The sequence below is a fragment of the Bos grunniens genome, chromosome 5, assembly GCF_055505025.1.
Source record: "Bos grunniens cultivar Pamir isolate PY7600 chromosome 5, Bosgru_T2T1.0, whole genome shotgun sequence".
Classification (NCBI taxonomy): domain Eukaryota; kingdom Metazoa; phylum Chordata; class Mammalia; order Artiodactyla; family Bovidae; genus Bos; species Bos grunniens.
The window spans coordinates 75,495,494-75,637,452 of NC_141169.1; the positions used below are offsets into that span (position 1 = coordinate 75,495,494).

General features: G+C 47.1%; 4 protein-coding genes, 1 long non-coding RNA gene and 1 pseudogene across 25 annotated transcripts in view; 2 read left to right on the top strand and 4 right to left on the bottom strand.

Moving 5' to 3' along the window:
• Positions 1–3,860: 3,860 nt before the first annotated feature.
• Positions 3,861–18,564, bottom strand: LOC147372429 (uncharacterized). Of its 8 annotated transcripts, XR_015164088.1 has the most exons (6): positions 18,443–18,564; positions 18,078–18,181; positions 12,737–12,835; positions 9,101–9,141; positions 8,810–8,918; positions 3,861–4,284 (listed from the first exon to the last, which is right to left on the bottom strand). It is a non-coding gene; the product is annotated as an uncharacterized LOC147372429 (long non-coding RNA). The 8 variants fall into 8 exon arrangements; XR_015164086.1 differs by lacking the exons at positions 18,078–18,181; positions 18,443–18,564 and adding an exon at positions 16,449–16,564; XR_015164085.1 differs by lacking the exons at positions 18,078–18,181; positions 18,443–18,564 and adding an exon at positions 14,267–14,460.
• A 2,917-nt stretch (positions 18,565–21,481) lies between these two features.
• Positions 21,482–39,312, bottom strand: LOC147372430 (apolipoprotein L3-like). Of its 2 annotated transcripts, none has more exons than XM_086401319.1 (5): positions 39,080–39,312; positions 35,361–35,459; positions 31,976–32,083; positions 29,899–30,019; positions 21,482–27,229 (listed from the first exon to the last, which is right to left on the bottom strand). In XM_086401319.1, the coding sequence occupies exons 3-5, from the start codon at positions 32,004–32,006 to the stop codon at positions 26,365–26,367; spliced, it is 1,017 nt and encodes a 338-aa protein (XP_086257445.1). In that variant the 5' UTR covers positions 32,007–32,083; positions 35,361–35,459; positions 39,080–39,312; the 3' UTR covers positions 21,482–26,364. The 2 variants fall into 2 exon arrangements, with proteins under 2 accessions (XP_086257445.1, XP_086257446.1); XM_086401320.1 differs by having other exon boundaries at positions 39,180–39,303.
• A 7,711-nt stretch (positions 39,313–47,023) lies between these two features.
• On the bottom strand, positions 47,024–61,781 carry LOC147372431 (apolipoprotein L3-like). Of its 5 annotated transcripts, XM_086401324.1 has the most exons (6): positions 61,646–61,775; positions 57,834–57,932; positions 54,750–54,790; positions 54,463–54,569; positions 52,541–52,661; positions 47,024–49,878 (listed from the first exon to the last, which is right to left on the bottom strand). In XM_086401324.1, exons 4-6 carry the CDS (start codon positions 54,491–54,493, stop codon positions 49,014–49,016), a joined length of 1,017 nt encoding a protein of 338 aa, XP_086257450.1. In that variant the 5' UTR covers positions 54,494–54,569; positions 54,750–54,790; positions 57,834–57,932; positions 61,646–61,775; the 3' UTR covers positions 47,024–49,013. The 5 variants fall into 5 exon arrangements, with proteins under 5 accessions (XP_086257450.1, XP_086257448.1, XP_086257449.1 ...); XM_086401322.1 differs by lacking the exon at positions 54,750–54,790 and having other exon boundaries at positions 61,646–61,781; XM_086401323.1 differs by lacking the exons at positions 54,750–54,790; positions 61,646–61,775 and adding an exon at positions 59,483–59,639.
• A 5,616-nt stretch (positions 61,782–67,397) lies between these two features.
• Positions 67,398–86,787, bottom strand: LOC147372432 (apolipoprotein L3-like). Of its 8 annotated transcripts, none has more exons than XM_086401330.1 (5): positions 86,137–86,787; positions 81,029–81,127; positions 76,356–76,462; positions 74,467–76,112; positions 67,398–73,182 (listed from the first exon to the last, which is right to left on the bottom strand). In XM_086401330.1, exons 4-5 carry the CDS (start codon positions 74,475–74,477, stop codon positions 72,312–72,314), a joined length of 882 nt encoding a protein of 293 aa, XP_086257456.1. In that variant the 5' UTR covers positions 74,478–76,112; positions 76,356–76,462; positions 81,029–81,127; positions 86,137–86,787; the 3' UTR covers positions 67,398–72,311. The 8 variants fall into 8 exon arrangements, 7 of the variants coding, with proteins under 7 accessions (XP_086257456.1, XP_086257457.1, XP_086257462.1 ...); XM_086401331.1 differs by having other exon boundaries at positions 74,435–76,112; XM_086401336.1 differs by lacking the exon at positions 86,137–86,787 and adding an exon at positions 82,495–82,751 and having other exon boundaries at positions 74,435–74,546; positions 75,888–76,462.
• Positions 86,788–104,378: 17,591 nt separating this feature from the next.
• Positions 104,379–120,037, top strand: LOC147372433 (apolipoprotein L2-like; annotated as a pseudogene).
• A 12,857-nt stretch (positions 120,038–132,894) lies between these two features.
• The window catches only part of LOC147372434 (apolipoprotein L3-like), a 23,524-nt gene continuing 14,459 nt past the window's right edge, over positions 132,895–141,959 (top strand). Inside the window, exon 1 of one of the 2 annotated variants that reach the window (XM_086401327.1) lies at positions 132,895–133,089. The gene's annotated coding sequence lies outside the window, so the exon portion shown is untranslated. The remainder of the gene's footprint in view (positions 133,090–141,959) is intronic. The other variant, XM_086401328.1, reaches the window with a different exon arrangement.

The window sequence follows — 141,959 nt, forward strand, 5'->3', positions numbered from 1 at the left end:
CCAGCATCCGAGTGAAACCAGTTGTTAGCTACTCTGTGCAAGCAACACAATTTGCTGAGAAGAACCAGCTTTCGTCTAAGCCAGGACCTCCACAGACTGAAGACACCCCTGTTCAATTAGGTCCACGCCCTGGGATCCAGCCTTGGGGGCTGTGCGCCAGGTGGTGTGAACATCCGCTCATAGGTGGCCTTGGCCATACCTCGATGGGAATGTCAGCCTGCAGGGACACCCAGGGCGGGGGGTGACAGGGTGGAGGATGGGTCAGACACATGGAGCCTTTAAGCGCTCATTCCCTTTGCCCCAACAATGTCATCTGCAGGGCCCACCCCCAGAAAAACAGCCTCAAAGATGAGGGGGAAACTTCATACACAAATATGTTCAGTGCAGTGTTATTTAAAAGGAAGGAAGTTGCAAGAGCCTAAATTCCAACAATATGGGCAGAGCGAACTTAGACATTTGCGATGTGTTAGTCATTCAGTTGTGTTCAAGTCTTTGAACTGTAGCTCAAGCCATGGACTGTAGCTCACCAGACTCCTCTGTCCATGAAATTCTCCAGGCAAGAATCCTGGAGTGGGTTGCCATTCCCTTCTCCAGGAAGTCTTCCTGACCCAGGGATATGAACTCGGGTCTCCCACATTGAGGGCAGATTCTTTAGGGTCTGGCTACCACACAAGTGAAGTAAAGTCGCTCAGTCGTGTCTGACTCTTTGCGACCCCGTGGACTGTAGCCTACCAGGCTCCTCCATCCATGAGATTCTCCAGGCAATAATACTGGAGTGGGTTGCCATCTCCTTCTCCAGGGGATCTTCCCAACCCAGGGACCGAACCTGGGTCTCCCTCATTGGAGGCAGACGCTTTAACCTCTGAGCCACCAGGGAAGTTACCAGGCAAAGACCTTTTTAAAATATAGGGATGAACTGAAGTATGTACAGAAGAAATGACAAGATTTTTGAGGTTTGCTTCTAAAAACATAGCTGCACTGTAGGGAGATGGCCAATAATCTTACTGGGGGGATTATTTTACTTCTCTAGGTTTTACCCCATTTCCTGAATCTGAACCGTTAGTTGTAGTGTTTTCATAATGAAATATACACCTTCTTTAATTATCAGGTTAAAGAATGGTTGGGCATAACACGTCTGCTGTCTTTCAAAAACAATGTCCCTATCTTTGGAGGGAGGGCTCTGCCCAGACTCAGCGGTCATCACCAGTATGAAGTCCAGGACAGCACCCTTTGAAAAAGAACAACTTAATGTGAACTTCCAGGCATTTTTGAGAGATGGGAGCGGGATCTTAAAGATATCCAGCAACTAGGCATGAGAGAAACATGAAATTGTCAACAGAGGCTCTGCCCGGAGGCACTCAGGTCCTGGGTGGCGGGCACATGTGTGCAGCACACATCCCTGCTCACCTCTCCCCACGGGGGACAGGACAGCAGGTGAGGACAGACAGCTGCATGGTCTGGGCTCCCAGGGGGGTGGGTACTCTGCACTGGACCCAGGATGAGCTGTGTTACAGAAACACCACATGCTTGCTTCACTTCCTCCTGGAACAGAACACCCTGCGTTCTCCTGACCAATCAGCTCAACATGATGGATCAGGGAGGAGGCTCAAGGCACCCAGTAGGCCCACCCAGGATGGCCCTCCCCAGCAGGGGCCTCAGCCACTCTCCTGGTCCCTGGGCCCAGCTTCCTCCTGGGGTGACAACCACCTGCTCTCAGAGGTACAGTGAGGTCCTGATTAGGACCCAGGTGACAGTGCTGACACAGCAATGGCCCAGCCCAGGCTCTACAGGGGTGAAATTCCCCGCAGGAAAGAGGAACAGGGAGTGGGATTCCAGTGAAGACTGGTATCACGAGAGCCATGTTCCTGGGGGTCGGGGTCTCACTGCACCTCCGTGTTGCCTGCACATATATAATACACATGCAGAAGACTGAGAAAGGAGCCTGATGGACCAGGAGATGCACTGGCATCACGCTGGGGCCCTTCACCCTTGACATCACTGCAAGATGCAGCAGGTGGATGGGATTTGTGTTTGTCTGCAGCTGGGGAAGTGGGCAGTGCACTTACTGTCATGTGTGGGGTACTTGGACCCAGAAGGGTGAGGAGAGTCATGTCTGTTGGTCTGGGCAGAGGGTACCTGTGCATCCAGGAAGCACTCAATCTGGAGCCTCTCTACCTGAGACTTTCCCCCAGGGTTCAGGTCCCTGTTACTCATTCATCTTCTTCATCCTTCAGCCTGAAATATTAGTCCAAGAATACTGTCCCCAGGCCCAAGTTATTCTGTCTCTTGGGAACTTGACATTGAGATTCCAGGTGTTTGGACCAGAGCCCCATGCTGATGGGACCTCAGGGGACAGACTGTGGGATCCTGGAGGGGGACATGTCCTGCTTCCTGTCCTTCCTGAACTGTGCACGTTTGGGACTTCTTTCTATCCTCTGATCTGGACTTCTTCCCTCTCAGTGCACCCTCTTCTGTGCTCACTTAGCCAGATGCAGTTTCTGTTGCTCAGAACTACAAGGATCTCACGTGACATGGGTCACCGTGGAATTGCATCAGCCTCACATTGAGCTCAATGGAGTCCAGCTCTAAGGGTTCGGAGGGACATGGGGGTGGACACAGAATGGTTCTGTACCCAGTGCCTGAAACCCTGCCCAGAGAAGTCTGTGCAGGATGGGAATTCTCCAGGAACTGATGAAGAAGCGCTGAAGGAATGAACTCACATTTCTGAAGGTCAGGCAGGTGATGGCCATGACTGCTGACATCTTCAAGAAGGAATGAGAGGACTGGGTTGAAGCCTCAGGAAAACACGGGTGGAGAGGGAGTCCGAGGCACTGAGGAAAGTCTTCCGAGGGAGGTTTGGACAAAAGTGTGGAGAAGGCTCTGCAGCATGTGGGGAGGGACTTAGGAGATGTCCTGGGATCATTTCCAGGTCCCAGGTCTCTGGCTTCCTGCCCTGGGCTCCAGGCATGGGAAACTGTTAGGTGCTCACATGCTCCACACGTGGAAACACAGAGAGTTGTGCCCTGTGGAGCAGGCCCATGGTGGCGAGAGCCACACCCAGATGCTCCCCTCTCCACCCTGGAGAGGAGGAGCCTGAGGCATCCCATGAAGGCTCCTTAGAAGGTCCAGGCAGCTGCAATCCCAGATGGGTGGCCAGGTCAGAACATAGCCTTGGATGGACTTTCCCTCCTTCCTGCCCACTTCCCCCAGCCACTCAGTCCTGCTCCTGGGGATGGAGTGAGCCTGGCATCCAGCTCTGCCCTAGGGGGGACCGCAGGCTCCAGCAGGCTAGGCTGCAGTGAGGCTTTGAGCGTCTGCGCTCAGAGTCATAGGCAGCTGTGGAGGAGGGGAAACAGGTAGAGCTAAGATCAATATTCTTAAGAGTTTTTCTAGCCCCATGTGGGGAATAGATAGGTGAGGCAGGGCGGTGCCCCAAGGTAAACACAGGAAGACCGTTCTGGAAGTTCCTACAGGAGTCCTGGTGAAACGTGAAGGCAGCCTGGGTGAGGCGTGTGCTCTCTCTCTCTGCCCCTCTGTTTACGGCTGACTCCCCTCCTCACACCTGCACACAAGCCCTCTGCTCTCAATCACCCTCAGGTGCCCCGTGTCCATCCTTGTCCCCAGGGCTGGAGGAGGAATATCCCCGTGCTCAGCCCAAGTGAGACAACATGGGCTCCCCCTGGTGTCCCATGGGGCCTGCGGGGCTCCAGGGTCTGAGGGAAACAACTTTATGGGAGCCCAGCAGGCAGGCAGGAGAAGCCATGGAGGATGTGCTTCCTGAGACCCTGGGAGACAGGCTCATGGGGAAGGAGGTCAGGCATCTGGAGCCCAGCTGAGCTCATCAATCAATGCAAGGAAGCCTCAGTCAATCAGTTCATATTTATTGAACTAAAGTCTGTAGAACACAATGTGGAGAGAGGCAGATGGTCCTAGAATATCTTGTTCTGCTTCATCCTCAACTGAGGAGGAAATTGAGGGTCAGAGAGGCCTTGTCTGTTGACCCCAGGCTGGTTGATCTCCTTGACACACCGCATAGTTCCTTGACCTGTTGATGCCTTCTGCTTCATCTTTCTTTCTCTTTTTCCCAAATCAATCTCTGTTCCTACACAACACTGGGAATTTCATGGGAACTTCACTGGTCTCTCGGTGCACCCTGAACTCAAAGGGCACCTGGATACTTGTCAGATGCTCCATCCACTGAGTTGTCATCACCACTGCTGCCGCCACCATCATCACCACCACTGTCACCAAGAAGCCACTGCCTGAAGTTCTACATAGACCACTCTTCAAAGAAGATATACAGATGGCTAGCCAGCATATGCAAAGAGGCTGAACACTGCTAATTATTCATTCAGTTCAGTTCAGGCGCTCAGTCGTGTCCGACTCTTCGCGACCCCATGGACCATAGCATGCCAGGCCACGCTGTCCATCACCAACTCCCGGAGTCCACTCAAACTCATCTCCATTGAGTCAGTGATGCCATCCAACCATCTCATCCTCTGTGGATGCTAATCAAAACTACAATAAGAGATCACCCCCTACCAATCAGAAGGGCCATCAAGTCAAAGTCTACAGACAATCAGTATTGGAGATGATGTGGAGAAAAGGCAAGCCTCCTACACTGTTGCTGGGAATGTAAATTGGTGTGGCCATTATGGAAAACAGTAAAGAAGTTCCTTAAAAACTAAAAATCAAGCTATCAGGTGATCCAGCAATCCCACTTCAGGGCATATATTTGGAAAAAAAAAAGTTCCAGTTCGAAAAGATACATGCATAGCAGCACTATTTACAATAGCCAAGACATGGAAGCAACCTAAATGTCCGTCAACAGATGAAGGGATAAAGACAATGTGGTACATACAAACAATGGAATATGACTCAGCCATAAAAAGAATGAAACAATGCCTTTTGTAGTAACATGTATGGATCTAGAGGTGATCATACTAAGTGAAGTAAGTCTGGCAGAAGAGACAGATACATAATATCACTTACATGGAGAATCTAAGAAATAGTCTAGGTGGTTCCCTGGTGCTCTAGTGGTTCGAATTTGGTGGTTTTGCTGCTATGGCCAAGTTTATCCCACGTCGGGGATCTGAGATCCCACAAACTGCTTGGCACGGCCAAAAGAAGAGTCCAAATGAACTTATGAACAAACCAAAACAGACTCATAGTCATAGAAAACATAACTTGTTGTTACTAAAGAGAGAGAGGGGTAAACTAGGAGTATGGGATTAACAGATGCACACTACCATACATAAAATGGATTAAAAAAAACAAGGACTTTATGTATACCACAGGGAATAATAGTCAGTATCTTATCATAACCTGTAATAAAAAAAATTAAAAAGAATATAGGTATATACATAGATTATGTATAATTGAATCACTTCGATGTTCACCTGAACTAACAGAATATTGTGAATCAACTCTACTTCAATTAAAGAAATAAGCAGACAAAAGAAGTCACAGCCTAATTAAGATAAAATGCTGGGATCAAAGGCGAGTTGTTGGAGAAGTCGGGCTAGAGGCCACCACCAGGAGGAGACTCTTTTTGCTGGGGCATCAGACCCCAGGAAGGGCGATAGAGCAGCCCCTGCTACTTCCCCTGGATCCCAACAATCCTGCCTCTCTGACTATCCCCCATTTTCAGCCCTTTTGTCTTTCTGTGTCTCATTGCTAGTTCCACTGCCTCTCCGTGTATTCTGCACCCAGTGTCGTCTTTAGTTCAAAGTAAGTGGTTTCTGAGAAGGTTTTCTTATCTCTCCTTGCTATTCTTTGAAACTCTGCATTCAGATGCTTATATCTTTCCTTATCTTCTTTGCTTTTCACTTCTCTATTTTTACAGCTATTTGTAAGGCTTCCCCAGACAGCCAAGGAGAGATAAGAAAGCCTTCCTCAGCGACTAATGCAAAGAAATAGAGGAAAACAACAGAATGGGAAAGACTAGAGATCTCTTCAAGAAAATTAGAGATACCAAGGGAACATTTCAGGCAAAGATGGCTCGATAAAGGACAGAAATGGTATGACCTAACAGAAGCAGAAGGTATTAAGAAGAGATGGCAAGAATACACAGAAGTGTACAAGAAAGATCTTCACAACCCAGATAATCATGATGGTGTGATCGCTCACCTAGAGCTAGACATCCTGGAATGTGAAGTCAAGTGGGCCTTAGAAAGCATCACTACAAACACAGCTAGTGGAGGTGATGGAATTCCACTGAGCTCTTTCAAATCCTGAAAGATGATGCTGTGAAAGTGCTGCACTCAATATGCCAGCACATTTGGAAAACTCATCAGTGGCCACAGGACTGGAAAAGGTTGATTTTCGTTCCAATCCCAAAGAAAGGCAATGCCAAAGAATGCTCAAACTACCCACACAATTGCACTCACCTCACATGCTAGTAAAGTAATGCTCAAAATTCTCCAAGCCAGGCTTCAGCAATATGTGAACCGTGAACTTCCAGATGTTCAAGCTGGTTTTAAAAAAGGCAGAGGAACCAGAGATCAAATTGCCAACATCCGCTGGCTCATGGAAAAAGCAAGCAAGTTCCAGAAAAACATCTATTTCTGCTTTATTGACTATGCCAAAGCCTTTGACTGTGTGGATCACAAGAAACTGTGGAAAATTCTGAAAGAGGTGGGACTACCAGACCACCTGATCTGCCTCTTGAGAAATCTGTATGCAGATCAGGAAACAACAGTTAGAACTGGACATGGAACAACAGACTGGTTCGAAATAGGAAAAGGAGTATGTCAAGGCTGTATATTGTCACCCTGCTTATTTTCTTATATGCAGAGTAGATCATGAGAAACGCTGGACTGGAAGAAACACAAGCTGGAATCAAGATTATCAGGAGAAATATCAATAACCTCAGATATGCAGATGACACCACCCTTATGGCAGAAAGTGAAGAGGAACTAAAAAGCCTCTTGATACAAGTGAAAGTGGAGAGTGAAAAAGTTGGCTTAAAGCTCAACATTCAGAAAACGAAGATCATGGCATCCAGTCCCATCACTTCATGGGAAATAGACGGGAAACAGTGGAAACAGTGTCAGACTTTATTTTTCTGGGCTCCAAAATCACTGCAGATGGTGACTGCAGCCATGAAATTAAAAGACGCTTACTCCTTGGAAGGAAAGTTATGATCAAACTAGATAGCATATTCAAAAGCAGAGACATTACTTTGCCAACAAAGGTTCGTCTAGTCAAGGCTATGGTTTTTCCTGTGGTCATGTATGGATGTGAGAGTTGGACTGTGAAGAAAGCTGAGCGCCAAAGAATTGATGCTTTTGTGGTGGTGGTGTTGTTGGAGAAGACTCTTGAGAGTCCCTTGGACTGCAAGGAGATCCAACCAGTCCATTCTGAAGGAGATCAGCCCTGGGATTTCTTTGGAAGGAATGATGCTAAAGCTGAAACTCCAGTACTTTGGCCACCTCATGCGAAGAGTTGACTCATTGGAAAAGACTCTGATGCTGGGAGGGATTGGGGGCAAGAGCAGAAGGGGACGACAGAGGATGAGATGGCTGGATCACATCACTGACTCGATGGACGTGAGTCTCAGTGAACTCCAGGAGTTGGTGATGGACAGGGAGGCCTGGCGTGCTGCGATTCATGGGGTCGCAAAGAGTGGGACCCGACTGAGTGACTGATCTGATCCGATCTGATTTGAGACAGCATATTAAAAAGCAGAGATATTACTTTGCCAACAAAGGTCTGTCTAGTCAAAGCCATGGTTTTCCAGTAGTCATGTATGGATGTGAGAGTTGGACTATAAAGAAAGCTGAGTGCCAAAGAATTGATGCTTTTGAACTATAGTATTGGAGAAGACTCTTGAAAGTCCCTTGGACAGCAAGGAGATCCAACCAGTCCATCCTAAAGGAAATCAGTCCTGAATATTCACTGGAGGTTCTGATTCTGAGGCTGAAACTCTAATACTTTGGCCACCTGATGCGAAGAACTGACTCATTTGAAAAGACCTTAATGGTGGGAAAGATTGAAGGCGGGAAGAGAAGGGGAAAACAGAGGATGAGATGGTTGGATGGTATCACTAACTCAATGGACATGAGTTTGAGTAAACTCTGTGAGTTGGTGATGGACAGTGAGGCCTGGCGTGCTGCAGTCCATGGGTTGCAAAGAGTTGGACATGACTGTGCGCCTGAACTGAACTGAACTGAAAATGTTTAAGGTCCATCTTCCTGACCAAAGGTCCCTGGTATTATGGGTGGAACATATGTGTCCTCTCTGCCCCAGTTCATATGTTAAAGCTCTGACCACCCCTCCCTGAGGACTGAGGAGGCACAGTCCTGACCTGAGTTCAATTCAGGGTCCCCTAACCCTTGTGGAGTGGCTGAGGTGGAGGGGTTGCACGTTGAGAACTGGAGGAAACAGCCTCTGTGGTGACACCCCAGGTTCGGGGAGCAGAAGGAGGCTTGGAGCAAGGGAGAGGGAAGGAGAAGCTCCAGGGATGTTGGGGGACCTCCTCTCCCTCTCCCGTCTGACCTTGGGGATCCCTACCAGCTGTCCCCCTCACCGCGGGCTGTCTTGGCCTCACTTCTGAGTCCCTTGCTGGATGGCAGTGGAGGAGGAAGTAGACAGCGTGCTCTGGTGCCCTGAGGAGAGGGCTGGGATTGAGGCTGTACGGATAGAACCCTGAATGCAGGGGGCTCCCCTGGCCTCTCTGGAGGACTCCGGAATGCTTAGCCACCCACTTCTTGGTTTTTGATTCCTTTGTGGGTTTTCTCAGCCTGGAGGCACCACCCTCAATTCTGGATCACAAGTGAAACCAGCCAGACAAGAGACAGCTGACTACCTGAGCAGTAAAAGAGGTCTATCGAGCTCATGATGGCAGCAGCAGGGTCTTGGAGATGTCCCTTCGGCTCACTCGTCCAAGTCAGGCTGGAAGGAGGTGTGGCTTCACCCTTGGGGAAGAGAAAACAGACTGTGGGCTAGATCAGCAGTGAGCAGCAGCTGCAGGGAACAACGAGGGGGACGCCTCTGGTGGATTCCCCTGAGACGGCCACCAGTGCCACCAGGGACTTAACCCTCTGCGTTTCCCTGTCCCCTGGGCTCTGCTGGCTGTTAGTTAAGAAAAGTCACTCACCTCCTACAGCTCCTTCCAAGCTGAGTCAGAGTCCTGCTCTCCTGTTGGGGCACAGGGAGAAGGTAATCAAACAGGAGACAGCCATCTGTGAAGTTATAGGAGCAGTAAAACCAGAGATGAAGAGCACATAGAAAGGAGCATAGAAAGGAATACTCTGGGAATTATGTGAGGTCGGGACACCTGTGTCACTAATTGGTAATAACTACTATTGATTCAGTGTCTATGATGTGCAGGCTCCTGAAACTCACCTAAACATGGGTCAGCCCAAGACTTCATGCTGGTGCCAGAGTCTGGACTTGAACCCAAGTCTTTCTGATTCAAATAGCAGGTTAATGATAACTATGCTGTACTCTCAACAATATACAAAAATACTTACCTGGGGATATATGTTAATTGGTAAATGACTCTTTTTATTTCAAAATGATGTCTTGCTCCCTGTGACTGAATCTCTGCCTTGATAAAGTTTCTGGTGCTGCAGCTCCCACAGCCCACATCCTCCTTCCTTCTGCAGGAGCCTTTCTCCCACAAGCCCCCTCCCTGCAGCCCTGCCCTGGGCAGCTGAGGACCTGGATGGTGCCCAGTCCTCTCTGTGGTCCTCCCCTGACTGTGGCACTTTGGGGTGTTTCTAATTGTTTGTGTAAATAATAGTGTAAAGAACACGCTTCTTGTATGAAACTTTGCGTGTACTTCAGACCATGTCCTTAAGCTGTTTCTGGAAGTAGAATGATTTGGTCAGAGCTCTAAACATTTTAAATATTTTCATACCTAGAGTCGCTCTGTTGTGCCAAAAAATTGCACCAATTGATTACAGTTATATTCATATATGAGGGTGTCAATTCTTTTAATCTTGCCAATTCTCAGAAGTCTCTACTTCAAAACAGATCTTTATTGAGAGAGAATTTTTTAATTCTGTTTGAGATTACATTGCCTTGGTAGATAATGAATGGAAGCAAACGTTGATTACATTCAGCAGTATTGTAAGAAGACAAGTGCATTTATCATCTCCTCCTCCTGAGATGATAGGAAACCTTACTGAAATGATAGGAAACATGCTTACAGTTGTAATAATGGCTACTGATAGGAGGAGTCTCTGTGCTTGTGGTCTTTGTTCTCTACTGATAGTTGATCTAAGACTTTACCGAATATAATTTGGATCATTCCAGTAACCCTTGAGATATATACCCCAACTCCTCTCCTTTTTTCATAGATGTTACGTGACTTGCCCAAGGTCAGAAATCTTGTCCATGACAGACTAGGTTTCAACCCACTTTCTGGGCTCAAGAGCCCATACCTTGCCTCTCGGTGCTCTGCTGCTAATATAAAGCCAGGAATGTGGGCAGCAGGAGCCCAGAGTCTTCAGCAATAGTTTGAAGACTGAGTGGATTAAGAAGTGACTGCTGAATAAAGAGGAGTGGAGGAAAGAAACTGAGAGAAGGTGTACAGGCGACAGGAATGCTTGCTTAGAGCAAAATGAGAGTGACACAGAAGGAGAAAGCAGGGGATAGTCCCAGCAACCCACATCCCATCACATATTCACCCAAATCCACACCAGACGGAGGAAAATCTTAATTCAGAGGCTCCAGAAAAAAAATTTCTGTATTCTGGAATTTAGGGGTCCTCAGGCAAGCACTCTTGGAGAGGGCAATGGCAACCCACTCCAGTACTCTTGCCTGGAAAATCCCATGGATGGAGGAGCCTGGTGGGCTGCAGTCCATGTGGTCACTGAGAGTGGTACACGACTGAGCGACTTCACTTTCACTTTTCACTTTCATGCATTGGAGAAGGAAATGGCAACCCACTCCAGTGTTCTTGCCTGGATTCTGGCAGAATCCCAGGGATGGGGGAGCCCGGTGGGCTGCTATCTATGGGGTCACACAGAGTCGGACATGACTGAAGCGACTTAGCAGCAGCAGCAGCAGGCAAGCACTCTACAGGGCAGCTTACCAGTCAACTTTACTCCCTCTTAAATATGAATGGGTCATCCACGATTAGCTACATGGAAACAATGACAATGTGAAAAAGGGTGACTTAGACAAACAGATGAGAAATGACACCAGAAGAGATGGATGGACAATTTTGAGGGAAGAACATAATTTTTAACACTTGAACCCAGGTCGTTATGTCAATTAGAAAGGATTTTTATTCATAAAATGAGATGCACTGAGAAGTGAGAAGAAATTAAACAGACAAAAAAAATCTTGGGAATTAATGTGTTTACCAAGTAAGTCTAAAGAAAGATTGGAAAAGAAGGTCAAAAAAAGCTTCCAGAAATTTTTTTAAATGACAGAAGAAATGGAGCTAAATGGAGAATAGAAACGTTGCTATTCACAGTCGTTCCTGAGCAAGTTACTTGAGAGTGAGGTGCAGAGGGAAAGAAAAGATGTGTGTGTGTGATGATGCAAAGGATAACCAAGAGAAAGAAAGATTCCTGAATGTGATCCAGGAATCAGGAACATCAACCCAGAGAGAAGGGAATCCAAGGATCACAGCTGGGCACACGGCAGATCTAGAGAGAAACCAGTTCAGAATGGGGTAAAAAGTCCAGAGTCTGTGGGGACAGGAGACTCGGTACCACATGAGGCACCGTTGGAAAGAAATGGAGGAAATGCTGAAGATAAACAGTGCAAGGGGTGAAAAGGAATCCAGTTAGAAACATCAGGAAAAACTAAAGCTCAGGAGGAGAAGGGGACAACAGAGGATGAGATGGTTGGATGGCATCACTGACTCAAAGGACATGAGTTTGGGTAGGCTCTGGGAGTTGGTGATGGACAGGGAGTCCTGGCGTGCTGCAGTTCATGGGGTTGCAAAGAGTCGGACACGACTGAGCGACTGAACTGAACTGCAGTGAACTGCTGAGAAGCATGTACAGCTATTTGGTACAAGTTAGCTCTTAAAAATGTATTAAAATATCACCAAAAATTGTAAACTCTTTTGTTTGATGAAAAAAAAAATCCGTAAATATATCTATGTCCAAGTCCTTTGGAGAGAGTTTTAAAATGAAGTACTATTAATATATATATAATATGATATAACTCACAGGTTTATTAGTGAGTCAAAAATCCTTGTTTTACTTCATTTATACTCATTATAAAATAACCTTTATCTTAATAAAATAACCTCTATCTTTTATTTATTTTTTTTACTTTTCTTTTTTTTAAATTTTATTTTATTTTTGAACTTTACATAATTGTATTAGTTTTGCCAAATATCAAAATGAATCCGCCACAGGTATACATGTGTTCCCCATCCTGAACCCTCCTCCCTCCTCCCTCCCCATACCATCCCTCTGGGTCGTCCCAGTGCACTAGCCCCAAGCATCCAGTATCGTGCATCGATACTTCTAGAACTTGGGAGCTAAAATACTGAAGGGAGGAGGATTAATATCTCAGTTTACAAAGCTGGGAATCAAGAAATAGTAGGTCCAGTAGAGAGCATAAGAAACAAAGATGTAAATAAAGTGCTTACAAGTACAAAGCTTCATAACAGAGGATATACAATTAGTAGAATAATGATAAAAGGCGAAGAAGGGGAAAGGTATAATAGAAAGTATACAAATAAATGAAATCCTTATTTTTCCTAATAAGTAAATAAATACTACCAAATTTAAGTCAAGAAAAAGCAAAATGCAATACTTACCACTTATTAGCTATTGTGATTGATGACTTCCCACTTTGCACCAGGAACCTTCCCAACTGCTTGGTATGAATTCACTTCCTTTTAGTTCTCACAATGATCCTATAAGAAGGGAAACTGAAGCTCAGAGAGGTGAAGCAATTAACTCAAAGCACACAGCTAGTGCTAGAGCCAGACTCCAAGTCCAGGTTCCTGTCTCCTGGGCACACATTCTCACACTATTGCAGCTCCCAATGTAGTAATAGCATTGAAAGACACTGATTAACTATCGAAAGACGCTTTTCCTTGGGAAGGAATGAGCAGAACCCTCATATGGTACATATGAGGTTTTAACCATATGTACTTAGGACTGGATTGTTTTACTCTAAGACAGCAACAGTCACTTTATAGCAGTCAGTAACCCAAAGAATGGGGTGGTTTCTAGTGCTACCACCTTAAAGATGATGGAAGAAGCTGAATTAAATGACAAGAAGAAATGTGTGCCTCGGACAGATATTGTCCGGCAGCATCTTGCCCACCCACACGTGCAGCCATGGGCTTCCGTCCACTCAAAGGAAGGAAGACCACTTGCAGGGGAGGTGAATTCCAGAGACTGCATCTCTGCTCCTGCAAAGACAAGGATGCTCTTGAAGATGATCAGAAAAGTGGTCATAAGGGGGCACCCACATATACTAATAACAGTAAAAGAGAATGATTGCTATGAATGTTTCAATGAGACAGGCTGAGTCTGTGAAAGGCCATGAGTTCATAATAATATTCAAAGGAGAGGACTTTAGAAAAGTGTGGCTAAAAAGAGAGACATAAAGGTTAAAAAGAATGCTAGTGGTTATGCAGGAGACGCAAGACGAAAGAGAAATGGGATCAATGCCTGGGCAGAGAGAATCCACTGGAGAAAGAAATGCTTGTCCACTCCAGTATTCTTGCCTGGGAAATCTCATGCACAGAGGAGCTGGGAGGGCTACAGTCCATGAGGCTGCAAAGAGTTGGACACAACTGAGCTGGTATCTTTCTTTTGTTTCTATGGTGCAAAGAAGAGTAAATGAAATGGGAAGTATTTTGTTAACTGAATTTAATAATAAGAGGAGTCTTGAAGTCTATAGGTATTTTCCTTTCTGTTTATTTACACGAATGTTTATAAAGGATTGAGAAAGAAAGAACCCCTGACACCCGGAGGCTGGCCTGGGATCACAACAGGGTGCTGCTCTTCTCCCATTGGATGTAAGACTCTCACAGAACTGCAGCCTCACACAGGGTCACCCTGAGAGCAGGAGCGAAGGAGACAGCAAACACCTGTCACTGCGCCCCCCAACACCACGCCCCCTCCCCTGGCTGAAAAGCAGGACTGCTCCTTCTTACCAATCACACCTTCAGCCTCGCTCTGCTCTCCCCTCTCCATAGATGAGGTACTGAGAACCCGTTGGTAGTGCTGCCTCCCATTCTCTGCAGCTCCCAATCTAGAGCAGTCCCATTTCCTTAGAGCTTCCCCTAAATCCCCTCACCTAAGCTCCAAGCCTAGAATCTTTCTCTCTGTACCTTCCTCTGAGATGTTCACAGCTCTCCCTCAGGAAGAGTAACCATCAGCTTGTTTTTAGGGAGTGTGCCTTGTGTCAAAGGCTGGAGGCACCGTCATGTGGATGGAAGAGAATTCACAAAGGCAGGCCCTCCTTCAAGTAGATGGAAGAGGAGAGCTGGCGGGCTCCCTGCCTCCTCCTCTGCCCCAAAGCTGTAGGACTTCAGGAGGCAGGTCAGCCTATTGAAATCATGAAACATGAGAACAGAGTCAAGTAGAAAGAAGAGGAGGGCTCAGGCAGAAGGGCCGGCTCCTGGATAACGACAAACCACTGTAAATGCCTTGAACACTTGACTCATCCTTCCGTCCTTCCCTCCCATTCTTGGCCTCTTCCTGACCCTTGTCTGGGGCCTCAGCTGGATGTGGATGCTGATAGTGCTTCCTCTGCTGGATTCCTATCCAGGGCTTCCTCCTCTGTTAGCCTCTGATTGGTCCCTTTCGGAAGGCTGTTGGTGGGAGAGGGGAGGACCCTGGAGAAGCCTGACCCTGCCCAGCTGCATGGCCAGTCACGCATCCCTTCCCTTCTCGTGGGCAGACAGATTCTCACCATCCATCTCCCTCCTGTGCCTGCAGTCACCCTCCCTGGGAAGGGAAAGGGGCGTTAAGAAAGTCCCTGGCCGAGCACCAGGATCCTCCCGACTGCCCCGGCTCCTGTCTTCCTCACACTCTCTGTCTCCACAGGGCCTGCTACACGAGACTGACACCTCACCTGGCACAGGCTGCCCCTCCCCACGACATGTGTTTCCCCACTGGCCTCACCATGTGACGGGTTACTTGTCCCTGGAGGCCCAGCTCCAAGCCTCTCTCTGCCACCTTCCCCTAGTTGCTCTCCAGCTCCTCTTGAAGGTGGCACTTTCCTGGTCGTGATCCCTTTTTTCTCAGTTTCTCCAGGTCTGAGAACCCTTCCCGCATCATCAGGGGCCCTGTCTCTTCTCTGCTTCTCCTCCTGTCCAGGGCCTCTGGGCACCCTCTGCCCTCCTGGGCACAGCCTGTTCAAAATATAAGGGGTGGGACCCCTTATGGGGACATGAAACAAGCAGCTTCTCGATGACACAGCACAACCCCAGTCCTCCTGTTAAAATTAGAAAGGGAGGGAGGGGAGAAGGGTAGGGGGGACAGAGAGGAGAATGGGGAAAGAGAAGGAGAATGGAGAAGAAACTAAAGATCCTAATCAATCAATCATTCAAAAGGATCCAACGTAAATCAGAGAGAAAAACTGAAGGGACTGAAAGAAACTCAGCAGCGGCCACTGGACTGGAAAAGGTCAGTTTTCATTCCAGTCAGAAAGAAAGGCAATGCCAAAGAATGCTCAAACTACCGCACAATTGCACTCATCTCACATGCTAGCCAAACGATATTCAAAATTCTCCAAGACAGGCTTCAACAGTATGTGAGCCATGAACTCCCAGATGTTCAAGCTGGATTTAGAAAAGGCTATTATACTGATGTCTGTAGAGTTCTGCTTTTTATCTTAATATTGCAACACCGGGATGTATGTGAACCTTGTGCAGTGAGCCCTTCTCACTTCTTCCAGCAGGGCCACCTTCCCCACACAGGACCTCCCATCACCCACAGAGCAGAGGGCTTGGCAAACACAGGAAGCCAACACCCTTCGACTCCACGCTTGGTGTCCTGCCCGTCTCCAGGCTGCAGTGTCCCCCAGGGCCTGGCACTGAGCCTAGCACTCAGAGGCAGGGTTTTTCAACAAACCTTGATCCCTTGTATCTAAAAAAAAACCCCGTTCCCCCATCAACCCTAGCCTAGCACCCTTGGGACAGCTTCAAGGTGGCCAGGTTATAGGAGGACAGGCTCTGACTCCTTGTCCTCCTCCACCCCGTCTGCTTCCTTAATGGCTGAGTACCCGGAACATACACCTTCCTTCTGGCGTTGCTGCTCATGTCTCAGGAGTCCACATCCTGAGCTGAGCCCACCTGAGTAGGTGTGGCCCTCCCTCTACTCTGTTTAGGGTCCCTTGGCTGGGAGGAAGCCCTCAGCCACACCCGCCTCCACATCCAGGCTCTGCCCCTGCTTAACCTGCTGACCTCACCCTCTGAGCTTCCATTCTTCTTCTGTCAGTTAGGGACAGTCATCCTTTTCTCAGACAGTCGTCCTGAGGATGGGAAGATGGGATGGGCGGGGTCTTACCCTCCTGCTTACTCAGGAAACTTCCTCTGTCTGAGTGTGAACAAGATCCAGTTGTTCACATCTGTGCAAATGCAGCCACAAGCTGTGCGTCTCTGCAATGACCACATACACCCTCTGGGCCCAGACATACTCTGGGAAGCAGAAGTGAAAGTCAAAACTCTTATTTCTGAGTTCTCAATTCAAACAAACATCCTGCCCACCAGGCCCCACCCTGGGTTATTCCCACCCTCCTGCTGACACCCTAGAGAAACAACTCCAGTCCTGACATTCCACGTCCTTCTTGACTCTGTCCACCCTGCCTCAGACGCCTTGAAGGAAGACTTGCCACCAACACAGCATGAGTCCCTTGGCAAATTACTCCTCCATATTTCCACTTTTTCACCCACCAACCCCACACTCACCAGCTGGCCTGCCTCATTCACCTTTGTGCCACCAGCACGTGGTACTGTCCCAGAACACACCAGTTGCTCAGTGCATACTGGTCATACTCTGCTGTGGAGGGCCACGCTCATGTGGCTTCCAGGATTCGCTCACACAGGTTCTTCTGCCAAGGACACCTGCTGCACCCAACCAGGAGAAATCTTTCTGCAAAGCATGAATCTGAGAAGCCTCCTCTGAGAAGCCCTCTGTGACCTCGCCTGCAGAGCCCACTGTTTCCTTCTCTACGCCCATGGTACCTGGAAGAGGGGCCTAAGGTCATGCCTCAGCAACTCAAAGCCCTGCCTCCACCCCTTATGATCAGATCCCTCTGGACTTAGCCCTGCTGGCAGGGACAGAACTCACGCCTTTTGTCCCGGGGGCCCACAGGAGGAGGCCCAGCCTTGGTGGTCACTGCCATGAGGTGGATGCAGAAGTTTGTGGCAAGGGCTGAGAGCACGCTGCCCTTTGTGACCTTGGCTTATCTCCACCTGACAACAGATTTTTTTCTCTCCAAATGGAAGACGTTTATCAGAAAACCAGTGTCCTGGCGACTCAGAGACGGCTGCAACAGAGAGCTGGCCCTGCCTCTGTTGGGTTCCTGAGCAAAGAGCCTCTGTGGACGGGGGCTCAGTGAGTGGCATGGGCTGTGCTGGCACCGTCCACGCCTTTCCTGTTGAATCTCACATCAGCTCTAGGAGTGCTGGCTCCGTTTCACAGATGAAGAAATGCAGGTCAAGTTCCCACAGTCTGAGAGTCCTACAGCTGGACTGCTGGTGAACTTCTCGGTTTGCCTCAAGCAGAAGTGACTGCAGTGGACCTGGATGCCCCCATGAAGGCCCGCCTGCCCTTCCCTCAGGGCTGCTTCACCCCTGGAAATGTCCCTGGTCCATTATGGTCCCCTCCCTCCAGGTTTGAGGGAAGGACAGGAGATTATTCCATGAGGATAGCCAACCATAGTTTGTTCTTAAAGCCAACTGTATGTACCTGTTGCATTTTGCAGGTAAGGGAGCTGAAGGAGAGGAGAGGCGGGGGTGCTATTCCAGGAACTCAGGGACTTGTGTTTTGTGGGAGAATGTTAGCAGCTCACATCCTGCAAACATCCATTTGACATTCTGTCCCCAGTGCTCAGAGCTCAGGCCACAACAGACGCCCCAGAGCCCAGACACAGAGGAGTCAAGGGGCAAACGGGCCGCTGCCCTGCCCACTGACCTGCACAAGTCTGCTTCTGAGCTTGCTGGAGCTGCTGGGACTCAAGGATGCCTCCTTTCCAGAGCTTGGGGTTCTCAGTGGACAGCCAGCTCTGGGTGGCACACCTACAGAAGGGATACAGGACGGAACAGTGGGAGGCAGTAGCTTTCCTGGAGGGAAAATCCAAGCACAGTCATCCCTGCTGCCTGCTTACTTTAAACCTCAGGCAGAAATTCACGGGCAGGGAAAGCCATGTGGGCCTCCCCAGGGGAAAACTGCCAGCATGAGGGTGCCCAGGCCCCACTTCCTAAGTGCCCTCCACCACAGGATAGTTAGGGACCCCGAGCGAGGATCAGGCTGGGTGAGGTGGGTGTCCCGGAACTCACCTCCTGGCCAGGTAGCCCCAGTAGCAAGCCTGGAAGCCGATGATGACGTCCGTGATCTTCAGGTCTTGCTCCTGCTCCAGGTGGGCCAGCACGCCGGCCTGAAAGAAGACCTTGCTCTGGCCATGCGGTACAGGTTGCTCTCAAGCTCCAGGGCTTTGATCCAGAGGAGGAGAGCTGGCTGCTGACCATGGGGCACCCCGGCCACCACAGAGCCCTGGAGCAAGGCCAAGGCCAGGGAAGGGGCCTGGAGCTGGGTTGGCCCTGCTGCTCTGTGGGCAACCTCCTCCTGGTTCAGGGAGAGTGGGGCTGAGGGGATGCAGGAGGGGGCAGGTGGGGGTTAGCACGGGACAGGACAGAACCTCGGCCCTGTAGGGACCTTACCTGCTGGAGTCTGTGCCCACGTGCATTTCTAACCAAGGTGGCAGTAGATAGTGGGGCTCAGGAGGCTTTACCTTAGGTAACTAGGGAAACAGTGTCCTTGTTTGTTTATTTGACTGCCCTGGGTCTTCACTGCTGTGGGGACAGGGGCTGCTTTCTCTAGTTGCAGCGAGTGTGCTACTCATGGTTGAGTACATGGGCTTCTCATTGCAGTGGCTTCTCTTTTTGCAGAGCACGGGCTCTAGGGAGCGGGCTCAGTGGTTGCGGTGCACGGGCTTAGTTGCTCCCAGCATGTCGGATCTTCCCGGACCAGGGATCAAACCCATGTCCCCTGCATTGGCAGGCGGCTTCTTTACCACTGGACCACCAGGGAAGTCCCAAAAGGTTTCTTTTGAAAAAGGTACTTTAAAGTCAAGACTGGCTTCAACATCCTTCAGAAGCACAGGGGCTAAGCAGGGGTGGCTGAGCAGTGTGGGACCATGTGCAGGGTGACGGGCAACACCACAGGTGGCTTGAGAGCCTCACTGGGACAGTACAAGGTGCTCCTCAACAACTGTCCTTGTCGCAGAGGCTGGGTCCAAACCAGCTCCACAGGCATCTGAGTGTAACCAGTTGTTAGATATTCTGTGTCAGCAGCACAACTTCCTGAGAAAACCGGTATGTTTTAAGTATGGACCTCTGCAGACTCAAGACAACACTGTTCTCTTCGGTCAAGCCCTGGGAACAAGGCAGCTGGAGGTTGTGTGCCGCTTCGTATGAAGGCAGCTCTGTGAACTTCAAGGCATTTGTGAGAACTAGGAGCTGCAGCTTAAAACCAGCAAACTCAGGGCCAAGCAAGGAGCTAGAAGCCTCCAAAACAGCCCCTGCCAGAAGGGACTCAGGTCCTGGGTGGCGGGACAGACCTGTGCCCATCTCTTCCCACATTGGGAAGCATAGCAAGTGGCGACAGATAGCCCCGTGGTCTGGGCTCCAAGGAAGTAGGTCCACCACCCCGGGCCCAGGATGAGCTGTGTTATAGAAATACCACATGCTTGCTTCACTTCCTCCTGAAACAGGACACCCTGCATCCTCCTGACCAATCAGCTCAACATGGATCCAGGGAAGAGGTTCCAGGCACCCGGAGGCCCCACCCAGGATGGCCCTTCCAGGTGGGGGCTGTGGCCACATTCCTGGACCTTGGGCCCAGCTTCCTCCTGTTCTCCGCTGGGGTGACAAACACGTGCTCTCTGAGGGTTTGGGGGCTTCTTTCCATTCTCTGACCTGGCCTGCATCTGTCCACTGCATGGTCTTCTGTGCTCACTTAGCCAAACTCAGTTTCTGTTGCTCAGAACCACTGGGATCTCACCTGACACAGGGGTCATTGTGGAATTGTATCATCTGCACATTGAGCTGAATGGGGTCCAGTATTAAGGGTTCAGGGGGATGTGGGGGTGGACACTGAATGGTTCTGTATCCAGTGCCTGGAACCCTGCCCAGGAGAAGTCTGTGCAGCATTTGCATTCCCGAGGAACTTACAAAGAATTAAAGAAGGAATGAAACTCATGATTGGGGGATCAGACAGATGCTGGCAATGACTGCTGACATCTTCAGGAAGGAATGGAAGGGCTGACTGAAGCCTCGGGGAAACACTGGATGAGAGGGAGCCTGAGGCACTGAGGAAAGTCTTCCGAGAGAGGTTTGGACAAAAGTGTGCAGAGAGCCTTGCAGCACGTGGGGAGGGACTTAGGAGACGTCCTGGGATCATTTCCAGGTCCCGGGTCTCTGGCTTCCTGCCTTGGGCTCCAGGCGTGGGAGCCAGTTAGGTGCTCACATGCTCCGCACATGGAAACACAGAGAGTCGGTGCCCTGTGGAGCAGGCCCGTGGGGGCGAGAGCCAACCCAGATGCTCCCCTCTCCTTCTGGGACAGGAGGAGCCTGAGGCACCCCAAGGCTCCTCAGAAGGTCCAGGCAGGTGCAATCCCAGATGGGTGACCAAGTCAGAACATGGCCTTGGATGGACTTTCCCTCCATGCCTGCTCCCATCCTCCAGCCCCTCAGTCCTGCTCCTGGAGATCGAGTGAGCCTGGCCTCCAGCTCTACCCTCAGGGTAACCCAGCTACTGCACACTGCTTTGGTCTGCAATTAGGCTTCAGCATCTGTGCTCAGAGTCACGGGTAGCTGTGGAGGAGGTGAAAGCAGTTGTGTTAAGGTCAATACTCTTATGGGTCATTCTAGCCTGTGCGGGGAATAGATGAGTGAGGCAGGGCAGTGCCCCAAGGTAAACACACGAAGGCAGTTCTGGAAGCTCCTGCAGGAGTCCTGGTGAAACGTGAAGGCAGCCTGGGCGAGGTGTCTGCTGTCTTTCTCTCCCCTCTGTTTACGGCTGACCCTCTCTCACACCTGCACACAAGCCCTCCGCTCTCAATCACCCTTGGGTGTCCATTCTGGTCCCTGGGGCTGGAGGAGGAGCATCCCAGTGCTCAGCCCATGTCCCCCATACAACCCACGAAGCCTGCAGGGTTCTAGGATCTTAGGGAAATGATTGGATGGGAGCCCAGCAGGCAGGCAGGAGGAGCCATGGAGGACTTGCTCCCTTGAGACCCTGTGAGACAGGCTCATGGGGAAGGAGGTCAGGCATCTGGAGCCCAGCTGAGCTCCTCAGTCAATGCAAGGAAGCCTCAGTGAATCAGCTCATATTTATTGAACCAGAGTCTAGAGAACATGAGGTGGAGAGAACCAGAACCACCTGAAATATCTCATCCAGCCTCACCCCCAGCTGAAGAAGAAACCGAGCGTCAGAGAGTCGTGTCTATTGGTCCCAGGCTGTTTCATCTCCTGACACACCGAAAAGTTCCTTGACCTGTTTCTGCCTCCTTGTTTCATCCTTCTTTCTTTCTTTCTTTTAATCAACCTCTGTTCCTCCTCCACATTTGGATTTTCATGGAAATGTCACTGGTCTCTCAGTGCACTCTGGACCCAAAGAGCTCCTGGCAACGTGTCAGATGTTCCATCCACTGTGTTGTCACACCACTGCTGCCACCAACATCATCACCACCATCGTCATCAAGAAGCCACTGCCTGAAGATCTACACAGACAATTCTTCATGAAGACGTACAGATGGCCAGCAGGTACGTGAAAACATACTCAACATCACTAATTATTAGAGAAATGCAATCAAACTACAATAAGTTATCTCCCCTACAGTGATCACAGGGGCCATCACCTACATCTACAATGCTCTGAGGCTGTGGAGAAAAGGGAACCCTCTACACTGTTGCTGGGAATGTAAATTGGTGCAGCCACTATGGAAGACCATGTGGAGTTTTCTTAAACAACTAAAAATAGAGCTACCTTATGATTTACCAATCCCACTTCTGGGCATATATCTACAAAAAAATTAAAGCTGTAATTTGAAAAGATACACATACCCTGATGTTCATAGCAGTACTATTCACAACAGCCAAGACACAATATTAACCTAAATGTCTGTTGACAGATTAATGAATAAAGCAAATGCGGTACATGTATACATACCATGGAATCCTACTCAGCCATAAAGAAGAATGAAATAATAGTATTTTTAGCGATATGTATGGATGTAGAGATTACTATACTGAGTGAAGTAAGTCAGACAAAGACAAATATGTTATTAACTTATATGTAGAATGCAGAACATAATAGAAATGAACTTACCTACAGAATAGAAACAGACTCATAGACATAGATAATGAACTTTTAAACCAAGTTTTGTGGGGATAGGTGAATTAGGAGATGGGATTAACAGATACACACCAGATAAACAAGGGCCTGCCTACTGTAGTAGCATAGGAACAGTATTCAATATTTTGTAATAAACTATAATGGAAATGAACAAAAAAGAATATAGACATATAAATACTCAGATGCTCTGTCATGTCTGACTCTGCAACACCTTGGACTGTAACACGCCAGGCTCCACTGTCTATGGGATTTCCCAGACAAGAATATTGGAGTGGGGTATCATTTCCTCCTCCAGGAAATCTTCCCTACCCAGGAATCAAACCTGTGTCTCTTGCTTAGCAGACACCTTCTTTACCACCTGGGAAGCCCAGATAAATAAATCGATACCTGTATAAATGAATCACTTTGCTGTATATCTGAAATTAACAGAATATTGTAAATCAATTATCCTTCAATAAAACAAACAAACAAAAGAAGTCACTGCCCTAGTAAGACACAGATGACCATTATATCTACAGCTGTAGGCAGCAGTCCCTTAGAAGAAATGGAGTAGCCATCATGGTCAACAAAAGAGTCCGAAATGCAGTACTTGGATGCAATCTCAAAAATGACAGAATGATCTCTGTTCGTTTCCAAGGCAAACCATTCAATATCAGAGTAATCCTAGTCTATGCCCCAACCAGTAACGCTGAAGAAGCTGAAGTTGAACGGTTCTATGAAGACCTACAAGATCTTTTAGAACTAACACCCAAAAAAGATGTCCTTCTCATCATAGTGGACTGGAATGCAAAAGTAGGAAGTCAAGAAACACCTGGAGTAACAGGCAAATTTCGCCTTGGAATACGGAAGGAAGCAGGACAAAGAGTAATAGAGTTCTGCCAAGAAAATCCACTGGTCATAACAAACACCCTCTTCCAACAACACAAGAGAAGATTCTACACATGGACATCACCAGATTGTCAACACCGAAATCAGATTGATTATATTCTTTGCAGCCAAAAATGGAGAAGCTCTATACAGTCAACAAAAACAAGACCAGGGGCTGACTGTGGCTCAGATCATGAACTTCTTATTGCCAAATTCAGACTGAAATTGAAGAAAGTAGGGAAAACCACCAAACCATTCAAATATGACCTAAGTCAAATCCCTTATAATTATACAGTGGAAGTGAGAAATGGATTTAAGGGACTAGATCTGATAGAGTGCCTGATGAACTATGGTCAGAGGTTCATGACATCGTACAGGAGACAGGGATAAAGACCATCCCCATGGAAAAGAAATGCAAAAAAACAAAATGTCTGTCTGAGGAGGCCTTACAAAGAGCTGTGAAAAGAACAGAAGTGAAAAGCAAAGGAGAAAAGGAAAGATATAAGCATCTGAATGCAGAGTTCCAAAGAATAGCAAGAAGAGATAAGAAAGCCTTCCTCAGCAATCAATGCAAAGAAATAGAGGAAAACAACAGAATGGGAAAGACTAGAGATCTCTTCAAGAAAATTAGAGATACCAAGGGAACATTTCATGTGAAGATGGGTTCAATAAAGGACAGAAATGGTATGGACCTAACAGAAGCAATAGATATTAAAAAGAGGTGGCAGGAACACACAGAAGATCTATACAAAAAAGATCTTCATGACCAAGATAATCACAATGGTGTGATCACTCACCTAGAGCCAGACATCCTGGAATGTGAAGTCAAGTGGGCCTCAGAAAGCATCACTATGAACAAAGCTAGTGGAGGTGATGGAATTCCAGTTGAGCTCTTTGAAATCCTGAAAGATGATGCAGTGAAAGTGCTGCACTCAATATGCCAGCACATTTGGAAAACTCAGCAGTGGCCGCAGGACTGGAAAAGGTCAGTTTTCATTCCAATATCAAAGAAAGGCAATGCCAAAGAATGCTCAAACTACCTGCACAGTTGCACTCATCTCACATGCTAGTAAAGTAATGCTCAAAATTCTGCAATCCAGGCTTCAACAATACGTGAACCATGAACTTCCAGAGTTCAAGCTGGTTTTAGAAACGGCAAAGGAACCAGAGATCAAATTGCCACCATCCGCTGGATCGTGGAAAAAGCAAGAGAGTTCCAGAAAAATATCTATTTCTGCCTTATTGACTATGCCAAAGCCTTTAAGTGTGTGGACCACAAGAAACTGTGGAAAATTCTGAAAGAGATGGGAATACCAGACCACCTGACCTGCCTCTTGAGAAACCTATATGCAGGTCAGGAAGCAACAGTTAGAACTGGACATGGAACAAAACACTGGTTCCAAACAGGAAAAGGAGTATGTCAAGGCTATATATTGTCACCCTGCTTATTTAACTTCTATGCAGAGTACATCACGAGGAACGCTGGGGTGGAAGAGGCACGAGCTGGAATCAAGATTGCGGGGAGACATATCACTAACCTCAGATATGCAGATGACACCACCTTTATGGCAGAAAGTGAAGAGGAACTGAAAGGCCTCTTGATGAAAGTGAAAGTGGAGAGTGAAAAAGTTGGCTTAAAGCTCAACATTCAGAAAACGAAGATCATGGCATCTGGTCCCACTACTTCATGGGAAATAGATGGGGAAACAGTGGAAATGGTGTTAGACTTTATATTTTTGGGCTCCAAAATCACTGCAGATGGTGACTGCAGCCATGAAATTAAAAGACGTTTAGTCCTTGGAAGAAAAGTTATGACCAAGCTAGATAGCATTTTGAAAAGCAGAGCCATTACTTTGCAAACAAAGGTCCGTCTAGTCAAGGCTATGGTTTTTCCAGTGGTCATATATGAATGTGAGAGTTGGACTGTGAATAAAGCTGAGCGCCGAAGAATTGAGGCTTTTGAACTGTAGTGTTGGAGAAGACTCTTGAGAGTCCCTTGGACTGCAAGGAGATCCAACCACTCCACTCTGAAGGAGATCAGCCCTAGGATTTCTTCGAAGGAATGATGCTAAAGCTGAAACTCCAGTACTTTGGCCACCTCATGCGGAGAGTTGACTCATTGGAAAAGACTCTGATGCTGGGAGGGATTGGGGGCAGGAGGAGAAGGGGATGACAGAGGATGAGATGGCTGGATGGCATCACTGACTCAATGGACATGAGTCTGAGTGAACTCCGGGAGTTGGTGCTGGACAGGGAGGCCTGGCGTGCTACAATCCATGGGATTGCAGAGTCGGACACGACAGAGGGACCGAACTGAATGAACTGAAGTAAGACACATCAGCTAGGGCCAAAGGTGAGTTGATGCTGGAGAAGAGGTCTAGAGACCACCACCAGGGGAAGACTCTTCCTGCTGGGACATCACAGCCTGTGGAGGGCGATAGAGGAGCCCCTGCTACTTCTGGATCCCAACAATCCCAACTGATGTTCTCCCATTTTCAACCCGTTCGTACACCTGGCCTCTCATTGCTAGTTCGCCTGCCTCTCCCTTTATTCGGCCTCCAGTGTCACCTTTCGTCCAAAGTAAGTGGTTTCTGATGGGAGGGGAGTTTGGGGGAGAATGGGTACGTGAATATGAATGGCTGAGTCCCTTTGCTGTTCACCTGAAACTATTACAGCATTGTTAATCGGCTATACTCCAATACAAAATAAAACGTTCTTAGTATGAAAAAAAGTGGTTTCTCCCCGCCTCTCATTCTCTGGTCCCCCCTCCTCCCTTAATCCAGGCTCCAGGCCCTTTCCTTCTCTCTCCTCATCTATCACCTACATCCATCCCTTCCCTGATGTGCTCAACCACAGAAATGCCAAATTCCTAGCACCCAGCTTCATTAATGTGGTCTCCCTCTCTTTCCCTCAAACAAGGTACCTCTGCATTTTAGCCCCTCACATGTCCCTGGACCCCGCACTGCTCTGGGGGTGGTTAACTCAGATCCTCCTGCAGACTCTCATAGATCTGGGTGAGCTCCTCCAACTTCCTCTCCAACTCCCATGCCCGTCGCCTCAGGCTTTCAGCTGCTTCTGTTTTTGCACCATCATGCAGGTGAATTGACTCCTTCACCAGGAAGCCCACATCCACCAGAAGGAAGACCCCTGCAGCCGCCAAACCCGCGATCCGGGCTCCTTTGGTAACTATAAAAGCTGTGGCTTTGAAACCTGTCTCTATATGCTGGATGGCTGGGACTGAGATTCTCCCAGGGCTCATGTAGATGCTTGCATTGGCTGCAGAGCCAGGGTTGGCATTGCCTGTCTCCATGGCATGGGTGTGCATTTCAATGCATTGTATAGCTTCTTTCTTTTTTGTGGCATCAATGTGGGGGTTGTTATTGAGTACCTCTAGGAGAACCTCCCATTTTTTGACAACAGTAGACATCATGCGACTGGCTTCGGTTTCTGCTGATGACCTCTTCACACGTTCGATGATACTGGTGGACACACTGGTCACACCAGCTGCTGATCCCAGCCCTATCCCAGTGGCCAAGAGCGCCAAACTGGCCCCCATTGTCACGGGTGTCAGAGCCAGGCCAACGATGGTCAGAATACTGGACACAGCACCAGTGCTGTGGGCCATCACGTTGGAAATGGTACATCCCTTATGGACCTTCTCAACCTTGTCTGCGAGCTCATGGAACTTGCCTATGAACTCCTCCAGCTGCCGTTTCACCCGAGGGAACTTATTCAGAAACCTCCTCCTGTCCAGCTGCTCTTTGGAGAGTCTTTCTTGGTCCTCCTCAACTAAGACTCTTTTCAATTCGTTCAGATAATTGTGTAGTTCATCCGTGTCTTCCCTGTAATGATGAAGGTAAGGAATTAGAAAGGCAGTTTGCTTGTCTGTAAAATTGGCTCCATAATATCTGTTCTGCATAAATATAGATATGTTACTATAAATCATTAGAAAAGAATTTTATAAATGTAAAATTTTCTCTTTCAACCTTAAACATGTTTCATGCTTTATAGATGCTCCATCTTGAAATACCTAAACTTGGAATAGGTAAACGAGATCATCTTCGGATACTGGCAACTTAAGAGAGGTATTTGAGAGAATTCCCAGGTGGTCCAGAGGTTTCAACTCTGCACTCCCGCTGCCGGCCTTGACTCAATCCCTGGTTGGGGAATGAGGATCCCACAGGCCATATGGCTCAGCCAAAGAAAAGGTATGTGGTAAAGACGTCTCACAGGTGGGTCAACACCACCACTGAAAGAATTTTGGAGTGGGAACTCCACATGTAAACAAAGACGTGTAGGACTGGAGGAGAAAACCTTCATTCAAGGGCCTCAGTGTGTAGTGAGAAGTCTCCCTGCCCTTTGCCCTTGGCTACTGGGAAGTGGTCCCTAAGCCCCTAGAATTCTGGCTGATAGGAGTGTCCTTGCCTGCCTGGGCCTTTGGTCACTGGTCAGTCTGAGAAGGGGACAAGTGACCCAAGGTCTCTGGGTCTCATGGTATCAGTTCTGCCATCTGGTAGAGCTGGACACTAGGGCACGAGTCTGACTTCCAGGAGGGGCTGGAGATGACAGGTCAGGGTAATTTGGCTTTTAAGCAAGGGGAGTGTCCCTGATTGGCAGCACTCTGTGCATCTTATCACAGGCCAAATACAGATCAGTATCATGTTCTGAGGACAATGGAAGCTTTGTATGTGAAACCTGCCCAGTCTCTATCCTGTGGCTGGTGGGACCTTTTATCTTTTCTTGTAGTAAACTGCAGCTGGGATCATGAAGCTTTCAGTGAGTCCTGTCTATTCTAAACGGAATTCTTGAAGCTAAGAGTTGTTTTGGGGATCCCCTAAATTTGCCATTGAAGTCAAAGTAAGGGCAGTCCTGGGCACTGTGCCCTTACACTTTACAGATTGGCTGTCTCTATGACCTAGAATAATTTAAACCCAAAAAGTCAGAGCTAGAAGGCACCTTATAATCATTTGGTCTGCCATCTGCTGTCTTCTAAGCATTGTGCCCTTGACCTTCCCAGCAGAAGGTCACTGGGTCCACCCACTGCCCCAGTTGACAGGGAAGAGGGAGATGTACTATGAGCCCTGGTTTCCCTTGGACTCTCCAGCTCACCTCACTGACTCCTGACCCATCACCCAGCACTCTCAACTGCTCAGGGGTCACCAACCTAACTCACAGTTTACCTGGCGACAGCTTCATTGCCAGCACCCCAAGTCCATATGCAACTTTGTGGACCCTCTAAAGATTCAAGGGACTTGAGGAAACATTCATCTGAACAGCTAAGCCTGAGGAGACCGGCACTTACACAGCTGGTGGAGGAAGCATTTTCCTCTTGGGTGGGGATGCGTGAGGCTCCTCAGAATCCCTCAAATGTCACACAATCACAGCCACTCACTGTGACCCTGGAGGGCCACCTGAGCCACACGGCCATCCCACTGTCAGGGGAACTCCATGTAGATTAGAAGAGGGTCCCCAATGGAGTGAGAAGCCAGGTCCCAGGCAGGGTGTGCAGACACGGTCTCCCAGGGCCCTCTAGTCCAGCATGAGGGGAGCCCACCAGGGAGGGAAGAAATGTCCCCCTCTCCCACTCAGGGGACCTCTGCAAGGGTCACAGTCCCTTCAGTTCTGTGTCCTTAGGGCCCAGTCTCTTCACTCTAGTCCTAGTCCTGCTACCCAGGCCTGCCTACTAGTCCTCCAACCTGGACCCACTGCTCCACCCTGACCCCTGGGTCTGACCCTGGTGCAGGCCTCCCTGGTCCTTTGGACGAGATGATTATACTTGGTTCCCCACCTCTGACCCTGCAGTTCACTCTGAGGACATCACCATAATCCATCAGAATTGCTATTCCCATTGGACACAGGACAGATCTGAGATTCAAAGTCTTAAGCCCACAGGCCCAAGAGTTGGGCACGGCTAGATCCAGGATCCCATCAGCTCCTCCAGTTCCTCTCTAGCCTCTCTCCCTTATGGGCCAGCAGGATCCTGCAGGGTTCGTACAGTTCCTAACATCAGGAATAGAAAGACTGTAGGCAGAAACCCAGGACACAAATGGTGGTGTCAGGATTTTCCCACTTGTCCCAAAGGAAATTCTGCTTGGTTCTCCTCACCAGAAAGAAGACCCTTGACTCTGTCTCTTCCCAAAAAGTTTTTTAAATGTTACTATTGATTGAGTATGTACTCTGTGTCATTCATTATGGGAAGCACTTTACATGCATGATCTCAGTGTCCTCACAGTAAAAATGAAAAGATGAAGAAACTAAAGCAGAGAGTAGTTCAGTAACTTGTCCAAGGTCACATAACCTGCGCCTTCCTTTGCAGGTTTCATCTCTTCTCAACCCACGATCATTCACTGTCAGCAAATGACATGGAGGAAACATTCCTGATGGGATCTTGAGAAGGAACACCCCTGGCCCCAACAGTAGGGTCCTGCCTGGAGGAGGCGTTACTCCAGGAGGAAGCTAGCCTGGTGCTGGGGGACGTGGGTGACCTTCCTGGTGCACCTGTGCCGGTTACCTGGACAAACTGGCCTCAGCCTTAATTCTCTCCAGGAATTCATTCAGCAGGAGTAGCAGTTCCTCTCTGCTCAGTGTGTCCCAGAGACATTCAATGACATCCTCAAAAAAGATCTCAATATCTAGATGAAAGAAAAGGGAATAAGATAAGAAAAATTAGTGGTGGGACATAAATGTTATTGAGTGCTACTGCTACTGCTAAGTCACTTCAGTCGTGTCCGACTCAGTGTGACCCCATAGACGGCAGCCCGCCAGGCTCCCCCATCCCTGGGATTCTCCAGGCAAGAACACTGGAGTGGGTTGCCATTTCCTTCTCCAATGCGAGAAAGTAGGGTTATTGAGTATAAAATAGTTAAAATTCATCTTGCTGAGCAGCAATCACCTGGGGTGCTCTTGGTGAGGTCACCTAGGGTTATGGATGGACTGTCCCCCTCCCCCCCCCAATTTGTGTTGAAGAGTTAACCCCTTGTGACCTTTCTGAAGATAGGGATTGTAAGGAGGTTAGGTGAAATTAGGTCCTATGGGGGATTCCCAGGTAAATTGCGGCCATAGGTGGGATTGCCAGGGAGTTCTTCTAGTGGTAAAGAATTGCCCGCCAATGCAGGAGATGTAAGAGAGGCGGTTTTGATCCCTGAGTCAGGAAGATCCCTTGAAGGAGGGCATGGCAAGCCACTCCAATATTCTTGTTTGGAGAATCCCATGGATAGAGGAGGCTGGCAGGCTGCAGTCCATGGGGTTGCAAAGAGTTGGACATGACTGAGCAACTGAACACACACACATAAAGAGAAGAAGCAGCAAGTGTGATTTGTTAGTTACCCCTTCCAAAATAGATGGGCAGCATCCTATAAATGAATGCTTTCATGTTTTGGCTGTGAAACAATTGAATACTCACGTTAAATGGGATAAAGAATGTAATGACTACAAATAGCCTCAGATCACTACAGGGTAAGACTACTCCTCAATGAGTTATCAAAATCCCTGAGTGATTTCAGAGATCTGGAGGTTATGGAATTGTAGGTAAGATATTGGTGGCCAGGCTATATATGTGTGTGTGGGCTGGGATTTGATATCAAGTGTATTTCTTGGTAAATCCACACAAAGAGGCATTATCCTTATCTCACAGAAGAGGCAAGTGCAACTCAGACAGGACAATGGACAGCCCAAGGCCAAAGAGCTGAAAGCTCTGAGGTTGAATCCAAAGTCAAGTGTCAGACACTTTTGGACATGACTTTGAATCCTCCTTACATTTAAAACTCCTGTTATTTGTTCATTCTACTCTGTAGCACACAATGGGGATTCTTTGCAACTCATTATTGGTGGTGAGCATGCAGTAGCATATATAGAAGTAGAAATATAATGTTGTACACACGAAACTTAGAAAACAATACAAACTCACGTTACCTAATTTTAAAAAAGACTTTAGGACCACATGCCATTGAATAAAACTACCATGTGAGAGGATTCCTGCTTCTGACCACAGACTCTAGGATGGGCAGTGGAGGGGATCCACCAGGTGGAGGAGGGGTGGAGCCAGATGTGATCCTCATCACCCCTCCCTTCAGGTGGGAGGCGGCAAAAGCCAGACAGGGGTTCAGTGCAGGGCCCACTGACCCTTGCAGAGAGGCTGGGCTGGTGGCTGGGAAGAGCTGGAGGAAACAGCTTCTGTAGCTATGCCCTAAGGTCTGGGAGCGGGAGGAGGTTTGGGCCAAGGGAGAGAGCAGGAGAAGTCCAATGATGCTGGAGGACCTCCTCTCCCAGGCCTGCCTGGCCTTGGGGACTGCCATCTGCTGTCCATGCTCCGCGTGTGGTCTCCTGGCCTCCGTCCTGAGTCACTTGCTTGGTGGGGGGAGAGGCAGGAAGTCAACACCTTGGTCATGGCTCCCTGAGGAGAGGGCTGGGAAGGAGGTTGTGGGCAGACCCCAGGGTGAGGGGAATCTCCTGGTCTCTTGGAAGCTCAAGGATGCCTATCCATCCTCTTCATGGTTCTTGATTCCTCTGTAGTTTAACTCAGCCTGGAAATACCACCTTCAATTCTGGATCACAAGTAGGAACCTTCCAGAGAAGAGAGAGCTGACTACCTGAGCAGTGTCCGAAGTTTTCTGAGCTCATGGTGGCAGCAGGGGCTCTCAAGAGATCTCCCTTCAGCTCCTTGTCTGCATCAGGCTGGAAGGAGGTGTGACCTCACCCTTGGGGACAGAAAAAGACTGTGAGCTCCACTGTGAGGGGCAGAGGCTGCAGGGAGCAGCGAGGGACAAGTTCTCTGGTGGGTTCCCCTGGGACGGCCACCAGTGCCTCCAGGAACTTAGCCCAGTGCGGTTCTCTGTCTCCTGGGCTCTGCTGGTTGTTAGTTAAGAAAAGTCATTCACCTCCTACAGCTCCTTCCAGGCCAAGTCAGAGTCCTGCTCTCCTGTTGGGGCACAAGGAGAAGGTAATCAGACAGGAGACAGCTATCTGCGAAGTTATAGGAACAATAAAGCCAGAGACTAGAAGAACAGATAGGAGGTGATACTCTGGAAATGAGGTGAGTTTGGGACACCTGTGTTTTTGAATTGATAATAAGTAATATTAATAACATTGATCCAGTGTCCTTAACATGCAGGCTCCTGAAACTCACTCAAACTTAGCTGAGACCAAATTGTCACGCTGGTGCCAGAGTCTGCACTAGACCCTGACTCTTTCTGATCCAAATCACATGTGTGTGATGACTATGCTCTACTCCTTATATATACAAAAAGATTTATTTGTGGATATATGTTAATTGGTAAATGATTCTTGCTTCCAAAATGATATGTTGCTCCCTATCAAGTCTCTCCTTGATAAAGTTCCTGGTGATACGGCTCCCATAGCCCAGGTCTTCCTTGCTTCTGCAAGAGCCTTTTTCCCCACAAGGGCCTGAAGTCCCACAAGCCCTGCCCAAATTCCTGTATCCCTGCTCTGAGTGGCTGAGACCCCTGCAGCTGTTCTGTCCTCCTTGCTTTCCCCTCCTGAATATTGGACTTGATGTAGTTTCTAATCCTTTATGTAAATAATAGTGCAAAGAACATTCTCCTTGTGTAAGGCTTCACCTACATCTGAGACTGTACCCTTAAGCTATATCTAGAAGTAGAATTAAGATCAGATGGCATCAACACCTAAAAAATTTCCATACCTAGAGCCACCATGCTATGCAAAGAAACTGTAGCAATTTATGTTCACACTTATAATATATGAGGGTGTCCATCCTTTCAGATATACCCATTCTCAGTGGTCTTTCTTTTAAAAAATCAGATCTTTATAATTAAATCATTTATTTTGGTTCTGCATGTGATTATCTTGCCATGGGAGATGAGGAAGGAAAGCAAGTGTTGATGATGTTTAGCTACTCTTTTTAAGAAAGCAAAAGAGCTTCTGTCAACTACTCCTCCTGAGACTTGACTGAAATGATGGTAAAGGTATATATAGGTATAATACCATCTACTGATAAGAGTGCCTGGTTTCTGTAGTGTAGTGGTTATCACGTTCACCTAACACGCAAAAGGTCCCCGGTTCAGAATCGAGTGGAAACAGCTTCACTTGGGCTTCCCTTGTGGCTCAGTTGGTAAAGAATCCACCTGCCATTCAGGAGACGTGGGTTCGATCCCTGGGTTGGGAAGATCCCCTGGAGAAGGGAACGGCTACCCACTCCAGTATTCTGGCCTGGAGAATTCCATGGACTGTGTAATCCAAGGGATGACGAAGAGTCGGACATGACTGAGCAACTTTCACTTTCACTGATAAGAGCAAGTGGTGTTTGTTATCATTGCTCTGCATTGGTATTGGCTCTGAAACTTTACCAATGGTACCTCATATGTTGTTCCATTAGCTTTTGACATGTGTACCACTGTATCCTCATTTAAGGATAAGGAAGCTGACACATAGATGTTAGCTGACTTACCTAAGGTCAGAAGGCTTGCCCTTGGTACACTGGTTCCACCCCACTCATGAGCTAAAGAACCCATAGCCTGCCTCTCCTCCCTCTGCTGCTAATAAAAACAAGCATGGGAGCAACAGGAGACCAGAGTCTTGAACAAATGTCTGAAGACTCACTGGATGGAGAAGTGATAACTGAGTAAAGAGGAATGCAGTAGAGGGAAAGAAGCAGGGAGCGTGTTGACAGGAGAGAAGAACGGTCTGCTGGGCAGAGCCCCAGAGGGAGCAAGATGAGAGGGAGGCCGAGGGGAGAGCAGGGGACAAGCCCACCTCCTCCATGTCCCATCCCATATTCACAGCAGCCTTCACCCTTCACCATACTTTTAGAAAGTAACTTGAAAATGAGATGCAGGAAAAAAAATAGATGACGTGTTTGTTTAATTATGGAGGAAGGTAAAGGATACCCACAAGAGAGATAGATGTGGGATCCAGGAGTCAGGAACATCAACCCCGTGGGAAGGGAATCCAAGGATTCCAGCTGGGTGCGCAGCAGACCTAGAGAGAAACCTGTCCAGAATGGGATAAGAAGTCCAGAGTCTGTGGGGACAGGGGACACGGTATCACATGAGGCACAGTTGGAAAGAAATGGAGGAAATGCTGAAGATAAACAGTGAAAGGGGTGAAAATGAAGCCAATTAGAAACATCAGGAAAAACTAAAGCTCAGGAGGAGAAGGGGATGACAGAGGATGATAGGTTGGATGGCATCACTGACTCAAAGGACATGAGTTTGGGTAGGCTCTGGGAGCTGGTGATGCACAGGGAGTCCTGGCGTGCTGCAATTCATGGGGTCGTAAAGAGTCGGACACGACTGAGTGACTGAATTGAACTGAACTGCTGAGAAGCATGTACAGCTATATGGTACAAGTTAGCTCTTAAAAAATGTATTAAAATATCACCAAAAATGTAAACTCTTTTGTTTGATTTAAAAAAAATCGTAAGTAAATATATCTATATCCAAGTCCTTTGGAGACAGTTGTAAAACTGAAGTAATATTAATATATATAATATGATATAACTCACAGGTGTATTATAACTCACAGGTGTATTAACTCACAGGTTTATTAGTGATTCAAAAATCTTAGTTTTATTTCATTTATAGTCATTATAAAATAACCTTTATCTTACTAAAATAACCTTTATCTTTTAAAATGAAACAGAGTATTTAATATGTGAAGTAAATGTACTTGTTAATATAAAAATCAAAATACAATTCTAGAACTTGGGAGCCAAAGTACTGAAGGGAGGAGGAAGATTAATATCTCAGTTTATAAAGCTGGGAATCAAGAAATAGTAGGTCTAGTCGAGAGCATAAGAAACAAAGATGTAAATAAAGTGATTACAAGTACAAAGCTTTGTAACAGAGGATATACAATTAGTGGAATAATAATAAAATGCGAAGAAGGGGAAAGGTATAATAGAAAGTATAAAAATAAGTGAAACCCTTATTTTTCCTAATAAGAAGTAAATAAATACTATCAAATTTAAGTCAAGAAAAAGCAAAATGCAATACTTACCACTTATTAGCTATTGTGGTTGGTGACTTCCCACTTTGCACCAGGCACCTTCCCAACTGCTTGGTATGAATTCACTTCCTTTTAGTTCTCACAATGATCCTGTAAGAAAGGAAACTGAAGCTCAGAGAGGTGAAGCAATGTACTCAAAGCACACAGCTAGTGCTAGAGCCAGACTCCAAGCCCAGGTTCCTGTCTCCTGGGCACACATTCTCACACTATTGCAGCTCCCAATGTAGTAATAGCATTGAAAGACACTGATTAACTATCTAAAGAAGAAGGTTTTCCTTGGGAGGGAATGAGCAGAACCCTTTGTATAAATTGATCTGTTCTAACCATATGACTTAGGACTGGATTATTTTAACTCTAAGACAGCAGCAGTCACTTTATAGCAGTCAGTAACCCAAAGAATGCGGTGGTTTCTAGTGCCACCACCTTAAAGATGATGGAAGAAGCTGAATTAAATGCCAACAAGAAATGTGTGACTCCTGCTGTGAGAACTGTCAGTGTAGGAGACATGTCATGTTGATGAAACGTAGTTCTCTAGAAAAGTAGGCATGAAAACAGGGTTAAACCAGAATAATGAGAGTGAACTGTGACCTTAAAGAGATATTGTCTGGCAGCATCTTGCCCACCCACATGTACACCCATGGACTTCCGTCCACTCAAAGGAAGGAAGACCACTTGCAGGGGAGGTGAATTCCAGAGAATGGCGTCTCTGCTCCTTTAAAGACAAGGATGCTCTTGAAGATGATCAGAGAAGTGGTCATTAGGGGGCACCCACATATACTAATAACAATAAAAGATAATGATTCCTATGAATGTTTCAATGAGACAGGCTCAGTCTGTGAAAGGCCATGAGTTCATAATAATTTTCAAAGGAGAGGACTTTAGAAAAATGTAGCCAAAAAGAGAGACATAAAGGTTAAAAAGAATGCTAGTGGTTATGCAGAGACGGAAGACGGAAGAGACATGGGATCGATGCCTGGGCAGGGAGGATCCCCTGGAGAAAGAAATGCTTGCCCACTCCGGTATTCTTGCCTGGGAAATCCTATGGACAGAGGAGCTGGGAGGGCTACAGTCCATGAGGCTGCAAAGAGTTGGACACAACTGAGCTGGTATCTTTCTTTTGTTTCTATGGTGCAACGAAGAGTAAATGAAATGGGAAATATTTTGTTGTAATTGAATTTAATAATAAGAGGAGTCTTGAAGTCTATGGGTATATTCCTTTCTGTTTGTTTACATGAGTGTTTATAAAGGATTGAGAAAGAAAGAACCCCTGACACCCGGAGGCTGGCCTGGGATCACAACAGGGTGCTGCTCTTCTCCCATTGGATGTAAGACTCTCACAGGACTCCAGCCTCACACAGGGTCACCCTGAGAGCAGAAGCGAAGGAGACAGCAAACACCTGTCACTGCGCCCCCCAACACCACGCCCCCTCCCCTGGCTGAAAAGCAGGACTGCTCCTTCTTACCAATCACACCTTCAGCCTCGCTCTGCTCTCCCCTCTCCATAGATGAGGTACTGAGAGCCCGTTGGTAGTGCTGCCTCCCATTCTCTGCAGCTCCCAATCTAGAGCAGCCCCATTTCCTTAGAGCTTCCTCCAAATCCCCTCACCTACGCTCCGAACCTAGAATCTTTCTTTCTGCACTTTCCTCTACAATGTTCACAGCTCTCCCTCAGGAAGAGTAACCATCAGCTTGTTTTTAGGGAGTGTGCCTTGTGTCAAAGCCTGGAGGCACCGTCATGTAGATGGGAGAGAATTCACAAAGGCAGGCCCTCCTTCAAGTAGATGGAAGAGGAGAGCTGGCGGGCTCCCTGCCCCTTCTCTGCCCCAAAGCTGTAGGACCCCAGGAGCCTGGTCAGCCTATTGAAATCATGAAACATGAGAACAGAGTCAAGTAGAAAGAAGAGGAGGGCTCAGGCAGAAGGGCCGGCTCCTGGATAACGACAAACCACTGTAAATGCCTTGAACACTGGACTCATCCTTCCATCCTTCCCTCCCATTTTTGGCCTCTTCCTGACCCTTGTCTGGGGCCTCAGATTCATGTGGATGCTGATAGTGCTTCCTCTGCTGGATTCCTATCCAGGGCTTCCTCCTCTGTTAGCTTCTGATTGGTCCCTTTCGGAAAGCTGTTGGTGGGAGAGGGGAGGACCCTGGAGAAGCCTGACCCTGCCCAGCTGCATGGCCAGTCATGCATGCCTTCCCTCCTCGTGGGCAGACAGATTCTCCCCAACCATCTCCCTCCTGTGCCTGCAGTCACCCTCCCTGGGAAGGGAAAGGGGCGTTAAGAAAGTCCCTGGCCGAGCACCAGGATCCTCCCAACTGCCCCAGCTCCTGTCTTCCTCACACTCTCTGTCTCCACAGGGCCTGCTGCACGAGACTGGCACCTCACTTGGCACAGGCTGCCCCTCCCCACAACATGTGCTTCCCCACTGGCCTCACCGCATGACGGGTTACTTGTCCCTGGAGGCCCAGCTCCAAGCCTCCCTCTGCCACCTTCCCCCAGTTGCTCTCCAGCTCCTCTTGAAGGTGGCACTTTCCTGGTCATGGTCCCTTTTTGCTCAGTTTCTCCAGGTCTGAGAACCCTTCCCACATCATCAGGGGCCCTGTCTCTTCCTTGCTGCTCCTCCAGTCCAGGGCCTCTGGGCACCCTCCGCCCTCCTGGGCACAGCCTGGCCAAAATATGAGGGGTGGGACCCCTTATGGGAACATGAAACAAGCAGCTTCTCGATGACACAGCACAACCCCAGTTCCCCTGTTAAAATTAGAAAGGGAGGGAGGGGAGAAGGGAGAAAGAGGAAGAGAATGAGGTGGAGAGGAAACTAAAGATCCTAATCAATCAATCTTTCAAAAGGATCCAACGTACACCAGAGAAACAAACTGAAGGGACTGAAAGAAACTCAGCAGTGGCCACAGGTCTAGAAAAGGTCAGTTTTCATTCCAGTCAGAAAGAAAGGCAATGCCAAAGAATGCTCAAACTACCACACAATTGCACTCATCTCACATGCTAGCAAAGTAATGTTCAAAATTCTCCAAGCCAGGTCAAAAGTATGTGAACCATAAACTCCCAGGTGTTCAAGCTGGATTTAGAAAAGGCTATTATACTGATGTCTGTACAGTTTGGCTTTTTATCTTAATATTGCAACACCGGGATGTATGTGGACCTTGTGCAGTGAGCCCTTCTCACTTCTTCCAGCAGGGCTGCCTTCCCCACACAGGACCTCCCATCACCCACAGAGCAGAGGGCTTGGCAAACACAGGAAGCCAACACCCTTCGACTCCACGCTTGGTGTCCTGCCCGTCTCCAGGCTGCAGTGTCCCCCAGGGCCTGGCACTGAGCCTAGCACTCAGAGGCAGGGTTTTTCAACAAACCTTGATTCCTTGTATCTGAAAAAAATCACCTTCCCCATCAGCCCTACCCTAGCACCCTCGGGACAGCTTCAAGGTGGCCAGGCCATAGGAGGGGAGGCTCTGACTCCTTGTCCTCCTCCACCCCGTTTGCTTCCTTTAATTTCCTAAATGGCTGAGTACCCGGAACATACACCTTCCTTCTGGGGTTGCTGCTCATGTCTCAGGAGTCCACATCCTGAGCTGAGCCCACCTGAGCAGGTGTGGCCCTTGCTCTGCTCTGTTTAGGGGCCCTTGGCTGGGAGGAAGCCCTCAGACACACCAGCCTCCACATCCAGGCTCTGCCCCTGCTTAACGTGCTGACCTCACCTCTCTGAGCTTCCATTCCTTCTTCTGTCAGTTAGTGACAGTCATCCTTTTCTCAGACAGTCGTCCTGAGGATGGGAAGATGGGATGGGCGGGGTCTTACCCTCCTGCTTACTCAGGAAACTTCCTCTGTCTGAGTGTGAACAAGATCCAGTTGTTCACATCTGTGCAGATGCAGCCGCTAGTTGTGCGTCTCTGCAATGACCACATACACCCTCTGGGCCCAGATATACTCTGGGAAACAAAAGTGAAAGGCAAAACCCTTATCTGAGTTCTCAATACAAACAAACGTCCCGCCCACCAGGCCCCACCCTGGGCTATTCCCCCTCCTGCTGACACCCTAGAGAAACGAGATCAGTCCTGACATCCACCTCCTTCCTTCTTGACACAGTCCACCCTGCCTCGGGCTCCTTGAAGGAAGACTTGCCACCAACACAGCGTGAGACCCTTGGCAAATTACTCCTCCATAATACCATCTTCTCACTCACCAACCCCACACTCACCAGCTGGCCTGCTTCGTTCACCTTTGTGCTGGTACTGTCCAGAACACACCAGTTGCTCAGTGCGTACTGGTCATACACTGCTATGGAGGGCCATGCTCATGTGGCTCACAGGATTCGCTCACACAGGTTCTTCTGCCAGGGACACCTGCTGCACCCAACCGGGAGAAATCTTTCTGCAAAGCCCGAATCTGAGAAGCCTCCTCTGAGAAGCCCTCCGTGACCTCGCCTGCAAAGCCCACTGTTTCCTGCTCTGTGCCACCTGGAAGAGGGGCCTCACGTCACCCCTCAGCCACTCTAAGCCCCACCTCCACCCCTTATGTTCAGATCCCTCTGGACTTAGCCCTGCTGGCAGGGATGGGACTCACACCTTTAGTCCCAGTGGCCACAGGAGGAGGCCCAGCCTTGGTGGTCACTGCCATAAGGTGGATGCAGAAGTTTGTGGGAAGGGCCGACAGCACGCTGCCCTTTGCTAGCTCGGCTTATCTCCACCTGACAACGGATTTTTTTCTCTCCAAATGGAAGACTTTTATCAGAAAACCAGTGTCCTGGTGACTCAGAGACGGCTGCAACAGAGAGCTGGCCCTGCCTCCGTTGGGATTCTGAGCAAAGAGCCTCTGTGGACAGGGCTGAGCATGTGGCAGGCGCTGTGCTCACACCGTCCACGCCTTTCCTGTTGAATCTCACATCAGCTCTAGGAGTGCTGGCTCCGTTTCACAGATGAAGAAATGCAGGTCAATTTCCCACAGTCTGAGAGTCTTGCAGCTGGACTGCTGGTAAACTTCTCGGTTTGCCTCAAGCAGAAGTGACTGCAGTGGACCTGGATGCCCCATGGAGGCCCGCCTGCCCTTCCCTCAGGGCTGCTTCACCCCTGGAAACGTCCCTGGGCCATCATGGTCCCCTCCCCCCAGGTTTTGAGGGAGGGACAGGAGATTATTCCATGAGGATAGCCAACCATAGTTTGGTCTTAACACAACTGTTATGTATCTGTTGCATTTTGCAGGTAAGGCAGCTAAGAAGATGGGAGAGGTGGGGGTATTCTTCCAGGAACTCAGGGACTTGTGTTTGGTGGGAGAGTGTCAGCAGCTCACATCCTGCAAACATCCATTTGACACCCTGTTCCCAGAGTTCAGGGCTCAGGCCAAGACAGAAGGCTCAGACCCCAGATAGAGAGGAGTCAAGGGGCAAACAGGCCATTGCCCTGCCCACTGACCTGCACAAGTCTGCTTCTGAGCTTACTGGACCTGCTGGGACTCAAGGATGCCTCCTTTCCAGAGCTTGGGGTCCTCTGGGGACAGCCGACTCTGGGTGTCACCCCTACAGAAGGGACACAGGGAGGAACAGTGGGAGGCAGGAGCTTTCCTGGAGGGAAAATCCAAGCAAAGTCATCCCTCCCACCTGCTTACTTTAAACCTCAAGCAGAAATTCAGGGGCAGGGAAAGCCATGTGGGCCTCCCCAGGGGAAAACTGCCAGCATGAGGGTGCCCAGGCCCCATTTCCTAAGTGCCCTCCACCACAGGACAGTTAGGGACCCCAAGCGAGGATCAGGCTGGGTGGGCTGGGTGTCCCGGGACTCACCTCCTGGCCAGGTAGCCCCAGCAGCAGGCCTGGAAGCCGATGATGACATCCATGATCTTCAGGTCCCGCTCCTCCTCCAGGTGGGCCAGCATGCTGTCCCGAAAGAAGACCTTGCTCTGGCCCATGCGGTATAGGTTGCTCAGAGCTCCAGGGCTTCCATCCAGAGGAGGAGAGCCAGCTGCTGACCACGGGGCACCCCATCCACCATAGAACCCTGGAGCAAGGTCAAGGCCAAGGCCAGGGAAGGGGCCTGGAGCCTGGGTTTCCCTGCTGCTCTGTGGGCAGCCTCCTCCTGGTTCAGGGAGAGTGGGGCTGAGGGAATGCAGGAGGGGGCAGGTGGGGGATAGCACGGGACAGATAAGAAATACAGAACCTCGGCTCTGTAGGGACCTACCTCTGGAGTCTGTGCCCACGTGCATTTCTAACAAAGGTGGCAGTAGATAGTAGGGCTCAGGAGGCATTACCTTAGGTAACTAGGGAAACAGTGTCCTTGTTTGTTTATTTGACTGCCCTGGGTCTTCACTGCTGTGGGGACAGGGGCTGCTTTCTCTAGTTGCAGCGAGTGGGCTACTCTTCGTTGAGTATCGGGCTTCTCATTGCAGTGGCTTCTCTTTTTGCAGAGCACGGACTCTGGGAGTGGGCTCAGTAGTTGCGGTCCATGGGCTTAGTTGCTCCCAGCACGTCGGATCTTCCCGGACCAGGGATCAAACCCATGTCCCCTGCATTGTCAGGCAGCTTCTTTACCACTGTACCAGGGAAGTCCCCAAAGGTTTCTTCTGAAAAAGGTACTTTAAAGTCAAGACTGGCTTCAAATCCTTCAAAAGCACAGGGGCTAAGCAGGGGAGGCTGAGCAGTGTGGGGCCATGTGCAGGGTGACGGGCAACACCACAGGTGGCTTGAGGGCCTCACTGGGACAGTACAAGGTGCTCCTCACCAATTGTCCTTGTCGCAGAGACTGGGTCCAGACCAGCTCCACAGGCATCTGAGTGTAACCAGTTGTTAGATATTCTGTGTCAGCAGCACAACTTCCTGAGAAAACCCGTGGATTCTAAGTATGGACCTCTGCAGACTCAAGACACCCCTGTTCTCTTCGGTCTAAGCCCTGGGAACAAGGCAGCTGGAGGCTTTGTGCCGGTTGGTATGAAGGCAGCTCTGTGAACTTCAAGGCATTCATGAGAACTAGGAGTAGCAGCTTAAAACCAGCAAACTTAGGGCCAAGCGAGGAGCCAGAAGCCTCCAAAACAGCCCCTGCCAGAAGGGACTCAGGTCCTGGGTGGCAGGACAGACTGTGCCCACCTCTCCCCACATTGGGATGCACAGCAAGTGGCGACAGATAGCCCCGTGGTCTGGGCTCCAAGGAGGTGGGTCCACCACCCAGGGCCCAGGATGAGCTGTGTTACAGAAACACCACATGCTTGCTTCACTTCCTCCTGAAACAGGACACCCTGCATCCTCCTGACCAATCAGCTCAACATGGATCCAGGGAAGAGGCTCCAGCTCCCGGAGGCCCCACCCAGGATGGCCCTTCCAGGTGGGGGCTGTGGCCACACTCCTGGACTCTGGGCCCAGCTTCCTCCTGTTCTCTGTTGGGGTGACAAGCACGTGCTCTCAGAGGGACAGTGAGGTCTTGATAAGGACCCAGGTGACAGTGCTGACACAGCGATGGCCCAGACGAGGCTACACAGGGGTGAATTTCCCCGCAGGAAAGAGGGACTGGAAGTGGGATCCCAGTGAAGATTGGTATCAGGGGAGCAGTGCTCCTTAGGTCCTGGGGTTACTGCACCTCCCTGTTGCTGCACATGTTTAACATACATGCAGAGTACTGGGAAAGGAGCCCACAGAGCAGGAGAAGCACTGGCATCCCACTGGGGCCCTTCACCCCTGACATCCCGGCAACACGCAGCAGGGAGAGGACATTCGTGTTTGTCTCCAGCTGGGGAAGTGGCCGGTGCACTTACTGTTGTGTGTGGGATGTTGGACCCAGAATAGGGTGAGGAGAGTTGTTTCTATTGGTCTGAGAAGAGGGCATGTGTGCATCCAGGAAGCACTCAATCTGGAGTCTCTCTTCCTGAGACTCTGCCCCCAGGGTTCAGGTCCCTGTTAACCATTCATCTTCATTATTCTTCAGCCTGACCTATTGGTCCAAGAATATAGTCCTCAGACCCAAGCTCCTCTGTCTCCTGGGAACCTGACACTGAGATTCCAGGGCCTTGGACCTAAGCTCCCTGCTGGAAGGGGTCTCTGGGGACAGACTGTGAGCTCCTGCAGGGGGACCTGCCCTACTTTCTGTCCTTCCTGAACTGTGCAGGTTTGGGGGCTTCTTTCCATTTTCTGACCTGGCCTGCATCCCTCCAGTGCATGCTCTTCTGTGCTCACTTAGCCAAACTCAGTTTCTGTTGCTCAGAACCACAGGGATCTCAGCTGACATAGGGGTGACTGTGGAATTGTATCATCTGCACATTGAGCTGAATGGGGTCAAGATCTAAGGGTTCACGGGGACGTGGGGATGGACACTGAATGGTTCTGTATCCAGTGCCTGGAACCCTGCCTAGGAGAAGTCTGGGCAGGATTTGAATTCCCGAGGAACTTACAAAGAATTACAGAAGCAATTACACTCATGATTCGGGGATTAGACAGATGCTGGCCATGACTGCTGACATCTTCAGGAAGGAATGGAAGGGCTGATTGAAGCCTCAGGGAAACACTGGATGAGAGGGAGTCAGAGGCACTGAGGAAAGTCTTCCGAGGGAGGTCTGGACAAAAGTGGGGAGAGGGCCCTGCAGCACGTGGGGAGGGACTTAGGAGACGTCCAGGGATCACTTCCAGGTCCCGGATCTCTGGCTTCCGGCTTTGGGCTCCAGGCGTGGGAGCCAGTTAAGTGCTCACATGCTCCACACATGGAAACACAGAGAGTTGGTGCCCTGTGGAGCAGGCCCATGGGGGCAAGAGCCACACCCAGATTCTCCCCTCTCCTTCCGGGACAGGAAGAGCCTGAGGCACCCCATGAAGGCTCCTCAGAAGGTCCAGGCAGGTACAATCCCAGATGGGTGACCAAGTCAGAACATGGCCTTGGATGGAATTTCCCTCCATGCCTGCTCCCATCCTCCAGCCCCTCAGTCCTGCTCCTGGAGATCGAGTGAGCCTGGCCTCCAGTTCTGCCCTCAGGGGACCCCGCTACTGCACACTGCTTTGGTCTGCAATTAGGCTTCAGCATCTGTGCTCAGAGTCATGGGTAGCTGTGGAGGAGGTGAAAGCAGTTGTGTTAAGGTCAACATTCTTATGGGTTATTCTAGCCCAAGCGGGGAATAGATGAGTAGGGCAGGGCAGTGCCCCAAGGTAAACCCAGGAAGGAAATTCTGGAAGCTCCTGCAGGAGTCCTGGTGAATTGTGAGGCAGCCTGGGCAAGTGTGTTGCTGTCTCTCTCTCCCCTCTGTTTACGGCTGACCCTCTCTCACACCTGCACACAAGCCCTCCGCTGTCAGTCACCCTTGGGTGTCCATTCTGGTCCCTGGGGCTGGAGGAGGAGCATCCCAGTGCTCAGCCCAAGTCAGATGACATGGGCTCCCCTGGGCATCCCACGAAGCCTGCAGGGCTCCAGGATCTTAGGGAAATGATTGGATGGGAGCCCAGCAGGCAGACAGGAGGAGCCATGGAGGACGTGTTCCCTGAGACCCTGGGAGACAGGCTCCTGGGGAAGGAGGTCAGGCATCTGGAGCCCAGCTGAGCCCCTCAGTCAATGCAAGGAAGCCTCAGTGAATCAGCTCATATTTATTGAACCAGAGTCTAGAGAACACAAGGTGGAGAGAACCAGAACCACCTGAAATATCTTATCCAGCCTCACCCCCAGCTGAAGAAGAAACCGAGGGTCAGAGAGTCGTGTCTGTTGGCCCCAAGCTGTTTCATCTCTTGACACACCGAAAGTTCCTTGACCTGTTTCTGCCTCTTTGTTTCATCCTTCTTTCTTTCTTTCTTTTAATCAACCTCTGTTCCTCCTCCACATTTGGATTTTCATGGAAACGTCACTGGTCTCTCGGTGCACTCTGGACCCAAAGAGCTCCTGGCAACATATCAGATGTTCCATCCACTGTGTTGTCACACCACTGCTGCCACCAACATCATCACCACCATCGTCATCAAGAAGCCACTGCCTGAAGATCTACACAGACAATTCTTCATGAAGATGTACAGATGGCCAGCAGGTACATGAAAACATACTCAACGTCACTAATTATTAGACAAATGCAATCAAACTACAATAAGTTATCTCCCCTACAGCGATCACAGGGGCTCTCACCTACATCTACAATGCTCTGAGGCTGTGGAGAAAAGGGAACCCTCCTACACTGTTGGTGGGAATATAAATTGGTGCAGCCACTATGGAAGGCCATGTGGAGTTTTCTTAAACAACTAAAAATAGAGCTACCTTATGATTTAGCAATCTCACTTCTGGGCATATTTCTACAAAAAAATTAAACCTCTAATTTGAAAAGATACATACCAGAACTATTCATAATGGCCAAGACATGATATTAACCTAAATGTCTGTTGACAGATTAATGAATAAAGCAAAGGTGGTACATGTATACATACCATGGAATCCTACTCAGCCATAAAGAAGAATGAAATAATATCTGTAGCAATATGTATGGATCTAGAGATTACTATACTGAGTGAAGTAAGTCAGACAAAGACAAATATATGTTATTAGCTTATATGTAGAATCCAGAACATAATATAAATGAACTTACAGAATAGAAACAGACTCATAGACATAGATAATGAACTTTTTAACAAAGTTTTGTGGGGATAGGTGAATTAGGAGACGGGATTAACAGATACACACCAGATAAACAAGGGCCTGCCTACTGTAGTAGCATAGGAACAGTATTCAATACTTTGTAATAAACTATAATGGAAATGAACAAAAAAGAACATAGACATATACATACTCAGATACTCTGTCATGTCTGACTCTTTGGAACACCATGGACTGTAACACGCCAGGCACCACTGTCTATGGGATTTCCCAGACAAGAATATAGCAGGGTGGTATCATTTCCTCCTACAGGAAATCTTCCCTACCCAGGAATCAAACCTGTGTCTCTTGCTCAGCAGACACATTCTTTACCACCTGGGAAGCCCACATAAATCGATACCTGTATAATTGAATCACTTTGCTGTATACCTGAAATTAACAGAATACTGTAAATCAATTATCCTTCAATAAAACAAGCAAACAAAAGAAGTCACTCCCTAAGTAAGACACATCAGCTAGGGCCAAAGGTGAGTTGATGCTGGAGGAGAGGTCTAGAGACCACCACCAGGGGAAGACTCTTCCTGCTGGGACATCACAGCCTGTGGAGGGCGATAGAGGAGCCCCTGCCACTTCTGGATCCCAACAATCCTAACTGACCTTCTCCCATTTTCAACCCATTCGTATACCTGGCCTCTCATTGCTAGTTCGCCTGCCTCTCCCTTTATTCGGCCTCCAGTGTCATCTTTAGTCCAAAGTAAGTGGTTTCTGATGGGAGGGGAGTTTGGGGGAGAATGCATACGTGTATATGAATGGCTGAGTCCCTTTGCTGTTCACCTGAAACTATCACAACATTGTTAATCGGCTATACTCCAATACAAAATAAAACGTTCTTAGTATGAAAAAAAGTGGTTTCTCCCCGCCTCTCATTCTCTGGTCCCCCCTCCTCCCTTAATCCAGGCTCCAGGCCCTTTCCTTCTCTCTCCTCATCTATCACCTACATCCATCCCTTCCCTGATGTGCTCAACCACAGAAATGCCAAATTCCTAGCACCCAGCTTCATTAATGTGGTCTCCCTCTCTTTGCCTAGAACAAGGTACCTCTGCACTTTATTTATTTTTTTTTTTTGATTTTTTTATTTTTTTTTTCAGAGTATGCCCTTATTTATCTTTTTTTTTTTTATTCTTCCAATTTTATTTTATTTTTAAACTTTACATAATTGTATTAGTTTTGCCAAATATCAAAATGAATCCGCCACAGGTATACATGTGTTCCCCATCCCGAACCCTCCTCCCTCCTCCCTCCCCATACCATCCCTCTGGGCCGTCCCAGTGCACCAGCCCCAAGCATCCAGCATCGTGCATCGAACCTGGACTGGCAACTCGTTTCCTACATGATATTTTACATGTTTCATTGCCATTCTCCCAAATCTTCCCACCCTCTCCCTCTCCCACAGAGTCCATAAGACTGTTCTATACATCAGTGTCTCTTTTGCTGTCTCGTACACCGGGTTATTGTTACCATCTTTCTAAATTCCATATATGTGCGTTAGTATACTGTATTTATGTTTTTCCTTCTGGCTTACTTCACTCTGTATAATCGGCTCCAGTTTCATCCACCTCATTAGAACTGATTCAAATGTATTCTTTTTAATGGCTGAGTAATACTCCATTGTGTATATGTACCACAGCTTTCTTATCCATTCATCTGCTGATGGACATCTAGGTTGCTTCCATGTCTTGGCTATTATAAACAGTGCTGCGATGAACATTGGGGTACACGTGCCTCTTTCCCTTCTGGTTTCCTCAGTGTGTATGCCCAGCAGTGGGGTTGCTGGATCATAAGGCAGTTCTATTTCCAGTTTTTTAAGGAATCTCCACACTGTTCTCCATAGTGGCTGTACTAGTTTGCATTCCCACCAACAGTGTAAGAGGGTTCCCTTTTCTCCACACTCTCTCCAGCATTTATTATTTGTAGACTTTTGGATCGCAGCCATTCTGACTGGTGTGAAATGGTACCTCATAGTGGTTTTGATTTGCATTTCTCTGATAATGAGTGATGTTGAGCATCTTTTCATGTGTTTGTTAGCCATCTGTATGTCTTTTTTGGAGAAATGTCTATTTAGTTCTTTGGCCCATTTTTTGATTGGGTCGTTTATTTTTCTGGAGTTGAGCTGCAGGAGTTGCTTGTATATTTTTGAGATTAGTTGTTTGTCGGTTGCTTGATTTGCTATTATTTTCTCCCATTCTGAAGGCTGTCTTTTCACCTTGCTAATAGTTTCCTTTGATGTGCAGAAGCTTTTAAGGTTAATTAGGTCCCATTTGTTTATTTTTGCTTTTATTTCCAATATTCTGGGAGATGGGTCATAGAGGATCCTGCTGTGATGTATGTCGGAGAGTGTTTTGCCTATGTTCTCCTCTAGGAGTTTTATAGTTTCTGGTCTTACGTTTAGATCTTTAATCCATTTTGAGTTTATTTTTGTGTATGGTGTTAGAAAGTGGTCCAGTTTCATTCTTTTACAAGTGGTTGACCAGATTTCCCAGCACCACTTGTTAAAGAGATTGTCTTTAATCCATTGTATATTCTTGCCTCCTTTGTCGAAGATAAGGTGTCCATATGTGCGTGGATTTATCTCTGGGCTTTCTATTTTATTCCATTGATCAATATTTCTGTCTTTGTGCCAGTACCATACTGTCTTGATAACTGTGGCTTTGTAGTAGAGCCTGAAGTCAGGTAGGTTGATTCCTCCAGTTCCATTCTTCTTTCTCAAGATCGCTTTGGCTATTCGAGGTTTTTTGTATTTCCATACAAATTGTGAAATTATTTGTTCTAGCTCTGTGAAGAATACTGTTGGTAGCTTGATAGGGATTGCGTTGAATCTATAAATTGCTTTGGGTAGTATACTCATTTTCACTATATTGATTCTTCCAATCCATGAACATGGTATATTTCTCCATCTATTAGTGTCCTCTTTGATTTCTTTCACCAGTGTTTTATAGTTTTCTATATATAGGTCTTTAGTTTCTTTAGGTAGATATATTCCTAAGTATACCTCTGCACTTTAGACCCTCACATGTCCCTGGACCCCGCACTGCTCTGGGGGTAGTTAACTCAAGTCCTCCTGCAGACTCTCATAGATCTGGGTGAGCTCCTCCAGCTTCCTCTCCAGCTCCCATGCCCGTCGCCTCAGGCTTTCGGCTGCTTCTGTCTTTGCACCATTATGCAGGTGTATTGACTCCTTCACCAGGAAGCCCACATCCACCAGAAGGAAGACCCCTGCAGCAGCCAAACCCGCGATCTGGGCTCCTCTGGTAATTGTTAAAGCTGTGGCTTTGAAACCTGTCTCTATATGCTGGATGCCTGGGCCTGAGATTCTCCCAGGGCTCATGTAGATGCTTGCATTGGCTGCAGAGCCAGGGTTGGCATTGCCTGTCTCCATGGCATGGATGTGCATTTCAATGCATTGTACAGCTTCTTCCTTTTTTCTGTCAACAATGTGGGGGTTGCTCTTGAGTACCTCTAGGAGAACTTTCCATTTCTTGACAACAGTAGACATCATGCGACTGGCTTCGGTTTCTGCTGATGACCTCTTCACACGTTCGATGATACTGGTGGACACACTGGTCACACCGGCTGCTGCTCCCAGCCCTAACCCAGTGGCCAAGAGCGCCACACTGGCCCCCATTGTCACGGGTGCCAGGGCCAGGCCAACGATGGTCAGAACACCAGACACAGCACCAGTGCTGTGGGCCATCACGTTGGAGATGGTACATCCCTTATGGACCTTCTCAACCTTGTCTGCAAGCTCATGGAATTTGCCTATGAACTCCTCCAGCTGCCGTTTCACCCGAGGAAACTTATTCAGAAACCTCCTCCTGTCCAGCTGCTCTTTGGGGAGTCTTTCTTGGTCCTCCTCAACTAAGACTCTTTTCAATTCGTTCAGATAATTGTGTAGTTCATCCGTGTCTTCCCTGTAACGATGAAGGGCAAGGGATTAGAAAGGCAGTTTGCTTGTCTGTAAAATTGGCTCCATAATATCTATTCTGCATAAATACAGATGTTACTATAAATCATTAGAAAAGAATTTTATAAATGTAAACTTTTCTCTTTCAACCTTAAACACGTTTCATACTTTATAGATGCTCCATCTTGAAATAGCTAAACTTGGAATAGGTAAACGAGGTCACCTTAGGATACCGGCAACTTAAGAGAGGTATTTGAGAGAATTCCCAGGGGGTCCAGAGGTTTCAACTCTGCACTCCCACTGCTGCCCTTGACTCAATCCCTGGTTGGGGAATGAGGATCCCACAGGCCATATGGCTCAGCCAAAGAAAAGGTATGTGGTAAAGATGTCTCACAGGTGGGTCAACACCACCACTTTGAAAGAGTTTTTGGAGTGGGAACTCCACAGATAAACAAAGACATGTAGGACTGGAGGAGAAAACCTTCATTCAAGGGCTTCAGTGTATAGTCAGAAGTCTCCCTGCCCTTGGCTACTGGGAAGTGGTCCCTAAGCCCATAGAATTCTGACTGATAGGAGTATCCTTGCATGCCTGGGCCTTTGGTCACTGGTCAGTCTGACAAGGTGATGAGTGACCAAAGGTCTCTGGGTCTCATGGTATCAGTTCTGCCATTTGGCAGAGCTGGACACTGGGGCACGAGTCTGACTTCCAGGAGGGGCTGGAGATGACAGGTCAGGGTAATTTGGCTTTTAAGCAAGGTGAGTGTCCCTGATGAGCAGTACTCCATGCATCTTATCACACACCGAATCCATGTCAGTAATGTGTCCTGAGGACAATGGAAGCTTCGTATGTGAAACCTGCCCAGACTCCGCCCTGTGGCTGGTGGGAACTTTTATCCTTCCCTGTAGTAAACTGTAGCTGGGATCATGAAGCTTTCAGTGAGTCCTATGCATTCTATAGGGAATTCTTGAACCTGAGAGTCGTTTTGGGGATCCCCTAAATTTGCCACTGAAGTCAAAGTAAGGGCAGTCCTGGGCACTGTGCCTTTGCACTTTGCAGATTGGCTGTCTCTATGACCTAGAATAATTTAAACCCAAAAAGTCAGAGCTAGAAGGCACCTTATAATCATTTGGTCTGCCATCTGCTGTCTTCTAAGCATTGAGCCCTTGACCTTCTCAGCAGAAGGTCACTGGGTCCACCCACTGCCCCAGTTGATAGGGAAGAGGGAGATGAGCTATGAGCCCTGTTTCCCTTGGACTCTCCAGCTCACCTCACTGACTCCTGACCCATCACCCAGCACTCTCAATCGCTCAGGGGTCACCAACCTAACTCACAATTTACCTGGAGACAGCTTCATTGCCTGCACCCGAAGGCCGTGTGCAATCTGTGGAACCTCTAAAGATTCAAGGGACTTGAGGAAACAGTCATCTGAACAGCTGAGCCTGAGGAGACCGGCACTTACACAGTTGGTGGAGGAAGCATTTTCCTCTTGGGTGGGGATGTGTGAGGCTCCTCAGAATCCCTCAAATGTCACACAATCACATCCACTCATTGTGACCCTGGAGGGCTCCCTAAGCCACATGGCCATCCCACTGTCAGGGGGACTCCATGTAGACTAGAAGAGGGTCCCAGATGGAGTGAGAAGCCAGGTCCCAGGCAGGGTGTGCAGACACGGTCACCCAGGGCCCTCTAGTCCAGCATGAGGGGATCCCACCAGGGAGGGAAGAAATGTCCCCCTCTCCCACTCAGGGGACCTCTGCTAGGGTCACAGTCCCTTCAGTTCTGTGTCCTTAGGGCCCAGTCTCTTCACTCTAGTCCTGGTCCTGCTGCCCAAGCCTTCCTACTAGTCCTCCAACCTGGACCCACTGCTCCACCCTGATCCCTGGGTCTGACCCTGGTGCAGGCCTCCCTGGTCCTTTGGACGAGATGATTATACTTGGTTCCCCACCTCTGACCCTGCAGTTCACTCTGAGGACATCACCATAATCCATCAGACTGAATTGCTATTCCCATTGGACACAGGACAGATCTGAGATTCAAAGTCTTAAGCCCACGGTCCCAGGATTTGGGCACAGCTAGATCCAGGATCCCATCAGCTCCTCCAGTTCCTCTCTAGCCTCTGTCCCTTATGGGCCAGCAGGATCCTGCAGGGTTCGTACAGTTCCTAACATCAGGAATAGAAAGACTGTAGGCAGAAACCCAGGACACAAATGGTGGTGTCAGGATTTTCCCACTTGTCCCAAAGGAAATTCTGCTTGGTTCTCCTCACCAGAAAGAAGACCCTTGACCCCTGTCTCTTCCCAACAAGCTTTTAAAATGTTACTATTGACTGAGTACTTACTCTGTGTCAGTCATTATGGGAAGCACTTTACATGCATGACCTCAGTGTCCTCACAGTAAAAATGAAAATATGGAGAAACTAAAGCAGAGAGTAGTTCAGTAACTTGTCCAAGGTCATATAACCTGCACCTTCCTTGCAGGTTTCCTCTCTTCTCAACCCACGATCATTAACTGTCAGCAAATGACATGGAGGAAACATTCCTGATGGGATCTTGGGAAGGAACACCCCTGGCCCCAACAGTAGGGTCCTGCCTGGAGGAGGCGTTACTCCAGGAGGAAGCTGGCCTGGTGCTGGTGGTGGGTGACCTTCCTGGTCACCTGTGCCGGTTACCTGGACAAACTGGCCTCAGCCTTAATTCTCTCCAGGAATTCATTCAGCAGGAGTAGCAGTTCCTCTCTGCTCAGTATGTCCCAGAGACATTCAACGACCTCCTCAAAAAAGATCTCAATATCTAGATGAAAGAAAAGGGAATAAGATTAGAAGAATTAGTGGTGGGACATAAATGTTATTGAGTATAAAATAGTTAAAATTCATCTTTCTGAGCAGCAGTCACCTGGGGTGCTCTTGGTGAGGTCACCTAGGGTTATGGATGGACTGTCCCCCCTCCACCCCCCAATTTGTGTTGAGGAGTTAACCCCCTGGTGACCTTTCTGAAGATAGGGCTTGTAAGGAGGTTAGGTGAAATGAGGTCCTATGTGGGATTCCCAGGTAAATTGAGGGCATAGGTGGGATTCCCAAGGAGTTCAAGTAGTAAAGAACCTGCCCGCCAATGCGGGAGATGTAAGAGAGGCAGGTTTGATCCCTGAGTCAGGAAGATCCCTTGAAGTAGGGCATGGCAAGCCACTCCAATATTCTTGTTTGGAGAATCCCATGGATAGAGGAGGCTGGCAGGCTGCAGTCCATGTGGTTGCAAAGAGTTGGACATGACTGAGCAACTGAACACACATATACAAAGAGAAGACAGAGCAAGTGTGATTTGTTAGTTACCCCTTCCAGAATAGGTGGGCAGTGCCCTATAAATGAATGCTTTCATGTTTGGGTAGTGAGACAATTGAATACTCACATTAAATGGGATAAAGAATGTAATGACTACAAATAGCCTCAGATCACTACAGGGTAAGACTACTCCTCAATGAGTTATCAAAATCCCTGAGTGATTTCAGAGATCTGGAGGTTATGGAATTGTAGGTAAGATATTGGTGGCCAGGCTATATATGTGTGTATGGGCTGAAACTTGATATCAAATGTCTTTCTTGGTAAATCCACACAAAGAGGCATTATCTTTATCTCACAGAAGAGGCAAGTGAAACTCAGACAGGACAATGGACAGCCCAAGGCCACAGAGCTGAAAGCTCTGAGGTTGAATCCAAAGTCAACAGTTAGACAGTTCTTGGACATGACTTTGAAGTCTCCTTACATTTAAAATTCCTGTGATTTGTTCATTCTACTCTATAGCACACAATGGGGATTCTTTGCAACTCATTTTTGGTGGTGAGCATGCAGTAGCATATATAGAAGTAGAAATATAGTGTTGTACACACGAAACTTAGAAAACATTACAAACTCATGTTACCTAATTTTAAAAAAGACTTTAGGACCACATGCCATTGAGCAAAACTACCATGTGAGAGGATTCCTGTTTCTGACCACAGACTCTAGGATGGGCAGGGGAGGGGATCCACCAGGTGGAGGAGGGGTGGAGCCAGATGTGATCCTCAACACCCCTCCCCTCCAGGTGGGAGGTGGCAAAGGCCAGACTGGGGTTCAGAGCAGGGTCCACTGACCCTTGTAGAGAGGCTGGGCTGGTGGCTGGGAAGAGCTGGAGGAAACAGCTTCTGTGGTGATGCCCTAAGGTCTGGGAGCGGGAGGAGGTTTGGGCCAAGGGAGAGAGCAGGAGAAGTCCAATGATGCTGGAGGACCTCCTCTCCCAGGCCTGCCTGGCCTTGGGGACTGCCATCTGCGGTCCATACTCCGCGTGTGCTCTCCTGGCCTCCGTCCTGAGTCACTTGCTTGGTGGGGGGAGAGGCAGGAAGTCAGCACCTTGGTCATGGCTCCCTAGGAGAGGGCTGGGAAGGAGGCTGTGGGCAGACCCCAGGGTGAGGGGAATCTCCTGGTCTCTCTTGGAAACTCAAGGATGCCTATCCATCGTCTTCATGGTTCTTGATTCCTCTGTAGTTTAACTCAGCCTGGAAATACCACCTTCAATTCTGGGTCACAAGTAGGAATCTTCCAGAGAAGAAAGAGCTGACTACCTGAGCAGTGTCCCAAGTTTTCTGAGCTCATGGTGGCAGCAGGGGCTCTCAGATATCTCCCTTCAGCTCCTTATCTGCATCAGGCTGGAAGGAGGTGTGACCTCACCCTTGGGGAGAGAAAAAGACTGTGAGCTCCACTGTGAGGAGCAGAGGCTGCAGGGAGCAGCGAGGGACAAGTTCTCCGGTGGGTTCCCCCGGGACGGCCACCAGTGCCTCCAGGAACTTAGCCCAGTGCGGTTCTCTGTCTCCTGGGCTCTGCTGGTTGTTAGTTAAGAAAAGTCATTCACCTCCTACAGCTCCTTCCAAGCCAAGTCAGAGTCCTGCTCTCCTGTTGGGGCACAAGGAGAAGGTAATCAGACAGGAGACTGCTATCTGCGAAGTTATAGGAACAATAAAGCCAGAGACTAGAAGAACAGATAGGAGGTGATACTCTGGAAATGAGGTGAGGTTGGGACACCTGTGTTTTTGAATTGGTAATAACTAATATTAATGATATCATTGATCCAGTGTCCTTAACATGCAGGCTCCTGAAACTCACTCAAACTTAGCTGAGTCCAAATTGTCACGCTGGTGCCAGGGTCTGGACTAGACCCTGAGTCTTTCTGGTGCAAATCACATGTGTGTGATGACTATGCTCTACTCCCTATATATACAGAAAGATTTATTTGTGGATATATGTTCATTGGTAAATGACTCTTCCTTCCAAAATGATGTCTTGCTCCCTATCAAGTCTCTCCTTGATAAAGTTCCTGGTGATACGGCTCCCATAGCCCAGGTCTTCCTTGCTTCTGCAAGAGCCTTTTTCCCCACAAGGGCCTGGAGTCCCACAAGCCCTGCCCAAATTCCTGTATCCCTGCTCTGAGTGGCTGAGACCCCTGCAGCTGTTCTGTCCTCCTTGCTTTCCCCTCCTGAATATTGGACTTGATGTAGTTTCTAATCCTTTATGTAAATAATAGTGCAAAGAATACTCTCCTTGTGTAAAACTTCACCTACATCTGAGACTGTATCCTTAAGCTATATCTAGAAGTAGAATTAAGATCAGATGGCATCAACACCTAAAAAATTTCCATACCTAGAGCCACCATGCCATGCAAAGAAACTGTAGCAATTTATGTTCACACTTATAATATATGAGGGTGTCCATCCTTTCAGATATACCCATTCTCAGTGGTCTTTCTTTTAAAAAATCAGATCTTTATAATTAAATCATTTATTTTGGTTCTGAATGTGATAACCTTGCCATGGGAGATGAAGAAGGAAAGCAAGTGTTGATGTTTAGCTACTCTTTTTAAGAAAGCAAAAGAGCTTCTGTCAACTACTCCTCCTGAGACTTGACTGAAATGATGGTAAAGGTATATATAGGTATAATACCATCTACTGATAAGAGTGCCTGGTTTCTGTAGTGTAGTGGTTATCATGTTCACCTAACACGCAAAGGGTCCCCAGTTCAGAATCGAGTGGAAACAGCTTCACTTGGGCTTCCCTTGTGGCTCAGTTGGTAAAGAATCCACCTGCCATTCAGGAGACGTGGGTTCTATCCCTGGGTTGGGAAGATCCCCTGGAGAAGGGAACGGCTACCCACTCCAGTATTCTGGCCTGGAGAATTCCATGGGCTGTGTAATTCAAGGGATCACCAAAAATCGGACATGACTGAGCAACTTTCACTGATAAGAGCAACTGGTGTTTGTGATCATTGCTCTGCATTGGTATCGGCTCTGAAACTTTACCAATGGTACCTCATATGTCCTTCCATTAGCTTTTGAGATGTGTACCATTGTATCCTCATTTACAAATAAGGAAGCTGACATATAGATGTTAGCTGACTTACCTAAGTTCAGAAGGCTTGCCCTTGGTACACTGGTTCCACCCCACTCATGAGCTGAAGAACCCATAGCCTTCCTCTCCTCCCTCTGCTGCTAATAAAAACAAGCATGGGAGCAACAGGAGACCAGAATCTTCAACAAATGTCTGAAGACTCACTGGATGGAGAAGTGATAGCTGAGTAAAGAGGAGTGCAGTAGAGGGAGAGAAACAGGGATCGTGTTGACAGGAGAGAAGAACGGTCTGCTGGGCAGAGCTCCAGAGGGAGCAAGATGAGAGGGAGGCCGAGGGGAGAGCAGGGGACAAGCCCACCACCCCCATATCCCATCCCATATTCACAGCAGCTTTCACCCTTCACCAGACTTTTAGAAAGTTACTTGAAAATGAGATGCAGGAAAAAAAAAATGATGACATGTTTGTTTAATTATGGAGGAAAGTAAAGGATACCCATGAGAGAGATAGATGTGGGATCCAGGAGTCAGGAACATCAACCCCGTGGGAAGGGAATCCAAGGATTCCAGCTGGGTGCGCAGCAAACCTAGAGAGAAACCAGTCCAGAATGGGATAAGAAGTCCAGAGTCTGTGGGGACAGGGGACACGGTATCACATGAGGCACCTTTGGAAAGAAATGGAGGAAATGCTGAAGATAAACAGTGAAAGGGGTGAAAATGAAGCCAGTTAGAAACATCAGGAAAAACTAAAGCTCAGGAGGAGAAGGGGATGACAGAGGATGAGATGGTTGGATGGCATCACTGACTCAAAGGACATGAGTTTGTGTAGGCTCTGGGAGATGGTGATGGACAGGGAGTCCTGGCGTGCTGCAATTCATGGGGTCGAAAAGAGTCGGACACGACTGAGCAACTGAACTGAACTGAGAAGCATGTACAGCTATATGGTACAAGTTAGCTCTTAAAAACTGCATTAAAATATCACAAAAAAATGTAAACTCTTTTGTTTGATTTAAAAAAAATCTTAAGTAAATATATCTATATCCAAGTCCTTTGGAGACAGGTGTAAAACTGAAGTAATATTAATATATATAATATGATATAACTCACAGGTGTATTATAACTCACAGGTGTATTAACTCACAGGTTTATTAGTGATTCAAAAATCTTAGTTTTATTTCATTTATAGTCATTATAAAATAAGCTTTATCTTAATAAAATAACTTTTATCTTTTAAAATGAAAGAGTATATAAATATGTGAAGTAATGTACTTGTTAATATAAAAATCAAAATACACTTCTAGAACTTGGGAGCCAAAGTACTGAAGGGAGGAGGAGGATTAATATCTCAGTTTACAAAGCTGGGAATTTAGAAATAGTAGGTCCAGTCGAGAGCATCAGAAACGAAGATGTAAATAAAGTGCTTCCAAGTACAAAGCTTTGTAATAGAGGATACACAATTAGTGGAATAATGATATAAGGAGAAGAAGGGGAAAGGTATAATTGAAAGTATAAAAATAAATGAACTCCTTATTTTTCCTAATAAGAAATAAATAAATGCTATCAAATTTAAGTCAAGAAAAACCAAAATGCAATACTTACCACTTATTAGCTATTGTGGTTGGTGACTTCCCACTTGGCACCAGGCACCTTCCCAACTGCTTGGTATGAATTCACTTCCTTTTAGTTCTCACAATGATCCTATAAGAAAGGAAACTGAAGCTCAGAGAGGTGAAGCAATGTACTCAAAGCACACAGCTAGTGCTAGAGCCAGACTCCAAGCCCAGGTTCCTGTCTCCTGGGCACACATTCTCACACTATTGCAGCTCCCAATGTAGTAATAGCATTGAAAGACACTGATTAACTATCTAAAGAAGAAGCTTTTCCTTGGGAAGGAATGAGCAGAACCCTCTGTACAAATTGATCTGTTCTAACCATATGCACTTAGGACTGGATTGTTTTACTCTAAGACAGCAGCAGTCACTTTATAGCAGTCAGTAACCCAAAGAATGCGGTGGTTTCTAGTGCCACCACCTTAAAGATGATGGAAGAAGCTGAATTAAATGCCAACAAGAAATGTGTGACTCCTGCTGTGAGAACTGTCAGTGTAGGAGACATGTCATGTTGATGAAACGTAGTTCTCTAGAAAAGTAGGCATGAAAACAGGGTTAAACCAGAATAATGAGAGTGAACTGTGACCTTAAAGAGATATTGTCTGGCAGCATCTTGCCCACCCACATGTACACCCATGGACTTCCGTCCACTCAAAGGAAGGAAGACCACTTGCAGGGGAGGTGAATTCCAGAGACTGCATCTCTGCTCCTGCAAAGAAAAGGATGCTCTTGAAGATGATCAGAGAAGTGGTCATTAGGGGGCACCCACATATACTAATAACAATAAAAGATAATGATTCCTATGAATGTTTCAATGAGACAGGCTGAGTCTGTGAAAGGCCATGAGTTCATAATAATATTCAAAGAAGAGGACTTTAGAAAAATGTGGCCAAAAAGAGAGACATAAAGGTTAAAAAGAATGCTAGTGGTTATGCAGGAGACGGAAGATGAAAGAGAAATGGGATCGATTCCTGGGCAGGGAGGATCCCCTGGAGAAAGAAATGCTTGTCCACTCCAGTATTCTTGCCTGGGAAATCCCATGGACAGAGGAGCTGGGAGGGCTACAGTCCATGAGGCTGCAAAGAGTGGACACAGCTGAGCTGGTATCTTTCTTTTGTTTCTATGGTGCAAAGAAGAGTAAATGAAATGGGAAATATTTTGTTGTAATTGAATTTAATAATAAGAGGAGTCTTGACGTCTATGGGTATATTCCTTTCTGTTTATTTACACGAATGTTTGTAAAGGATTGAGAAAGAAAGAACCCCTGACATCCGGAGGCTGGCCTGGTGTCACAACAGGGTGCTGCTCTTCTCCCGTTGGATGTACAGGCTCTCACAGAACTGCAGCCTCACACAGGGTCACCCTGAGAGCAGGAGCGAAGGAGACAGCAAACACCTGTCACTGCGCCCCCCAACACCACGCCCCCTCCCCTGGCTGAAAAGAGGGACTTCTCCTTCTTACCAATCACACCTTCAGCCTTGCTCTGCTCTCCCCTCTCCATAGATGAAGTACTGAGAACCCGTTGGTAGTGCTGCCTCTCAGTCTCTGCAGCTCCCAATCCAGAGCAGCCCCATTTCCTTAGAGCTTCCCCTAAATCCCCTCACATACGCTCCAAGCCTAGAATCTTTCTTTCTGTACCTTCCTCTGCAATGTTCACAGCTCTCCCTCAGGAAGAGTAACCATCAGCTTGTTTTTAGGGAGTGTGCCTTGTGTCAAAGGCTGGAGGCACCGTCATGTGGATGGAAGAGAATTCACAAAGGCAGGCCCTCCTTCAAGTACATGGAAGAGGAGAGCTGGCTGGTGCCCTGCCTCCTCCTCTGCCCAAAAGCGGCAGGGCCTCAGGAGGCAGGTCAGCCTATTGAAATCATGAAACATGAGAACAGAGTCAAGTAGAAAGAAGAGGAGGGCTCAGACAGAAAGGCCGGCTCCTGGATGATGACAAACAACTGTAAATGCGTTGAACACTGGACTCATACTTCCATCCTTCCCTCCCATTCTTGGCCCCTTCCTGACCCTTGTCTGGGGCCTCAGATGGGTGTGGATGCTGATAGTGCTTCCTCTGCTGGATTCCTATCCAGGGCTTCCTCCTCTGTGAGCCTCTGATTGGTCCCTTTCTGGAAAGGCCGTTAGTGGGAGAGGGGAGGACCCTGGAGAAGCCTGTCCCTGCCCAGCTGCATGGCCAGTCATGCATCCCTTCCCTCCTAGTGGGCAGACAGATTCTCCCCAACCATCTCCCTCCTGTGCCTGCAGTCACCCTCCCTGGGAAGGGAAAGGGGCGCTAAGAAAGTCCCTGGCTGAGCACCCGGACCTCCCGACTGCCCCAGCTCCTGTCTTCCTCACACTCTCTGTCTCCATAGGGCCTGCTGCACGAGACTGACACCTCACTTCGCACAGGCTGCCCTTCCCAACAACATGTGCTTCCCCACTGGCCTCACCGCATGACGGGGTACTTGTCCCTGGAGGCCCAGCTCCAAGCCTCCCTCTGCCACCTTCCCCCAGTTGCTCTCCAGCTCCTCTCGAAGGTGGTACATTCCTGGTCATGGTCTCTTTTTGCTCAGTTTCTCCAGGTCTGAGAACCCTCCCGCGTCATCAGGGGCCCTGTCTCTTCTCTGCTGCTCCTCCTGTCCAGGGCCTCTGGGCACCATTCGCCCTCCTGGGCACAGCCTGGCTAAAATATGAGGGATGGACCCCTTATGGGGACATGAAACAAGCAGCTTCTCAATGACACAGCACAACCCCAGTTCCCCCTGTTAAAATTAGAAAGGGAGGGAGGGGAGAAGAGGGAGAGAGAGGAAGAGAATGGAGAAGAAACCAAAGATCCTAATCAATCAGTCAAAAGGACCCAACGTACACCAGAGAGAAAAAACTGAAGGGACTGAAAGAAACTCAGCAGCGGCCACAGGACTGGAAAAGGTCAGTTTTCATTCCAGTCAGAAAGAAAGGCAATGCCAAAGAATGCTCAAACTACCGCACAATTGCACTCATCTCACATGCTAGCAAAACGATGTTCAGAATTCTCCAAGCCAGGCTTCAACAGTATGTGAACCATGAACTCTCAGATGTTCAAGTTGGATTTAGAAAAGGCTATTATACTGATGTCTGTAGAGTTTGGCTTTTTATCTTAATACTACAACATCGGGATGTATATGAACCTTGTGCAGTGAGCCCTTCTCACTTCTTCCAGCAGGGCCACCTTCCCCACACAGGACCACCACAGAGTAGAGGGCTTGGCAAACACAGGAAGCCAACGCCCTTCGACTCCCCGCTTGGTGTCTGGTCCGTCTCCAGGCCAAGTGTCCCTAAGGGCCTGGCATTGAGCCTGGCACTCTGAGGCAGGGTTTTTCAACAAACCTTGATTCCTTGTATCTGAAAAAAATCCCCTTTCCTCCATCAGCCCTAGCCTAGCACCCTCGGGACAGCTTCAAGGTGGCCAGGTCATAGGAGGAGAGGCTCTGACTCCTTGTCCTCCTCCACCCCATCTGCTTCGTTTAATTTCCTAAATGGCTGAGTATGCGGAACATACACCTTCCTTCTGGGGTCGCTGCTTATGTGTCAGGAGTCCACATCCTGAGCTGAGCCCACCTGAGCAGGTGTGGCCCTCCCTCTGCTCTGTTTAGGGTCCCTCGGCTGGGAGGAAGCCCTCAGACACACCTGCCTCCACATCCAGGCTCTGCCCCTGCTTAACCTGCTGACCTCACCCTCTGAGCTTCCATTCCTTCTTCTGTCAGTTAGGGACAGTCATCCTTATCTCAGACAGTCGTCCTGAGGGTGGGAAGATGGGATGGGTGGGGTCTTACTCACCTGCTTACTCAGGAACCATCCTCTATCCAAGTGTGAACAAGATCCAGTTGTTCACATCTGTGCAGATGCAGCCACAAGCTGTGCGTCTCTGCAATGATCACATACACCCTCTGGGCCCTGATAAACTCTGGGAAGCAAAAGTGAAAGGCAAAACCCTTATTTCTGAGTGACTCAAGTTAAGCAAACATCCTGCCCACCAACCCCACCCTGGGCTATTCCCACCCTCCTGCTGACACCCTAGTCAAACAAGTCCAGTCTTGACATTCCACGCCCTTCTTGACACAGTCCACCCGGCCTCAGGCTCCTTGAAGGAAGACCTGCCACGAGCGTGAGTCCCTCGGCAAATCACTCCTCCATAATTCCATCTTCTCACCCACCAACCCCACTCACCAGCCTGCCTGCTTTGTTCATCTTGTGCCACCAGCACGTGGTACTGTCCAGAACACACCAGTTGCTCAGTGCATACTGGTCACACTCTGCTGTGGAGGGCCACGCTCATGTGGCTTCCAGGATTTGCTCACACAAGTTCTTCTGCCAGGGACACCTGCTGCACCCAACCGGGACAAATCTTCCTGCAAAGCCCGAATCTGGCATCACCTCCTCTGAGAAGCCCTCCGTGACCTCGCCTGCAGAGCCCACTGTTTGCTGCTCTATGCCCATCGTACCTGGAAGAGGGGCCACAGAACATGCCTCAGCCACTCTAAACCCTGCCTCCACCCATTATGATCAGATCCCTCTACTTAGCCCTGCTGGCAGGGACGGAACTCACGCCTTTAGTTCCGGGGGCCCACAGGAGGAGGCCCAGCCTTGGTGGTCACTGCCATAAGGTGGATGCAGAAGTTCGTGGGAAGGGCTGAGAGCACGCTGCCCTTTGCTACCTTGGCTTATCTCCACCTGACAACAGATTTTTTTCTCTCCAAATGGAAGACTTTTATCAGAAAACCAGTGTCCTGGCGACTCAGAGAAGTCTGCAACGGAGAGCTGGCCCTCTGTCCTGCTTGGTTCCTCAGCAAAGAGCCTCTGTGGATGGGGGCTGAGCATGTGGCAGGCGCTGTGCTTGCACTATCCATGCCTTTCCTGTTGAATCTCACATCAGCTCTAGGAGTGCTGGCTCCATTTCACAGATGAAGAAATGGAGGTCAAGTTCCCACAGTCTGCGAGTCCTGAAGCTGGACTGCTGGTGAACTTCTCCGTTTGCCTCAAGCAGAAGTGACTGCAGTGGACCTGGATGCCCCATGGAGGCCCGCCTGGCCTTCCCTCAGGGCTGCTTCACCCCAGGAAATGTCCCTGGGCCATTATGGTCCCCTCCATCCAGGTTTGAGGGAGGGACAGGAGATTATTCCATGAGGATAGCCAACCATAGTTTGCTCTTAAGGCCAACTTTTATGTATCTGTTGCATTTTGCAGGTAAGGGAGCTAGGAGGAGGAGAGAGGTGGGGTACTCTTCCAGGAACTCAGGGACTTGTGTTTGGTGGGAGAGTGTCAGCAGCTCACATCCTGCAAACATCCATTTGACATTCTGTCCCAGTGCTCAGAGCTCAGGCCAGAACAGACGCCACAGACCCCAGACACAGAGGAGTCAAGTGGCAAATGGGCCGCTGCCTTGCCCACTGACCTGCACAAGTCCACTCCTGAGCTTACTGGAGCTGCTGGGAATCGAGGATGCCTCCTTTCCAGAGCTTTGGGTCCTCTGAGGACAGCCAGCTCTGGGCGTCACCACTACAGAAGGGACACAGCAGGGAACAGTGGGAGGCAGGAGCTTTCCTGGAGGGAAAATCCAAGCAAAGTCATCCCTCCCACCTGCTTACTTTAAACCTCAGGCAGAATATCAGGGGCAGGGAAAGCCATGTGTGCCTCCCCAGGGGAAAACTGCCAGCACGAGGGTGCCCAGGCCCCACTTCCTAAGTGCCTTCCACCACAGGATAACTAGGGACCCCAAGCCAGGATCAGGCTGGGTGGCTTGGGTGTCCTGGAACTCACCTCCTGGCCAGGTAGCCCCTTCAGCAGGCCTGGAAGCCCATGATGACGTCTGTGATCTTCAGGTCCCACTCCTCCTCCAAGTGGGCCAGCAAGCCAGCCGGGAAGAAGACCTTGCTCTGGCCCATGCGGTACAGGTTGCTCTAGAGCTCCAGGGCTTCAATCCAGAGGAGGAGAGCCTGCTGATGACCATGGGGATCCCCGGCCACCACAGAGCCCTGGAGCAAGGCCAAGGCCAGGGAAGGGGCCTGGAGCCTGGGTTGGCCCTGCTGTTCTGTGGGCAGCTTCCTCCTGGTTCAGGGAGAGTGGGGCTGAGGAGATGCAGGAGGGGGCAGGTGGGGGTTAGCACGGGACAGGACAGAACCTCGGCCCTGTAGGGACCTTACCTGCTGGAGTCTGTGCCCACGTGCATTTCTAACCAAGGTGGCAGTAGATAGTGGGGCTCAGGAGGCTTTACCTTAGGTAACTAGGGAAACAGTGTCCTTGTTTGTTTATTTGACTGCCCTGGGTCTTCACTGCTGTGCGGGCAGGGGCTGCTTTCTCTAGTTTCAGCGAGTGCACTACTCTTCGTTGAGTACATGGGCTTCTCATTGCAGTGGCTTCTCTTTTTGCAGAGCACGGGCTCTAGGGAGTGGGCTCAGTGGTTGCGGTGCACGGGCTTAGTTGCTCCCAGCATGTTGGATCTTCCCGGACCAGGGATCAAACCCATGTCCCCTGCATTGGCAGGCAGCTTCTTTACCACTGGACCACCAGGGAAGTCCCAAAAGGTTTCTTTTGAAAAAGGTACTTTAAAGTCAAGACTGGCTTCAACATCCTTCAGAAGCACAGGAGCTAAGCAGGGGTGGCTGAGCAGTGTGGGGCCATGTGCAGGGTGACGGGCAACACCACAGGTGGCTTGAGAGCCTCACTGGGACAGTACAAGGTGCTCCTCACCAACTGTCCTTGTTGCAGAGGCTGTGTCCAGACCAGCTCCACAGGCATCTGAGTGTAACCAGTTGTTAGATATTCTGTGTCAGCAGCACAACTTCCTGAGAAAACCCGTGGATTCTAAGTATGGACCCTGCAGACTCAAGACACCCCTGTTCTCTTAGGTCTCAGCCCCACCCCTGTTCTCTTAGGTCTAAGCCCCGGGAACAGGGCAGCTGGAGACTGTGTGCCACTTGGTATGAAGGCAGCTCTGTGAAATTCAAGGCATTTGTGAGAACTAGGAACAGCAGATTAAAACCAGCAAACTCAGGGCCAAGCGAGGAGCTAGAAGCCCCCAAAACAGGCCCTGCCAGAAGGGACTCAGGTCCTGGGTGGCAGGACAGACCTCTGCCCACCTCTCCCCACATTGGGATGCACAGCAAGTGGCAACAGACAGCTCCGTGGTTGGGCTCCAAGGAGGTGGGTCCACCACCCTGGGCCCAGGATGAGCTGTGTTACAGAAACACCACATGCTTGCTTCACTTCCTCCTGAAACAGGACACCCTGCATCCTCCTGACCAATCAGCTCAACATGGATCCAGGGAAGAGGCTCCAGCTCCCGGAGGCCCCACCCAGGATGGCCCTTCCAGGTGGGGGCTGCGGCCACACTCCTGGACCCTGGGCCCAGCTTCCTCCTGTTCTCTGTTGGGGTGACAAGCATCTGCTCTCAGATCAGCAGTGGGTCTTGATTAGGACCCAGGTGACAGTGCTGACACAGCAATTGCCCAGCCCAGGCTCCACAGGGGTGAATTTCCCTGAAGGAAAGACGGACATGAAGTGGGATCCCAGTGAAGGTCGGTATCAGGGGAGCAGTGCTCCTGAGGTCCTGGGGTTACTGCACCTCCCTGTTGCTGCACATGTATAACATACATGCAGAGTACCGGGAAAGGAGCCCACAGAGCAGGAGAAGCACTGGCATCGCAGTGGGGCCCTTCACCCCTGACATCCATGCAACACTCAGTGGGGGAAGGTGATTCGTGTTTGTCTCCAGCTGGGGAAGTGGCCGGTGCACTTACTGTTGTGTGTGGGATGTTGGACCCAGAATAGGGTAAGGAGAGTCGTTTCCATTGGTCTGAGAAGAGGGCACGTGTGCATCCAGGAAGCACTCAATCTGGAGTCTCTCTTCCTGAGACTCTCCCCCCAGGGTTCAGATCCCTGTTAACCATTCATCTTCCTCATCCTTCAGCCTGACCTATTGGTCCAAGAATATAGTCCTCAGACCTAAGCTCCTCTGTCTCCTGGGAACCTGACACTGAGATTCCAGGGCCTTGGACCTAAGCTCCCTGCTGGAAGGGGCCTTCTGGGGACAGACTGTGAGCTCCTGCAGGGGGACCTGCCCTACTTTCTGTCCTTCCTGAACTGTGCAGGTTTGGGGGCTTCTTTCCATCCTCTGACCTGGCCTGCATCTGTCCACTGCATACTCTTCTGTGCTCACTTAGCCAACTCAGTTTCTGTATTTAGAACCACAGGGATCTCACCTGACACAGGGGTCACTGTGGAATTGCATCATCTGCACATTGAGCTGAATGGGGTCAAGATCTAAGGGTTCAGGGGGACGGGGGATGGACACTGAATGGTTCTGTATCCAGTGCCTGGAACCCTACCCAAGAGAAGTCTGTGCAGGATTTGAATTCCCCAGGAACTTACAAAGAATTAAAGAAGGAATGAAACTCATGATTTGGGGATCAGACAGATGCTGGCCGTGACTGCTGAGATCTTCAGGAAGGAATGGAAGGGCTGATTGAAGCCTCAGGGAAACACGGGCTGAGAGGGAGTCAGAGGCACTGAGGAAAGTCTTCGGAGGGATGTTTGGACAAAAGTGGGGAGAGGGCCCTGCAGCACGTGGGGAGGGACTTAGGAGACATCCAGGGATTATTTCCAGGTCCCGTGTCTCTGGCTTCCTGCCTTGGGCTCCAGGCGTGGGAGCCAATTAGGTGCTCACATGTTCTGACAAGGAAACTCAGAGAGTCAGTGCCCTGTGGAGCAGGACCATGGGGGCAAGAGCCACACCAGGATGCTCCCCTCTCCTTCTGGGAGAGGAGGAGCTTGAAGCACCCCATGAAGGCGCCTCAGAAGGTCCAGGCAGGTGCAATCCCAGATGGGTGACCAAGTCAGAACATGGCCTTGGATGGACTTTCCCTCCATGCCTGCTCCCATCCTCCAGCCCCTCAGTCCTGCTCCTAGAGATCGAGTGAGCCTGGCCTCCAGTTCTGCCCTCAGGGGACCCCGCTACTGCACACTGCTTTGGTCTGCAATTAGGCTTCAGCATCTGTGCTCAGAGTCACGGGTAGCTGTGGAGGAGGTGAAAGCAGTTGTATTAAGGTTGATATTCTTATGGGTCATTCTAGCCTGTGCGGGGAATAGATGAGTGGGGCAGGGCAGTGCCCCAAGGTAAACACAGGAAGGCAGTTCTGGAAGCTCCTGCAGGAGTCCTGGTGAAATGTGAAGGCAGCCTGGGTGAGGTGTGTGCTGTCTCTCTCTCCCCTCTGTTTACGGCTGACCCTCTCTCACACCTGCACACAAGCCCTCCGCTGTCAGTCACCCTTGGGTGTCCATTCTGGTCCCTGGGGCTGGAGGAGGAGCATCCCAGTGCTCAGCCCAAGTCAAATGATATGGGCTCCCCCGGGCATCCCACGAAGCCTGCAGGGCTCCAGGATCTTAGGGAAATGATTGGATGGGAGCCCAGCAGGCAGACAGGAGGAGCCATGGAGGATGTGCTCCCTGAGACCCTGGGAGACAGGCTCATGGGGAAGGAGGTCAGCCATCTGGAGCCCAGCTGAGCCCCTCAGTCAATGCAAGGAAGCCTCAGTGAATCAGCTCATATTTATCGAATCAGAGTCTAGAGAACATAAGGTGGAGAGAACCAGAACCACCTGAAATATCTTATCCAGCCTCACCCCCAGCTGAAGAAGAAACCGAGGGTCAGAGAGTCGTGTCTGTTGGTCCCAGGCTGTTTCATCTCTTGACACACCGAAAGTTCCTTGACCTGTTTCTGCCTCTTTGTTTCATCCTTCTTTCTTTCTTTCTTTTAATCAACCTCTGTTCCTCCTCCACATTTGGATTTTCATGGAATCCATAAACAACAAATTTTCATGGAAATTTCACCAATTTTCATTGGTCTCTTGGTGCACTCTGGACCCAAAGAGCTCCTGGCAACGTGTCAGATGTTCCATCCACTGTGTTGTCACACCACTGCTGCCACCAACATCATCACCACCATCGTCATCAAGAAGCCACTGCCTGAAGATCTACACAGACAATTCTTCACGAAGACGTACAGATGGCCAGCAGGTACGTGAAAACATACTCAACGTCACTAATTATTAGAGAAATGAGAATCGAACTACAATAATTTATCTCCCCTACAGCAGTCCCAGGGGCCATCACCTACATCTACAATGCTCTGAGGCTGTGGAGAAAAGGGAACCCTCTACACTGTTGCTGGGAATGTAAATTGGTGCAGCCACTATGGAAGGCCATGTGGAGTTTTCTTAAACAACTAACAATAGAGCTACCATATGATTTAGCAATCCCACTTCTGGACATATTTCTACAAAAAAATTAAAGTTCTAATTTGAAAAGATACACATACCCTGATGTTCATGGCAGTACTATTCGTAATGGCCAAGACACGATATTAACCTAAATGTCTGTTGACAGATTAATGAATAAAGGAAATGTGGTACATGTATACATACCATGGAATCCTACTCAGCCATAAAGAAGAATGAAATAATAGTATCTGTAGCTATATGTATGGATCTAGAGATAAGAATACTGAGTGAAATGTCAGACAAAGACAAATATGTGTTATTAATATATGTAGAATGCAGAACATAATAGAAATGAACTTACTTACAGAATAGAAACAGACTCATAGACATAGATAATGAACTTTTAAAACAAGTTTTGTGGCGATAGGTGAATTAGGAGATGGGATTAACAGATACACACCAGATAAACAAGGGCCTGCCTACTGTAGTAGCATAGGAACAGTATTCAATACTTTGTAATAAACTATAATGGAAATGAACAAAAAAGAATATAGACATATACATACTCAGATGCTCTGTCATGTCTGACTCTGCAACACCTTGGACTGTAACACGCCAGGCTCCACTGTCTATGGGATTTCCCAGACAAGAATATTGGAGTGGGGTATCATTTCCTCCTCCAGGAAATCTTCCCTACCCAGGAATCAAACCTGTGTCTCTTGCTTAGCAGACACCTTCTTTACCACCTGGGAAGCCCAGATAAATAAATCGATACCTGTATAAATGAATCACTTTGCTGTATATCTGAAATTAACAAAATGTTGTGAATCAATTATCCTTCAATAAAACAAACAAACAAAAGAAGTCACTGCCTAAGTAAGACACAGATGACCAGTATATCTACAGCTGCAGGCAGCAATCCCTTAGAAGAAATGGAGTAGCCATCATGGTCAACAAAAGAGTCCGAAATGCAGTACTTGGATGCAATCTCAAAAATGACAGAATGATCTCTGTTCGTTTCCAAGGCAAACCATTCAATATCAGAGTAATCCTAGTCTATGCCCCAACCAGTAACGCTGAAGAAGGTGAAGTTGAATGGTTTATGAAGACCTACAAGACCTTTTAGAACTAAAACCCTAAAAAGATGTCCTTTTCATCATAGGGGACTGGAATGCAAAAGTAGGAAGTCAAGAAACACCTGGAGTAACAGGCAAATTTGGCCTTGGAATATGGAAGGAAGCAGGACAAAGACTAATAGCGTTCTGCCAAGAAAATGCACTGGTCATAGCAAACACCCTCTTCCAACAACACAAGAGAAGACTCTACACATGGACATCACCCGATGGTCAACACCGAAATCAGATTGATTATATTCTTTGCAGCCAAAGATGGAGAATGTCTATACAGTCAACAAAAACAAGACCAGGGGCTGACTGTGGCTCAGATCATGAACTTCTTATTGCCAAATTCAGACTGAAATTGAAGAAAGTAGGGAAAACCACCAAACCATTCAAATATGACCTAAGTCAAATCCCTTATGATTATACAGTGGAAGCGAGAAATAGATTTCAGGGACTAGATCTGATAGAGTGCCTGATGAACTATGGTTGGAGGTTCATGACATTGTACAGGAAACAGGGATCAAGACCATCCCCATGGAAAAGAAATACAAAAAAACAAAATGTCTGTCTGAGGAGGCCTTACAAAGAGCTGTGAAAAGAAGAGAAGTGAAAAGGAAAGGAGAAAAGGAAAGATATAAGCATCTGAATGCAGAGTTCCAAAGAATAGCAAGAAGAGATAAGAAAGCCTTCCTCAGCGATCAATGCAAAGAAATAGAGGAAAACAATAGAATGGGAAAGACTAGAGATCTCTTCAGGAAAACTAGAGATACCAAGAGAACATTTCATGTGAAGATGGGCCGATAAAGGACAGATGGTATGGAACTAACAGAAGAAGAAGATATTAAGAAGAGGAAGCAGGAATGCACAGAAGAACTATACAAAAAAGATCTTCATGACCAAGATAATCATGATGGTGTGATCACTCACCTAGAGCCAGACATCCTGGAATGTGAAGTCAAGTGGGCCTTAGAAAGCATCTCTACGAACAAAGCTAGTGGAGGTGATGGAATTCCAGTTGAGCTGTTTCAAATCCTGAAAGATGACGGTGTGACAGTGCTGCACTCAATATGCCAGCACATTTGGAAAATGCAGCAGTGGCCACAGGACTGGAAAAGGTCAGTTTTCGTTCCAATCCCAAAGAAAGGCAATGCCAAAGAATGCTCAAACTATAGCACAATTGCACTCATCTCACACGCTCGTAAAGTAATGCTCAAAATTCTCCAAGCCAGGCTTCAGCAATACGTGAACCGTGAACTTCCACATGATCAAGCTGGTTTTAGAAAAAGCAGGGGAAACAGAGATCAAATTGCCAACATCCGCTGGATCATGGAAAAAGCAAAAGAGTTCCAGAAAAACATCTATTTCTGCTTTATTGACTATGCCAAAGCCTTTGACTTTGTGGATCACAAGAAACTGTGGAAAATTCTGAAAGAGATGGGAATACCAGACCACCTGATCTGCCTCTTGAGAAACCTATATGCAGGTCAGGAAGCAACACTTAGAACTGGACATGGAACAACAGACTGGTTTGAAATAGTAAAAGGAGTATGTCAAGGCTGTATATTGTCACCCTGCTTATTTAACTTATATGCAGAGTACATAATGAGAAACGCTGGACTGGAAGAGGCACAAGCTGGAGTCAAGATTGCTGGGAGAAATATCAATAACCTCGGATATGCAGATGACACTACCCTTATGGCAGAAAGTGAAGAGGAACTCAAAAGCCTCTTGATGAAAGTGAAAGAGGAGAGTGAAAAAGTTGGCTTAAAGCTCAACATTCAGAAAACGAAGATCATGACATCTGGACTCATCATTTCATGGGAAATAAATGGGCAAACAGTGGAAACAGTGTCATACTTTATTTTTTTTGGCTCCAAAATCACTGCAGATGGTGGCTGCAGCCATGAAATTAAAAGATGCTTACTCCTTGGAAGAAAAGTTATGACCAACCTAGATAGCATATTGAAAAGCAGAGACATTACTTTGCCAACAAAGGTCCATCCAGTCAAAGCTATGGTTTTTCCAGTGGTCATATATGGATGTGAGACTTGGACTGTGAAGAAAGCTGAGCACTGAAGATTTGATGCTTTTGAACTGTGGTGTTGGAGAAGACTCTTGAGAGTCCCTTGGACTGCAAGGAGATCCAATCAGTCCTTTCTGAAGGAGATCAGCCCTGGGATTTCTTTGGAAGGAATGATGCTAAAGCTGAAACTCCAGTACTTTGGACACCTCATGCAAAGAGTTGACTCATTGGAAAAGACTCTGATGCTGGGAGGGATTGGGGGCAGGAGAAGGGGATGACAGAGGATGAGATGGCTGGATGGCATCGTTGACTCGATGGACATGAGTATGAGTGAACTCCGGGAGTTGGTGCTGGACAGGGAGGCTTGGCCTGCTGTGATCCATGGGGTCGCAAAGAGTCAGACACAACTGACCGACTGAACTGAACTGTGCTGAAGTAAGACAGATCAGCTAGGGCCAAAGGTGAGTTGATGTTGGAGGAGAGGTCTAGAGACCACCACCAGGGGAAGACTCTTCTTGCTGGGACATCACAGCCTGTGGAGGGCGATAGAGGAGCCCCTGCCACTTCTGGATCCCAACAATCCTAACTGACCTTCTCCCATTTCCAACCCGTTCTATACCTGGCCTCTCATTGCTAGTTCGCCTGCCTCTCCCTTTATTCGGCCTCCAGTGTCATCTTTAGTCCAAAGTAAGTGGTTTCTGATGGGAGGGGAGTTTGGGGGAGAATGCATACGTGTATATGAATGGCTGAGTCCCTTTGGTATTCCCCTGAAACTATCACAACATTGTTAATTGGCTATACTCCAATACAAAATAAAACGTTCTTAGTATGAAAAAAAAGTGGTTTCTCCCCGCCTCTCATTCTCTGGTTCCCACTCCTCTCTTGATCCGTTCTCCGGGCCCCTTCCTTCTCTCTCCTCATCTTTCACCTACATCCATCCCTTCCCTGATGTGCACAACCACAGAAATGCCGAATTCCTAACACCCAGCTTCATTAATGTGGTCTCCCTCTCTTTCCCTCAAACAAGGTACCTCTGCACTTTAGACCCTCACATGTCCCTGGACCCTGCACTGCTCTGGGGGTGGTTAACTCAGGTCCTCCTGCAGACTCTCATAGATCTGGGTGAGCTCCTCCAACTTCCTCTCCAACTCCCATGCCCGCTGCCTCAGGCTTTCGGCTGCTTCTGTCTTTGCACCATCATGCAGGTGTATTGACTCCTTCACCAGGAAGCCCACATCCACCAGAAGGAAGACCCCTGCAGCAGCCAAACCTGCAATCTGGGCTCTTTTGCTAATTGTTAAAGCTGTGGCTTTGAAACTGGCCTGTATCTGCTTGATGGCTGGGTATGAGATTCTCCCAGGGCTCATGTAGATGCTTGCATTGGCTGCAGAGCCAGGGTTGGCATTGCCTGTCTCCATGGCATGGATGTGCATTTCAATGCATTGTACAGCTTCTGTGACTTTCTCTGTTGTGTCAACAATATGGAGGTTGCTCTTGAGTACCTCTAGGAGAACCTTCCATTTCTTGATGAGAGTTGACATCATGCGACTGGCTTCGGTTTCTGCTGATGACCTCTTCACGTGTTCGATGATACTGGTGGACACACTGGTCACACTAGCTGCTGCTCCCAGCCCTATCCCAGTGGCCAAGAGCACCACACTGGCCCCCATTGTCACGGGTGCCAGAGCCAGGCCAACGATGGTCAGAATACCAGACACAGCACCGGTGCTGTGGGCCATCACGTTGGAGATGGTACATCCCTTATGGACCTTCTCAACCTTGTCTGCGAGCTCATGGAACTTGTCTATGAACTCCTCCAGCTGCCGTTTCACCCGAGGAAACTTACTCAGAATCCTCCTCCTGTCCAGCTGCTCTTTGGGGAGTCTTTCTTGGTCCTCCTCAACTAAGACTCTTTTCAATTCGTTCAGATATTTGTGTATTTCATCTGTGTCTTCCCTGTAATGATGAAGGTCAAGGGATTAGAAAGGCAGTTTGCTTGTCTGTAAAATTGGCTCCATAATATCTATTCTGCATAAATACAGATGTTACTATAAATCATTAGAAAAGAATTTTATAAATGTAAAAATTTTCTCTTTCAACCTTAAACATGTTTCATACTTTATAGATGCTCCATTTTTAAATAGCTAAACTTAGATAAGTAAATGAGGTCACCTTAGGATACCGGCAACTTAAGAGAGGTATTTGAGAGAATTCCCAGGTGGTCCAGAGGTTTCAACTCTGCACTCACACTGCTGCCCTTGACTCAATCCCTGGTTGGGGAATGAGGATTCCACAGGCCATATGGCTCAGCCAAAGAAAAGGTATGTGGTAAAGACGTCTCACAGGTGGGTCAACACCACCACTTTGAAAGAGTTTTTGGGGTGGGAACTCCACAGATAAACAAAGACAAGTAGGACTGGAGGAGAAAACCTTCATTCAAGGGCCTCAGTGTGTAGTGAGAAGTCTCCCTGCCCTTTGCCCTTGGCTACTGGGAAGTGGTCCCTAAGCCCCTAGAATTCTGGCTGATAGGAGTGTCCTTGCCTGCCTGGGCCTTTGGTCACTGGTCAGTCTGAGAAGAGGACAAGTGACCCAAGGTCTCTGGGTCTCATTGTATCAGTTCTGCCATCTGGTAGAGCTGGACAATGGGGCACGAGTCTGACTTCCAGGAGGGCTGGAGATGACAGATCAGGGTAATTAGGCTTTTAAGCAAGGGGAGTGTCCCTGATGGGCAGTACTCCATGCATCTTATCACACACCGAATCCATGTCAGTAATGTGTCCTGAGGACAATGGAAGCTTTGTATGTGAAACCTGCCCAGTCTCTATCCTGTGGCTGGTGGGAACTTTTAAATGCTACTATTGATTGAGTACTTACTCCATGTCAGTCATTATGGGAAGCACTTTACATGTATGATCTCAGTGTCCTCACAGTAAAAATGAAAAGATGAAGAAACTAAAGCAGAGAGTAGTTCAGTAACTTGTCCAAGGTCACATAACCTGCGCCTTCCTTGCAGGTTTCATCTCTTCTCAACCCACGATCATTCACTGTCAGCAAATGACATGGAGGAAACATTCCTGATGGGATCTTGAGAAGGAACACCCCTGGCCCCAACAGTAGGGTTCTGCCTGGAGGAGGCGTTACTCCAGGAGGAAGCTGGCCTGGTGCTGGGGGACGTGGGTGACCTTCCTGGTGCACCTGTGCCGGTTACCTGGACAAACTGGCCTCAGCCTTAATTCTCACCAGGAATTCATTCAACAGGAGTAGCAGCTTCTCTCTGCTCAGTATGTCCCAGAGACATTCAACGACCTCCTCAAAAGGATCTCAATATGTAGATGAAAGAAGAGGGAATAAGATTAGAAGAATTAGTGGTGGGACATAAATGTTATTGAGTATAAAATAGTTAAAATTCATCTTTCTGAGCAGCAGTCACCTGGGGTGCTCTTGGTGAGGTCACCTAGGGTTATGGATGGACTGTCCCCCCTCCACCCCCCAATTTGTGTTGAGGAGTTAACCCCCTGGTGACCTTTCTGAAGATAGGGCTTGTAAGGAGGTTAGGTGAAATGAGGTCCTATGTGGGATTCCCAGGTAAATTGAGGGCATAGGTGGGATTCCCAAGGAGTTCAAGTAGTAAAGAACCTGCCCGCCAATGCGGGAGATGTAAGAGAGGCAGGTTTGATCCCTGAGTCAGGAAGATCCCTTGAAGTAGGGCATGGCAAGCCACTCCAATATTCTTGTTTGGAGAATCCCATGGATAGAGGAGGCTGGCAGGCTGCAGTCCATGTGGTTGCAAAGAGTTGGACATGACTGAGCAACTGAACACACATATACAAAGAGAAGACAGAGCAAGTGTGATTTGTTAGTTACCCCTTCCAGAATAGGTGGGCAGTGCCCTATAAATGAATGCTTTCATGTTTGGGTAGTGAGACAATTGAATACTCACATTAAATGGGATAAAGAATGTAATGACTACAAATAGCCTCAGATCACTACAGGGTAAGACTACTCCTCAATGAGTTATCAAAATCCCTGAGTGATTTCAGAGATCTGGAGGTTATGGAATTGTAGGTAAGATATTGGTGGCCAGGCTATATATGTGTGTATGGGCTGAAACTTGATATCAAATGTCTTTCTTGGTAAATCCACACAAAGAGGCATTATCTTTATCTCACAGAAGAGGCAAGTGAAACTCAGACAGGACAATGGACAGCCCAAGGCCACAGAGCTGAAAGCTCTGAGGTTGAATCCAAGGTCAAGTGTCAGACATTTCTTGGACAAGACTTTGAAACTTCCTTCCATTTAAAACTCTTGTGATTTGCTCATTCTACTCTATAGCACACAATGGGGATTCTTTGCAACTCATTTTTGGTGGTGAGCATGCAGTAGCGTATATAGAAGTAGAAATATAATGTTGTACACACGAAACTTAGAAAACATTACAAACTCACGTTACCTAATTTTAAAAAAGACTCTAGGACCCCATGTCATTGAGTAAAACTACCATGTGAGAGGATTCCTGCTTCTGACCACAGACTCTAGGATGGGCAGGGGAGGGGATTAACCAGGTGGAGGAGGGGTGGAGCCAGATGTGATCCTCATCACCCCTCCCCTGCAGGTGGGAGGTGGCAAAGGCCAGACTGGGGTTCAGTGCAGGGTCCAGTGACCCTTGCAGAGAGGCTGGGCTGGTGGCTGGGAAGAGCTGGAGGAAACAGCTTCTGTGGTGATGCCCCAGGGTCTGGGAGCTGGAGGAGGCTTGGGCCAAGGGAGAGAGCAGGAGAAGTCCAATGATGCTGGAGGACCTCCTCTCCCAGGCCTGCCTGGCCTTGGGGACTGCCATCTGCGGTCCATGCTCCGCGTGTGCTCTCCTGGCCTCCGTCCTGAGTCACCTGCTGGATGGTGGAAGAGGCAGGAAGTCAGCACCGTGGTCATAGCTCCCTGAGGAGAGGGCCAGGAAGGAGGCTGTGGGCAGACCCCAGAGTGACGGGATGTCTTGGCCTCTCTTGGAAGCTCAAGGACGCCTATCCATCTTCTTCATGGTTCTTGATTCCTCTGTAGTTTAACTCAGCCTGGAAATACCACCTTCAATTCTGGATCACAAGTAGGAACCTTCCAGAGAAGAGAGAGCTGACTACCTGAGCAGTGTCCCAAGTTTTCTGAGCTCATGGTGGCAGCAGGGGCTCTCAGAAATCTCCCTTCAGCTCCTTGTCTGCATCAGGCTGGAAGGAGGTGTGACCTCACCCTTGGGGAGAGAAAAAGACTGTGAGCTCCACTGTGAGGAGCAGAGGCTGCAGGGAGCAGCGAGGGACAAGTTCTCCGGTGGGTTCCCCCGGGACGGCCACCAGTGCCTCCAGGAACTTAGCCCAGTGCGGTTCTCTGTCTCCTGGGCTCTGCTGGTTGTTAGTTAAGAAAAGTCATTCACCTCCTACGGCTCCTGGGAGAAGGTAATCAGACAGGAGACAGCTATCTGCGAAGTTATAGGAACAATAAAGCCAGAGACTAGAAGAACAGATAGGAGGTGAATACTCTGGAAATGAGGTGAGGTTGGGACACCTGTGTTTTTGAATTGGTAATAACGAATATTAATGATATCATTGATCCAATGTCCTTAACATGCAGGCTCCTGAAACTTACTCAAACTTAGCTGAGTCCAAATTGTCACGCTGGTGCCAGAGTCTAGACTAGACCCTGAGTCTTTCTGATGTAAATCACATGTGTGTGATGACTATGCTCTACTCCCTATATATACAAAAAGATTTATTTGTGGATATATGTTAATTGGTAAATGACTCTTCCTTCCAAAATGATGTCTTGCTCCCTATCAAGTCTCTCCTTGATAAAGTTCCTGGTGATACGGCTCCCATTGCCCAGGTCTTCCTTGCTTCTGCAAGAGCCTTTTTCCCCACAAGGGCCTGGAGTCCCACAAGCCCTGCCCCAATTCCTGTATCCCTGCTCTGAGTGGCTGAGACCCCTGCAGCTGTTCTGTCCTCCTTGCTTTCCCCTCCTGAATATTGGACTTGATGTAGTTTCTAATCCTTTATGTAAATAATAGTGCAAAGAACATTCTCCTTGTGTAAGGCTTCACCTACATCTGAGACTGTATCCTTAAGCTATATCTAGAAGTAGAATTAAGATCAGATGGCATCAACACCTAAAAATTTTCCATACCTAGAGCTACCATGCTATGCAAAGAAACTGTAGCAATTTATGTTCACACTTATAATATATGAGGGTGTCCATCCTTTCAGATATACCCATTCTCAGTGGTCTTTCTTTAAAAAAAATTCAGATCTTTGTAATTAAATCATTTATTTTGGTTCTGCATGTGATTACCTTGCCATGGGAGATGAGGAAGGAAAGCAAGTGTTGATGATGTTTAGCTACTCTTTTTAAGAAAGCAAAAGAGCTTCTGTCAACTACTCCTCCTGAGACTTGACTGAAATGATGGTAAAGGTATATATAGGTATAATACCATCTACCGATAAGAGTGCCTGGTTTCTGTAGTGTGGTGGTTATCACGTTCACCTAACATGCAAAAGTCCCGGGTTCAAAATCGAGTGGAAACAGCTTCACTTGGGCTTCCCTTGTGGCTCAGTTGGTAAAGAATCCACCTGCCATATAGGAGATGTGGGTTCTATCCCTGGGTTGGGAAGATCCCCTGGAGAAAGGAATGGCTACCCACTCCAGTATTCTGGCCTGGAGAATTCCATGGACTGTGTAATCCAAGGGATCACGAAGAGTCGGACATGACTGACCAACTTTCACTTTACTCTGTATTATTATTTGCTGTAAAACTTTACCAATGATAACTCGTATTTCATTTCATTAACCTTTGAGATATGTACATTGTATCAGTATTTACAGATAAGGAAGCTGACTCACAGATGTTACCTGACTTGCCCGAGGTCAGAAGTCTTGCCCTTGGTAGACTGGATTTCACCCCACTCACTGGGCTCATCCCACTCACCATAGCCTCCCTCTTCTCCCTCTGCTGCTAACAAAAACAAGCATGGGAGCAATAGGAGACCAGAATCTTTCACAAATATTTGAAGACTCACTGGACGGAGAAGTGATAACTGAGTAAAGAGGAGTGCAGTAGAGGGAGAGAAACAGGGAATGTGTTCACAGGAGAGAAAGGTCTCCTGGGCAGACCCCCAGAGGGAGCAAGATGAGAGGGAGGCCAAGGGGAGAGCAGGGGATAAACCCACCACCCCCACGTCCCACCCCACATTCACAGCAGCCTTCACCCTTCAGCAGACTTTTAGAAAGTTACTTGAAAATGAGATGCAGGAAAAAAAAATAGATGACGTGTTTGTTTAATTATGGAGGAAGGTAAAGGATACCCACGAGAGATAGATACGGGATCCAGGAGTCAGGAACATCAACCCTGTGGGAAGGGAATCCAAGGATCCCAGTTGGGTGCGCAGCAGACCTAGAGAGAAACCTGTCCAGAATGGGATAAGAAGTCCAGAGTCTGTGGGGACAGGGGACTCGGTATCACATGAGGCACCTTTGGAAAGAAATGGAGGAAATGCTGAAGATAAACCGTGCAAGGAGTGAAAAGGAAGCCAGTTAGAAACATCAGGAAAAACTAAAACTCAGGAGGAGAAGGGGATGACAGAGGATGAGATGGTTGGATGGCATCACTGACTCAAAGGACATGAGTTTGGGTAGGCTCTGGGAGTTGGTGATGCACAGGGAGTCCTGGCATGCTGCAGTTCATGGGGTTGCAAAGAGTCGGACACAACTGAGCGACTGAACTGAACTGAAGTGAACTGCTGAGAAGCATGTAAAGCTATATGGTACAAGTTAGCTCTTAAAAATGTATTAAAATATCACAAAAAAATGTAAACTCTTTTGTTTGATTAAAAAAAAATCTTAAGTAAATATATCTTTGTCCAAGTCCTTTGGAGACCATTTTAAAACTGAAGTAATATTAATATATATAATACGATATAACTCACAGGTGTATTATAACTCACAGGTGTATTAACTCACAGGTTTATTAGTGATTCAAAGTCTTAGTTTTATTTCATTTATAGTCATTATAAAATAACCTTTATCTAGGAAAGGTCAGTTTTCATTTCAATCCCAAAGAAAGGCAATGCCAAAGAATGCTCAAACTATAGCACAATTGCACTCATCTCACACGCTACTAAAGTAATGCTCAAAATTCACCAGGCCAGGCTTCAGCAATATGTGAACCGTGAACTTCCTGATGTTCAAGCTGGTTTTAGAAAAGGCAGGGGAAACAGAGATCAAATTGCCAACATCCGCTGGATCATGGAAAAAGCAAGAGAGTTCCAGAAAAACATCTATTTCTGCTTTGTTGACTATGCCAAAGCCTTTGACTGTGTGGATCACAAGAAACTGTGAAAAATTCAGGAGATGGGAATACCAGACTACCTGATCTGCCTCTTGAGAAATTTGTATGCAGGTCAGGAAGCAACAGTTAGAACCGGACATAGAACAACAGACTGGTTCGAAATAGGAAAAGGAGTATGTCAAGGCTGTATATTGTCACCCTGTTTATTTAACTTATATGCAGAGTACATCATGAGAAACGCTGGACTGAAAGAAACACAAGCTGGAATCAAGATTGCCGGGAGAAATATCAATAACCTCAGATATGCAGATGACACCACCCTTATGGCAGAAAGTGAAGAGGAACTCAAAAGCCTCTTGATGAAGGTGAAAGTGGAGAGTGAAAAAGTTGGCTTAAAGCTCAACATTCAGAAAACGAAGATCATGGCATCCGGTTCCATCACTTCATGGGAAATAGATGGGGAAACAGTGGAAACAGTGTCAGACTTCATTTTTCTGGGCTCCAAAATCACTGCAGATGGTAACTGCAGCCATGAAATTAAAAGACGCTTACTCCTTGGAAGGAAAGTTATGACCAACCTAGATAGCATATTCAAAAGCAGAGACATTACTTTGCCAACAAAGGTCCGTCTAGTCAGGGCTATGGTTTTTCCTGTGGTCATGTATGGATGTGAGAGTTGGACTGTGAAGAAGGCTGAGCGCCGAAGAATTGATGCTTTTGAACTGTGGTGTTGGAGAAGACTCTTGAGAGTCCCTTGGACTGCAAGGAGATCCAACCAGTCCATTCTGAAGGAGATCAGCCCTGGGATTTCTTTGGAAGGAATGATGCTAAAGCTGAAACTCCAGTACTTTGGCCACCTCATGCGAAGAGCTGACTCATTGGAAAAGACTCTGATGCTAGGAGGGATTGGGGGCAGGAGGAGAAGGGGATGACAGAGGATGCGATGGCTGGATGGCATCACTGACTCGATGGACGTGAGTCTGAGTGAACTCTGGGAGTTGGTGATGGACAGGGAGGCCTGGCGTGTTGTGATTCATGGGGTCGCAAAGAGTCGGACATGACTGAGTGACTGATCTGATCTAATCTGATCTTAATAAAATAACCTTTATCTTTTAAAATGAAACAGTATTTAAATATGTGAAGTAAATGTACTTGTTAATATAAAAATCAAAATACACTTCTAGAACTTGGGAGCCAAAGTACTGAAGGGAGGAGGAAGATTAATAACTCAGTTTACAAAGCTGGGAATCAAGAAATAGTAGGTCCAGTCGAGAGCATAAGAAACAGAGATGTAAATAAAGTGCTTCCAAGTACAAAGCTTTGTAACAGAGGATACACAATTAGTGGAATAATGATATAAGGAGAAGAAGGGGAAAGGTATAATTGAAAGTATAAAAATAAATGAAATCCTTATTTTTCCTAATAAGAAGTAAATAAACACTATCAAATTTAAGTCAAGAAAAAGCAAAATGCAATACTTACCACTTATTAGCTATTGTGGTTGATGACTTCCCACTTTGCACCAGGCACCTTCCCAACTGCTTGGTATGAATTCACTTCCTTTTAGTTCTCACAATGATCCTGTAAGAAAGGAAACTGAAGCTCAGAGAGGTGAAGCAATGTACTCAAAGCACACAGCTAGTGCTAGAGCCAGACTCCAAGTCCAGGTTCCTGTCTCCTGGGCACACATTCTCACACTATTGCAGCTCCCAATGTAGTAATAGCATTGAAAGACACTGATTAACTATCTAAAGAAGAAGCTTTTCCTTGGGAAGGAATGAGCAGAACCCTCTGTACAAATTGATCTGTTCTAACCATATGCACTTAGGACTGGATTGTTTTACTCTAAGACAGCAGCAGTCACTTTATAGCAGTCAGTAACCCAAAGAATGCGGTGGTTTCTAGTGCCACCACCTTAAAGATGATGGAAGAAGCTGAATTAAATGCCAACAAGAAATGTGTGACTCCTGCTGTGAGAACTGTCAGTGTAGGAGACATGTCATGTTGATGAAACGTAGTTCTCTAGAAAAGTAGGCATGAAAACAGGGTTAAACCAGAATAATGAGAGTGAACTGTGACCTTAAAGAGATATTGTCTGGCAGCATCTTGCCCACCCACATGTACACCCATGGACTTCTGTCCACTCAAAGGAAGGAAGACCCGTTGCAGGGGAGGTGAATTCCAGAGACTGCATCTCTGCTCCTGCAAAGAAAAGGATGCTCTTGAAGATGATCAGAGAAGTGGTCATTAGGCGGCACCCACATATACTAATAACAATAAAATATGATTGCTATGAATGTTTCATTGAGACAGGCTGAGTCTGTGAAAGGCCATGAGTTCATAATAATATTCAAAGGAGAGGACTTTAGAAAAGTGTGGCTAAAAAGAGAGACATAAAGGTTAAAAAGAATGCTAGTGGTTATGCAGGAGACACAAGATGAAAGAGAAATGGGACAATGCCTGGGCAGAGAGAATCCCCTGGAGAAAGAAATGCTTGTCCACTCCAGTATTCTTGCCTGGGAAATCCCATGGACAGTGGAGCTGGGAGGGCTACAGTCCATGAGGCTGCAAAGAGTTGGACACAACTGAGCTGGTCTCTTTCTTTTATTTCTATGGTGCAAAGAAGAGTAAATGAAATGGGAAGTATTTTGTTAATTGAATTAAATAATAAGAGGAGTCTTGACGTCTATGGGTATGTTCCTTTCTGTTTATTTACACAATTGTTATAGAGGACTGAGAAAGAAAGAACCCCTGACACCCGGAGGCTGGTCTGGGATCACAACAGGGTGCTGCTCTTCTCCTGCTGGATGTAAAGGCTGTCACAGGACTCCAGCCTCACACAGGGTCACCCTGAGAGCAGGAGCGAAGGAGACAGCAAACACCCGTCACTCTGCCCCCCAACACCACACCCCCTCCCCTGGCTGAAAAGCAGGACTGCTCCTTCTTACCAACCACATCTTCAGCCTCGCTCTGCTCTCCCCTCTCCATAGATGAGGTACTGAGAGCCCGTCGGTAGTGCTGCCTCCCATTCTCGCAGCTCCCCATCTAGAGCAGCCCCATTTCCTTAGAGCTTCCCCTAAATACCCTCACCAAGCTCCAAGCCTAGAATCTTTCTTTCTGTACCTTCCTCTGCAATGTTCACAGCTCTCCCTCAGGAAGCATAACCATTAGCTTGTTTTTAAGGAGTGTGCCTGGTGGTGAAGGCTGGAGGCACCGTTGCTGGGAGCCAGCGTGAGGAACTCCGCCCGTGGCAAAGGTCATGAGGAAGGAGGCTCGGCATACGCAAAGGTGGGATCGAGCCTCAGGAGTCTCCCTGGAAATTCTGGAGCATCTACCCCCAAAACTAGAGTCTGCCTACTTTACTGCTTTGTACTCTCACCTACACCTCTGACTTTACGAGGGGCTGTCCCCTACCACCTCTCTTGGAGAAGGAGTTAACTTAGAGCTCCAGTTAATAAAAATTCCTGGGCGTGACAAGAGTATTTCAACCTACAAACTCCTCTGAAGGTTCTCTAGCCTACCTGACAGGCTTGTCCGGCCACATGTGATTGTTCACAGCCTCCCAACTGTGAGAGGCACGAGATGTTCTAAACTTTCTAAATACAGATTCCTTTCAGCAGTTAGAAGATTATTAGTATAGTATAGTGGGTTGATTAGAAATTATATTGGTGAAGGGTTTTCATTTATTGGGCCAATGTTTGCTGCTAAGTTTCTATATCCCTTACTTACTGTGTCCCTGGGAGTGTATTGATTAATAATTGGTGTATGGGAATGTAAGTAGTAGCTTTAATGTTTGTAACCTTGGACCCTTGAGTTAATTCTTTTCTTGTTATAGCCCACCACACCTTTGCCCTATAGGAATGCAACTTTATCTAATGCTTTTGGAGGGTGGTGCCTGACTTTAGAATAATCACCTTTAGAGAAAAATAAGTTTTCTGAAGAAAGGGTCATAAAATGTTAATAGGCCTCCTGGCCAGAAGATGATGTAAATCACCTAAACTTTTGCATATGATAAGTTTGCAGGAAGAAAGCTGGGCTTCCATAAGGATCAAGGACTGCTGACCTTGCATGACTCTACCCCTTCCCCCATTATCCTCTATGCACAACTTAAGGTATAAAAACTACTTTGGAAAATAAAGTGCGGGCCTAACTCACCAAAGCTCGGTCTCCCCATGTCGTTCTTTCTCTCACCTTCTGGCTGAATTCCCATCTGGAGGGTGGAGGCTCGCCAAGCCTACTAATAATCCCTGGGCTTCTAAGATCTGACCGGGGAGGTCTTAGTGTCTCCTCTCCTTCAGGAGAACAGGAGGATGCCTGCGGCCTATGTAGGTGGTGCAAATTCCTTGTCTTGGAATTGTATTGGTTCTCCACGTAAACCAAGTTATTCAGCCTCTTTTCTTCACTGAATTTCTTTGCTGAGCTATCCCTATTTAACCACTCTTTATATCTTTAATTATATCATATCCTGATCGCCAAAGCCATCTCCCCTTCGAATTCCCTGGATCCACCGGGGCTGGAGTCTGGCACACCATCATGTGGATGGAAGAGAATTCACAAAGGCAGGCCCTCCTTCCAGTAGATGGAAGAGGAGAGCTGGCTGGTGCCCTGCCTCCTCTCCTGCCCCAAAGATGCAGGACCCCAGGAGCCTGGTCAGCCTATTGAAATCAGGAAACATGAGAACAGAGTCAAGTAGAAAGAAGAGGAGGGCTCAGGCAGAAGGGCCGGCTCCTGGATAACAACAAACAATTGTAAATGCATTGAACACTGGACTTATCTTTCCATCCTTCCCTCCCATTCTTGACCTGATCCTGACCCTTGTCTGGGGCCTCAGCTGGGTGTGGATGCTGATAGTGCTTCCTCTGCTGGATTCCTATCCAGGGCTTCCTCCTCTGTTAGCCTCTGTTTGGTCCCTTTCGGAAGGCTGTTGGTGGGAGAGGCCTGCCCAGTTGCATGGCCAGTCATGCATCCCTCCCCTCCTCGTGGGCAGACAGATTCTCACCACCCATCTCCCTCCTGTGCCTGCAGTCACCCTCCCTGGGAAGGGAAAGGGGCGCTAAGATAGTCCCTGACCAAGCACCCGCACCCTCCTGACTGCCCCAGCTCCTGTCTTCCTCACACTGTCTCCACAGGGCCTGCTGCACGAGACTGACACCTCACTTGGCACAGGCTGCCCCTCCCCACAGCATGTGCTTCCCCACTGGCCTCACCGTGTGATGGGTTACTTGTCCCTGGAGGCCCAGCTCCAAGCCTCCCTCTGCCACCTTCCCCCAGTTGCTCTCCAGCTCCTCTTGAAGGTGGCACTTTCCTGGTCATGGTCCCTTTTTGCTCAGTTTCTCCAGGTCTGAGAACCCTTCCCGCATCATCAGGGGCCCTGTCTCTTTTCTGCTGCTCCTCCAGTCCAGGGCCTCTGGGCACCCTCCGCCCTCCTGGGCACAGCCTGGCTAAAATATGAGGGGTGGGACCCCTTATGGGGACATGAAACTACCAGCTTCTCAATGACACAGCACAACCCCAGTTCCCCTGTTAAAATTAGAAATGGAGGGAGGGGAGAAGAGGGAGAGAGAGGAAGAGAATGGAGAAGAAACTAAAGATCCTAATCAACCAATCTTTCAAAAGGATCCAACGTACACCAGAGAGAAAAAACCTCAAGGGACTGAAAGAAACTCAGCAGTGGCCACAGATCTGGAAAAGGTCAGTTTTCATTCCAGTCAGAAAGAAAGGCAATGCCAAAGAATGCTCAAACTACCACACAATTGCACTCATCTCACATGGTAGCAAAGCGATGTTCAAAGTTCTCCAAGCCAGGCTTCAACAGTATGTGAACCATAAACTCTCAGATGTTCAAGTTGGATTTAGAAAATGCTATGATACTGATGTCTGTAAAGTTTGGCTTTTTATCTTAATATTGCACCACCGGGATGTATATGGACCTTGTGCAGTGAGCCCTTCTCACTTCTTCCAGCTGGGTCACCTTCCCCACACAGGACCACCCATCATCCACATCCTGAGCAGAGGGCCTGGCAAACACAGGAAACCAATGCCCTTCGACTCCCTGCTTGGTGTCCTGTCCGTCTCCAGGCCGCAGTGTCCCCAGGGCCTGGCACTGAGCCTGGCATTCAGAGGCAGGGTTTTTCAACAAACCTTGATTCCTTGTATCTGAAAAAAATCCCCTTTCCTCCATCAGCCCTAGCCTAGCACCCTCGGGACAGCTTCAAGGTGGCCAGGTCATAGGAGGAGAGGCTCTGACTCCTTGCCCTCCTTCACCCCATCTGCTTTCTTTAATTTCCTAAATGACTGAGTACCCGGAGTATACACCTTCTTTCAGGGGTCTCTAATCATGTCTCAGAAGTCCGCATCCTGAGCTGAGCCCACCTGAGCAGGTGTGGCCCTCCCTCTACTCTGTTTAGGGGCCCTTGGCTGGGAGGAAGCCCTCAGCCACACCCGCCTCCACATCCAGGCTCTGCCCCTGCTTAACCTGCTGACCTCACCCTCTGAGCTTCCATTCTTCTTCTGTCAGTTAGGGACAGTCATCCTTTTCTCAGACAGTCGTCCTGAGGATGGGTAGATGGGATGGGCGGGGATTTACCCACCTGCTTACTCAGAAACCTTCTTCTGTCCAAGTGTGAACAAGATCCAGTTGTTCACATCTGTGCAGATGCAACCACCAGCTATGCATCTCTGCAATGACCACTTACACCCTCTGGGCCCTGATAAACTCTGGGAAGCAAAAGAAAAATCAAAATCCTTATTTCTGAGTTCCCAAGTCAAATAAACATCCTGCCCACCAGGCTCTACCCTGGGCTATTCCCCCTCCTGCTGACACCCTAGAGAAACTAGTCCAGTCCTGACATTCCACGTCCTCCTTGACTCAGTCCACCCTGCCTCGGGCTCCTTGAAGGAAGACCTGCCACCAACACAGCGTGAGACCCTTGGCAAATCACTCCTCCATAATTCCATCTTCTCACTCACCAACCCCACACTCACCAGCCTACCTGCCTTGTTCACCTTTGTGCCACCAGCACATGGTACTGTCCAGAACACACCAGTTGCTCAGTGCATACTGGTCACACTCTGCTGTGGAGGGCCACATTCATGTGGCTTCCAGAAGTGGCTCACACAGGTTCTTCTGCCAGGGACACCTGCTGCACCCAACCGGGAGAAATCTTTCTGCAAAGCCCGAATCTGGCATCACCTCCTCTGAGAAGCCCTCTGTGACCTCACCTGCAGAGCCCACTGTTTCCTGCTCTGCGCCCATCGTACCTGGAAGAGGGGCCTCACGTCACCCCTCAGCCACTCTAAGCCCCACCTCCACCCCTTATGATCAGATCCCTCTGGACTTAGCCCTGCTGGCAGGGACGGAACTCACACCTTTAGTCCCGGTGGCCACAGGAGGAGGCCCAGCATTGGTGGTCACTGCCATAAGGTGGATGCAGAAGTTCGTGGGAAGGGCTGAAAGCACGCTGCCCTTTGCTACCTCGGCTTATCTCCACCTGACAACAGATTATTTTTCTCTCCAAATGGAGGACTTTTATCAGAAAACCAGTGTCCTGGTGACTCAGAGACATCTGCAACGGAGAGCTGGCCCTGTCTCCTGCTTGGGTTCCTGAGCAAAGAGTCTCTGTGGACAGGGCTGAGCATGTGGCAGGCGCTGTGCTCACACCGTCCACGCCTTTGCTGTTGAATCTCACATCAGCTCTAGGAGTGCTGGCTCCATTTCACAGATGAAGAAATGAAGGTCGAGTTCCCACAGTCTGAGAGTTCTGCATCAGGACTACTGGTGAACATCTCGGTTTGCCTCAAGCAGAAGTGACTGCAGTGGACCTGGATGCCCCATGGAAGCCTGCCTGCCCTTCCCTCAGGGCTGCTTCACTCCAGGAAATGTCCCTGGGCCATTATGGTCCCCTCCATCCAGGTTTGAGGGAGGGACAGGAGATTATTCCATGAGGATAGCCAACCATAGTTTGCTCTTAAAGCCAACTTTTATGTATCTGTTGCATTTTGCAGGTAAGGGAGCTGAGAGGAGGGGAGAGGTGGGGGTGTTCTTCCAGGAACTCAGGGACTTGTGTTTGGTGGGAGAGTGTCAGCAGCTCACATCCTGCAAACATCCATTTGACATTCTGTCCCCAGTGCTCACATCTCAGGCCAGAACAGACCCCCCAGAGCCCAGACACAGGGGAGTCAAGGGGCAAACAGGCCACTGCCCTGCCCACTGACCTGCACAAGTCCGCTCCTGAGCTTGCTGGAGCTGCCAGGACTCAAGGATGCCACCTTTCCAGAGCTTGGGTCCTCTGGGGACAGCCAGCCCTGGGTGTCACCCCTACAGAAGGGATACAGGGAGGAACAGTGGGAGGCAGGAGCTTTCCTGGAGGGAAAATCCAAGCACAGTCATCCCTCCCGCCTGCTTACTTTAAACCTCAGGCAGAAATTCAGGGGCAGGGAAAGCCATGTGGGCCACCCTGGGGGAAAACTGCCAGCATGAGGGTGCCCAGGCCCCATTTCCTAAGTGCCCTCCACCACAGGATAGCTAGGGACCCCGAGCGAGGATCTGGCTGGGTGGGCTGGGTGTCCCGGGACTCACCTCCTGGCCAGGTAGCCCCAGCAGCAGGCCTGGAAGCCGATGATGACGTCCGTGATCTTCAGGTCCTGCTCCTCCTCAGGTGGGCCAGCATGCCGGCCCAAAAGAAGATCTTGCTCTGGCCCATGCGGTACAGGTTGCTCTAGAGCTCCAGGGCTTCGATCCAGAGGAGGAGAGCCAGCTGCTGACCACGTGGCACCCCGGCCATCACAGAGCCCTGGAGCAAGGCCAAGGCCAGGGAAGGGGCCTGGAGTCTGGGTTGGCCCTGCTGCTCTGTGGGCAGCCTTCTCCTGGTGCAGGGAGATTGGGGCTGCGGGGACGCAGGAGGGGGCAGCTGGAGTTAGCACAGGACTGGTAAGAAACACAGAACCTCAACTCTGTAGGGACCTTACCTGCTGGAGTCTGTGCCCACGTGCATTTCTAACCAAGGTGGCAGTAGATAGTGGGGCTCAGGAGGCTTTACCTTAGGTAACTAGGGAAACAGCGTCCTTATTTGTTTATCTGACTGCCCTGGGTCTTCACTGCTGTGCGGGCAGGGGCTGCTTTCTCTAGTTTCAGCGAGTGCGCTACTCTTCGTCGAGTACATGGGCTTCTCATTGCAGTGGCTTCTCTTTTTGCAGAGCACGGGCTCTAGGGAGCGGGCTCAGTAGTGGCGGTGCACGGGCTTAGTTGCTCCCAGCATGTTGGATCTTCCCGGACCAGGGATCAAACCCGTGTCCCCTGCATTGGCAGGCAGCTTCTTTACCACTGGACCACCAGGGAAGTCCCCAAAGGTTTCTTTTGAAAAAGGTACTTTAAAGTCAAGACTGGCTTCAACATCCTTCAGAAGCGCAGGGGCTAAGCATGGGTGGCTGAGCAGTGTGGGGCCATATGCAGGGTGACGGGCAACACCACAGGTGGCTTGAGAGCCTCACTGGGACAGTACAAGGTGCTCCTCGCCAATTGTCCTTGTCGCAGAGGCTGTGTCCAGACCAGCTCCACAGGCATCTGAGTGTAACCAGTTAGATAGTCTGTGTCAGCAGCACACCTTCCTGAGGGAAACCGGTGGATTCTAAGTATGGACCTCTGCAGATTCAAGACACCCCTGTTCTCTTAGGTCTAATCCCCAGGAACAAGGCAGGTGGAGGCCGTGTGCCGGTTGGTATGAGGGCAGCTCTGTGAACTTCAAGGCGTTTATGAGAACTAGGAACAGCAGCTTAAAACTAGCAAACTTAGGGCCAAGCAAGGAGCTGCTGCTAAATCACTTCAGTCGTGTCCGACTCTGTGCGACCCCATAGACAGCAGCCCACCAGGCTCCACTGTCCCTGGGATTCTCCAGGCAAGAATAGTGGAGTGGGTTGCCATTTCCTTCTCCAATGCATGCAAGTGAAAAGTGAAAGTGAAGTCGCTCAGTCGTGTCTGATTCTTAGCGACCCCATGGACTGCAGCCTACCAGGCTCCTCCATCCATGGGATTTTCCAGTCAAGAGTACTGGAATAGGGTGCCATTTAGCCTCCAAAACAGGCCCTGCCAGAAGGGACTCAGGTCCTGGGTGGTGGGACAGACCTGTGCCCAACTCTTCCCACATTGAGAAGCACAGCAAGTGGCGACAGACAGCCCCGTGGTCTGGGCTCCAAGGAGGTGGGTCCAACACCCTGGGACCAGGATGAGCTGTGTTACAGAAACACCACATGCTTGCTTCACTTCCTCCTGAAACAGGACACCCTGCATCCTCCTGACCAATCAGCTCAACATGGATTCAGGGAAGAGGCTCCAGCACCCGGAGGCCCCACCCAGGATGGCCCTTCCAGGTGGGGGCTGTGGCCACACTCCTGGACCCTGGGCCCAGCTTCCTCCTGTTCTCCATTGGGGTGACAAGCACGTGCTCTCAGAGGGGCAGTGAGGTCCTGATTAGGACCCAGGTGACAGTGCTGACGCAGTGATGGCCCAGCCCAGGCTCCACAGGGGTGAATTTCCCCACAGGAAAGAGGAATAGGAAGTGGGATCCCAGTGAAGATTGGTTTCAGGGGAGCAGTGCTCCTGAGGTCCTGGGGTTACTGCACCTCCCTGTTGCTGCACATGTATAACATACATGCAGAGCACTGGGAAAGGAGCCCACAGAGCAGGAGAAGCACTGGCATCGCACTGGGGCCCTTCACCCCAGACATCCCTGCAACACGCAGCAGGGGGAGGGGATTCGTGTTTGTCTCCAGCTGGGGAAGTGGCCGGTGCACTGACTGTTGTTTGTGGAATGTTGGACCCAGAACAGTGTGAGGAGAGTCGTTTCTATTGGTCTGAGAAGAGGGCATGTGTGCATCCAGGAAGCCCTCAATCTGGAGTCTCTCTTCCTGAGACTCTCCCCCCAGGGTTCAGGTCCCTGTTAACCATTCATCTTCCTCATCCTTCAGCCTGACCTATTGGTCCAAGAATATAGTCCTCAGACCCAAGCTCCTCTGTCTCCTGGGAACCTGTCTCTCTGTCTCAGGGAACCCTCCTGAGATTCCAGGGGCTTGGACCTAAGCTTCCTGCTGGAAGGGGCCTCTGGGGACCTGCCCTACTTTCTGTCCTTCCTGAACTGTGCAGGTTTGGGGGCTTCTTTCCATCCTCTGACCTGGCCTGCATCCCTCCAGTGCACGCTCTTCTGTGCTCACTTAGCCAAACTCAGTTTCTGTATTTAGAACCACAGGGATCTCACCTGACACAGGGGTCACTGTGGAATTGCATCATCTGCCCATTGAGCTGAATGGGGTCCAGCTCTAAGGGTTCACGGGGATGTGGGGATGGACACTGATTGGTTCTGTATCCAGTGCGTGGAACCCTGCCCAGGAGAAGTCTGTGCAGGATTTGAATCCCCCAGGAACTTACAAAGAATTAAAGAAGGAATGAAACTCATGATTTGAGGATCAGACTGATGATGGCCATGACTGCTGATGTCTCCAGGAAGGAACTGAAGGGCCGATTGAAGCCTCAAGGAAACACGGGCTGAGAGGGAGTCAGAGGCACTGACAAAAGTCGTCCGAGAGAGGTTTGGACGAAAGTTGGAGAAGGCTCTGCAGCACGTGGGGAGGGACTTAGGAGATGTCCTGGGATCATTTGCAGGTCCCAGGTCTCTGGCTTCCTGCCCTGGGCTTCAGGCATGGGGGACTGTTAGGTGCTCACATGTTCCACATGTGGAAACACAGACAATTGGTGCCCTGTGGAGCAGGCCCATGGGGGTGAGAGCAACACCCAGAATCTGCCCTTTCCTCTCCAGAGAGCAGGAGCCTGAGGTATACCATGAAGGCTCCTCAGAAGGTCCAGGCAGGTGCAATCCCAGATGGGTGACCAGATCATCAGAACATGGCCTTGGATAGACTTTCCCTCCTTCCTGCCCACTTTCTGCAGCCCTCAGTCCTGCCCCTAGTGATAGAGTGAGCCTGGCGACCAGCTCTGCCCTTGGGGGACCACAGGCTCCAGCAGCTAGGCTGCAGCAAGGCTTTGAGCATCTGTGCTCAGAATCATGGGCAGCCATGGAGGAGGGGAAGCAGGTAGAGCTAAGATCAATATTCTTAAGAGTCATTCCAGCCCCATGTGGGGAATAGACAGGTGAGGCAGGGCAGTGCCCCAAGGTAAACACAGGAAGACCGTTCTGGAAGTTCCTACAGGAGTCCTGGTGAAACGTGAAGGCAGCCTGGGTGAGGCATGTGCTCTGTCTCTGCCCCTCTGTTTACGGCTGACCCTCCCCCAACACCTGCACACAAGCCCTCTGCTCTCAACCACCCTCGGGTGCCCCGTGTCCAACCTTGTCCCCAGGGCTGGAGGAGGAGCATCCCCGTGCTCAGCCCAAGTCAGACAACATGAGCGCCCCCTGGTGTCCCATGGGGCCTGCGGGGCTCCAGGGTCTGAGGGAAACAACTTTATGGGAGCCCAGCAGGCAGGCAGGCGGAGCCATGGGGGATGTGTTTCCTGAGACCCTGGGAGACAGGCTCATGGGGAAGGAGGTCAGGCATCCAGAGCCCAGCTGAGCTCATCAATCAATGCAAGGAAGCCTCAGTCAATCAGTTCATATTTATTGAACTAAAGTCTGTAGAACACAATGTGAAGAGAAGCAGATGGTCCTAAATACCTTGTTCTACTTCATCCCCAACTGAGCAGGAAATTGAGGGTCAGAGAGGCCTTGTCTGTTGACCCCAGGCTGGTTGATCTCCTTGACACACCGCATAGTTCCTTGACCTGTTGATGCCTTCTGCTTTCATCTTTCTTTCTGTTTTTCCCAAATCAATCTCTGTTCCTACACAACACTGGGAATTTCATGGGAACTTCACTGGTCTCTCGGTGCACCTGAACTCAAAGGGCACCTGGATACTTGTCAGATGCTCCATCCACTGAGTTGTCATCACCACTGCTGCCGCCACCATCATCACCACCACTGTCACCAAGGAGCCACTGCCTGAAGTTCTACATAGACCATTCTTCAAAGAAGATATACAGATGGCTAGCCAGCATATGCAAAGAGGCTGAACACTGCTAATTATTCATTTCAGTTCAGTTCAGTCGCTCAGTTCACAACCCCATGGACCACAACACGCCAGGCCTCCCTGTCCATCACCATCTCCCGGAGTCCACTCAAACTCATCTCCATTGAGTCAGTGATGCCATCCAACCATCTCATCCTCTGTGGATGCTAATCTAAACTACAATAAGAGATCACCCCCTACCAATCAGAAGGGCCATCAAGTCAAAGTCTACAGACAATCAGTATTGGAGATGATGTGGAGAAAAGGCAAGCCTCCTACACTGTTGCTGGGAATGTAAATTGGTGTGGCCATTATGGAAAACAGGAAAGAAGTTCCTTAAAAACTAAAAATATAGCTATCATGTGATCCAGTGATCCCACTTCAGGGCATATATTTGGAAAAGAAAAAGTTCCAATTCGAAAAGATACATGCACCCCATGTTCATAGCAGCACTATTTACAATAGCCAAGACATGGAAGCAACCTAAATGTCCGTCAACAGATGAAGGGATAAAGACAATGTGGCACATACAAACAATGGAATATGACTCAGCCATAAAAAGAATGAAACAATGCCTTTTGTAGTAACATGTATGGATCTAGAGGTGATCATCCTAAGTGAAGTTAAGTCTGGCAGAAAAGACAGATACATAATATCACTTATATGGAGAATCTAAGAAATAGTCTAGGTGGTTCCCTGGTGCTCTAGTGGTTCGAATTTGGTGGTTTTGCTGCTATGGCCATGTTTATCCTACGTCAGGGATCTGAGATCCCACAAACTGCTTGGCATGGCCAAAAGAAAAGAGTCCAAATAAACTTATGAACAAACCAAAACAGACTCATAGTCATAGAAAACATAACTTGTTGTTACTAAAGAGAGAGAGGGGTAAACTAGGAGTGTGGGATTAACAGATGCATACTACCATACTTAAAATAGATTAAAAAAAACAAGGACTTCATGTATACCACAGGGAATAATAGTCAGTATCTTATAATAATCTGTAATGAAAAAAATTAAAAAGAATATAGGTATATACATAGATTATGTATAACTGAATCACTTCGATGTTCACCTGAACTAACAGAATATTGTAAATCAAGTGAAAGTGAAAGTGAAGTCGCTCAGTCGTGTCCGACTCTTTGCAACCCGTGGACTGTAGCCCACCAAGCTCCTCCATCCATGGGATTCTCCAGGCAAGAATACTGGAGTGGGCAACTCTACTTCAATTAAAGAAACAAGCAGACAAAAGAACTCACAGCCTAATTAAGATAAAATGCTGGGATCAAAGGCAAGTTGTTGGAGAAGTCAGGCTAGAGGCCACCACCAGGGGGAGACTCTTCTTGCTGGGGCAACAGACCCCGGGAAGGGTGATAGAGCAGCCCCTGCTACTTCTCCTGGATCCCAACGATCCTGCCTCTCTGACTATCCACCATTTTCAGCCCTTTTGTCTTTCTGTGTCTCGTTGCTAGTTCCCCTGCCTCTCCCTGCATTCTGCACCCAGTGTCGTCTTTAGTTCAAAGTAAGTGGTTTCTGAGCAAGGCTTTCTTATATCTCCTTGCTATTCTTTGGAACTCTGCACTCTGATGCTTATATCTTTCCTTTTCTTCTTTGCTTTTCACTTCTCTTCTTTTCACAGCTATTTGTAAGGCCTCCCCAGACAGCCAAGCAGAGATAAGAAAGCCTTCCTCAGCAATCAATGCAAAGAAATAGAGGAAAACAACAGAATGGGAAAGACTAGAGATCTCTTCAAGAATATTAGAGATACCAAGGGAACATTTCATGCAAAGATGGGCTCGATAAAGGACAGAAATGGTATGGATCTAACAGAAGCAGAATATATTAAGAAGAGGTGGCAAGAATACACAGAAGAACTGTACAAAAAAGATCTTCATGACCAAGATAATCTCAGTGGTGTGATCACTCACCTAGAGCCAGACATCCTGGAATGTGAAATCAAGTGGGCCTTAGAAAGCATCACTACAAATAAAGCTAGTGAAGGTGATGGAATTACCGCTGAGCTCTTTCAAATCCTGAAAGATGATGGTGTGACACTGCTGCACTCAATATGCCAGCACATTTGGAAAACTCATCAGTGGCCACAGGACTGGAAAAGGTCAGTTTTCATTCCAATCCCAAGCAAAGGCAATGCCAAAGAATGCTCAAACTACCGCACAATTGCACTCACCTCACATGCTAGTAAAGTAATGCTCAAAATTCTCCAAGGCAGGCTTCAGCAATACATGAACCATGAACTTCCAGATGTTCAAGCTGGTTTTAGAAAAGGCAGAAGAACCAGAGATCAAATTCCCAACATCCGCTGGATCATGGAAAAAGCAAGAGAGTTCCAGAAAAACATCTATTTCTGCTTTATTGACTATGCCAAAGCCTTTGACTGTGTGGATCACAACAAACTGTGAAAAATTCTTAAAAGATGGAAATACCAGACCACCTGACCTGCCTCTTGAGAAATTTGTATGCAGGTCAGGAAGCAACAGTTAGAACTGGACATGGAACAACAGACTGGTTCCAAATCGGAAAAAGAGTACATCAAGACTATATATTTAACCCTGCTTATTTAACATATATGCAGAGTACATCATGAGAAATGCTGCGCTGGATGAAGCACAAGCTGGAATCAAGATTACCAGGAGAAATATCAATAACCTCAGATATGTAGATGACACCACCCTTATGGCAGAAAGTGAAGGGGAACTCAAGAGCCTCTTGATGAAAGTGAAAGAGGAGAGTGAAAAAGTTGGCTTAAAGCTCAACATTCAGAAAATGAAGATCATGGCATCCGGTCCCATCACTTCATGGCAAATAGATGGGCAAGAAGTGGAAACAGTGTCAGACTTTATTTTTTGGGGCTCCAAAATCACTGTAGATGGTGACTGCAGCCATGAAATTAAAAGACGCTTACTCCTTGGAAGGAAAGTTATGACCAACCTAGATAGCATATTCAAGAGCAGAGACATTACTTTGCCAACAAAGGTCCATCTAGTCAAGGCTATGGTTCTTCCAGTGGTCATGTATGGATGTGAGAGTTGGACCATAAAGAAAGATGAGCGCCGAAGAATTGATGCTTTTGAACTGTGGTGTTGGGGAAGACTCTTGAGAGGCCCATGGACTGCAAGGAGATCCAATCAGACCACCCTAAAGGAAGTCAGTCCTGAATATTCATTGGAAGGACTGATGTTAAAGTTGAAACTCCAATACTTTGGCCACCTGATGAGAAGAACTGATTCATTGGAAAAGACCCTGATGCTGGGAAGGATTGAAGACAGGAGAAGGGGGCCACAGAGGATGAGATGGTTGGATGGCATCACCAACTCAATGGAGGTGAGTTTGAGTAAACTCTTGGAGTTGGTAATGGACAGGGAGGCCTGGCGTGCTGCAGTCCATGGGTCACAAAAGTTGGACATGACTAAGCGACTGAACTGAACTGAAAGAAATAGCTTTTCCTTGGAAGAATTAATAGAACCCTCTGAACAAATTGATTTTTTTTAACCAGATGTACTTAAGATTTTTTATTGTTTTAACTCTAAGACAGCTACTGGTGAAGTTGCTCAGTCATGTCCGACTCTCTGGGATCCCATGGACTGTAACCTACCAGGTTCCTCCATCCATGGAATTTTCCAGTAGGAGTGGGTTGCCATTTCCTTCTCCAAGGGATCTTCCTGACCCAGGGATCAAACCCAGGTCTCCCACATTGCAGGCAGACGTTTTCCTGTCTGAGCTACCAGGGAAGCCCTAAGATAGCGGAAGTCACTTTATAGTATTCAGTAACGCACAAGAATGGGGTGGTTTCTAGCACCACCACCTTAAAGATGATGAAAGCAGTTGAATTATGTGCCAACAAGAAATCTATGAGTCTTACTGTGACAGCTGTCAGTGTAGGAGGCATGTTCGTGTTGATGAAACCAAGTTCTCTAGAAAAGTAGGCATGAAAACAGGGTTAAACCAGAATAATGAGAATGAACTGTGACCTTAAAGAGATATTGTCCAGCAGCATCTTGCCCACCCACATGTGCAGCCATGGGCTTCCGTCCACTCAAAGGAAGGAAGACCCGTTGCAGGGGAGGTGAATTCCAGAGACTGGCATCTCTGCTCCTGCAAAAACAATGATGCTCTTGAAGATGATCAGAGAAGTGGTCACAAGGGGGCACCCACATGTAACAGTAAAAATAATAATAATAATAATAAAAGGTAATGTTACTATAAATATACTTCATTGGGCCTTGTTGAGTCTGTGAAAGGCCATGAGTTCATAATAATAATCAAATGAGAGGACTTTAGATAAAGTGTGGCCTAAAAGGGAGACATAAAGTTTAAAAACTGCACTAGTGGTAATGCAGGAGATGAAAAATGCAAGAGATGTGGGTTCAGTCCCTGAGTCAGGAGGATCCCCTGGAGAAGGAAATGGCAACCCACTCAAGTATTGTTACCTAGGAAATCCCATGGAGAAGAGCCTGGTGGGCTACAGTTCATGGGGCTACAAAGAGTTGGGCAGGACTGAGCTGGTTTCTTTCTTTTCTTTTCATGGTGTAAAGAAGGGTAAGTATAATAGGAAATATTTTGTTATGAAATAAATTTAATAAGAAGAGCAGTCTTGAAGTCTGTGGGGATATTCCCTTCTGTTTATTTACACGAATGTTTATAAAGGATTGAGAAAGAAAGAAGCCCTGACATCCCAAAGCTGGCCTGGTATCACAACAGGGTGATGTTCTTTTCCTCTTAGATATAAAGGCTCTCACAGAACTCCAGCTTCACACAGGGTCACCCTGAGAGCAGGAGCGAAGGAGACAGCAAACACACATCACTGTGTCCCCACCAAGAAAACACCCCCTCCCTTGGTTGAAAAACAAGACTGCTCCTTCTTACCAATTGCACCTGTATCCTCACTCTGGTCCCCAACTCCACAGATGGAGTTACTGAGACTCACACTGGTAGAACTGACCCCAGTTCTTGGCAGCACCCAACCTAGAGTTGCCCCATATCGTTAGAGCCTCCCCCAAATCCCCTCCCCTAAGCCCCATCCTAGAATCTACCTTTCTATCACCTCCTCTCTGTGATGCCTGGGGTTGTCCCTCAGGAAGAGTAACCATCAGCTTGTCCACTAGCGAGTGTGCCTGGTGGCAGAGGCTAGAGGCACTGACCTTGGGGGTGGGAGAGTATTCACAGAGGTAGGTCTTCCTCCAAGCACGTGGGAGAAGAGAACTGGCTGCTCCCCTGCCTCCTTCTCTGCCTCAAAGCTGCAGGACCCCAGGAGCCAGGGCAGCCAATTGAAATCATGAAGCACGAGAAGGAAAATTCAAGCCAGAAAGAAGAGGAGGGCTCCAGCAGAAGGGCCAGCTCCTGGATGATGCCAAAGAATTGTAAATGCATCATGACCCTTGACTTATCCTTCTGTCCTTCCCTCCCATTCTTGTCCTGGTCCTGACCCTTGTCTTGGGCCTCAGCTGAGTATGGATGTTAGATGGTGCTCCCTTCTGCTGCATTTCTATTGTGAGTGTCTTCCTCTGTCAGCCTCCAGGTCGCTTCCTGGAAAGGCCGTTTCTGGGAAAAGGGAGGACTGTGGGGAAGCCTGTCCCCGCCCAACTGCATGGCCAGACACAGAGCCCTTATCTTCCCATGGGCAGACAGAAATTCTACCAAACGTCTCCTTCCACATGGTACAGCTCACACTTTATGGGCAGGGACAGGAGGGGTAAAGGCAGTGTCAAATTCAAAGTCCTTAGCCCATCGCCAGGCCCTCCTGATGCTCCTACTCCTGTCTTCCGCACCCTCCTGACTCTACGGGGCCTGGACCAGGGGCCTGAAGGACTCCCAGCTCCCTGGACTCTGATACCCACCCCCAGCCTCCAGGCCTTCGCTCAGGCTGCCCCTCCCCCTGCAAGGCCTTTCCCCACCTGCCTCACCAGGTGAAATGTTACCTGTAATTAGAGTTCCCACTCCACAGCCTCCTCCCCCTGCTGTCTCCCCCAGTTCCTCTCCAGGCCCCCCTGGAACCTTGCACTTTCCTGGTTGCGGGTCTGTTTTTGTGGAGTTTCTGCAGCTCCCAGCATTGGGCAGGTGCCCTGTCTCTTCTCTGCTGCTCTTCCTGCTTCAGGGCCTCCAGGGCTCCCTCCACCCTCCCAGGCACAGCCTGGCTAGAATACGAGGTGTGGGACCCATTACTGGGACATGAAGCAACCAGCTTCGTGAAGACACAGCACCACACTTCTTTTACCTGCGTGGAGTGCTTAGATTTGTTTTCGTTGTCTGTCATGATAAAAGTTCTTTCTGATAGACAGTGTCATCACATTTCTGAGTGTTTCCGTCTATGGGCATCCTGCACTTTCCAGAGATCACCCTCTGCCAGTAAACTGCAATGTGAGACCTACACTGTCTATGCTTTATGTCATCTTGGTTTAGGAAAGCTTTTGTAGGAACACAGACACACCTGCCTCCATATCCAGGCTCTGCCCCTGCTTATGGCACCCCACTCCAGTACTTTTGCCTGGAAAATCCCATGGACGGAGGAGCCTGGTAGGCTGCAGTCCATGGGGTCACTACAGTCGTACACGACTGAGCATCTTCACTTTCACTTTTCACTTTCATGCATTGGAGAAGGAAATGGCAACCCACTCCAGTGTTCTTGCCTGGAGAATCCCAGGGACGGGGAAGCCTGGTGGGCTGCCGTCTATGGGGTCGCACAGAGTCGGAAGCAATTGAGGCGACTTAGCAGCAGCAGCAGCAGCCCCTGCTTAACCTGTGCCTCGGGCCATGACCTCATCTCCCTGAGCTTCCATTTCCTTTCTTCTGTAATGAAGATCACCCTTTTCTCAGACAGTCTTCCTGAGGATGGGGAGATGGGCGGGGGTCCTACCCACCCTGCTTACCCAGGAGTCTTCCTCTGGCTGAGTGTGAACAAGATCCAGCTGTTCTCAGCTCTGCAGATGCAGCTGCCTTCTGTGTGTCTCTGCAATAAACCACGCACACCTTCTGGTCCCAGATATATTCAGAGAACCAAAAGGGGAAGTGAAACCCTCACTTCTGAGAGGCTCAAGTTACCAACACTCTGCCAACCAGGCCCCACCTAGACCTATTTCCCCCTCCTGCTGCCCCCTTAGAGAAACAACCCCAGCCCCGACATCTCATGTCCTTCTGACACAGCCCACCCTGCCTCAGCTCCTTGAAGGAGACCTGCCACCAACACACCATGAGCCCCTTGGCCAACCACTCCCCCACCCCATGGCCATCTTTCCACCCCCACAGCTCTCTCCATCCACCCACTCACCAGCCTGCCTGCTTTATTCACCCTCATGCCACCAGCACGTGGCATGATCCAGAACACACCAGCTCCTCACCGCATACTGGTCATATTGCTGCTGCTGAGGGTCACATCCACGTGGCTTCTAGGGTTTGTTCATGCAGGTCCTTCTGCCAGGGACACCTGCTGCATTGAACCTGGAGAAATCATACTCACCCTGTAAAGCCAAAGTCTGGCATCACCTCCTTTGAGAAGCCCTCCAGGATCTCCCCTGCAGAGTCCCCTGTCCCTGCTCTGCTCCCTTGGTACCTGGGAGAGGGGCCTAAAGCCACCCCTCAGCCACTCTCTTCATGCCTGCCCCCACTCTTTTGATCAAGTTACCTAGACTGAGCCCTGCTGACGAGGACAACTCCAGTGCCTTCAGGTCCAGCAACTCGCCTGAGGAGGCCCAGCCTTGGTGGTCAAGGCCATTTGGATGGATGCCAAGTTTGTGGGAAGAGCTGAGAACATGCTACTCTTTTCTACCCTGGCTTATTTCTACTTGACCATAGATCTATTTCTCTTCAAATGGAGGACTCTTACAGGAAGGCTAGTGGCCTTGCAACTCAGAAAAGTTACAACAGAAAACCAGTCTTATTTCCTTTTTGGTTCCTGATCAAAAAGCCGAAGTGTATGGAGGGCTGAGAGTGTACAGACTGTGTGCAGGTTCTGTCCACACCATTCCTGTTTTAATCACATCAGTTCTAGGAAGCATCAGCTCCATTTTTCAGATAAAGAAACAAGGAAAGGTCTCACAGCCTGTGAGTCGTGCAGCTAGACTCCTGGTAGACCTAAGTGGTGCCACCATAAGTCCTGGTGGACTGCTGGTGCCCAAGCAGAAGGGGCAGCAAAAGGCCTGGACCTTCCATGGAGGCCTGCCCGCTCTTCCATCAGGGCTGTTTCATCCTAGAAAATGCCCCGGTCATCATGGTCACCTCCTCTCAGCTTTTGAGGGAGAGACAGAGGAGTGATGGGTGTTATCCCATGAGGACTACACAATACAGTTCGGTCTTACAATCATTCTGGAAATTAGACCAGGAATCTGATTTGATTTTGCTGATAAGGCAGCCAAGGGGAGGGGCGAGGTGGGAGCTTTCTTCCTGCAACTCAGAGAAGAGCCAAGATTCAAACCAAGGTTGTCATTTGCCTATTGTAAAGTCCACTCCTTGTTTAAAGTTACTTTTTGTTTTTCATCCTTTTTTCTTTCCAGTACACTCTTACTGATTCTTCTCTCTTCCACTAGCACAAGTTTATCTTTTTTACCTCCCTGTCTAGGGAAGTTTTACTTTCCATAAAACCACTGCCAGATGCAGAACTCAGCTAATACACATGCTGCGTCCAGTTGTCATGAAATTCCTCTGTGAGAATGCAGAATGGATGCTGGACATACGTGGACTCAGTAAAACAAGCTCAAGGGAGAGCAACCATGGGAGCTGCAGACTCAAATCAAAGTGAGGATTCAGCAAGGCTTCAATCCAGGGACATGAACTGAGACCACCCATTTGGAGACCCTAAAGATTCAGTGACTATAAAATTGGGCTCTGCTTGACCACAGCATCCCAGGAGAAGTCCCTCAGGATGGCTACAGAGACCTGCTTGCCTGTCATTGTCCCCTTTTATAGGATTACTGGGAGTGGGTAGGAAGCTTCAGGTTGAGCATGTGACTAGAGAGGCTTTAGAGTCAGCCAAGCAGAGGGGATACCTGAGGTCATGCTGACAGCACAGATGACCTCAGGGGAACTGGTCTCGGCCACTCGCTGCCAGGCTGCCTTTGTCACCATAGCCAGAACGTGGAAGCAAGAAAAATAATATAAGAATAATGTGGTTTATAGGTACAATGGAATATCATTCACTTTAAAAAGGAAGAATTTTTTTTTCTTTTATTTTAAAAGGAAGAAAATTCTGACACATGCTATAGCCTGGATGTGCCTTGAACACATTATGCTCAGTGAAATAAACCAGTCACAAATGACTTACTGTATTTTCTGTTTTAATTAGGTAGGCGGCGTAGTCAAATTGATAAAGACAGAAAGTAGGATGGTTGCCAGGGGTGGTGGGAGGGGGAGTGGGGCGTTACGGTCTAATGGAGTTTCAGGCTTTTAGGATGAAAGAATATGGAGATGGATGGTGGTGATGGCTGCACAACATTTGAATGTATTTGATACCACTCACCTGTACACTTGAAAATGGTTAAGTCGTAAGTTTTATGTGGTATATATTTTACTGCAGGAAGTAAACAAGAAAGAAAAAAAATCTCATCACAAGGGACAAATACTGTATGATTCCACTCACGTGAGGTCCTGAGAGGGGCAAATTCACGGAGACCAGGGGTACAGTGGTGCTTGACAGGGATGGAGGGTAGGGAGGATGGGGTGTTAGTGTATAATTGGGACAGAGTTTCATTTTTGATGTAAAACATTCTGTGGATGGTGATGCTAGTTGTACAGCTATGTGGGTGTCCTTAATACCACTGAACTGAACACTTGAAAAGTGGCTAAAATGGTAAGTCTGATGACTTTTAAAATTAATAAAAAATTGTTAAAAAGCTGAAACTTTTGGGAAAACATAGCACACCTGAACCCTTTCTAGTCTGTAAAACACTTTCACACTCATCATCGTGGAAGCTACCACAACGTTGTGATGAAAATATTTATTATCCCTGTTTATCACCCAGGAAAACTAAGGTTCAGACTTGCCCTCCAAATGGAAAAACTGGGCTGGTCTTTCTGCCTCTTGTTGGGTCTATTTTCTGGACTATGTCATTTCCTTAGAGGAAAAGAAATCCTTAAGCCCTCCAGTTGTCTAAAAAATGTAATTTTCTTCCATAAATGATCCCTATTAGCTTGAGATGAGTCATAAACATCAAATACTGCTTGGTCTAACAAGTGAATCCAGAGACCCTAGCCCCTAGTGGGCATAGGGAGTCTGGCTGGCCCCACAGGGACTCATTGTGACTGGTGCCAAGCGTTAACTCACTCCTGGAACACTCCACCTCAGGGAGAAGGCTGCCTGAACTCTTCCGTCACAGAGGCTCTGAGCCCCATTCTGCTGTGTGCATGTCTCCCCGTCTTCTGTGAGTGACGAGAGGATTTGCCGTCACTCAGCCCTCCTGGAATTCATCTCCTCTACCTTTTTGCTGTGACTTGGTGTCCTTGCTCATAGAAAGAGTGTGTAGCCTGCAGAGTCACTGAGAGGATGAGTGAGACAAGGCAGGGACTGGGCTTGGCGAAGAGTAGGTTCTCAGTCAACAGGGACAGCTGTTTTCTGGGCTCACTGTGTCGGCATTACCTCCTCTTCTCTTTCAAAGCCCTGGTGAGTTGTCTGCTGTTCTCATCATTCCTGTGCATAGATGAGATAGCACACTTAGAGGATTCATTCATTTCCCAAGGTCACAAAGCTGGCCTCACCTCCTCTTCTTTTACCCACTGATCCTCGCCTCCAAAATTCAGCTCTTGAATCAGAGACTTTAAAAAAAAATAGTAAGTCTAGACTCATAGACAAAACCACACAGTTGCAAAAATATTACCGAGAGGTCCTGTGTATCCTTCACCCACTTTTCCTACAGTGGTGATAACTTATATAGCTACAGTCACTATCAGAATACAACTAACTAGACTACAGACCTCACTTGAATTTCACCAGTTGCTGCAGGCTCTTGTTTTATGTTTTGGGGATGAGCCTATGGCATCTTATCATATGTGCACATTCCCCATTTAACCAAAATGACAATTGACATACAGAGTGTCTGTCGCTAGAAACTGTCTGGGCTGGGCCTTTCCGGTCGCCCTTCCTGGGTCTTCCCTAACTCTTGGCAACCACTGGTCTGTTCTCCATCCCTAGAATTTTGGCCTTTTAAGAATGTTTTATAAGTGGCCTCAGGCAGTGTGTAACACTTTAAGACTGACCTTTTAAAACATTCACTCAACAAAACTGTCCTGTGACCCACCCGTCTGCAAGTATCAGTAGTTCATTGCTTTTTGTGGATAGGTGATCCTAGACCCATAAGAAAGGATCTTGGAGGCCTCTTCCACCTCCTCCACTCTGCCAGGATCCCCTCCAGAGCCCCTGAATGTGCTTTACCTCCAGGAACCAGCAGCTCCACACATGACCTCTGTCACTTGTCACTTTGCTTTCTGCAGGAAGAGATTTGGTCATGGCTTCCTCCTCTCTGCCCTGTCCTCTCTCCATCTGACCCTCCTGAAAGGTTGTTGCTGAGCCATGAAAGACACTGGGATTCTTGGCCTCCAGAGGAGAGGAATTCAAGCCGAGGCAGGTGACAAGGCTTCATTACTCAGAGCTTTTGTGTAATAAAGTTTTATTAAAGTATAAAAGAGATAGAGAAAGCTTCCAACATAGACATCAGAAGGGGGCAGAAGTAGTACCTTACTGCTAGTCTTTAGTAGGAAGTTATATACCTACTAGTAGGCTGCTAATTAGAGAAAGGAAATGTCTCAAAACTCAGAGACTGGCACTAGGCCCCTCACCTACAACATGCATTTTGAGATAACATTGGCACAAGGTGAGTTGTCTTGGACCATAAAACAATTGACATGAATCTTGAAGAAAGACAGTTTTCCAAGCAAAGACATAGTCTCATTAACATAGCTTAAGAGAACATTCGCATGAGTAAAACATACTGGTTTGTAATGTCATTTCCAAGTCTTAGGTGAACCGGAATTGGAACCGATTTGAAGAAAGACAGAGTCTAGGGTAAATACATGGTTCATTAATATAGCTTAAGAAAAACATTTCCATGAGAAAAATGCACTGGTTAGTTCAAGGTTTGAGAAAAGTTAAGTTCAGGTGGAACCAGGCATCGTCATGGCAACAGAGAATTTTAAAAGAAACCTCCTTTTAAATTTGTAGAGAGAAAGGAAAAAATCTGATACTTGTAGTTTAAAAAATGTCTGACACTTGCAGCCTATTTCCTCCATTTGGAGACCCCTAGCCTTCCTGCCTGTTACCCTCTCACTCCCTGTCCCTTCTCAAGACGTACTCTTCTGAATCTCTTCCCCTATCATCTCCACAGCTTTCTAAAATGTAGCATTTAAAAAAATTGAAATATAAGTCACACAACATACAACCACAATTGAACAGTAGTTTTTAGTATATTCACTATGTGTATAAATATCACCACTACATAATTCCAGAACTTTTCCATCACCCCAGAAAGCATGCCCATACTTATTACAAGTTAGTTCTAGTTCCTCCTGCCACCTTGCTTTGGGAAGGCTGAGGGATGGGAGTTTGTAGGGATTGGTTCTTAATCTTGTTTGATACCATGGCTAGGCTGGGCCAGTCTGGGAACTGAGTCTTGGAAGCCTGAAGAGGTCACTGATTCACAGGCCACAGTGTTGGGATCTCCAGGACAGGGGAGGGCCCAGACGTGGGACCTGGGAGAAGTCAATGTCACAGCCACAAATGATCCAAGCAGTGGTCAACTCACAGGGTCGAACAGAGAGACAGAGTTCTGAAAGGATGAGAAGACTCTAAGCCTAGAGGAGGGATGAAGCCTAAGCAAGGTTTTGTATTGGTTGGGATGGGGATGCTGAGCTGCTGTAACGAAGGGCTCACAAAATATATTGGTATTATCAACAAACAATGTAGATTTTTTTCATTTCAGATATGAAAATCCAAGTTGCTAGGTATTTGGGAGGTAGGTGGAAGGTAGGTTGACTGTTACTGCTCTGCCATCATTCCCAGGGGATTGTACATGGAAGCTGATTCTCATCATACATTCCAGGCCAAAGGAAGGACAAAAGAGGACATGGAGCACAGGAATTTCCCTTCAATGACGTGTCCTAGAAGATCCACACATCATTTCCCTCACCTTTGATTAGTCAGAATTTAGCCATGAGGTTACATCGAGCTACAAGAGAGTCTGGGCTGCCATGAACCCACCAAAACTTCAGTATCTTCTCTATAAAAAATAAGGACACTAAAAATGGTTACAGTGGCCAATTTTATGTTATGTATATTTTACTACATTAAGGAAAAAGTTTTAAACTTTTTTATTTTTTTAAAAAGGAGGGAAGGATGAAATTTGAGGACAGTTATTAGTCTCTTCTACAACCACCAATGCAGAAAAAGCATGGCATTTTTGTGGGAAAAAAACTACAAGATATTACCTGGTCACTGTTTAAAAATTATTCAAAAAGCACAGAATAAGTGTCACCTTTTTTGCAGATCTCTCTAGATTAATCTCTATCCAATATTTTAAAACCTTATAAGAAACAAGCTTTTTTATTTGCCCAACAGTCAGATAGTAAAGTTCAGTGATCTGCCACCACCTCATCCTCTGTCTCTAAATGCCCATTGTTGCCATATACAGGGGAGATGCTGTGACACAGCATCAGATGTGACCTCTCTCAATCTCTTACAGCTCTTTAATCTCAATGGAGCCCCTCTGAGCATCTCACCATCACCCCAAGGGGACCACAGCCAGAAAATGATCATAGACATTTCTGGGTTCTGTATTCACAACCACAATCTGAAAGTAAGATTTGGAATTACTCGGAAGAATAAGCAACAGGGCAGAATTAGGAATGAGGGGGTGTCTAATGCCAGCAGTCAGAGACCAGTGGGAAAGTCGACAGCTCAGTGGAGGCAAGTGAAGAGGTGAGCACTTGCTGGGACCAGGGTGGACGGCCCACCTCAGGGGCCAGTGAGGAGGGATGAACAGGGGGAATAAGAGAGGCTGGACGAGGAGTGGTATTAGCATGCTTTAGGCTCCAAAGACACACATGGATGGCTGGAGAGGGAGCAAGGACCCCTCCCTTCCAAAAGGGACTCTGCGATCAGTGGCCCCTGGGCTCTCGTGCTCACGTGTGGTGGGCGGTCAGGCAGCCCTGGGGACTGCTCCCTCCCACTTGGTGGGCAGACATGGGCACCCTCCAGCACTGCTCCTGCACAAGGTGAACAGTCAATCCACAGGACCTTAAGGGGGAGAACTGATATTTGTGGGTCCTATAGTGGGGTAATTGGTGGCCCCCTGAAAAGTATGTCCATGACCTAATCTCTGCAATTGTGTATGGGACCTTATGTGGAAAAGGGTCTTTGAAAATCCTTTAAGTGAAACATCTTGTAATGAGATCGCTGCAGCTTATCTGGGTGGACCCTAAATCAACTAGCATCCTTGTAAGATACACACAGAGACAACAGAGAGTAGGGGGAGAAAGCCATGAAAAGACAGAGGCAGGATGCAGGGATGGATGCAACCACAAGTCAGGAAACACTGCAGCCACCACCCGCTGGGAGAGGCAGGGAAGGCCCCCCGCCCAGAACTTCTATGGGAGTGGGCCCTGCTGACAGGAGGCAGCACCCCAGACTCCAGCACTGGCTCCCCCTACCTCTCCCATCACCTCCTGCTGCTCCCTCCTGATGGCCTGAATGTGCACCTGCTTGGAGGCTGGATGGGTCAGCTGCTGGAAGCCTGGCAAGTGTCCTGTCTAGGAGCTTGCAGCTCTCTTGAGCAACCATGAGATGTTAGTGGTGACCTCAGAAGGAAGGTGTGTGTTGAGGGTACACAGTCTGTTGGGCAATTTGTAGGAAGCAGAGGAGATGGAGGAGGTCAGACCCTTTCCTCCAGTGCATTGGCCACCTTGAGGCTGCCCCTGGATGCTGTGCTGAAGCTGATGGGGAAAGGGTTTTTTCTGAGATACAAGGAATCCAGGTTCACCACCACCCTGTCTCTCAGGGCCTGTTCAGTGCCAGGCTCTGAGGAGATACTGAGACCTGAGAGGGGAAGGACACGTGACCAAGTGTGGAGACCCAGGGCTTTGTCTTCCTGTGCTTTCTGGGCCCTCAGTTCAGGACTGTGGGTGATGAGTGGTTCTGTGCAGGGGAGGCCAGCCCGGATGGAGGAAGTAAGAAGGGCTTACTGCACTGTCTGTGTTATGATATTGGTTTTGCAATATTAAGATTTAAAAAAAGCCTAACTGTAGGCATGTCAATATAACAGGAGGGGCATGACCTTAGATCTACGTGTTTAGGCAGGCAGAGACCAAACCTAGAAACTTTGGGATTTTTAAATTTGCATTCCTAGGACTTTGCTGAAAGTCCCATGGTTAAGACTATGCTTCCACTGAGGGTATTGTGGGTTTCATTCCTGGTCAGGGAACTGAGATCCCACATGCCAGGAGGCCCAGCTGAAACAAAAACTAAAGAAAAAAATTAAAAGAGAATAAAATGTACAATTTGATCAGTTAAAAAAATATAATAAAATCACATATCTCACCTATATACCAATGTCTTAAGGTCTGGACTTGGCCTCTGCTCTGCCCACAGAAAGTTATGTGACCCTAGGCAAGTCATGTCCCGGGGAATTGTTTGTTCTGATTTTTTGTTTTTAAAAGCTGATTTCAGTCTTCCATTGTGGGTTTGTAGCCTCCTCAACACACATAGGAGTTTGTAGCTCCTATATGTGTTGAGGATGTTCACCCGTATCTACTGTAAATATTGCAAACACTGTCTCCAGGTCTCTTGTATTCTGATCTGGTTTATGATGTCCTTTGCAATTTTCAATTTTTAAGAGGTTCAGTGGTTTTGGGGATTTGTGTCCTGGTGAGAAGTTTCCTCAACTCTACAGTATTTTTCCAGTATGTTTTCATTTTGTCCAGTACGTTTGTAGTTAGCTTTTTTTTTTTTTCCTTTCAGGTTTACATTTAGGTCACTTTGGGATTCAGGATTGATTATAATTTTTTTGTTTCTTCCTAATTTTCTTCTACATCTTACCTTCCCCCTCCGTCCTTCGCCTTCTCCTCCTCTCCTGCTCTCCCTCCCTCCCTCCCTGCCTGTCTCTTTCTTCTCCTTAAAGCAGGACATATTTAACAGGTTTAAACATATTTAATTTGACCTACTGCAGTCAAAAAGGAACACACTCTTCTTTTGTGAGGCTCTGCATCTGGCCATACCGTTGGGCGGAGACAAGTTTCTCCAGGCTCCTCCCTTCTCCCTCCTACCAATAGTATTTCCAGGAAGCGATCAATCAGAGGCTAACAGAGGAGGACACTCCGGATAGTAATTCAGCAGAGGGAGCACTGTCCAGCGTTCACAGGCAGCTGAGGCCCCAGACAAGGGTCAGGACCAGGACAAGAATGGGAGGGAAGGACAGAAGGATGAGGTCAAGGGTGCAGCCACATTTACAAGTGTTTGGCATGATCCAAGTGCAATCTCATCTGCTGATACTCATCTGATCTCATCTGATCTCATCTCCTCCTCTCTCTGCCTTGGCACTTGGTCCTCATGTTTCATGATTTCAGTTGGCTACCTGGCTTCCAGGCAGAGACGGAGGCAGGGGACCAGCCAACTCTCCTCCCCCATGTGCTTCAAGGGGCAGGCCTGCCTGTATGAATTCTCTTCCATCCACATGTCAGTGCCTCCAGTCTCTCCCACCAGACACACTTCCTAGCGAACAAGCTGAGGGTTAGGTTACTCTTCCTGAGAGAGAACCCTGGGCATCGCAGAGGAAGATGTAGAAAGAAAGATTCTAGGATGGGGCTCAGGTGAGGCAATCTGTGGCAGGCTCTAAGGAAACAGGGCCACTCTAGGTTGAGTGCTGCAGAGAATGGCGGCAGTGGGGATGCGGGGAGAGTCAATGAGAGTCTCAGTAATTCCCTGTATGGAGACCAGAGTGAGGATAAAGGTGTGATTGGTAAAGAAGGAGCAGTGTTGCTTTTCAGCCAAGGGAGGGGGTGTGGTGTTGGGGGGCGCAGTGATGGGTGTTTGCTGTCTCCCTTGGTCCTGCTCTCAGGGTGACCCCGTGTGAGGCCGGAGTTCTGTGAGAGCCTTTACATCCAACGGGAGAAGAGCATCGCCCTGTTGTGACAACAGGCCAGCCTTGGGATGTCAGGTATTTTTCTTGTTTTATTTCTCAAAACTTTATAAATGCTCACATGAATAAACAGAAGGGAAAATAGCCATAGAATGCAAGACTCCTCTTCTTATTAAATCAAATTAATTCTTATTTGCAACAAAACTACTATTTTATATCTAACTTTGGTGGTATATATATACATAATTTTTATTTTGTATTGACTACAGTTGATTAACAGTATTGTTAGCTTCAGGTGTACAAAGTGATTCAGTTATACACATATATGTATCTATTCTTTTTCAAATTCTATTCCCATTTAGGTTACTAGAGAACACTGAGTGGAGCTGTGTGTGCTATGCAATAGGCCCATGATGGCTATCTATTCTACATTTAGTAGTGTGTACATGTGAATCCTTTTTGGATATATTTTTTCTAAAACATTCTAATTTTAATATAATAATGGACTAATGTCCTTTAACAGACTTAGCCTGGTCCAATTAAACAAGATAACAATATTTATTTTCTGTTACGATTCTATGTGGGTGCCCCTGGTAACCACTGCTCTGAGCATCTTCAAGAGCATCCTTGCCTTTGCAGGAACAGAGATGCCAGCCTATGGAATTCACCTCCCCTGCAAGGGGTCTTCCTTCCTTTGTTTGAGTGGACAGAAGCCCATGGGTGCGCATGTGGGTGGGCAAGATGCTGCTGGACAATATCTGTTTAAGGTCCCAGTTCACTCTTATTATTCTGGTTTCTGTGTGTTATCATCCCTATGTTTTTAGAGAACTTGGTTTCATCAACATGAACATGTCTCCTACACTGACAGTTGTCACAGCAGCAAAACTGCTGCTTCTTGTTTGTACTTCCTCTGATTGCTCCCACCATTTTAAGGTGGTGGCACCAGACACAACCCCATTCTTGTGGATTACTAACTACTATAAAGTGACTTCTGCTGTCTTAAAGTTTAAAAAATCCCAGTGCCAAGTGCAGATTGTTAAAATAAATCAATTTCTACAGGGAATTCTGCTCATTTCTTCCCAAGGAAAAGCTTCTTTCTTTAGATAATTAATGTCTTTAGATGATATTCTTACCTTGGGGGACAGAATAGTGTGAGAGTGTTTGCTCCAGAGACAGGAACCTCGAATTCTGGCTGTGACACTAGCCGGGCACTTTGACTACATTACTTAACTTCTCTGAGCTTCAGTTTCCTTTCTTAAAGGATCATTGTGAGAACTAAAAGGAAGTGAAAGCCTACCAAGTACTTGGAATTTTGCTTGGTGCAAAGAGGGGAGTCATCAACCACAATAGCTAATAAATGCTAGATATTGCATTTTTCTTTCTCTTGATTTAAAATTTTTGATATTTAATTACTTACCAGGAAAGAATTTCAGTTATGTTAATCCATTTTCTCATACCTTTCCCCATCTTCTCATAATATCATTATATTACTAAATTTATATCCTGTATTAGAAATCTTTGTAGTTATAAGCACTTTATTTAAACTTTTATTTCTGGGGTCCTCAGGTGCAGCCAGTATTTCCTGATCCCCTCTGGTGGAAGAACTTTGAAAATGGAAAAATTTTTTTTTCTTCTTATTTTTCTTTTTTTTTTTTAGTTATTATTATTATTTTTTTTACTTAACAATATTGTATTGGTTTTGCCATACATCAACATGCATCCACCACGGGTGTACACGTGTTCCCCATCCTGAACCCCCCTCCCACCTCCCTCCCCATACCATCCCTCTGGGTCATCCCAGTGCACCAGCCCCGAGCTTCCTGTATCCTGCATCAAACCTGGACTGGCAATTCGTTTCTTATATGATATTATACATGTTTTAATGCCATTCTCCCAAATCATCCCCCCCGCCTTTCCCACAGAGTTCAAAAGACTGTTCTATACATCTGTGTCTCTTTTGCTGTCTCGCATACAGGGTTGTCATCAACATCTTTCTAAATGAAAATGGAAAATTTTTGAAAACTCAAACCCATGTCTCAAGAAGATTAGAAAGATATTTTATTCATAAAGTGAGAACAAGATGCATGGAAAAGGGAGATAAATAATGAAACAAACAAGAAAAGGAAATGTTAATCCTTTCCTTCTTTCAGGGCTTCATCTCCCAACTTCTAGCAGTATACTTTAATTTTCATATTGATCGACAACAAATCCATTAGTTCTCATGTTTAAATGCTCTGTTTTGGGGATATTCCGGCAGTCCAATGGTTAAGACTCCACTTTTACTGCCATGGAGCAGGATTTGATATCTGGTCATGGTATTAAGATCCCACAAGCCATGCAGTGCATCCTATATATATATATATATATATATATATATATATGTAAATGCTCAGTTTTGTTCAAAAGGTAAAAATCAAACGAGAGTGTTAACGTTTTTTATCTCCAATATTTCCTCCATTTCTTTTAAACTACTCCTCATGTGATATCGTGTCCCCTGTCCCCACAGATTCTGCACTTCTTATCCCGTTCTGGACTGGTTTCTCTCTAGGTCTGCTGCGTGCCCAGCTGGGATCCTTGGATTCCCTTCTCTCTGGTTGATGTTCCTGATTCCTGCATCCACATCTTTCATGGTTATGGCTTATCTCACTCCATAAAAACACACACACCTTTTTTACCCCTGCAGCTCATTCTCAATTAACTTTCTCAGGAACAACTATGATGGTAGCCTTTCTATTCCCCGTTTAGCTCCATTTCTTCTGTCATTTGTTTGCTCAATTTTCTGCGAGCTTTCTTTGATTTTCTTTTCCATCCTTTCTTTACAGTTATTTTGTAAACACTTTATTAATTTCCAAGATCTATTTTTGTTTATTTCATTATTTATTTCCCTTTCCCATGCATCTTCTTCTCATTTTATGAATAAAATGTTTTTCTAATCTTCTTGAGACATGGGTTTGAGTTTTCAAAATTTTTCAATTTTCACAATTCTCTGTTTTGTGACTTCTCTGGTGGTCCAGTGGCTAAGACTCCATGCTCCCAATGCAGGCAGCCCGGGTTCCATCCCTTGTCAGGGAACAAGATTCCACAAGTTCAACAGAGTTCATATGCCACAGCTAAAATATCCCACGTGCCACAACTAAGATCCAGCTTGGCCAAATAAATAAATAATTTTTTTTAATTATCTGTTTCTTCTGATGTCATTTTTATCTTTTCTTTCCAGGTTGTCATATTTCTCATATGTCTGATCCTGGATTGCCCGTTCAAATTAAGATGGAGAAGGATTGATGGGAGCATTTTTGTAAAGTGATTGGATGAGGACCTGTGATTTCCATAAAATAGAAGTTTTATTCTGGTGTCTTTCCATTCTGATTTCCCCACTTTGTTGCAGACTTAAGGCTGCTGTGAATATGGGATGCACCATGGGATTGGTGAGCTTGTCCCCTGATCTCCCCTCTGGCTCCCTCTCATCTTGGTCCCTCTCTGAGACTCTGCCCAGCAGATCATTTTTCTTGCCTCTACTCACTCTTGCTGTTTCTCTCCCTCTACTCTTCTCTATTCAGCTATCACTTCTCCATTCACTCAGTCCTCAAATACGTGTTGAAGACTCTAGGCTCCTATTGCCACCATTCAGGTTTTTTTTTTTTTTTTTTTTAATTAGCCACAGACTGAGGAGAGGCAGAGTATGGGTTCTTGAGCCCAAGAGTGGGTTGGAACCCAGTCTATGTTGAACAAGGTTTCTGACCTTGGGCAAATCACAAAGCATCTATGCTTCAGATTCCTTAGCTATAAACAGGGATACATGGGTACAGACTTCCAGCTTATTAGTAAATATGCTTTATAATTTGTGAAATCTTAGAGCAAATAACCAGTGCAGAACAAAATCAGAAACACAAACCACTCTCATCAATAGCTGTTACTGTAACTATAAGGACCTTTACTATCATTTCAGCCAGGTTTCAGAAGGGGTAGTTAGTAAGTGCTTTTTTTAATTCTTTTTTTTAATGGGATTATTAATTTTATTTTTAAACTTTACGATATTGTATTAGTTTTGCCAAATATCTAAATGAATCCGCCACAGGTATACCTGTGTTCCCCATCCTGAACCCTCCTCCCTCCTCCCTCCCCATACCCTCCCTCTGGATTGTCCCAGTGCACCAGCCCCAAGCATCCAGCATCATGCATCGAACCTGGACTGGCGACCCGTTTCATACATGATATTATACATGTTTCAATACCATTCTCCCAAATCTCCCCACCCTCTCCCTCTCCCACAGAGTCCATAAGACTGACCCATACATCAGTGTCTCTTTTGCTGTCTCGTACACAGCTTTTTTTAATTCTTAAAATACCACATAAACATAAGCAACACTTGCTTTCTTTCCTTATCTCCCAGCACAAGATAGTCACAGCCAGAATCAAAAGAGATTCTGTCAATATAAAGATCTGCCACTTACACAACTGAGAACTGGCAAGACTGAAAGGCTGGACACATGAGTGTGAATGTAAATTGGTATAGTTTCCTTCCAAAGCAGTGTGACTCTAAGTATAAAAGAATTTTAGATGTTGATCCACTCAGACACAGTTATTCTACTTCTGAAATAACTTAAGGAAGCAGTCAAATGCACACAAAGTTTTCCACAAGAAGGGTGTTCTTTGCACTATTATTTACATAAATAATTAGAAAGAGCCCCAAATTTAACAGTCAGGGGAGGACAGCAGAGAGGATGGAGCACCATTCAGGTCCTCAGCCACCCAGGGCAAGGCTGCAGGGATGGGGTGGGACCGGTGGGACTCCAGGCCCTCGTGGGATAAGGACTCTTACAGAAATAAGGAGGATATGGACTGTAGGATCTGAAGCCCCAGGAACTTTATCAAGGCAGAGACTTGAGCACAGGGAGCAAGACATCCTTTTAGAATGAATGAGAAGAGTTATTTACTGACAAACATATATCCACAAGTATATATTTTTGTATATTAAAGGGCACAGAGCATAGCCATCACAAACCTGGGATTTGGACCAGAAAGACTTGGGTTGAAGTCCAGGCTCTGGAATCAGTGTGAAAACTTGGGCTGACCTAAGTTTAGGTGAGTTTCAGGAGTCTGCACGTCATAGATGCTAGATCAATATCACCTATTACCAGTCAGTGACACAGTGTTCCCAGTCTCAATTTCCAGAGTATTCCTTCCTGTCTATTCTTCTTTCTCTAGTTTTATTGCTCCTATAACTTTGCAGATGACTGTCTCCTGTCCTATTCCCTTCTCCTTGTGCCCCAACAGGAGATCAGGACTCTGACTTGGCCTGGAGGAAGCTGGTAGGATGATGAGTAACTTTCCTTAACTAGTGGCCAGCAGAGCCCAGGAGACAGAGAACCACGCTGGGTCAAGTCTCTGGTGGCACGCGTGGCCGTCCCAGGGGAATCCATCGGAGACCTCGCCCCTCACTGCGTCTTGCAGTCACTGCTCACTCACGATCGAGCCAACAGTCTGCTTTTTCTTCCTCAAGGGTGAAGCCACACCTCCTTCCAGCCGGACGCATATAAGGAGCTGAAGGGACATCTCTGAGACCCCCTGCTGCCACCATGAGCTCAGAAGAGCTGGGGATTACTCTAGTAATCAGCAGTCTCTTATCTGGCTGGTTCCTACTTGTGACCCAGAACTGAGGTGGTACCAACTGACTGAATTAACCTAGAGAAGAATCAAGAACCAAGAAGGGACTGGATAAGCATCCTCAGGCCCCCCGAAGGAGTCAGGGGATCCCCCCACCCAGGGATCCATCCACAAGGCCTCCTTCCAGGACCTCTACTCAGGGAGCCAAGTCTAAGGTATTCACTTTCTCACCCTGTTGTCCAGTAAGTGACTCAGAAGTGAAGCCAGGACAGCCATCGGGAGGGGGGACAGCTGAGGGAGTCCCCGAGGCCAGGTGGGGCATGGAGAGGAAGTTCCCCAGCATCCCTGGAGCTTCTCCTGTCCTCTTCCTTTGTCCAAGCTTCCTCCTGCTCCCAGATCCTGGAGCGTAACCACCGAGGCCGTTTCCTCCAGTTCTCTTCCTACCTCTAGCCCAACTGCCCTGCAGGCATCAGCGGACTCTGAACTGAACCCCAGTCTGGCTTTTGCCTCCTGTCACCTGTGTGATGTGGAGTGCCTTCCCTGACCTCACCTGTAAAATTGGAAAATTCCCTATGTTGTGATGAGGATCAAATCCATGGCCTGGGCCACACAGTAGGTCCTGCCTAGTGTGGTGCTATCCCCTCTACCTGGAATGTATTCATTTAGGTGGAAACCTCTCCCCTCCTCCTGAATCCCCCCTTCCCTGTTCTGTGTTTAGACACCTGCCAAGTGCTCTCATATATAAGCACCTGCTTGTCAGGTGTGATACCTCAGGCAGGTACTGACTCTATTGATCTCAAAGGCTTCCCTGCAGACACCCAAGTGCTCAGTTATTCCCCCATCCACCCGCACCCCAATCGATCAATACACAGATTTAGTGTTTTGGGTTCCCTCCACGTGAGGCCTGTATTCCTTTCTCCCTTAGTGACACAGGAAAAAGAGAAAAATTAAAAGTCTTCACGCTGCAGGACAGAGAGAGGAAGAGAGATTTGGTTTTTCTTCTAATAAGGACACTGATCTTACTATATTAAGGCCATACACTTATGGATGGCGTCATATCATTATAATTACCACCTTAAAGTCCCTATCTTCATATAGTCATTGCAAGAGTGGAGGGACATTCAGGGCTTCATCTTATGAATTTGGGAGGCAGAACAGTCCACCCAAAGCCCCTGGTGAATCCATCATCAGTACCTAAGATGAACTTTAACAGCTTTAAACTCAGTACCATTTACCTTCCATCATAATTTCTTCTGATCTTTTTATTTTCCTGTCTAGAAGGCAAAAGCCTTTTTAAGGATGTCATTGAACATTTCCGGAAAGAGTGAGCAAGGAAGAACTGCATTTCCTACTCACTGAAGAGAAACACTGAGAGAGTTTTGTGGCTGAGGCTGATTTGTCCAGGTAACCCACACAGGTGTGCCAAGAACGTCACCTAAGTCACCCAGATCCCCCAAAGAAGATCTCACCCAGGCTAGCTTCCTCCTGGCAGGCACATCTCCCCCAGGCAGCATTCTATGAATGGAGTTGAGGATGTTCCATCTCAAGAATGCATGAGGAATATTTCCTCCACGTCATTTGCTGGAAGTATATAACCTCAGGTTGAGAAGCGATAGAAACCTGTGAGAAGAGCAGGTTATGTGACCTGGGCAAGTTACTAAACTACTCTCTGCTTTAGTTTCTTTATCTGCTCAGTTTTATTGTGAGGACACTGAGATCATGCATGCAGTGTTTCAAACAATAGCCGGTATAGAGTAGATACTCAATTAATGTTAAAATTTAAAAGCTTGTTGGAAAGACACAGGGGTCAAGAGCCTTCTTTCTGGAGATGAGAACCAAGAAGGATATCCTTTGGGACAAGTCAGGAAATCCTGATACCAGCATCACTTTCTGTTCCTGGGGATTCTGACTAGAGTGCTTTCATTCCCTATCTTAGGGACTGTACCAACCCTGCAGGATCCTGCTGGCCCATAAAGCAGGTAGGCTGCAGAGGAACTGGGTGGAGCTGGTAGGATCCCGGATCTAGCCCTGCCCAGCTCTGGGGCTCTGGGCTAATGTCTTGGAGCCCTAGGTCTGTCCTGTGTTCAATAGGAATAGCAATTCAATTTGATGGACTATGGTGATGGCCTCAGAATGAACTGCAGAGTCAGAGGTGGGGAACCAAGTGCAATCATCTCATCCAAAGGCCCAGGGAGGCCAGCACCAGGGTCAGACCCAGGGCTCAGGGTGGAGCAGCAGGTCCAAGTTGGAGGACTAGTAGGCAGGCTTGGGTAGCAGGACCAGGACTAGAGTGAAGAGAGTGGGCCCTAAGGACACAGAACTGAAGGGGCTGTGACTCTAACAGAGGTCCCCTGAGTGGGGGTAGGGGGGAGGGACATTTCTTCCCTCCCTGACAGGATCACTTCACGCTGGGCTAGAGGGCCCTGGGTGACCATGTCTGCACACCCTGCCTGGGACCTGGCTTCTCACTCCATCTGGGACCTTCTTCTAGTCTACGTGGAGCCGCCCTGACAGTGGAAGGCTGTGTGGCTCAGGGAGCCCTCCAGGGTCACAGTGAGTGGCTGTGATTGTGTGTCATTTGAGGGATTCTGGGGAGCCTCACATCCCCAACAAGAGGAAAACACTTCCTCCACCAGCTGTGCAAGTGCCAGTCTCTTTAGGCTCAGCCATTCAGATGAGTGTTTCCTCAAGTCTCTTGAATCTTTAAAGGTTCCACAAAGTTGCACATGGCCTTGGAGGGCAGACTGGTGAAGCTGTCACAGGTAAAGTGTGAGTTAGGCTGGTGATACCCAAGATGTCAGGGTGCTGAGTGATGGGTCAGGAGTCAGGGAGGTGGGCTGGAGAGTCCAAGAGGAGCCAGGGCTCACAGCACATCTCCTGCTTCCCTGTCAACTGGGGCAGTGGATGGACCCAGTGATCTTCCTCTGGGAAGGTCATGGAAATCAGGCTTAAGGGAGAGCAGATGCCAGGCAAAATGATCGTTAAGGGTCCTTTTAGTTCTGAGTTTTGATATTTTTAAAAATTCCAAGTACAGAGAGTTAACCAATCTGAAAACTCTGGGGCACAATTCCCAAGACTGTCCTTACATTTGACACCAATGGCAAATTTGGGAGACTCCCACAACTTACCTCAAGTTTAAGAACTGAAAGCTGTCATGATACCAGTTACAGTTTATTACATGGAGGGATGCAGTTTCCCATCAGCCAAAGGGCAGAGTTTGGGCAGGTTTCACACACGAAGCTTCCATTGTCCTCAGGACACATTAATGTCCTAGATTCAGTGTGCGGCAGGGCACACAGAACACTGCCCTCCAAGGACACTCACCCTGTTTAAAAAATTATCCTGACCTGTGGTCTCCAGCCCCTCCTGGAGGTCAGACTAATGCACTACAGTCCAGCTTCTCCAGAGGTCAGAACTGATAGCACGTGACCCAGAGGCTACTCATCACCTTGTCAGACTGTCCAATGGCCCAGGCCACAAGGATACTTGTATCAGCCTGAATATTCTAGGGGCTTAGGAACCACTTCCCAGTGTCCAAGGGCAAAAAAATGTTGACTCCTCACTACACACTCAGGCCCTGAGTGACAGTTTTTCTGCTCTAATCCCACTTGCCTTTGTTTATCTGTGGAGTTCCCACTCTAAACACACTTTAGAAGTGATGGCGTTGATCTGCCTATGAGATGTCTTTATCAAATACTTCTCTTAAGAGAAGGTGACTTTTGCTGCTTTATTCCAGGATTGACTATGTACATGGAGCATCTACAATGCCCAAATATGTGTTTAATGTTGAAAAAAATGTTTGCATTTGTAAAATTCTTTCCTGGTGATTTATAATAAAATCTGCAGCTTATGCAGAATAGCTCTTGCTGAACCTATTTTACAGACTAACATAGTCTTTCTTAATACCTTGGCATTCACTGTTACAGGGAAGAGGCAGATACACTAGGTAAATATCTGAACAAACTGCACAGAAACTTGGTCATGAGGGACTAAGACAGGCTCCAACGAGGCCAGTTGGACAGAAAGAGGTTTTGGGAGAAGTTTCCTCAGGTGAAACAGAAACTTGAGGAGGGCATAAAAAAGCTCCGTGCACTGGCAGACAAGGTTGACAAAGCGCACAGGGACTGCACCATCTCCAAGGTGGCAACCGCCTCTGCTGGCTCTGTGTCTTGCTTCCTGAGCATCCTTGGCCTGGCTCTGGCACCCATGTCAGCGGGGTCCAGTCTGACACTGTGTTGGTGGGATAGGGCTGGGAGAAGTGGCTGCTGTGACTGGTGTGTTCACCATCATGGTGGAAAGTAAAAGCAGGTCATCAGCAGAAACTGAAGCCAGTCACCTTGTGTCAACTGGCATCACCGAAAAGGAGGTGACTTTGGGGCTTCTACATAAGGTCACACCCCAGATTGTTTCCTCTACAAAGAAACTCTACCAATCCATGAAAGGCATTGGGAAGAATGTCCAAAACTTCAAGCTGGCCAAAGCTGACCCTCACTTAGCAGCCAGTTCTCAGTGCTTCATGACCAAGTCTCAGTCCAAATTGGCAAAGTCAGGAAAGCTTTTGGAAGCATAGCTCTTGCGATGTCCAAAGGAGCCCAGATGGTGCATGCAGTCACTGTAGATGTCTTCCATTTTATGGGTGTGTCCTTCCTGGTCAAAGAGGCAAAGCGCTTGCATGAGAGGTCAAAGACAGTCAGTTGAAAGGCTGAGGCAGCAGGAGCAGGTCCTGGAGAAGAATTTGGAAGAGTTCACCCGCACCTCTGAGAGCCTGCAGTAGGGCCTGACACCCCCACCCCAGGACAGTGCAGGGACCAGGCACACATGTGAGGTGAAGGTTCAGAGCACCTTGTTAGAAGGAAAAGGAGGGGGAGACAACACTGACGGAGCTGGGTGCTAGGAATCTGGCATTTCTGCAGCTGAGCACAGCAGGGGAGGAATGCATACAGGTGGAAGAGAGAAGGAAGGAGCCTAGAGCCTGGACTAAGGGAGGAGGGGGACTAGAGAGTGAGGGGAAGGGAGAAACCACTTATTTTGGACTAAAGAACACACTGGGGGCAGAACAGAGAGGCAGGGGAACTAACAACAAGAGGCCAGGAATATGAAAGTGTTTAAAATGGGAGGAAAATCAAAGGGTTAAGATTATTGAGGTCCAGGAGAAGCACCTGAGGCTCCTCTATCGCCCTCCCCAGGGTTTGCTGTCCCAGCAAAAAGAGTCTCCCCCTGGTGGTGGTCTCTAGCCCTCCTTCACCAGAATCAGCTCACCTTTGATCCCAGCAGGTTTATCTTAATTAGGCAGTGTCTTCATTCTTTCTTTTTTTTCCAATTGAAGTATGGTTGATTTACAATATTCTGTTACTTTCACACATACAGTAAAGTGATTCAGTTTTACATGTACCTGCATATGTATACATGTGGGCTTCGCAGGTGGCTCAGTAGTGAAGAATCTGCATACCAATGCAGGAGATGTGGGTTTGATCCGGGAGGAGAAATATCAACAACCTGAACTATGCAGATGATACCACCCTAATGGCAGAAATTGAAGAGGAACTAAACAGCCTCTTGATGAAGTGAAAAAGAAGAGTGAAAAAGCTGGCTTAAAACTCAACATTCAACAAACTAAGATCATGGCATCTGGTCCCATCACTTCATAGCAAATAGATAGGGAAAAAAGTGGAAACAGAGACAGACTTTATTTTCTTGGGCTCCACAATCACTGCATATGGTGATTGCAGCCATGAAATTAAAAGGAGCTTGCTCCTTGGAAGAAAAGCTATGACAAACTTAGACAACATATTAAAAAGCAGAGACATCACTTGGCCGACAATGGTCTGTATAGTCAAAACCATGGCTTTTCCACTAGTCACATATGGATGTGACAGTTTAACCATAATGAAGGCTGAGTGCCAAAGAATTGATTCTTTTGAACTGTGGTGCTGAAGAAGACTCTTGAAAATCCCTTAGACAGCAAGGAAATCAAACCAGTCAATCCTTAAGGAAATCAACCCTGAATACTCATTGGAAGGACTGATGCTGAAGCTATAGTTCCAATACTTTGGCCACTTGATGGGCCAACACATTGGGAAAGACCCTAACACTGGGAAAGGGAGGAGGAGAAGGGTGCAGCAGAGGATGAGATGGTTGGATGACATCTTGGAGTCAATGGACATGGGTTTGAGCAAACTCCAGGATGTAGAGATGGACAGGGAAGCCTGGTGTGCTGCAGTCCGTGGGGTCGCAAAGAGTCAGACACAACTGAGCAACTGAACAACAACCAATGACCCATCAGCCCCACTACTGGACATATACCCTGAGAAAACGGTAATCAAAAAACGCACATATATCCTAAGGTACATGCTTGCTTGCTTGCTTGCTAAGTTGCTTCAGTCGTGTCCGACTCTGTGTGACCCCACAGACAGCAGCCCACCAGGTTCCCCTGTCCCTGGGATTCTCCAGGCAAGAACACTGGAGTGGGTTGCCATTTCCTTCTCCAATGCATGAAAGTGAAAAGTGAAAATGAAGTTGCTCAGTTGTGTCTGACTCCTAGCGACCCATGGACTGCCATCGCTTTCTCTGCCTAAGGTACATAGCAGCACTATTTACAATAGCCAGGACATTGAAGCAACTTTGATGTCCATTGACAGATGAATGGATCAAGAAGATGTGGTACATATATACAATGGAATATTACTCAGCCATAAAAGAGTGAATTTGAGTTAGTTCTAGTAAGGTGGATGAACCTAGGACCTGTTATACATAGTGAAGTAAGTCAGAAAGAGAAAAACAAATATAATATATTAATGCTTATGTATATGAAACCTAAAAAATAATGGCATTGAGGAACCTACTTACTGGGAGGGAATGGAGACACAGATGTAAAGAATGGACTTGTGGACACAGTGGAGGAGGGAGTAAGTGGGAGGAATGGAGACGATAGTGTCAACATATGTCCACTATCAGTTATAAGATGGATAGGTCGTGGGAAGTTGCTGTATGGCATGGGGAGCCCAGCCTGGCACTCTGTGTTGACCTAAAGGGATAGGATGGGGGGAGGGGATGTATGTTTAATTATGGTGATTTGCACTGTTGAATGGCAGAAACCAACACAACATTGTAAAAAAATTTTTTATATATTTAAATAAATTTTTAAAAAGAAAAAAAAAATAAGATGAGTGGGTGGGAGAGGTGACTATGCTAGAATTTCCCACCAAGAAAACACCTGCCCACCACTGTCCCTCTTTCAGGGATGACACCCAGAGCTAGCTGTGTCCAGAGGACTCCAAGCTCCAAGGAGGAGGCATCCTTGAGTCCCAGCAGCTCCTGTGGGGTCAGGGACTACAAGACAGGGCTGGGGGTAGCGGGGGGGGGGGGGCAGTGCAGCTGAATATTTGCCCCCTGACCCGTGTGTGTCTGTGCTCAGGGGCATCTATTCCAGCCTGAACTCTGAGTGCTGGGGGACGGAATGTGAGTGTGCAGTATTTGGCCAAATGGATATTTGCAGGACATGAGCTGCTGATGCCGATGTTTGCAGGACAAGTTCTGCTGCCAAGCAAAAGCCCCGAGGCTGTGGCTGGCACAAGGGTGGGGAGCTGCAGTTGACAGATGGACTTGATGACTACTATCTGGAGTATTTTTGCAACTGTGCTTTTTTGTCTTATGAGTCTGCAATTGCTAATTTTTAGATGTCTCTGATTCAAGAGCTGAATGATGGTGGTGAGAATTAGTGGGTAAAAGAAGGGGAGGTGGTGAGTCCAGCTTTGTGACTTTGGGCACAAATGATTCAATGACTGAATCCTCTAAGTCTGCTTTCTCATCCTTGAATGAGAATGAACGGGAATGAAGAGAATAGCAGACAATCCAATGGGGCTTTGGAAGAAAAAAGAAGGTAATGCAGACACCTGGAGCCCAGAAAGTAGCACTTCTTGTTGACTGAGCACTACTGTATGCCAAGCCTTGTCTCTACTTGTCTTATTCATACACTCAGTGACACTGGAAGCTACACACTCTTTCTATGAATAAGGAAACCAAGTCACAGCAAAAACCTGGGGGAGTTGAATTCCAGGAGGACTGTGTGATGGCAAATTCTCTCCACACTCACATACAAGGTGGAGACATGGACACAGCAGAATGGGGCCCAGAGTCTCTGTGGGCAGAGATTGTGGGAAGAGTTCAGGCAGCTTTCCCCCGAGGTTGCGGCTGTTCCAGGAGTGAGCTGATACTCAGTGCCAGTTGCAGTGGGTCCCCATGGACCCGGAGCATATCTGCTCCCTATTGGCCACTAGGCACTTGGGCCGCCGAGCTCACCTCATATGCCAGATAAATTGGACAAGTTTAGTGGTATTTAATGTTTGTGACTCAGATCAAGCTAACAGGGAAGATTTACAGAAGAAAATAATATTTTTTGCAGATCTGAAGATTTAAGAATGTCCTTTCTGCTGGGGAAATAGCATAGTCCAGAAAAGATACCAAAATGAGATTCAGAGAAACCAGTCAGCTTCCCCTGATAGCTCAGTTGGTAAAGAATCCACCTGCAATGCAGGAGACCCCGGTTCAATTCCTGGGTCAGGAAGATCTGCTGGAGAATGGATAGGCTACTCAATCCAGTATTCTTGGGTTGCCCTGATGGCTCAGATGGTAAAGAATCTGCCCACAGTGAGGGATACCTGGGTTCGATCCCTGGGTTAGGAAGATCCCCTGGAGAAGGGAAAGGCTACCCACTCCAGTATTCTGGCCTGGAGAATTCCATGGACTATATGGGGTCACAAAGAGTCAGACACGACTGAGCAACTTGCACTCACTTCATTTCAGCCAGCTTCCCCACTTTGGGTCAAGTCTGAACCTTAGTTTTCTCTTGTGACACAGAACTAATAAATGCTCCCACCACTGGATGTTGTACGATATATCGTTATGTGTGTGAAAATGTTTTGCAAATTGTAAAGGGTTGAGGTGCTGTTGTATTTTTCCACAAATGTTGGTCTTTTCAAGGATTTTTTTTTAAAGTTTGATTATGATAAAATATACATAACACCAAATTTACCATTTTAGCCATTTTAAAGTATACAGCTCAGCAACCAGCCCCACCACCCCTCCACAGAACATATTACATTTTGCAGAATGGAAACACTGCCCCGATTAAACATTAACCCCCTCTTTCCCCTTCCCACAATTCCTGGAAGTTACCATACTAATTTTCTCTTTGGACCTGCTTACTCTTGGGACTTCATATAAGCAGATTCATACTGTGCTTATCATTCTGTGACTGTCTCATTTCACTTAGTGTAATGTCCTAAAATTTCATCATGCTGTAGCACATGTCAGAATTTCCTTCTTTTTCAGTGTGACTAAAATTCCATTGTATGTATTTGAAAGTGAAAGTCGCCCATTATTGTCCGACTGTTTGTGACCCCATGGACTATACAGTCCATGGAATTCTCCAGGCCAGAATACTGGAGTGGGAAGTCTTTTTCTCCCGGGGATCTTCCCATTGTATGTATATGTGGCTTTTTTCCTTATCTATTCACCCACTGATGGACGCTTGGGGTGCTTCTCCCTTTTGGTCATTGTGAATAATGCTGCTATGAACAGGAGTGTATAAACATCTCTTCCAGAGTCCTTTTTCAGTTCTTTCGCTGAAGTTGCTGGATCATAGGCTGATACCAAATTTAATTTTTTAAGGCACCATCACCCTGTTTTCCACAGTGGCTAGATGTTATTTTTTAAGACCGTATCTTAGCACAACAGTGACAGCAGACAAGAATTCCCTTAGTCTCCTGATTGCCAGAAGGACAGAAGTGGCTGTGCCCCCTGGCACATGTCCCAGGATGTCTGGTGTGGCTTTCGGGGCTCTGGCTCCACCCCCACTCATTACTCCTCACCCCTCTTGTTGGGAATCTGCTGACTTGAATCTGCTTCCTCTCTCCAGGTAAAGCTTGTTTGCAATATCTTTAGAACCTAGCAGAGTACCTTTCAGCTTCAAACCTCTAATCCAAATCAATTACTCAATTACCTGTCTTTTAGAATCCAAAATCTTTTTTTAACTAGGGAGAAAAATTAGAAAGAAAGAAATTTGCAAAAAAAAAAAAATACAAGATTCAAACCAAGTCTGACATTGGACATCTAACACTTGCAAACACCATGCCCAGGCCCAGGCCCTCCTGATGCTCCAGCTCCTGTCTTCCTCACCCTCCTGCTTTCTCAGGCCTGATCCAGGGGCCTGGAGGACTTCTTGCTTTATATTCTTGGGCTCCAAAATCACCACAGCAATCTCTTTATAGCAAAGCAAAGACTGGGTCTCAGCCTGGAACCCTTGGGCAAGAGCTCTGACGGGCAGCTGCTTCCACTAGGCTCACAGTCAGCCCTCCTCTTCCCCGCACTTTCGTGCTCCCACATGATTGCCAAAGACCCCCTTCAGATCATTGCGGTAACCGCACCAAAGCATCTGTTAATTTCATGGCTGCAATCACTATCCACAATCTTCGGGTCTTTGCTCAGGCTGCCCCTCCCCTGCATTGCATTTCTCCTGCCTCTCCAGGTGAAAGGTTGTTGTTCAGTCCTTCAGTGGTGTCCGACTCCTTGCAACGCCATGAACTGCAGCACACCAGGATTCCCTGTCCTTCGTTATTTCCTGGAGTTTGTTCAAGTTCATGTTCATTGAATCAGTGATGTTATTTAACCATCTCATCCTCTACTGCAACCTTTTCCTTTTGCCTTCAATCTTCAATGATCCCCGCATCAGGATCTTTTCCAATGAGTCGGATCTTCGCATCAGGTGGCCAAAGTATTGGAGCTTCAGCTTCAGTATCAGTTCACCGGAGTAAATATTCAGGATTGATTTCCTTTAGAATTGACTGATTTGATTTCCTTGCTGTCCAAGCGACTCTCAAGCACCACAGTTTGATAGCATTGATTCTTCGGTGCTCAGCCTCCTTTCTCACATCCACACATAAATACTGGAAAAAACATAGCTTTGACTATATGAACATTCTTTGGCAACGTGTTAAATGTCCAATGTCAAATTTGATATGAATCTTGGCTCCTCTCTCAACTTCCTTCCTTTCGGCTGTCTTATCTGCAAAATCAGATCAGGTTCCTGGCCTGCATTATGGGAGGGAGCCACAATGCCCCAGGGTCATGTCCTGGAATGAAGCAGCCCTGATGAAAGGTCAGGTTGACCTCCATGGGAATCCAGGCCCACTCCAGCCCCTTCTTTTTGAGGCAAAGCACGAAAGTAATGGCAGTCCACCTGCATGATTTATAAGGTATGGACATTTTTAACCCAGTTTCTTTAACTGCAATATGAAGACAACAATTTCTAGAGCTGATGTGAGACTTAAATAGGAAATGTGTGTACAGTGCCAACTCAAACCCTGACACACACTCAACCCTCTGTTTATGGTGGCTTTTTGCTTGGGAACCAGACAGCACACAGGACTGACTTTCTGTTTTAAGGTTTTCTGTGAGATCTGTTATCAAGGAAAAATAAACCAAGGTCTAAAAGAACAGCATGCTGTCAGCCTATCCCACAAGCTTCTAATTCCAAATGGCATTAACCACCAAGGATTTGAGCCTCGGGTGAGTCACAGGGACCTGAAGGTACTGGTTCTGATGACCCTGATATAAGGGACAAGCCTAGAGATATCTGATCAAAACAAGTGGAAGGACATGGACACAGTGGCTGAGAGGTGAACTTAGGTCCCTCTCCCAGGTACCATGGGAGCAGAGCATGGAATGGTGGTCTATGCATGGGAGGGTCCTGGAGGGCTTCTCAGAGGAGGTGATGCCAGATTTGGGCTTTACAGGATGAGTGTCACTTTTCAGCTGGTAAGGCCAGGTGTTTCTGGCAGAAAGACCTCTGTGAGCAAATGTCTAGAACTGGCATGGATATGGCACTCAGCAGCAGCAGTATGACCAGTACACAATGAGCAGCTGGTATGTTTGGGGACTGTGCCATGTGCTGGTGGCACAAAGGTGAATGAGGCAGGCAGGAGGTGAGTAAGGATGAGAGTAGAGGGCAAAGGGGCCTGGAAAGGCACTCATGGGGTAGGGGAGTGATTTGTCAAGGGCCTCACAGTGTGTTGGTGACAGGTCTTCGTTCAGGGAGTGTAGAGGTCCTTTAATGGACCTGAACTTGGTGGTCTGGAGTCAACGATAAGAAAGTAAAGGAGAGAGAAAGAGGTTGGTATTCCTTGGTTTACTCAGAAAGCCAATAAAGTCCCTGACACGGGACTTGCTCTGTTCACAAAGGCCTCAGGCGCCCTCTCGAGGGGGTGAGGGTGCAGAGTGCCTTCTTGAGAGGCTCTTAGAAGCCCAGGCAGGAAAGTGAACCCAGAGAGCTTCTGCACTCCAGAAATTAGCCTGAAAAAGAGAGAGAGAGAGCGAGAAAGAAAGACACGGGGACCAAAGCTCTGATGGAGCAAAGGTGTTTTAATCAACATGGTGTGGCCATATATACTGTCTTACAAGGTAGTTATTCTCAGCAAAGATAAAGATTAAAATTCCAGACTTACAAAACATAGGCAATCCATATGAGAGAGAGAGTTGTAAACAATCACTTTTACTGTACGGTTCATAAGAAGGAAGAGGGTACTTATCGCCATATTGAAAAACTAACGAAGGAAATGCCTGGATTCCTCAGACCCAAGAGAGGGGCTTGCCTCTGTTCTTAATTCCTAAATATTCAGGAATTGATAAGGAACAGAGGATTCTTTTTTTTTTTTAACTTTACAATATTGTATTGGTTTTGCCATATATCAACATGAATCTGCCACAGGTATACACGTGTTCCCCATCCTGAACCCTCCTGCCTCCTCCCTCCCCGTACCATCCCTCTGGGTTGTCCCAGTGCACCAGCCTCAAGCATCCTGTATCATGCATTGAACCTGGACTGGCGACTCGTTTCATATATGATATTATACATGTTTCAATGCCATTCTCCCAAACCATCCCACCCTTTCCCTCTCCCAGAGAGTCCAAGAGACTGTTCTATACATCAGTGTCTCTTTTGCTGTCTCGCATACAGGGTTATTGTTACCATCTTTCTAAATTCCATATATATGCATTAGTATACTGTATTGGTCTTTTTCTTTCTGGCTCACTTCACTCTGTATAATCGGCTCCAGTTTCATCCACCTCATTAGAACTGATTCAAATGTATTCTTTTTAATGGCTGAGTAATACTCCATTGTGTATATGTACCACAGTTTTCTTATCCATTCATCTGCTGATGGACATCTAGATTGCTTCCATGTCCTGGCTATTATAAACAGTGCTGTGATGAACACTGGGATACACGTGTCTCTTTCCCTTCTGGTTTCCTCAGTGTGTATGCCCAACAGTGGGATTGCTGGGTCGTATGGCAGTTCTATTTCCAGTTTTTTAAGGAATCTCCACACTGTTCTCCATAGTGGCTGTACTAGTTTGCATTCCCACCAACAGTGTAAGAGGGCTCCCTTTTCTCCACACCCTCTCCAGCATTTATTGCTTGTAGACTTTTGGATTACAGTCATTCTGACTGGTGTGAAATGGTACCTCATAGCGGTTTTGATTTGCATTTCTCTGATAATGAGTGATGTTGAGCATCTTTTCATGTGTTTGTTAGCCATCTGTATGTCTTCTTTGGAGAAATGTCTATTTAGTTCTTTGGCCCATTTTTTTATTGGGTTGTTTATTTTTCTGGAATTGAGCTGTAGGAGTTGCTTGTATATTTTTGAGATTAGTTGTTTGTCAGTTGCTTCATTTGCTATTATTTTCTCCCATTCTGAAGGCTGTCTTTTCACCTTGCTTATAGTTTCCTTTGTTGTGCAGAAGCTTTTAAGTTTAATTATGTCCCATTTGTTTATTTTTGCTTTTGTTTCCAATATTCTGGGAGGTGGGTCATAGAGGATCCTGTTGTGATGTATGTCGGAGAGTGTTTTGCCTATGTTCTCCTCTAGGAGTTTTATAGTTTCTGGTCTTACATTGAGATCTTTAATCCATTTTGAGTTTATTTTTGTGTATGGTGTTAGAAAGTGTTCTAGTTTCATTCTTTTACAAGTGGTTGACCAGTTTTCCCAACATCACTTGTTAAAGAGATTGTCTTTTCTCCATTGTATATTCTTGCCTCCTTTGTCAAAGATAAGGTGTCCATATGTGCATGGATTTATCTCTGGGCTTTCTATTTTGTTCCATTGACCTATATTTCTGTCTTTGTGCTAGTACCATACTGTCTTGATGACTGTGGCTTTGTAGTAGAGCCTGAAGTCAGGTAGGTTGATTCTTCCAGTTCCATTCTTCTTTCTCAAGATAGCTTTGGCTATTCGAGGTTTTTTGTATTTCCATACAAATTGTGAAATTATTTGTTCTAGCTCTGAGAAGAATACTGTTGGTAGCTTGATAGGGATTGCATTGAATCTATAAATTGCTTTGGGTAGTATACTCATTTTCACTATATTGATTCTTCCAATCCATGAACATGGTATATTTCTCCATCTATTAGTGTCCTCTTTGATTTCTTTCACCAGTGTTTTATAGTTTTCTATATATAGGTCTTTAGTTTCTTTAGGTAGATATATTCCTAAGTATTTTATTCTTTCCATTGCAATGGTGAATGGAATTGTTTCCTTAATTTCTCTTTCTATTTTCTCATTATTAGTGTATAGGAATGCAAGGGATTTCTGTGTGTTGATTTTATATCCTGCGACTTTACTATATTCATTGATTAGTTCTAGTAATTTTCTGGTGGAGTCTTTAGGGTTTTCTATGTAGAGGATCCTGTCATCTGCAAACAGTGAGAGTTTTACTTCTTTTCCAATTTGGATTCCTTTTATTTCTTTTTCTGCTCTGATTGCTGTGGCCAAAACTTCCAGAACTATGTTGAATAGTAATGGTGAAAGTGGGCACCCTTGTCTTGTTCCTGACTTTAGGGAAATGCTTTCAATTTTTCACCATTGAGGATAATGTTTGCTGTGGGTTTGTCATATACAGCTTTTATTATGTTGAGGTATGTTCCTTCTATTCTTGCTTTCTGGAGAGTTTTTATCATAAATCGATGTTGAATTTTGTCAAAGGCTTTCTCTGCATCTACTGAGATAATCATATGGTTTTTATTTTTCAATTTGTTAATGTGGTGTATTACATTGATTGATTTGCGGATATTGAAGAATCCTTGCATCCCTGGGATAAAGCCCACTTGGTCATGGTGTATGATCTTTTTAATGTGTTGTTGGATTCTGATTGCTAGAATTTTGTTAAGGATTTTTGCATCTATGTTCATCAGTGATATTGGCCTGTAGTTTTCTTTTTTTGTGGCATCTTTGTCAGGTTTTGGTATTAGGGTGATGGTGGCCTCATAGAATGAGTTTGGAAGTTTACCTTCCTCTGCAATTTTCTGGAAGAGTTTGAGTAGGATAGGTGCTACCTCTTCTCTAAATTTTTGGTAGAATTCAGCTGTGAAGCTGTCTGGACCTGGGCTTTTGTTTGCTGGAAGATTTCTGATTACAGTTTCAATTTCTGTGCTTGTGATGTGTCTGTTAAGATTTTCTATTTCTTCCTGGTTTCAGTTTTTGAAAATTGTACTTTTCTATTAATTTGTCCATTTCTTCCATGTTGTCCATTTTATTGGCATATAATTGCTAAGAGTAGTCTCTTATGATCCTTTGTATATCTGTGTTGTCTGTTGAGATCTCTCCATTTTCATTTCTAATTTTATTGATTTGATTTTTCTCCCTTTGTTTCTTGATGAGTCTGGCTAATGGTTTGTCAATTTTATTTATCCTTTCAAAGAACCAGCTTTTGGCTTTGTCGATTTTTGCTATGGTCTCTTTTGTTTCTTTTGCATTTATTTCTGCCCTAATTTTTAAGATTTCTTTCCTTCTACTAACCCTGGGGTTCTTCATTTCTTCCTTTTCTATTTGCTTTAGGTGTAGAGTTAGGTTATTTATTTGACTTTTTTCTTGTTTCTTGAGGTATGCCTGTATTGCTATGAACTTTCCCCTTATGATTGCTTTTACAGTGTCCCACAGGTTTTGGGTTGTTGTGTTTTCATTTTCATTTGTTTCTATGCAAATTTTGATTTCTTTTTTGATTTCTTCTGTGATTTGTTGGTTATTCAGCAGCGTGTTGTTCAGCCTCCATATGTTGGAACTTTTAATAGTTTTTCTCTTGTAATTGAGATCTAATCTTACTGCATTTCAGAAAAGATGCTTGGAATGATTTCATTTTTTTTGAATTTACCAAGGCTAGATTTATGGCCCAGGATGTGATCTATCCTGGAGAAGGGAACAGAGGATTCTTGACAGATCCAAAACAGCACACAGGAAGCCTCCTGTTAAATGCTTACTGACAATTCCCCCTATTTTATTACATTTGTAAAATGAAATTTGATTTGTTTCCAGTTGTAGGAACTATGATTAGAATGAACCAAGAGTAACACAAAATTGAAGCAAGTCTGGCCATGGGACCTTCTTCCCAGGGTCGTTGGAGATTTACTGGTAACCACAAATTACATCGAGATTGAAGAATCAAAAAGGAATCATTTCTTAAAGAGATAGAGGAGTTAAGACAAGTATATAGTTTGCAATTAATACAAGTTACAGAACATAAAGTGTTATTAAATTGTAAATTTCCTATGGCTATAACAAAAGGAAGTGGGACATAGGGCCGTATAAAATATGACTGATTATAGCCAAAGAAATAGATACTATGACGATTGTCCCTGTGAAATGTCCAGTCCAAGTTCCAGGTTCTTTGGTGCTTGCTGCAAGTTTCTAAATGTCCCTGTTCAGGCGCCACTTGTTGAGGTCCTTTAATGGACTGGAACCTGGTGGTCTGGAGTCAACGATAAGAAAGTAAAGGAGAGAGAAAGAGGTTGATATTCCTTGGTTTACTCAGAAAGCCAATAAAGTCCCTGACACGGGACTTGCTCTGTTCACGAAGGCCTCAGGCGCCCTCTCGAGGGGGTGAGGGTGCAGAGTGCCTTCTTGAGAGGCTCTTAGAAGCCCAGGCAGGAAAGTGAACCCAGAGAGCTTCTGCACTCCAGAAATTAGCCTGAAAAAGAGAGAGAGAGAGTGAGAAAGAAAGACACGGGGACCAAAGCTCTGATGGAGCAAAGGTGTTTTAATCAACATGGTGTGGCCATATATACTGTCTTACAAGGTAGTTATTCTCAGCAAAGATAAAGATTAAAATTCCAGACTTACAAAACATAGGCGATCCATATAAAAGAGAGAGAGAGTTGTAAACAATCACTTTTACCATATGGTTCATAAGAAGGAAGAGGGTACTTATCACTGTATTGAAAAACTAATGAAGGAAATGCCTGGATTCTTCAGCCCAAGGAGAGGCTTGCCTCTCTTCTTAATTCCTGAATATTCAGGAATTGATAAGGAACAAAGATTCCTGACAGATCCAAAACAGCACACAGGAAGCCTCCTGTTAAATGCTTCCTAACAAAGGAGCCCAAAACAGGATGTGCTGAGCCAGGAAGGATCTGGCGTGTCAGGGCTAGGCTTGTTTCTCAAGGGACCAGCAGGAGGGTGGGATTAGGCCAGGGTGGGACGTGGTGGGCAGGATGTTTGTTTGATGTGAGGACTCAGATGTGAGGGTGTTCACTTCCCCCTATTCTTCTCTGGGTATATCTGGGCCCAGAGAGTGTGTGTGGTTATTGCAGACACACAGAAGGCGGCTGCATCTGCAGAAGAGAGAACAACTGGATCTTGTTCACACTCAGCCAGAGGAAGTTTCCTGGGTAAGCAGGTGGCATAGGATCCCCACCCATCTCCCCATCCTCAGGATGAATGTCTGAGAAAAGGATGATCGACGCTAATTGACAGAAGAAGGAACTGGAAGCTCAAAGAGGTGAGGCCATGGCCCAAGGCAGTAGGTTAAGCAGGGGCAGAGCCTGGATGTGGAGGCAGGTGTGTCTGAGGGCTTCCTCCCGCCTTTGGGTCCCCTAAACAGAGCAGAGGGAGGGTGGCACCTGCTCAGGTGGGCTCAGCTCAAGATGTGGACTCCTGAGACATGAGCGGCAACCTCAGAAGGAAGGTGTATGTTCCAGGTACTCAGCCCTTTAGGAATTTGGAGAAAGTAGAGGAGGTAGAGGAGGATGAGGGAGTCACACCCTCTCTTCCTGTGCCACCTTGAAGCTACCCTCAGGGTGCTGTGCTGATGCTGATGCAGGGAAAAGGGTTTCTTCTGAGATGCAAGGAATAACAGTTTATTCACACACCCTGTCTCTGAAGAAGGACACGAGACCAAGCAGGGAGATGCAGGGCTTTGCCTTTCTACACTTGCTGGGTCCTCTGCTCAGGATGTGGTTTTGAGTGATGGGAGGTCCTATGTGGGGAAGACAACCCAGATGGAGTGTTTCCAAGCCAATTTGGGTCCTCTCAGCCATGCGCCTTCAAGCCAACCTACTGACACTGGGTTGTGGTAAAGGAAACTGCAAAGTTTATTGAGGGACATCAAGCAAGGAGTCCTATCAGTTCATTTCAGTTCAGCAGCTCAGTCGTGTCTGACCCTTTGTGACCCCATGGACTGCAGCATACCAGTCTTCCCCGTCCATCACCAACTCCCGGAGCTTGCTCAAACTCATGTCCATGGAGTCGGTGATGCCATCCAACCATCTCAGCCTCTGTAATCCCCTTCTCCTCCTGCCTTCAATCTTTCCCAACATCAGGGTCTTTTCAAATGAGTCAGTTCTTCTCATTAGGTGGCCAAAGTATTGGAGCTTCAGCTTTGGCATTTGTCCTTCCTGTGAATATTCAGGACTGATTTCCTTTAGGATTGACTGGTTTGATCTCCTTCCAAGGGATTCTCAAGAGTCTCTTCCAGCACCACAGTTTGAAATTATCAATTCTTTGGAGCTCAGCTTTCTTTATGGTCCAACTCTCACATCCATACATGACTACTGAAAAAACCATAGCTTTGACTAGATGGACCACTGTCACCAGAGTAATGTGTCTGCTTTTTAATATGCTGTCTACGTTTGTCATAGCTTTTCTTCCAAGGAGCAAGCTCCTTTTAATTTCATGGCTGCAGTCACCATCTACAGTGATTTTGGAGCCCGAGAAAATAAACTCTGTCACTGTTTCCATTGTTTCCCCATCTATTTGCCATGAACTGATGGCAAATTGAGTGGACTGGGTGCCACAATATTAGTTTTTTGAATGTTGAGTTTTAAGCCAGCTTTTTAACTTGCCTCTTTCACTTTCATCAAGAGGCTCTCTAGTTCTTCTTCTCTTTCTGCCATAAGGGTGGTGTCATCTGCATATCTGAGGTTATTGATATTTCTCCCGGCAATCTTGATTTCAGCTTGTGCTTCATCCAGCTCGGCGTTTTGCATGATGTACTCTGCATATAAGTTAAATAAGCAAGGTGACAATATACAGCCTTGACGTATTCCTTTCCCAATTTAGAATCAGTCCGCTATTCCATGTCCAGTTCGAACTATTGCTTCTTGACCTGCATACAGATTTCTTAGGAAGCAGTTAAGATGGTCTCGTATTCCCATCTCTTTAAGAATTTTCCACAGGAGTTCTGGTAGCTAGTGCTTAAAGGGCCCAAATTCCTGAATACCTTCCCAAAAAAGGTTTTCAGAAACAGGGTAAGGGAGAGCATTGTGAGTGTGTGATCAGCTCATGGATATTCTTTTGATGAGTAAGTGATGAGGTAACCAGGCTCAAAATCATCAAGCTTCTGGTTTCAACTGGTCTGGGGTCTACATCCTTGCAGTTAACATGCAGTAAACTTCTTCCATCTGGTGGTGCTTTTGGTATCTGCAACACAGCTCAAATGACATGATTCAGAATATTATCCATAGCTCTTGAGAAGGAAATAAAAGTTCTTGAATTTGTTTAATGGCTAAATAATTATTATTTTGTCTTGCTAACTCTTTTGTTTTGTTTGTTTCTACATTTTCTCACTTCTCTGAATTAATTTATTCTTTGGAACTTGGGGGAGGCCTAGGATGCTAACATTTTTTTTAGGTAAATAAGATAGGCAGAGGACATAGGGTGGAGGAGAGTTCTGTCCTGGGAAGGTGTCTTTGGGTCCTGCTTGGTCACATCCCTCTGTCCCCTGCCCCCTTTTTCAATACTCCTCAATTGTGAGGAGGAACAGGAATGAGACAGGAAAGGGAATAAAATTTTAGAAATAGAAGTTAATTATAAACCTGCCAGAGGAACTCATTTTTAGTTTCCATTCTCTTCTCACCTTTCCCCAAATTTTGAGGTAATAAAGCAATGACCGCTTTGGCTGCTTCCTGCTGAAATGCGGTGTGGTCCTGCCTCAATTTGGGGAATGGACACAGTATTGGAAATAGTCCCTAGACCCAAGCTTAGCACCAATATTTTGTTTCATAAAAACAAAATACATTTCTCTTTGATTGCTTTGTTATAGCACCTGAACAAATATTTGGAAATTAGTAGGTAAGGTAAGGATAATGATCAAAATGCACTATATGTTATTTTCGAAATTTATTCTTCTATTTTAGATGTCAACTAGGAAAGTAATTTTTCAGTATTTTCTCTTTATGCACCTTCTAGTAACCAGGTAACATCTTCAGTTCAGTTCAGTTCAGTCGCTCAGTCATGTCCAACTCTTTGCCACCCCATGAATCGCAGCACACAAGGCCTCCCTGCCCATCACCAATTCCTGGAGTTCACCCAAACTCATGAGCATCAAGTCGGTGATGCCATCCAGCCATCTCATCCTCTGTCATCCCCTTCTCCTCCTGCCCCCAATCCCTCCCAGCATCAGGGTCTTTTCCAATGAGTCAACTCTTCGCATGAGGTGGCCAAAGTATTGGAGTTTCAGCCTCAGCATCAGTCCTTCCAATGAACACCCAGGACTGGTCTCTTTTAGGATGGACTGGTTGGACCTCCTTGCAGTCCAAGGGACTCTCAAGAGTCTTCTCCAACACCACAGTTCAAAAGCATCAATCAGTGCTCAGCTTTCTTCACAGTTCAATGCTCACATCCATATACATGACCACTGGAAAAACCATATAGTCTAAATTTTGGTTTTAACTTTTTCAGGGGTATTAATCATCTATAACAGGAGCTATTGGCCACTCCACATGTCTCTTTTTCAAAAATGAAAATACAATTTAAATCAATTTTATTATCTTGTACTATAATCTAGTGTCTTCTTCTTGGAGGCAGTAGCTTGATATATTTCATTTGCCATTACCATTGCTAAAGTAAGAGAAAGTTTTTATAATTACAAGACGAGATCTTGAGGCTGTCAGGTTGCAGTTGGCAGCTGCTAGCAGATATTGTTTTGAGAACAGATGGTGGTATCTTTAAATCTGTTACAGTTTAGGAACCTCAAGTTCTTAGTAATAATATGTCTAAAACCATGTCCACAGTGGCCATTAGCTCCATTTTCGATGTCTGAACCACAGTTACTCCATTTTAATTTTTAAATGTATTTTTTTTCTTTTAATGGTTAAAGAATATAACAATGTATGTTTAATAGGTCATAAGCATGTTGTTTTGTTTAGCCTAAAGTTTAAATTAAATTCTGTATAAGCCAGAAAGTTTTTCCCATACTTAAGTATGTGAACATTTCCCCCATCATTTTGCCCTTTTAATTGCAAATTTTTCCATAGAAAGCACTGATAATCAATATATTTGTTCCTCGTTACCAGAGTGGTTGCTTCCTTCCATGAGTCCATCATATTCCTTGGTGCTAGCCCTACTTTTTATTTATATGTATGTATTTGCTTAATTATCCATGTTTAGGGAAAATTAATCAGACATAGGAAAAAAGTACAGAAGTATGCTGATGGGGAAGTACTATACTTAATATTGATGACTCTAAAGATGTGTCTATTAATTAACAAACCACAACCTTTAACTTTAGTACCAGAGATTAATTTAATCCTGAATATTGTTCAGGTCACAAAAACCTAAAATTCATTTGCATTAGTTTCTATTGTATTTAAAAATGTTTGATTTGCATGCTTTTACTTTTCTTTACCAGTTAAACAGAGCTCATTTAAAAGTTAATTTTGGTAAAAATTGCCCAAAGAAAAGAGTCTGATGCTGGGAAAGACTGAAGGCAGGAAGAGAAGGGGATGACAGAGGATGAGATGGTTGGATGTCATCACCAACTTGATGGACATGAGATTGAGCAAACTCCAGGAAATGGTGAAGGACATGGAAGCCCAGGGTTCTGAAGTCCATGGGACTGCAAAGAGTCAGACATGACTGAGCAGCTGAACAACAACAATAGTCCAAAGAAAACATAGTATTTATAATGTACAAATAGACATGCTATATCAATACAGTAGAGACATCATAGCTTCATTTTTAAACTTATTCATAAATCTGAGTACTTTAATACACAACAACTGTTTATAAATTTTACCTAATCTTCCCTCCTTGTTGTAGTTCAGTTCAGTTCAATCGCTCGGTTGTGTCCAACTCTTTGCGACCCCATGAACGACAGCATGCCAGGCCTCCCTGTCCATCATCAATTCCCAGAGTTTACCAAACTCATGTCCATTGAGTCAGTGATGCCATCCAACCATCTCATCCACTGTTGTCCCCTTCTCCTCCTGTCCTCAATCTTCCCCAGCATCAGGGTCTTTTCAAATGAGTCAGCTCTTCACATCGGGTAGTCAAAGTACTGGAGTTTCAACTTCAGCATCAGTCCTTCCAATGAACACCCAGGACTGATCTCCTTAGGATGGACTGGTTGGATCTCCTTGCAGTCCACGACTCTCAAGAGTCTTCTACAACACCACAGTTCAAAAGCATCAATTCTTTGGAGCTCAGCTTTCTTTATAGTCCAACTCTCACATCCATACATGACCACTGGAAAAACCATAGCCTTGACTAGACGGAACTTTGTTGACAAAGTAATGTCTCTGCTTTTTAATATGCTGTCTAGGTTGGTCACAACTTTCCTTCCAAGGAGTAAGTGTCTTTTAATTTCATGGCTGTGATCACCATCTGCAGTGATTTTGGAGCCAAAAAAGTAAAGTCAGCCACTGTTTCCACTGTTTCCTGATCTATTTCCATGAAGTGATGGGACCGGATGCCATGATCTTAGTTTTCTGAATGTTGAGCTTTAAGCCAACTTTTTCAGTCTCCTCTTTCACTTTCATCAAGAGGATCTTTAGTTCTTCACTTTCTGCTATAAGGGTGGTGTCATCAGCATATCTGAGGTTATGGGTATTTCTCCTGGCAATCTTGATTCCAGCTTGTGCTTCCTCCAGCCCAGCGTTTCTCATGATGTACTCTGCATATAAGTTAAATAAGCAGGGTAACAATATACAGCCTTGAGGTACTCTTTTTCCTATTTGGAACCAGTGTGTTATTCCATGTCCAGTTCTAACTGTTGCTTCCTTACCTGCATATAGGTTTCTCAAGAGGTAGATCAGGTGGTTTGGTATTCCCATCTCTTTCAGAATTTTCCACAGTTTATTGTGATTCACACAGTCAAAGGCTTTGGCATAGTCAATAAAGCAGAAATAGATATTTTTCTGGAACTCTCTTGCTTTTTCCATGATCCAGCAGATGTTGGCATTTTGATCTCTGGTTCCTCTGCCTTTTCTAAAACCAGCTTGAACATTTGGAAGTTCACGGTTCACGTACTGTTGAAGCCTGGCTTGGAGAATTTTGAGCATTACTTAAGTAGTATGTGAGATGAGTGCAATTGTGTGGTAATTTGAGCATTCTTTGGCATTGCCTTTCTTTGGGATTGGAATGAAAACTGACCTTTTCTAGTCCAGTAGCCACTGCTGAGTTTTCCAAATTTGCTGACATATTGAGTGCAGCACTTTCACAGCATCATCTTTTAGGATTTGAAATAGTTCAACTGGAATTCCATCACCTCTACTAGCTTTGTTTGTAGTGATGCTTCCTAAGGCCCACTTGAGTTCGCATTCTAGGATGTCTGGCTCTAGGTGAGTGATCACACCATCATGATTACCTGGATTGTGAAGATTTTTTCTGTACAGTCTTTTGTGTATTCTTGCCACCTCTTCTTAATATCTTCTGCTTCTGCTAGGTCCATACCATTTCTGTCCTTTATTGAGCCCATCTTGGCATGAAATGTTCCCTTGGTATCTCTAATTTTCATGAAGAGATCTCTAGTTTTTCCCATTCTATTGTTTTCCTCTATTTCTTTGCACTGATAGCTGAGGAAGGCTTTCTTTTTTTAAATTTTATTTATTTTAATTGGAGGCTGATTACTTTACAATATTGTATTGAGGAAGGCTTTCTTATCTCTCCTTGCTATTCTTTGGAACTCTGCATTCAAATGGGTATATCTTTCCTTTTCTCCTTTGCTTTTCACTTCTCTTCTTTTCACAGCTATTTGTAAGGCCTCCTCAGACAGCCATTTTGCTTTTTTGCATTTCTTTTTCTTGGGGATGGTCTTGATCCCTGTCTCCTGTACAATGTCACAAACCTCTGTCCGTAGTTCATCAGGCACTCTATCAGATCTACACCCTTAAATCTATTTTTCTCTTCCACTGTATAATCATAAGGGATTTGATTTAGGTCATACCTGAATGGTCTAGTGGTTTTCCCTACTTTCTTCAATTTCAGTCTGAATTTGGCAATAAGGAGTTCATGATCTGAGCCACAGTCAGCTCCTGGTCTTGTTTTTGCTGACTGTATAGAGCGACTCCATCTTTGGCTACAAAGAATATAATCAATCTGATTTCGGTGTTGACCATCTGGTGATGTCCATGTGTAGAGTCTTCTCTTGTGTTTTTGGAAGAAGGTGTTTGCCATAACCAGTGTGTTTTCTTGCCAAAACTCTGTTAGCCTTTGCCCTGCTTCATTCTGTACTCCAAGGCCAAATTTTCCTGTTACCCCAGGTGTTTCTTGACTTCCTAGCTTTGCATTCCAGTCCCCTACAATGAAAAGGACATCTTTTTTAGTATTAGTTCTAAAAGGTCTTGGAACACAAAGTGATGTTGGTGTCAGGATTTTCTGACTTATCCCAAAGGAAGTCCAGCTTGGTTCTTATCTCTAAGGAAAAGAACTTTGATCCCATCTCTTCACAAGTTTTTTTAAAGTTAGCATTAATTGAGCACCTACTCTGTGTCAGCGATCATGTGAAGCACTTTGCATGCATGATCTCAGTTTTCTCCACAATAAAATTGAACAGATGAAGAAACTAAGGCCAAAAGTAGTTCAGTAACTTGTCCAAGGTCACATAACCTGCCCCTTCCTTATGGGTTTCAACTCTTCTCAACCTGAGGCCGTTCACTGCCAACAAATGACATGGAGGAAACATTCCTGATGGGATCTTGAGAAGGAACAACCTTAGGATCCTGCCTGGAGGAGGTGTGTCTGCCAGGAGAAAGCTAGCCTGGGGGGATCTTCCCAAGAGGATCTGGATAAAATTCCTGGCACACTTGTGTGGTTTACCTGGACAGTTTGGCCTCAGCCACAAAACTCTCCCAGGCATTGTCTTCAGTGAGCAGGAACTGCAGTTCTTCCCTGTTTACTGTCTCTGGGAAATACTCAGTGATGACGTCAGTAAAGTTTTGCTCTCTACACATAAAAAAAAGAAAAAAGATTAGAAGAAAGTATGGTGGAACCTAAATGATATTGAGTTTAAAGTGGCTCGTCAGTAAAGCATCTGCCTGCAATGCAGGAGACACATGAGATGCAGGTTCCATCCCCAGGTCAGGAGTATTCCTTGGAGGAGGAACTGGCAGCCCACTGCAGTATTCTTGACTGGAGAATCCCATGGAGAGAGGAGCCTGGCAGGCTATGGTCCATGAGGTTGCAAAGTTTGGACACGACTGAGTGACTGAGCAAACAAGAACTCACATAAAGTGGCTCAAGTTCACCTTCCTGAGCAAAAGTCATCTGGGATACTGTTAATGGATTCACCTGGGCTTACAGGTAGTCTTCTGGGTACAGCTTCTGGGTGTCTGCAGGGGTGCTTGAGATCAGTAGGAGCAGTATCTGCCTGAGGCAGTCACACCTGGTAAGCAGGTGTTTATATATGGGAGCACTGGGCAAATGCCCTAACACAGCATGGGGGAGGGCCGATGCTAGAGAAAGAGGTTTCCACCTGAAACTAACACATTCCAGGTAGAGGGGACAGCAGCACACTGGGCAGGACCTACTGTGTGGCAGGCACTGGCCCAGGACATGACACACATGATATTTCACCCCCATGAACACGTAGGGAAACGTTATTTCCATTTTACAGGTGAAGTCAGTTAAGGAGCTCCAGGTCACACAGGTGGGATGCGGCAAAGGCCAGACTGGGGTTTAGCTCAGGGTCCACTGACCCTCGCAGAGCAGCTGTGTGGACAGCAGGGAAAGAACTGGAGGAAGCAGCCTCTGTGGTGATGCCCCAGGGCCTGCGAGCAGGAGGCTGAGACCAAGGGAGAGGTCAGGAGAAGCTCTGGGATGCTGGGAGGCCACCTTCCCTGCCCCTCCTGGCCTTGGGGACTCCCCCTGCTGTCCCCCCTCCCTGTCCTGCCCGCACTTCTGAGTCAGTTGCTAATGACAGTGGGAGAGGAAGTGAGCACCTTAACTGATGCTCTCTTGAGAGAACCAACCCTATTTCCTTTTAGGTTCCCCAGAAAAGAGTCATCATGGGCAGAGGAAAGAGGGTTAGCCCTCTCTTGTAGACTTTCCTGAGTTACTAAGACTCTGGACTTCCTATAAAGTCCTCCAAAACAGACCTATTGTCAAGTGGAAATAAGTTGAGGTAGAAAAGAGGAGTGTGCTCTCAGCCCTTCC

What these genes read in the sequence shown, in the direction of transcription:
- LOC147372432 (XM_086401336.1), bottom strand. Translation starts at nt 76,152, where the DNA reads ATGACCACGGTGCTGACTTCCTGCCTCTTCCACCATCCAGCAGGTGAC. An exon ending in AGCCCAGCCTCTCTGCAAGG is followed by an intron (nt 74,547 to 75,887) that starts GTCACTGGACCC and finishes CTACATATTGAG; the next exon opens with ATCCTTTTGAGGAGGTCGTT. An exon ending in GCTGAGGCCAGTTTGTCCAG is followed by an intron (nt 73,183 to 74,434) that starts GTAACCGGCACA and finishes TCATCATTACAG; the next exon opens with GGAAGACACAGATGAAATAC.
- LOC147372430 (XM_086401319.1), bottom strand. Translation starts at nt 32,006, where the DNA reads ATGAGCTCAGAAAACTTCGGACACTGCTCAG. An exon ending in AAACTTCGGACACTGCTCAG is followed by an intron (nt 30,020 to 31,975) that starts GTAGTCAGCTCT and finishes TCTTTCATCTAG; the next exon opens with ATATTGAGATCTTTTTTGAG. An exon ending in GCTGAGGCCAGTTTGTCCAG is followed by an intron (nt 27,230 to 29,898) that starts GTAACCGGCACA and finishes TCATCATTACAG; the next exon opens with GGAAGACACGGATGAACTAC.
- LOC147372431 (XM_086401322.1), bottom strand. Translation starts at nt 54,493, where the DNA reads ATGAGCTCAGAAAACTTGGGACACTGCTCAG. An exon ending in AAACTTGGGACACTGCTCAG is followed by an intron (nt 52,662 to 54,462) that starts GTAGTCAGCTCT and finishes TCTTTCATCTAG; the next exon opens with ATATTGAGATCTTTTTTGAG. An exon ending in GCTGAGGCCAGTTTGTCCAG is followed by an intron (nt 49,879 to 52,540) that starts GTAACCGGCACA and finishes TCATCGTTACAG; the next exon opens with GGAAGACACGGATGAACTAC.